At 52.1% G+C, this 139,173-nt stretch overlaps 6 protein-coding genes across 11 annotated transcripts; 2 read left to right on the top strand and 4 right to left on the bottom strand.

The window, feature by feature from the left end:
- Nucleotides 1-11,486: 11,486 nt before the first annotated feature.
- On the bottom strand, nt 11,487-15,759 carry HEXIM2 (HEXIM P-TEFb complex subunit 2). The gene is made up of 2 exons (XM_068978426.1): nt 15,663-15,759; nt 11,487-12,343 (listed from the first exon to the last, which is right to left on the bottom strand). Exons 1-2 carry the CDS (start codon nt 15,732-15,734, stop codon nt 11,549-11,551), a joined length of 867 nt encoding a protein of 288 aa, XP_068834527.1. The 5' UTR covers nt 15,735-15,759; the 3' UTR covers nt 11,487-11,548.
- A 6,572-nt stretch (nt 15,760-22,331) lies between these two features.
- Nucleotides 22,332-25,725, bottom strand: HEXIM1 (HEXIM P-TEFb complex subunit 1). Its single transcript, XM_068976739.1, has one exon. It carries the CDS (start codon nt 25,037-25,039, stop codon nt 24,077-24,079), a length of 963 nt encoding a protein of 320 aa, XP_068832840.1. The 5' UTR covers nt 25,040-25,725; the 3' UTR covers nt 22,332-24,076.
- A 3,739-nt stretch (nt 25,726-29,464) lies between these two features.
- On the bottom strand, nt 29,465-38,951 carry ACBD4 (acyl-CoA binding domain containing 4). Of its 5 annotated transcripts, XM_068977822.1 has the most exons (12): nt 38,903-38,951; nt 38,701-38,798; nt 38,406-38,525; nt 38,003-38,123; nt 37,835-37,919; nt 37,444-37,564; nt 37,131-37,217; nt 36,754-36,824; nt 36,577-36,652; nt 35,756-35,895; nt 35,476-35,629; nt 29,465-30,131 (listed from the first exon to the last, which is right to left on the bottom strand). In XM_068977822.1, exons 3-12 carry the CDS (start codon nt 38,491-38,493, stop codon nt 29,929-29,931), a joined length of 1,146 nt encoding a protein of 381 aa, XP_068833923.1. In that variant the 5' UTR covers nt 38,494-38,525; nt 38,701-38,798; nt 38,903-38,951; the 3' UTR covers nt 29,465-29,928. The 5 variants fall into 5 exon arrangements, with proteins under 5 accessions (XP_068833923.1, XP_068833924.1, XP_068833925.1 ...); XM_068977823.1 differs by lacking the exon at nt 37,131-37,217; XM_068977825.1 differs by lacking the exon at nt 35,476-35,629 and having other exon boundaries at nt 29,898-30,134.
- Nucleotides 38,952-40,618: 1,667 nt separating this feature from the next.
- Nucleotides 40,619-61,000, top strand: PLCD3 (phospholipase C delta 3). Its single transcript, XM_068977757.1, has 15 exons — nt 40,619-40,769; nt 52,308-52,469; nt 52,567-52,795; nt 53,133-53,262; nt 54,109-54,337; nt 54,819-55,020; nt 55,183-55,327; nt 56,134-56,286; nt 57,532-57,675; nt 57,809-57,959; nt 58,734-58,850; nt 59,681-59,847; nt 59,991-60,126; nt 60,239-60,388; nt 60,590-61,000. The coding sequence occupies exons 1-15, from the start codon at nt 40,619-40,621 to the stop codon at nt 60,673-60,675; spliced, it is 2,352 nt and encodes a 783-aa protein (XP_068833858.1). The 3' UTR covers nt 60,676-61,000.
- Nucleotides 61,001-66,417: 5,417 nt separating this feature from the next.
- On the bottom strand, nt 66,418-97,464 carry NMT1 (N-myristoyltransferase 1). The gene is made up of 12 exons (XM_068977165.1): nt 97,334-97,464; nt 85,096-85,204; nt 82,364-82,508; nt 75,664-75,782; nt 75,010-75,101; nt 74,045-74,161; nt 73,097-73,267; nt 72,183-72,291; nt 69,283-69,453; nt 68,526-68,693; nt 67,437-67,574; nt 66,418-66,729 (listed from the first exon to the last, which is right to left on the bottom strand). Exons 1-12 carry the CDS (start codon nt 97,462-97,464, stop codon nt 66,709-66,711), a joined length of 1,491 nt encoding a protein of 496 aa, XP_068833266.1. The 3' UTR covers nt 66,418-66,708.
- An 8,648-nt stretch (nt 97,465-106,112) lies between these two features.
- Nucleotides 106,113-125,321, top strand: DCAKD (dephospho-CoA kinase domain containing). Of its 2 annotated transcripts, none has more exons than XM_068978706.1 (5): nt 106,113-106,184; nt 115,789-116,002; nt 116,640-116,843; nt 121,008-121,095; nt 124,308-125,321. In XM_068978706.1, exons 2-5 carry the CDS (start codon nt 115,891-115,893, stop codon nt 124,597-124,599), a joined length of 696 nt encoding a protein of 231 aa, XP_068834807.1. In that variant the 5' UTR covers nt 106,113-106,184; nt 115,789-115,890; the 3' UTR covers nt 124,600-125,321. The 2 variants fall into 2 exon arrangements, with proteins under 2 accessions (XP_068834807.1, XP_068834808.1); XM_068978707.1 differs by lacking the exon at nt 106,113-106,184 and adding an exon at nt 106,405-106,494.
- The last annotated feature ends 13,852 nt before the right edge of the window (nt 125,322-139,173 follow it).

The raw sequence follows: 139,173 nt of genomic DNA, 5'->3' as shown, positions 1-139,173 counted from the left end.
AACAGCAGTACTGTTATTTCTTTAACTGAGTGATGAGGTGTTTGTTTCATGTCTAAAATATGATATAATAAATCAAACATTTAAAAAAGCAACTGTGTCCAGAGTGAGAGGAACAGAAAGGGAAAAGAAAGGGAGAAGGGGATTTAGAGGCATTCAATAAAGAAGAACAAAGAGGGACTTCCTGGTGGTCCAGTGGCTAAGACTCTGCATTCCCAATGCAGGGTTGGGAACTAGATCCTGCATGCTGTGGTCCTGGCGAAAAAAAAGAGCAGGGCTTCCCTGGTGGTTTAGTGGTGAAGAGTCAGACCGCCAGTGCAGGACAGACGGGTTAGATCCCTGGTCCAGGAAGATCCCACATGCCTTGAAGCAACTAAGCCCATGCACCACAATTGGTTAGTCTGTGCTCCAGAGCCTGGGAGCCACAAGTACTGAGCCCACGTGCCACAGCTACTGAAGCCCTTCTGCCCTACAACCGGTGCTCTGCAGCAAGAGAAGCCGCCGCAATGGGAAGCCCGCACACCTCAACTAGAGAGCAGTCCCCACTCTCTGCAACTAGAGGAAAGTCCATGCAGCAAGGAAGACCCAGCACAGCCAAAAAAATAAAAATAAAAAGAAGAGCAAAGAGGTGACTTGCCCTCTGCTAGGTGTGGAGGGCACACTGAGTTATCAGGTTTGACCTGATGGCAGAGGGTAGAGAAAAAGGCACAAGGTGGTGTCTTCCTGTCGTAAGCCACGTGGTGGTGGCTAAGGGCATGGATGCTGGAACTGGATCATCTGGGTTCAAGTCCCAGTGCAACCTCTTATGAGCCCATGACATTGGGTAACTTACTTCAGTTTTCTCATCCTGAGAAATGCCCAAGGGGATCAAGTGTGTGATGTAGCGTGTGATGCTCAAACTGGTTGGAATCTAGCGCATGCTGAATATTGTTATTACTTGGGTTATCACTGCTTAATCACAGGACCCTGAGCAAGTCACTCCAAAACTCAGTCTCCCCATCTGTGAAATGGGAACCTCATCATATCATCCAAATAAAGTCATGTGAATGAGAGTGCTTTGAACACACCAGCGTGCTTCGTCAACACGAGGCAGTAGTAGATAAGAAGCTATAGGTCGGGACTGCCCTGGTGGTCCAGTGGTTGACAGTCCATCTTCCAAGGCAGGGGATGCGGGTTCAATCTCTGGTTGGGGAACTAAGCTCTCACATGCTGCAGGGCAGCTAATCCTGTGTGCCACGAACCACAGAGCCCAAAAGCTATGAAACTCACACACTGCAACTAGACAGAAACCCACATGCCGTGATGGAGATTCCATGTGCTGCAAATAAGACTTGATGGAGCCAAAAAGTAAATGAATATTTAAAGAGGGAAAAAAAGCTATAGGTCAAAATAAAGAGCACAGGAGAAGGTAAGTGCCATGAGGGCAGGGGCTGTGTCCATCCAGCTCACTGTGCTATGCCCAACGCCTGGCATGGTGCCCAGCACAGCACAGAAACCCACGGTTACGGACTAACTTGAGTCCCTCCTACAAAAAAGACATGCTGAGGGACTTCCTCGGTGGTCCAGTGTTTAAGAATCTGCCTTGCAATGCAAGGGGACACGGGTTCAATCCCTGGTCAGGAACTAAGATCCCACATCCTGAGGAGCAATGAAGGCCATGCTGGAGACCGAAGATTTTGCATGACGCAATGAAGATCGCATGTACCACAATAGCCAAAATAAGTAAATATTAAAAAATAAAGTAAAAGGAAGTAAATCTTAAGAGAGAGAGAGAGATGCTGAAGTCCTAACCCCCAATATCTCAAAATGCAACCGTATTTGGAAATAGGGCTTTTTTTCTTGGCTGTGGTAGGCCTTCACCGCTGCACGGGCTTTTCTCTAGCTGCAGTGAGCAGGCACCACTCTCCACTTGGGGTGCAGCGGCTTCTCACTGCAGAGGTTTCTCTTGTCGGGGAGCATGGGTTCTAGGTGCGCAAGCTTCAGTAGTTGCGTAAGCTTCAATAGTTGCATCTCTCGGGCTCTAGAGCACAGGCTCAGTAGTTGTGGTGCACGGGCTTAGTTGCTCCGTGACATGTGGGATCTTTCCAGATCAGGGATCAAATCAGTGTTTCCTGCATTGGCAGGCAGATTCTTTACCACTGAGCCACCAGGGAAGTCCGGAAATAGGGTCTTTACAAAGGTAATCAAGCTAAAATGAGGTTATCAGGGTGGGCTCTCATTCAACAAGACTTGTGTCCTTATAAAAGGGGGACATTTGGACACTGAGACAGGCACACAGAGGGAAGATGGAGAATTGGACAGATGTACCTACAAGCCCTGTGAGCAAAGGGTCCAACTCTTTGCGACTCTATGGACCGCCAGAACCTAAGAAGAGTCAAGAAAGGCTTCTTCCCCTACAAATTTCAGAGGGAGCCTGGCCTGCCCACACCTTGACTGCAGACCACCACTAGCCTCCAGAGCTGTAAGACATTACAGTATCTAGCCACCCAGCTCATGGTACTTTGTTATGGCAGCTCTAGAAGACGAATGCACCCAGCAAACGTCTGTTGGATCAACAAATGGTGCTTCTAGTGAGACAGGACATCTCTTCATCAGCAGAGGAGGAGGCATGTGTGCAGACAGGTGATGGGGAAGGTGCCTCTCCTCTTCTGCCGTGGGTGGGGAGCAGCAGTGGATAGTCCAAGAAGCACAGACTCTTCATCTCTGCACAGGAGAAGCCCACCTGGCCCAAATGAACCCCCCTACCCAGCCTCCAAATGGCCTCCTCCCCCTCCCTCTGCTCCAGGGAAGCCAGAAAAAAAGGGGGCAGGAGATAATCAATAAGCCACTAAAAAAGGAAGCAAGGAGAGCATTTGATCCTGAAACTCCCTGCAGACTCATACACAACACCTGCTCACAGACAGATATCTCTATGTAAGCCCCAGTACAGAGCTCCCACCCCACCCTGGCCCAGATAGGCAGAAGCATCATCACACACAAACCACAGGTGGTTGTATTGCTGTGAATGTGAGGCAATGGTTCTTTGCCAGGTAGAATTTTCAGAATCTGATGGCTGGAGGGCCCCTCAGCGTACTTTCTGGTCTCACTTTCTGCCTTTCCTCATGAGCCCTGGCACATCCCATGATGGAAGCTGCAAGTCTCTGAAACAGTTTGACCCCACCCACCCCTGCTGATCAGTGGAAATTCCTTCTTCTGCCCATCCCCAGGTCTGCCCTTCAAGGCTCCCCCGAACACCAACTCACTGTTTCGCATCTGCATATTGGAGATCATGCTATCTTGGAGTCCTCCTAGGGATGTGGGCAGGTGACAAGCACCCACATGCCTAACCAAGATGAGCTGGGCAGAGAGGATATTCAGAGTTCTTAGAACTCTGGTTCTCAGCTCTCTTGCTGAACCTATGCAACCCCCTTGAAAGCCTTAAAAGCTCCAGTGCCTAGAAGTTCCCTGGTGGTCCAGTGGTTAAGAGGCTGTGCTTGCACTGCAAGGGGCAGAGCTTCCATCGCTGATTGGGGAACTAAGATCCCGCATGCCACACATCATGGCCAAAATAAATACATAAATAAAATTTCAAAACCTTTCCAGTGCCTGTGGCTCAGTGGTAAAGAATCTGCCTGCCAATGTAGGAGACTCAGATTCAATCCCTGGGTCAGGAAGCGCCCCTGGAAAAGGAAATGGCAACCTATTCTAGCTTGGGAAATCCCATGGACAGAGGACACTGGTGAGCTATAGTCCATGGGGTTACAAAGAGTCAGGCATGACTTAGGGACTAAATAATAACAAATGCCTGGGCTGCACCCCAGAGGAACTAAATCAGAAATCCCAGGGGTGGCACCCAGTCGTCATCGGAACTCTGAAAAATTTTCCCAGGCGATTCCCATGGGCCGTCAGTTGAGAAGCAACAATTTTTTGGACAAAGGAGTTCTGTAAGGAGAGGGAACCTGGGGTCCAGCTGGATGGAAACCAGCAGGGGAGCAATCTTATCAAAAGGCTTCTAGAAAAGAAGAATGGTAGTTGCCAGGGGCAGGGGGGGAAGGGGTTATTGTTTACTGGGTAGAGTCTCAGCTTGGGAAGTTGAAAAGGAAAATGTTCTGGAGATGGATGGTGGAGGTGGCTGCCCAACAACACGAATGTACTTAATACCACTGAACTGCGCACTTAAAAATGGTTAAAGACGGTAAGACAGGGTCACAGGTTTAGAAAGATATTTAATTCAGCCTGAAGATAGGATATTAAATAAGGTAATGTCTAGAACTCTCTCACATGCTTGCTTCCTTCCACAATACCTGTATCTGTGCCAATATTTGCATATCTATCTATATCTTTATATACAGATATTCAATACATAAAGATATGCTTTGGGGAGAGGAGCCGAACATGCTGCTCTTTTTAAAACTATACCATTAATTTATTTGGCTGCATCGGGTCTTAGCTGTGGCACACGGGATGTTCCTTGTGGTGCATTCGCCCAGGGACTCTAGGGCAGGAGGGATCAGTAGTTCCAGCCCACAGGGAGGATAACCAAGTGTGGCATATGGTATCTTAACTCCCTGACCAGAGGTTGAAGCCACGTTCCCTGCATTGGAAGGTGGATTCTTAACCACTGGACCACCAGGGAAGTCCTCAGTCATGCTGCTTTTGAATGTACTCTAGAAAAAAATTTAAATCTAAGAATTTCCAATACTTTGGCCACCTGATGCAAAGAGCTGACTCATTAGAAAAGACCCCGATGCTGGAAAAGACTGAAGCCAGGAGGAGATGGGGATGACAGAGGATGAGATGGTTGGATGGCATCACTGACTCAATAGACATGAGCTTGAGCAAGCTCCAGGAGATGGTGAAGGAGAGGCAAGTGTGGCGTGCTGCAGTCCATGGGGTCACAAAGAGTCAGACAAGACTGAGTGACTGAACAACAGCAAAGAATATCCAGGAATCTTCATTGAAAGAAGGGTAAGGAGAAAGAATAGAGCTATCAGACATTAAAGATATTAAGTAGCAATCAGATTTTTTTTAACGTGACTGGTTTATCAACAAGTGAATTAGTGGAAGAGAAAATTCACACGTGCTTTTGTGAAGGTATTTTATGACAAAGACAGAAGTTCGAATTGTGATGAAAATAATTTTTCAATAGTGTGAAGATGTGGGGAATTCATCTGGTGGAAGAGGAGGGAGTTAAAAATAAGGCCTCTAGCATCTGCAGCCTGGGGTTGAAGTGGGGAGAGACGACTGAGGAGAGGAAGCTGAGGGGGGCCCTGGGAGTGGGGTGAGTCCACCCACAACTGATGTGGGTTACAAGTGAGGAAAAGATGCTGTTTATCAAAGGGCCCAAGAGGGAAATTGTTGAGGCTGGGACAGAGAAGCTGAGGAAGGGAGGTCTAGCTGGGGAGGACGGAGGGGCCAACAGTAAGAAAAGAAGGCAGCCAGCTGAACAGGCACCGGGTTTGGTTCTGGGCATGGCTGTGAGAGAGCTTGCAGCTTCCCCGTGTCCTCACTCAATGATAAAGGAGCCTGATGGCTGGCTGGCCTAAGGAGCACCCCACAGAGGACTCTGTGGGCCTAAGGAGCACCCCACAGAGGATCAAGAGCCAGGACAGGGACTTCTCTGATGCTCCCGTAGTTAAGACTCCAGGCTCCCAGTGCAGGGGGCCCAGGGTTCAGTCCCTGGTCAACGAACTAGATCCTCTGTGCCAAAACTAAGGATCTCCCAGGCTGCCACTGAGACCCAGTGCAGCCAAATATTTAAATAAAAGAGAGAGAGAGAGAGAAAGACAGACAGAACAGATAAAAGGTCCCAAACGACTGGGTGTGGCTGAGTCCAGCCCTGGACACCTTCACAATGTCTCCTCACAGCTTAGTCCCTTGGGAACTTCCTCTTCAAGCCACTGGACTAGGGACAGAGCAGGGGAGGGGGCCCTGCCTGGTTGTCCTGAGGAAGGAGACAGCAGGCGTCCAGAGGGCTGGTCTGGGCGTTTCCATCTTGGAAGCATTCCGGGGTTGGGGGGAGTCTCTCTGGCAGGTGGTCTCTGGAATGTCCAGGCCCGCAGGCAGCCGGGACACAGCGGCCAACTGGGGAACCAGCTGCTCAGTCTGGCCCCTGCCAGGCCAGCCCTGTGTAGTCCCTTCCCTCCCCTAGACCCACAAGCTCCTTTCTCTTTGAGGGGGCAGGGATATAGGTTCAACCAGGGAGAAATAGGTGAACTGAGCTCTGTGGAAGGCAACAATCATATATCCCTCATTCGAGGAGACGGGAGAGAGCCTTTTCACACACACCTGCCTTAAAGACTCGGGATCCAGGCAACCCCTTGGTCCCAACAGGAGCTGTCATCCTAGGGAGGCCAGTGGAGGACAAAGATGAGGCAAGAGGGGAGAGAGGAACTCCCAAGAACCACCTTGGTTTATGTGGTTTAGTGGCTAAGTTATGCCTGACTCTTGGTGACACCATGGACTGTAGCCTGAGGCTCCTCTGTCCATGGGATTTCCCAGGCAAGAATACTGGAGTAGGTTGCCATTTCCTCCTCCAGGGGATCTTTCCCACCCAGGGATCGAACCAGGGTCTCCTGCATTGCAGGTGGATTTTTTTTTTTACCAAGAATTTACCAAGAATCACTTTGGACTGGAGCTATTCACTTCAGGATTACACAGTGTTCCACAATGTAGTAAAATTTGTAGCTGCTCCCATTTGAGAGCACCTCCCACACAGCTGGCCTTTCGCTAAGCCCTTAACTTGCTTTATCTCTTTGAAGACAGGAGGACACTGTGGTCAAAAGTTCCAGAACACAAACAGACTGAACCGGCTGCCACTCCAGTGCAGCAGGAGTTGTGTGGCCTTGGGCAAGTTTCTCAACCTCTCAGACCTGAAGTTTCCTCATCTCATGCCTCTGACCCCAAACTCTGAGGTATTACACTGTCCCCTGGGGCCATCTTCACTGCCTGGGCCTGGCAGGAAGGAGCCAAGAGGATCAAAAAGGAATATTTTTCAGATCAGGCTCCACAATCCAGACAGAATCCTTCAGACAAGGGTATGATCTGAAGGCTGAGGATACTAGACTGGCCTGAAGTCCCTCAGCTCCGTGAACAGGGGAGGGGAGGCCCCTGAATTAGAAGCAGAACTAGGGTCTATCACAGACCTTGGGGGGTTTCCCAGGTGGCTCAGTGGTAAAGAATCTGCCTGCCAATGCAGGACACACAGGTGATGTGGGTTCAGTCCCTGGTTCAGGACGATCTCCTGGAGGCGGAAATGGCAACCCATGCCAGTATTCTTGCCTGGAAAATCCCAGGGACAGAGGAGCCTGGCGGGCTTCAGTCCATGGGGTCACAAAGAGTCGGACATGACTGAGCACGCACACAGGCCTTGGGACTCCTGGTCCAGTGCTCCCTCGACAATAGGCCCTCAGAGAATCTGCTTTTGACATACAGGCCCCAGGCGACTAGGTTTTTCCTCTTTTCTCTACCCCAGAATACCCAGAATAAGTAAATCCATAGTCAGAAGGCAGATAGGTGGTTGCCCGGGCTGGAGAATGGCAGGAATGGGTAGGGGGCTTCCTTTGGGGTTGATGATGTTTGGAACTATTGTAGATGGAGGTGGCAGTTGTATACATTGGGAAGGTCCTTAGTGCCACTGAATTGTTCTCTTTAAAATGGTTGATTCTATGTTAGGTGAATTTCACCTCGATTAAAAATAAGGGTGCCTGGGCTTCCCTGGTGGTCCAGGGGTTGAGAATCCATCTGCCAATGCAGGGGAAACGGGTTTGACCCCTGCTCCAGGACGATTTCACATGCCCAGGGGCAACTAAGCCCGTGTACCACAACTACTGAGCCCATACACCTGGCGCCCACACTCTGCAACAAGAGAAGCCACCACAGTGAGAAGTCTGTGCACTGCAGCCAGCAAGTAGCCCCATTCGCTGCAACTAAGGAAAGCCCTCGTGAAGCAACGAAGACCCATTGCAGCTAAAATAAAATAATTATTTTTTTAAAAAGGGTGCCTGGGGAATTCCGCAGTGGTCCATTGGTTAGGACTCTGCACTTTCACTGCTAAGGGTGCAGGTTCGATTCCTGGTCAGGGAACTAAGATCCCACAAGCCATTAAGGCGCAGGCAATAAATAAATAAATACAATAAATTTAAAAACCATAAGGGTTCCTATAGGTAAGAGATTATAGGAAGAGCAGGCAAGTGCCAAGGGGGGAAGGGAAGGTGAAGGAGTGCCTGAGCTGTGAGGGAGGGAGAAGGATGTTGGAGAGTTACAGAAACAGGGGCATTTGCTGTGGGGGAAAGGCTTGAGGGAGGGGGCTTTCCTAGGCTGCCAGGGGAGGTGGTCTGGAGAATGTAGTTGGTTGAGGAAGCAGAGCTGGATCCTGTAAACTTGGGAGCCACTGCCCTTTAGAGGTAGGAGGGAGAACCAGGAGAGGGAGTCGGGCAGGCGTTTTGAGCGTTTGCTTCCTCTCAGACTTTAGACTGGAAGCTCCTGGGGGTGGGGGCAGGGACCTCATCTTCGCTGTTTTTAATTTTCCGAGCAGAACGTCATCAAGGTAGGCAATTCCTTTAGAAACCCTGACACCAATGGAATGAAACCAAACACATTAAGCAACAGGAAGATCACCCACCGCCCACCCACACCCTCACCGGGGAAGTGAGGCTGACACTGGGCTGAATGCGGGGTGCCACCTCCAAGCAGCAGGGGCCTCCCGAGACTTCCCAGGGCCAAGAGGCTACCCCTCACCCCTTGCAGGCCCCAGAGCCCCCAGAGGGCAGCACCCACCGAGGGTCTGGGATGGGGGAAGGGGCTGGCTGAGCACCTTGGGCTCCTTTGTCAGACCCAGGAAGGAGAGTGGGGGCAGCTACAGGAAGCAGGGGGGTGAGGAGCTCCCTCCAGAATCTATCCCCCCACTTCCCTCCCCTCCGGCTTTGCACAGCTCCTGCACATGCTCAGTGTGCCCTTGAATTGGGTTGGCTAGGGGAGGGCATTGACTGGCACCCCCACTTAAAGGGCCAGTGCCATCCTTGCCCGTGCCCAATGGGGCAATGGGACCTGGTCACCTTCTTCACTCACACTGAACGACTTCATCTTTACCCCCATCCCCCTTTCCTGGCAAGCTCCTCCTGCCCTGTCACCTCTTATTCCCTGACCCCACTGCAGGCCTTGGGTGGGGAAGAAAGAAGGATCCCAGACTAGGGTATGCAGTCTCTCCTGGGAACTACCTGCCCCTCTGGGCCTCCCTCCCCCAACCCAGGAGACAGAGAAGGTCCTGGAAAGCAAATGAGCTGGAGGGAATGAGGCCCTGGGCATCTGCTCTGGAAAGGCCTGCGGAGGAGAAAGGAGTGTCCAGGCCCAGCTTGCCCAGCAAACAGGGTGATGGGGGCTGTAACCTGGAGCTTCCTCACTGAAGTGGGCTCCTAGGAGAGGGAAAAGCAGGGAGGCAACAAGAAACCACAGCACAGAGCTGGCTCCACTCAGTGCTGAGGGTTAGGGGCACTGAGGTCAGGGACCCTGATGTGGGTAGGGAGCGATACTGACTCTTCACCAGTCCTTCTCAGCCCCTCCTGACACTCTCCCAGTTCACATCCTTCTCCTTTTTTTTTTTTTTTTTTTTTCTGTTTTCTTGCCCAATCCTGGGCCCCACTAGCCTTGGAAAAATTATCCCACCTCAGTGTGACCCTGACCCAGAGCCCTTCAACCATTGTGTATGTGTGTTGGTATTATGGCTTTTCGGTCTCCAGGCTCCTCAGCTCCTTGGCTGAGAAAGGCCAAACTCTTCACCTGTCCCCTCCCCCCATGTGCAACTCCTGCCCGCTCAGGGACACACCCCCAGCACCCTCTCCCTCGACACTCCCACACCCCTCCCCCTCCCCTCAGTCCTCTGAAATCTTTTCTCCCCTCCTAGTTACTTTTACACACACACACACACACACACACACTCACTCACACACAGAGGCCTCCCAGCGGGTAAACAACTCTGTCCTGGCCCTGGCCCTCCCTTTTCCTTCTGGCTCCATGCTGAGGAATGCAGCCGCTGGGAGGCTGCCTGCACCCGGGCCTTCAGGTCCTTGGCTAGCACCCCTACAGGGGAAGGCCAGCCTAGGGCCAGCTTTCCTGGAACCCAAAAGCGGCTTCCTCTCTGAGCCTAGGGCTTTCCGTCTGCAAAGTGGAAACGATCATTCCTCCAGACCTCTCCTGACAGAGCTGTCTGGGGTCAAAGGAGAAAGGGCTAAGACTCTCAGCCAGGGCTGGGTCGGGGGAGACCCCAAAGATGGGAGATTCTGCCCTCGTAAAAACCCATCCCTTCCTAGAATCTGTGCTGGTCTTGCTTCTGGTAGAAGACGCTGGCGAGGCCTGGGTGTGGCAGGGTAGAAATGAAAGTTATCCTGGCAACACACAGGGTTTGTCAACATTTCCATCCCAGCAGCTCCCAGGCCTGAGCCCTTCTCTCCCTCAACGTGGCCTGTCAAGATGAGTTTTCCTGAAACGGAGGTTAGGCTGGGCCAGCCAAGCTTCCACCACTCCCTGAGCACCATGGCAGAGCCAACACACACTGGTTGACTAACTTCCCCTCCACCACCGCAGCCTGACACTCTGCAGCCACAAGAACAAGGGTGGGTCTGAGTGTGAGGGGGTGTGTGAGCTAGCTTCAGAGCCCATACTGCTGGTGTGTTGGTGGCAGATCCGGGCTGACTCAGCTCTCTATTAGACAGACAGGTGAGGGGCTCACCTCCAAGGGAATTAACCACACAGGTGATTAGGCTAAAGGAGCAGGGATGCACAGGTGCACAGCAGGCCTCCAGCTCTGCTAAGGATCAATCCCCTGTCCAACCAGCCTTGGGGTTATTTTCCATCAGGAGAAAATCTCCCTTGAGCGCTTACGTGTTAGTGCCCTTCTCGGAGGTCAGAGGGCAAACCTGACAACTCACCTCCTGCCTAAGGGCCAGCTGAGAGATGTAGGGGGCAGTTAGGGTGACTGTTAAAGGACAAGGAGACACCTTGTCTAGCCCAGCCCTCTGCACTGTGGAAAGAATAGGGAAAACACAGGGAGCCTGGGAATAAACCCTGAAGAAACCTTGAGCCCAGGCCTTTCTCCTCCAGGGAAACTTCCAGTTCCTCAAGGCAATCTGGCATCTTAAGTCAGGCTCTGGCTGAACCTGGTGGTTCCCTCCTCCTCTGCCTTCCCCTCTCTAAAACCTTCAGAGCAGTTGATGGCTCCTGGATACATGGAGCAGATTTCAGGCAACCAAGACCCAGAAAGGCCCCCAGGGCAGGGGTCTCCCGGGCTTGGGGCAGCCCCAGGCCTTTCTGGGAAGAACAGGCTTTGATTCTTTCTCACAGCAGCCCTAGTGAAACCAATGCCAGTCACTCCCATGTGATCTCACCAAAATCATTTAATTCCTTTGTGAAAAGTAACAGGACATCCAAGAACAACTTGGGGCCATGACAAGGTAGAACCCTGAGCCTGTACTGGCTGTTCTCAGGGAGAGCAGGGGGACTGAGACTCGTCTCCCTGAGACTCAGCTGGCCTGAGGGTACACTCCTTGAGTCAGCCTGGCTGGGGCAGGGGGCACCCCTAGCTGCCCAGCTGCCCACCACGGCGGCCGCCTTCTCGGTTCCACATCTCATTCTCCTGCCGAAGTTGCTGGTTCTCCGTCCGGAGCCTCTCTACCTCAGCGGCCAGTTCCTCCACTTGGTAACAGGGGCGCCAGCTGGTGCATTCCCGCAGCTGCCGCAGCCTCCTCATCTCCTCCTCGGCCTGGGACAGCCGCCTCTCCAGATCCAGGTAGTCTTGCACCAGTTCCTCCTTGCTGCGGCCCTGCAGGCTCTCGGCGTGATACCGCTCGTAGGCCTCGGAGAAATCCTTCTGCTGGAACTCCCCATGAGCGCGGCCTTGCGCGTCACTGTCCCCGGCCTCACTCTCCCCGCTGGAGCCTGGGTGGGAGGCCCCCTGGGGCACATCGAGGTTGGGCTCCTCGGGGTCTCGGTCGTTCATCAGGAACTGGGTAGTATTGTAGGGTGCCACGGGCTGGCCTTTAGCGAACATCTCCTCTCGGACCCGGGAGGCCCGCTGGCTCTGCCTCTCATCCCGCTGTTGCTTCTCAGCCCAGCTGAGCTCCAAATAGGGCCGCCAGTGCCGCTTGCGCTTTGAAGGCCGCCGGCGGTGTTTCTTCCGGGCCAGCATGGCCTCTGCGGAACAGGCCCCTGGGCTCTGGGCCTGGGGACTCCTACCACTCCAGCCCAGGCCACCACCAGCCCCAGGAGGGTCTTCCTCCTCTGAGTGGCTCTCCATCCGAGGGGTCAGGGGCCGGGAACCTCCAGGGTCATGAAGCTCAGGGGATGTTCGGGGGCTCCCACAAGTGCCAGAGATCTGAAGAGAGAGGACAAAGGAGGACGGATCACAGACGGTCTCTCCCCAGTGGTGGAATCCTTCTCTGTTCACCCAGCCTGAATCCAACCTCACACACCCAGCTCACTTGGTCCCTCTCTAGCCTCAGACCTTCTACAACCATCTGTCAGTTTATGGGCTTACCTGTCTACTATCTGTCCACTAACCCTACCCCAAGCAAACCCATGGGGAGAGCCAGAATCTTGCCTGCGTATCTCACTCTGTAATTTCAATACCTGCAACAGTATCTAGCATAAACATTCATTCAATAAATACTCTGAAACAGGACGGGAAGTTGCTCATGATGTATTTGCTCGATCCGAAGCCCAAACAGCACTTGCTCTTCCCTCTTTAGAAAGTTTCTCTTACGTGGATGGACCCAGAAATTATTATACTGAGTGAAGCAAGTTAGAGGAGAAATATCATATGACACCCCTTATATGTGCAATCTAGAAAGGAATGATACAAGTGAACTTACCTAGAAAACAGAAACAGACTCATAGACTTAGCAAAAGAACTTTTGGTTGCTGTGGGAAGGATAATAGGGAGGGATAGTAAGGAGTTTGGAATGGACATGTATACATGGCTATATTTAAAATGGATAACCAATAAGGACCTACTGTCCAGCACACAGAATTCTGCTCAATGTTATGTGGCAGCTTGGATGCTAGGGGAGTTTGGGGGAGAATGGATACACGCATACGAATGCCTTGGGCGTGCTTAGTCGCTCAGTTATGCCCAACTCTCTGCGACCCCGTGGACTGTGGACCACCAGACTCCTCTGTCCATAGGATTTTTCAGGCAAGAATACTGGAGTGGGTTGCCATTTCTTTCTCCAGATTTTCCCGATCCAAGGATCGAACCCATGCCTCCTGTGTCTCCTGCATTGCAGGTGGGTTCCTTACCGCTGAAGTCCAGGTGACACAAGTGGTTAAAAAAAAATCCGCCTGCCAATGCAGGAGGCATAAGAGACGTGGGTTCTATCCCTGGGTCAGGAAGATCCCCTGGAGGAGGGCATGGTCACCCAATCCAGTATTCTTGCCTGAAAAATCCCATGGATGGAGGAGCCATACAGTCACAAACAGCTGAAGACGACTGAAGTGACTTAGCACAGCACACACACATGTATCGCCGAGTCCCTTTGCTACTCACCTGAAACTATCACAACATTTAATCAGCTATATTCCAAAACAAAATTAAAAAAATTTTTAAGAAGAAAATGAAAACTTACCTTTCAGGCAAAGCGAGTTTCCTGGCAAATGACCTGTTATCCCACAGAACCCCCATTCAGAAAGGCCCCAAGCTTAGCACTTTGCTTAATCTCTGCTGTCATTGTCTTGAACTTCTTAGTAATTGTGAATTAGAAGCCCCACAATCTATGTGGCCAATCCCACTTCCAGCTATCTGCATAGCTGATTCTTTTTCGTCCCTTAAGGTTTAGTTCCAACGTTAGCTCTTCAGAGGCCCTCCCTGACCATCCTATCTATGTGGGGACCCCCTCCCCTTCCTAGTGATTCCCTGATATGTGACAGTTAGTGTCCCACTTAGCATTAGCACATTACCATTTACCATCTTTCTCTCCCCTAGAAGAATGGGTCCTGTCTGTTCAGTTCATCACTGTGTCGCTATGCATGGCTCAAGGTGAGTGTTCAATAAATATGTATTTAATGACATATGCCCAGAAGAAGGGGGTGGGGGACCCAAAACATATCAGAACACAAGACTCTCTTTTCTGTCATTCCAGGGTGAACAAAGTGTATTTATTCCAGGCAGAAGTTGGACGGCCAGGAAAGCACTAGGGAGAGGAAAGGCCGATCTCCAGTCTGTAGCCCAGAGAATTCTAGAACTTATCTAAGAGGTGGAAAGGATTCTGTCAAGAGTGTGTGTGTTCAGGGCATCTGTTTATCTCTGTCGTGGTGAGGGTGGGAGTACTGAGTGTGGGGGGAGGGGAATGAATTGCTAGAAGTTTGTGGTTTGGGGAATTCTAATAATAACTACTAGCATTAGAACAGTGTTTTATAATGTTTAACACATTATACATTGTGTTCAGGGATGTCTGAGCATGGGTCTATACAAGCAGAGGGTTTGTCCTGGGAGGTGGACACAGTCCTATAAGAGCTGGAGGTGTGTTAACATGCATTTGGGAGACCCCAAAGTCCTCTTCATAATTTGGGATGGGGTATTTTGGGGGTGTGTGTGTGTGTTGTTGGCTGTGTTGTATTTTTACTTTACCTGCAGAGAGAATATCAATCAAGAGTGACAGGCCGTGTCTCCACCAGTGTCTCGAGCCAACTGAGAGCTTCTGCTCCATGCAGGAAGAGGCAAGGCCACTGGGAAGTCCGAGGTGCGGGGCTCACTTGTGTGTGCACAGTCATCCACCCGTTCCCAGCCCTCAGCAAATGTCCTGCAGGAGCTTACCCCCACCCAAGCCAGCCCTGCCCTCAGCCCCACATGCCGCCTCCCTCCTAAAGGCCTATCCCTCTACCACCATTACCACTACTGCAGGTAAGCTGTGTGATCTGGATGAGTCATTTTCCCTCTCTAAACCTCTCTGAACCTGACATGCCATGAACTCCAAGTTAAATAAATCCAGAAAATATACTGGAGGTAGCTAGGTATGGAGGGTCAGAGGGCAAGCATTCCCTCCTTACCTACAGGTAGCTGTGGAATAGGGGAAAAGAATGGGCAAGATGGGGGCAGTGAGACAGCACACAGGTTGGGAGGCTTTGGGCTCCCGCTGTTGATCAGAAGGTGATGTTCTCTGAGGGCCTAATACAATCTGACTCTCCCCTCTCTCCTGGGTGATTTTCTACCCCCTAAACCCAACCTAAATTACAAACCAATGGCTCAAACTCTTCTCCCTGCTTCAGACTTGGTTCTCAGCCTAGACAAAAATGCAAGGCAGGGTTGTGCTGTTTAAGGCCCTAAGCTTAAATCCTAGGTCTTCTGCTTGCTGGCTGCATGATTCTAGAAAAGGCACTTCAGGGGACTTCCCTCACAGTCCATGCTTCCACTGCAGGAGGTGGAGGTTTGATCCCTGGATCCCTGGTTGGGGAACTAAGATAGCAAAGGCTGCCTGGCCCGGGCAAGAGGAGGGGAGGTGTGGAAGTGGGTAAGCATTGACAGAAAAGTGTTTTTTGAGATAGCATCTGGCATATTGCTCAGTGCACAGTAGGGATGGGATTCATTTAAAAAATACTGGTTTCCCAAATCCACCACCACATCTGAGACAAGAAGCCACAATCCCAGTTGGCAGGATCCACCTTCAGGGCACTAAGGTGGTTGGGAGAATGGGGCTTACCTTGGCCTCCTCCAGGGCAGCTGGTGGCAGTTGGTTTGGAGAAGCCACCTTCTTCTGTTCCCAATCTTTCATCAGAGGCCTTTAACTAGTGACACCTGCTTTAAATAACACAAACTTAAATCCAGAAGGAGAATTTTCAGGAGAATTCTGCCTGCCCAGGAAATTTTTACCAAGGCAGCGGCAACCATTTTGTAGCATCAGACCTATACACCCTCATTTTCAAATAAAGGGCCAGAAGGCTGCCTCCACCCTGGTTTTCACACCCCCAAACAAGGAGGGGGTCAAATGGGGATCAGGGAACCATCTTTCCAGCCCTGTTCTTCGGGTCCTAGGCCAGGGCTTACATCTTATTCTGAAAGTCACCGAGGCCAAAGCAAGCAGCTAGGCAGCTACAGAGGAGAACCAAAGAGGGGGAAAAGACAGCCTGGGGAGGGGAATTTATAGCAATGACCTGGAGAGGCAGGGAGTGGAGTGGGTCAGTGGCTCTAACAAGCCTGAGGAGTCCTTTCCCCATTGCCTCCAGAGGCCCCCATCTTGACTGCAGCCCCCCACCTCCATTCCGCGCTGGGCTCCAGAAGTCAACGCCCCAAGAGACACGATTGAGACCTGGGCCCAGCCTGGGACTAAGGCCCTTTCCTCTACAGGGTTTGGCCGGCTTCCCTCCTCCTTTTCAATGGGAAACCAAAGAAAGGGGCAGTGATGTCTTCGTGCTATAGACAGCTGGGAAGGAAAGCCAACTGGGATAAGGATAGATTCCTTGGGAAAAAAATGATCCGGGAAGGAGATTTTGCAAAGGCAGAACTGACCTATTTGCTGTCAGGGGCTATGCACAGGACTACGTCTGTGTGTCTTTCTGTGCGACCGCCTGTCTGTGCAATTCCAACGCCTCAGACCTACCCACTGCTTAGGGGGAGGGGACCCTTCCCGGGTGCCCCCTTCCCCCACGGCCCCGCCCGGCAGCGCGGTCCCTGCTGGGGATTGTAGTTCTTCTAGTTGGGGAAGCGGGATCAAGAGCCTGTCACGTCAACAAGCACATAGAAAACTCAAAACCCATCTACCCTTTCGCGAGCGGCATCCCGCGCTCATCGATGCCTCCTTTGATTGGTCCATTCACCTGTCAATATTCTCCCGTTCGTCAACGATTAGCTGTGCGGAAGCACAATCAGACCCGCCTTCCCTACCTCAATTAAAGAGTTCATTGATGGCGTTAATCTTTACTGGGCAGAAAATAGATCCGGCTGAAGGGGGAGGGGCTTGGGCGCGGAGGTATCCTCGGCCCTAGAGGAAAGCGACGAGAAGGATCGGTGGCCGCCGCCGCCATTTTGGGCTGGGAGGAGGCAGCGGAGGGACTCGCTGCGCAGTGAGAGCACCCCATGGGGGGTGGTCCGGGCGCGGGGAGAGGCCGGGCCGAGTGGGCTGCCTGAAGTGGCGGCGCCGGGAGACGGCGGGGAGTGGGACCGGGGGCCGAGGGGGTGAAGGTTTGAGTCTCTCCGGCCGGGCCCGGTCCTCAAACCGTCCCGGCAGCCCCACAACCTCGCCTCTCACAGAGGGCGCGGTTCTTGGGTAATTACCCCAAATTTCCCGAGACCCCAACTAGGGATAGACCGGGTGAAACGACTACCCTTTGCTCCTACCACGGGGGCTCTGTTCCTGAGGCCGAACTCCGCTCTTTCCCCACCCCCATGCGGCCTGGGTATGGCGGCGAGGCCCGGCGTAGCTGGACCCCCACTTCGATGGGCTTGGTGGGGTTGACGCCACATTCCAAAGACTGGCTCCGCGGGGGCGGGTGGAGGTTGCAGCTCCGGCCGCGCGTCCCTTTGGCGTGGCAGTCAGGTGGAGGCTCCGAGGGCGGAGAGCCAGGCGCACCCACCATCTCCCTCCATGCACCAAGGCCACCCCGCGGCCAGGGCTGTGAAAAGGAACAGCCTTCTTCCTACTGTAGCAACCACTAATTCTCCCCAGGGATCAGCTAGATCGCGGCACGTGCAAATCTCTGAGCGCTCTTGCCCTCGAGATTCCTTCTGTCCAGCCCCGATTCTCAGAACGACCCGACCTCGCACGTCGCCAGCCGCTTTGGGAAACTCCAAAAGTGTGCTGTTCTTCTCTTGAAAGTTTACACCAAAGGGGGATGGGGTTTTGCCCTTTGCAGAGTTGGGACACAAAGTAACTTGGGAGTCGCCACGGTTCTGGGAATAAAAGTGGAGTGGCCCATTTCGGTTGCTTCAGGAACATCTGTTTGCATTTTGAAATCTGAGCCATAACTTTTACCAAAACCTTTGGAGAAATGGCCGCCCTCCTAAAGGAAAAAAAGAACTAATTCCAATATAATCTTTATAAGACTACAGATTCTTCTAATTTAAAGAAATTTTCTCCCACAAAGGAAACAAAATGGGGGAATATTTTGCCACTAAGGCATTGTTAGTAGGGAGCCTCTGTTTTGAAATTCCAAGTAATTGAAAGTCACTTCTGTGATCCCAGATGACCCCCAAGATAGAAATTGCAGTTTGAGCTACTTCATAGGTGTGGTGTTTGAGGGAGTAGGGGAAACCTGCTTTGAAAAAAATAAAACAACCTTTTATTACAGTTGTAGCAGCTTCTTAAGGATTGAAGATTGATATGAAATTCTTTTCTTGAATTGCAGATGAAACAATTTTGTTTCTTACTGCTTGAAATCTAAATTCAGAAAGATTCATAGCTCAGGGGTTGCTTAATGTTGTTGCTAAAAAGTCAGTGAAAATTATGCCCAGGTAGACTAAAGTAGAGATACTGACTGGGCAGTAAACTTTTATCTTCGAGGGTATCTTGTGATGAAGCTCGTGGCTGATTACAGATGGTCAAATCGTTCCTAAGTATTTGGCCTTCATAGCAAAGTTTTTTTCAGAGCTGAAGTCCTGTTCCTCCTATTAGTAATTTTTTAAGTTGTAAGAGTGACAGCTCCAGAGCTTTAACTATGTTCTGTTTGTCCCAGGGATGTTCTTAGAGAAAGTCTTAGAACTGGATTGCCAAAAAATATGATCACCTTTGATACATTATTAATCTAAAATATGCACCACTTACCCTAAATAAAGATTTAGTACACTTGATTCATGCTGTAGGTTGACTTGGCCTACCTCATATTCACTTTACACTCTTCAGATTAAGAGAAGATACCAGTTTGGAAAAGCTGACACTTAAGTTGGTAGGAGTTTAACAGTCATAGCTGAAAGGGGCTTTAAAGCTTATCTTTGTGGTTCAGTTGTCAAGAATGTGGTGATGGAGGATCTCAGACTTGTGATTCATTCTCCATTGTGAAGTAATCTAGTTAAACATTTGAAAGCTACTAAGGCGAGTACTGTGCCAGGTGCAGAAATTTTACTCATAAAGGGGAAAGCTTATTGTCTTTTGAGGATGACCCATATGCTTTTCCATTCCTTGATAAGAAAAGTTGGGAATAAAATCAGTTTGTTAATGGTCCCTTGGTTACCTACTGAACAAAACACAGGACTGGAAGTTAGGAACTCCAAGTTCTATTTCTGTGTGTGCTACCACAGACTTGGTTCACTTGGCCAGGAGCCAAATCCTGAAGATGCGGCCAAACTGGTCATTTTGTTGCTGAGTCTATTGTTTGTCTAATGTTCAACCAGACCTTCAACTTCCTTCTCAGCTCTCCTGTTTCAGATGAGTTGCTTTGTGGTTTATGACAAATTCGACAAACTTTATATGCCTCAGTTTCTTAATTTGAAATTGGTATCAATGCAGCCTCCATCATAAATACCTTGAATAACTACTCTAGTGGCTGTGTAAACATTTACTTGTTATAATTTAGTTATTTGGGAACCTTAGAACTTCTGCTTCAAAGGTTATTTGGAGCATTTGGGAGGCCTGCTTTCCCAAAGTGTGGCCTTGGTTGCCATGTCCGTCCAAATAGTTTGAGCAAGGGTCAGGGTCTCAGGGTACCAAGCAGTTGTAACCTCAAGTCCTGAATGGCTTACATTCACCTAATGGCCAGTTCTGGGACTGTTGGCTGTGTGTGAACAGGATTCATTGACAGGAGTGATTCTTTGCAGCAGCCCTATTCAGGATGAAAATTCTTACTCCTGAACTATTTGATTTCCACATTTTTAAATTTTGTGTTTAGTCCTCATCATCCTCTTCTCTCTCCTCTTTTTAAGTTAAAATGTTTGCTGTTTTAAATACACTTTTAGTAAGCCCTAGAGAGGAAGGTAGAACTACTGACCTCTTCGACATTTCCTTCCATCTTCTGATTTGGTCCTCTGCCTTTGCCTGAAAGTTGTCCTGGGGTTATCCAGGTATCCAGAAGTGTGTGCTAAAAGCAGGCTTCAGAACTTCAAATTAATCTTCTCTGACACTCTGGAGGCTAGGACAAGTTCTATTGAGTAGCTTACAAGAGCAGTAATGCTATCATTTTCTCAAATTGCGCATGGAACAGTCTAGAGCTCTCACATTTTCCTTTAGGAATATCATCTTTGCTCACTGTTGACCCAGAGTTGTTTTTTAACACTTCACACAGTCGGTGGATGTATCAAATAGAATGTGTCTTCAGATGAGAGTTTACAATACTCAAGTTTTTGTTCTTTTTGGAAAATTTTAAGCCAACTATAATTGTTCTTGGTGCTGTGTTGAGGGAAAGAATCACAGTAGCTATTTCAGAAGACTTACCAGCCATTTCTGGTAGCAGCTCAACCATTTGAAAGAATTTTGAGGTGTGTAAAAATTTGTTAGTAAACTACTTGGATTATCTCTGCTGTTACCAGTGTTATGTCATAATTGAATTGCCTCTCAGTAAAGCCCAGGAAAAACTTTATTCAGGAGGATTTGCGAGAGCTGTGTTATTTATCTGCCTTTGATTTTTCAACAAGAAATGAAATGATGTAAGCTTTCCAACATTCAAAGACAACTGGCAGGAATTGGCAAAATATTGAATCTTTGCTTTCTAGACCATATATTTTGTCTTACAGAGTGTGACTGCCCTTTGGTCAGCAGATCCCACTATTCAGGGCCTGAATTTGACATTTTCTTTTAGAAATTACTTTTCATTTCTAGCAACAGCCCTTTACAGTTTACATGAGAAAAGATAGTAAAGTGAAATTTTATTATAATCTTGCTTGAGAAATGGGGAAAATAATTTTTGAAAACCCACAAACTCAGGTGTACATAGGTACAGATATAGTACTCTTACTCTTGCCAGCTTTTCCATCACACTGTTATATTTGTTTCTAGCTGTTGGTGTAAGTGGCCAGGGGACACCTATAGTACATTACCAAATATTTGGCAGAACATTGGTTTTCTGAAGTAGACTATTTAGTTGTGGATTTTGCTTATTTCTGTAGATTTCTTTGATTTCTCTTTTGAATTCACCAGGGTAAAGTATATTTATTTGCATTTCCCCAGCAAAGGAGTTTTATTTTACTCTGAACAAAGTGAAAGTTAAAATACTGATTAAGTGGGCAATTGCTCTGGTCTTAAAAAGAACCAGGGATAATATCAATGGTACCTTACTCTTGTATAGACTGTTTTCATGCTGTCTCTAATCCTTGCAGCAGTTATGTAATGTAGGCATGGCCCCATTTTCCTGATGAAGAATGAGGCTCTGAAACTGTTAAGGCTTACACTGCTAGTATATATCAAAGGTAGAACTAGGAGTCTGGTTTTTTGACTCTTTGGTCTAATTTTGTGTTTCCTCTCTTTAGAAAAACCTTGTCTATTTTTCAGAACTAAACCAATCTGGAACTCCCTGGCTTTCCCACTCAAGCAGAAATCAGGGCTCTGTCTCCTGAGGGCCACTTTAGGTTATAGGCTAGCCCAAGAAAAGTTTTCCTTAGCTCAAAGGAGGATTAAGCTGCCCATCCAGCTGTCTCCAAAGTGTGGGAAGTGCTTTGCCCTTGCTGGATACCCAGACCTCAGTAAAAGAGAACGACTGAAATTGCTAATGTGTAAGCATGATCTTTTGAACAGCTTATTTAAATTGTTTAGCAGAAATGCCTTTAGTGAATGGCTAGAGTGGACTTGAGGATCATTTGTCATGATCCTGGTAGTATAAGGAATTCAGTGTCTTCCCTCTGCCCCTGCAGCAGTATGCTAGTCAAGTGTTTCACCTAGAAAGTGTTGATAGAAAATTGAAATTTTGCACAAACCGCATCATTCTAAGAACGTTAAATGCAGTAAATACCATAAAATGCAGGTGCCTTTGAAAGCAAAATTCCGAGTTGCATATCTCAAGGTAAATCAAAGTAAATTATGACAATTACTTTAAATTTCTATAATTTTAGAGACTGGATTGAATTTATCTCCTAAAACATAAGACACTTTTTTCTTTTCCTGATGATCAATGCACTACAAGCTTTCTAAGACTAATAGGAAAACAAGATCTTTATACTTAAACCCATCTTATTAAGAAGAGGTTCTGAAATCAAGAGGCCATCACGGCTGCATCCCATGTAGCACAGTCAAAATGAGGCTCCTGCTTGTGCACTGGAAAGCCAGAGGGCAGTGTTGCTGCTTCTGTAAGCAGCCGTTTCTGGGTCTCCTGTATGATGTCATGGCAGAAGGAAAATTAAAAACACGAAAACTATTTCAAAATAGACTTTTAATGTAGTTTTTAGGCCAAAGGAAAAGCTGATCATACATTGTCTCCAGTGGACCATCTGCCAGAATAGGGCCACCTCAACCCAGCTTTGAAGGCCCTGAGTCAGTCTTAACCGCCATGATTTCCCTTGATTCATGGATTTGTGTATGCTTCTCACGCATCATAAGGCACATGTCACTCTTGAAGTTCCCACCACCTCCACTATTTCATTTAGCTGCAAAAGCAAGCTTCCCAATGGGAGTTCATCCACCTCAGGGGTTCTTAACCTTCAAGGAGTTTGAGAATTTCACGATTCTCTAGAACCTTCTCTCCAGAAGTACCTACACATAATATAAGTCTACATATAATTCCATGGGGCTCACGGAGCCGAAGGCCCCCTATGTTTCTGAGGAACGAGGTGACAGAAGCCTTGTGCTAGTGATTTGAGCAATGCATTTGGTCTAGGGAAATGCAGAGGGCAGGTAAAGATGGGCTGGGTAATCATGGTAACAGTAGGGAACAGTCTTACCATTTCAGTTTTGACTTAGGGGCAGAAACAAATTCCCAGGGCCTCCTGCACTTTGAAGAGTAGAACTACTGAAGGACTAAGCAGCTATCAGCAGTTTAGAAGACTGAGAATAGAGGCTGTATAGGGATGGTGCAGGGCTCCCACTTGGCCCCCCAAGGACGTAATTTAGCTCAACCAGAAGCTTTACATTTTGTTTGCAGTGAGGGGGCATTTTTAATTTTAGTTTGAGTCTCATGGAAAGGTGGACAGCTCCTATTCCTTTTCTTGATATAGGGAGCACTTAAGATTGGGCATTTAGGGTTAAGTCCTTGGAATGCCCCAAATGGTCATTTCCTCTATAAATACAATATTCCCTACCTCTGAATATTTTAACATAAAGAGCTGCCTCACAACTGTTTATTCAACCATTGCTTGCACTAAGAAAGCAAGATAAGTGCCTTTCCCAGGCATCCAAGAACTCCTTCCAGCCTTACTGGGAGGAGGAGGGGGGAATTACTAAAAACCCACTTGTAGGAGTGAAATGAGGCTGTCAGTTGTCCAACCTGACAAATGGCCAAATTAGGTTTACATTTTTGTTAATAGACTTCTGAATGGCTATTGAGAAGCAGAATTAAATTTTAAGCTGCTGATCATAGTTACTTCCTACTACTCCCCAAACACCCAACACTGGCTTATTTCTCCAGCATCAAGAAAGAAAATGAAGGCACTAGAAAACAACACACTTAAGTATTGAAGATAATTAAATCTTTATATTTTGCTGGAACTGTATATTGTAGCACACTAAAACCCATTCAAGGGAAAACTGGGCAAACTGAAAATTCTCCCATTAAGGTTTGGTTTTGAAAATGGACAAATACTTCCTTTACCCCTCCCCCCAATGCAGTCACATAAATCAATATTACTTTGAATTAGCTCTAGAAATCACACAAACTATGTTACATTTACAAATATTTATTATAACTAGAATGAATTTAATGGTTCTCAGATTTGGCCACCTTATAGCTCCATTTCAGGAGATTTTTAACAGAAAACTGCATTATAACCTGGTCAAATTACTTACACATTAAAAAAGAAAAAAAAAAAAACTCCTAAAAAGGAAAAGAAGGAAAGCAACCCTTCAGTTTCACATAATTAAAGAACAGGAGAAAGCACACAAACTACATCATAGCTAAATTGACTGAGCCAACCAAAGCCAGGGGGGATTTCTTTTCTGATTATGTGTCATAAAAAGGTCCACTGTCTTATATACACATGTATATAATGTTACATTCCATCACTGTAAAAAGTCCCCTTTGCCCCCTCCCCCGGAAAAGTTTCAGTCTAGTCTCCAAAGTTGGACAGCGGCGCTCGCTCCTGCTGCCGGTGCAGTTCGTTCTCCGTCAGCAGCTGGAGGTTCTCCGCGCGCAGCCGGTCCAGCTCCAGCTCAAGCTCCCGCACACGCGCGTCGTCGCCGTCCAGCCGCTGGCTTTCCAGCCGCAGCCGATTATTCTCGTCCTCCATACGCGAGAGGCACTTCTCCAGCTCTAGGTACTCTTTGATGAGCTCCTGCTTGCTCATGTTCTGCAGGCTCTCCGCGTGGTACCGCTCATAGGTCTCCGAGAAGTCCCGCTGCAGAAACTCGCTGCCGTCTCCTCCCATCCCGTCGCTTCCCCCATCCTCCTCGCCCGCTTCTTCCATAAAGTCCTCATCGCTGGTGTCGTCGGATTTGGCAGCGGCCCGTTTGGGATAGAGACCGGTTTTAAGATCCGGCTCCTCCTGGTCGTGGTCATCCATGAGGAACTGCGTGGTGTTATAGGGAGCAACTGGCTGGCCCTTAGCGAACATCTCGGCTCGAATCCTCGAAGCTCGCAGGCTCTGTTTCTCATCGAACTTTTTCTTCTCCTCCCAGGTCAGCGTATAGTACGGTTTCCAAAGCCGCTTCTTCTTGGAGGGGCGTCTCCTATGTTTTTTCTTGCCCACCTGTCTCTGCTGCGGGGGAGCTCCGCCAGCGGACAAGTCGTCCCCATTCTGGCCCTTCTCACCCGCTTCCGGACAGCTGGATTCTGGGCAGACCTGGGTCTTAAGGGGAGACGGCTGGGGTTCCAGGCTCCCTTCCCCCCCCTGCCCTGGAGAGCCACCCGACTGGGGGGACGCTCTCGATTGCCACCTACTGTCTTCCTCCGGCACCCGCTCCTCCGCGCCTGGGGGGCGATCAGGGTTCCGTTCTTCATGGACAGCAACAGCACCTGTACAGTTGCTAGTTTGAGGCTGGTGCTGATACTCTGACAAGAGTGGCTCGGCCATTGCTAATAGAATCTTCTTCTCGAAGTTTGAAGAATGTTGGCTGTAAGTCCTTTAGGAAAAAAGGTTTGCTTTTCTTTGCAAAAATGTCCAACACAGTCCTCTTCGGTCTGTAATTCCTGCAGTGATGCCTTTAGCCAGTCCTTCTGTCAGCAAACTCCAATTGCAATTTGGGGGCGCTCAAGTCAATAAAGGGTTAAGCGCCCAGAGCTCGGCCAGATAGCGGGTCCAAGGGGGTGCAGCAGCAGGAACAGTACGTAATGTGCAGAGGGGGTGGGCTTCAAGCCTTCCCGCAGACCGCCCCCGCGATCGAGAAGTTGGTGGGCAAGAAGATTAGGTTAAATCCAATGGGTTAAACCCAGCCCCGAAGGGGTTAAAACTACCCGATGACGCTGACTCCGAGGGGCCGGATCCAGAAAGGGTTAAATCCCCTGCCGCAGAGCCCACAAGGGGTTAAAGTCCCAAAGCCACCTCCTCCCACTTCCACGGGTGTCGCTCCAAGCCGAGCTCCCCGTTCCCTAGGCCCGGCCGGAGCCTCAGCCGAGGACAGACAAACTCATCTCCCCTTTGGCTCGATGTTCTGCTCAGCTCAGTTCTCCTCCGCCTCCTCCTCTTTTTCCTCCCTCCCTCCTCCCCCTTCCGACAGCTCCTCTTCCGCCTCCTCCCCCAACTTCCCCTCCCAACCTGCCTCTCCACCTGCCAACTTCCAACTGCTGCCTCCCAACCCTCTGCGCCCCTTTTATATAGAAGCCGGTCCGCCCCGCCCATGCGCATGCGTGACTGAGTCCCCATCACAGGAAGCTGGGAGTCGTAGTTCCCATCTTTCAGGCCTGCCGTCCTCGCGCGCCGTACGACGTAGCCAATCCCAGGACGCGTAGGGGGCGTTTTCCAGGCCGCCTCCTTCCATCGCTTATCCCTCTCTAGAGAAACGTGAGCGCCCATTGGTCAAAAGGCACACGTCTCGCCGAGGAAAGAAGGCCAATCGCAGAGAAGATGGGGCGGGCTCTGGACCATACCATTCTGCTTCAGGAATACAGCAAGATTCGATGGCCTGTGAGGGCCTGCACAGAATATTTTTATGAAAAGGTGTGTCTTAAAGGTTATTATCCTATTCTGTTCTCAGCGGGAAGGTTCTGACGATCACAAACATTTGTTAACCTAAGCGAGAATGGTTTACCCCTAAAAAGTAGTCCCTAAAGTGTAAACGAGTATTTAATTCTGTAAATAGAGATGTTGGCCCATGGCTATTAATTCTCGATTCTTAAGATTACAAGAATGGCTTCAAGGTGTTGATTAGTGACTGGGATGGACGTTTGCGGAAGGATATTGTGAACACCTTTTTTGTAAAAAAAAAAAGCGCATGAAGAGGTAAACAAATGAAGAATAAAAAGTGCCGCCTTAAAGGGACAGTGTGACTGCTTTACGGCAGCACCCTCTGACTAGGCCTCGGAAGATGAGAAAGCAGGTTCGAGTCCCGGGTGACGTCCACTCCCGGACTACCCTGGGACCCTTAGCGGAAAGTGGCGGAGTCCCAGCCCCAGCGTAGTCTTTCACGGCCGCCCCCGCCCAGGGGCCAGTGCAAAATGGTGGGCCGTGGCTGATTTCTCTCGCCGGCGCCGGGAAGTGCTGGGTGTGCGCCCTGGGATCCCCCGAGACCCCGGGATGTAAGGTCTCGCTTCCCTTCTCCCTCACTGGGCCTCAGCTTCTATCGAAGAAAATGGCCTCCTGGGGCCCTCTTGGTTTGTTCAGTTGGGAATCGACCATGAAATTTTCCTAAGCCTGGATGGGAGTCCAGGGCAGCGGATGAGCCTCTTTGTTGGGGGAGGGGTTCGAAATTAATACAGAGTTGAAATAATCAACCCTGGCTACTCAAGAGAGAAGCCACAGACTGGAAAGAATCATCCACTGAGGCTCTTCCTCGTCAGTGGACGCTGGGCAACACCGGCAGGGAGGCAGAGCCAGAGGCTTCCCCGAGGAGGAAACCTTGCCCAGAAATGGGGGCAGAGGGATTCTGGCCCAGAACCGTGGGACAGATTCATGGGGGGCGGGGAGGGGGTAGGGCGGCGCGCTACCAACTCCTTGTGAAAATTCTCCAGATTCCAGGCTTCCGCCCAAAGGACAGGGGCTGAGGGCCAGGAGAAGCCGAAACCCTCCACTCAAATCACTTAGGTCTAAAATCTTTCATGCTGCAGTCCATGAGGTCGCAGAGTCGGACACTACTGAGCGACCGAACTGAACTGAAAATCTTTCTGTAATCTCAGTTTTCCCCATTTGCCACACACCGTGACTCTTCTGTTTCTTCATCAACAGCCCCGTCATATTCCAACTGCTTTCCACCGAACAGCGTTCCTTTGCACACAGAACCATTTGCCCCTCCACAGCCCAGTGAGTTAGGCAGGGTAGGGATTCTTGTCTCCATTTTAGAGAGAAGGAATCTCTAAAGCTCAAAAATTAAGTGACTTGTCCAAGGTCACATGACAATTAAGTGACACTTTCGGTGAAAGCGAAGGTCTCTGTGACTCCGTGCTGTTAAGAACTCTGGATTTAGTTCCTTTCCATCAGCAACACTTTCAGCCAACTTCTGGCCCTTCTTTCTCTCTCTCTCTCTCTCTCTCTTTTTTTTTTTTTTTTTGCCTCACCTGGAGGCATGTGGGATGTTAGTTCCCCCACTTAAGGAAAGAACCCGGCTCCCTACAATGGAAACAGTCTTAACCAGTGGACCGTCAGGTTAATCTCACATTCGATAAGAAGGCACAATGATGAGTAAAATTTCATCCGTGCTACTCAAGAATTGTGTAGACAGGCCATCAAACCTATGGTAAGCCAAAATGGCAGGTGATGAAAATCCTGATAGGACCTTGTGAGCCAAGTTGCTTAGGAGTTGAGAATTGTGGACAGGTTTCATGGAGGAGGTGACTTCGTGGCTGTCTAAAACATGAAGCATTTTCAGGCAGAGTGGCATGAGCAGGACATTTATGACGAGTAGGCGTCTTGTCCCAAGACAGGACTTGTCTAGGGATTCAGGAGTGGTTTTGTGGGGAAGTGGTCATGGGCATGCCCAGAGGGAGAGGCAAGCAAGAGTGACCCTGAGACATATCCAGCTGTTTTGAGACAGAACATCCTAGCCTGTTTTCCCTGAGAATTCAGGTCTTTCTGAAAAACCTGCCCTCTCCTGTGCTTCTTCTTCAGTCATGCAAGAAGCTTCGCAGGAGCAAGAGCTTCTCCTCAACAGTGGGAGTTCCCTGATGAAAAGTTTTTGGAGAGAACTCGACTGGGAGTCAGAGACCTCCAAATTGTTACATTTTCAGACTCCAAAGGACTCCTGGGTACCCTCAGTTGGGATTTGGAAGGTACAACTGAGCCCAGCCTCAGTCTGTTGGGCTCAGCTGTATGGGCTCATTTGTTCTATTAGGGGAGTAGTGGTCAGACTCACAGGTTGTGGAACTCCAGAATTCTATGAAACAAGAGGCCACGCACCTTGATATTAGCTAGGCATTTTGCCATTAATGTCCTGGTCATTAATCCCCAGGACTGCCTTATGGTGAAAAGGTCTTCATCGCTATTTCACAAACAAGGCAACCCAGGATCAGAGCAAAGAATCCTGCCCAAGTCATACTGCGAGTATGCGCAAGCGGTGGCGCTGGCTTCCGCTTGCCTCCCCAGCACCAGTTTGGCCCCTCTTCCTTGCCCTCCAGTTGTTCATCCCTAACACAGGGATTAACTTAAAATTTAGTAGCCCCAGCAGCCAGCGACTCCCAGAGGTCTCTGCTCAGTTTGGCACTGGACCCACCCCGACGGGAGCCGCGGGGACGACGCTCCCGCCGTCCTTGGCCTTCCAGAAAGTTCCCTGGGAAAGCCCGAGCGCAGAAGGCACAGGGGGAGAGCAGCTGAGGAGGGGGAAGCGGGCAGTGGGCACTTCCGGGGCCCGGATCTCGGCCCCCGACCCTACGCCGGGCGCGCAGAGCAGGGAGTAACCGCCCTTCCCTTCGGGCGGGAACGGAGCCTGGGCCCGAGCCCGCCGGACTCCTCTCCTCCCGCCGCCCCTAGCTGGCAAACTTCCCCCCTCCCGCAATCCCCACCCACGGCAGGGCAGGGGGCGGGGCCCTGGGCCCACCCCCGGCCGCTGCTGGGGGCCCCACCCAGGGTGCCCCCAGCAGCCGCTCCACCTCCCCTGCAGACCCGCGGCTGTTCCCTCCACTAGCCCGGGGAGGGGGAAATGCTTCCTCTGGAACGCCGACCTCTGGCGTCTCGGGGTCGTCCACGGCAGCGGGGGAGGGGCCACAGAAGGAACCTGAACCTCGCGCGTCCCGGACGCGCTTGCCGCCTCACTCCGTGGCAGCCCAGACGGCAGAAGATGAAGGTTTTATTTTATTTAGTGAAACACTCTTTTGTAAGTGCATCTTTAGTGAGGACGTCCTGAGTATTTCTGCGGGTAAGGCGGCCAGCCAAAAGGAGCTGACTGCCCTCCCCCGGGGCCAGCTCTCTCCGCCTTTCCCCAACTCGGTCGAGCCTCCTGGCCTCCCTCCCACAGCCCGCCCGCCAATCACTCTTCCAGGGCTCGGCCGAAGTCCCAACTTGCCCAAGAGCTGAGCCTCCTCGGGGAGAGGCTGGGATGGGAGAGGAGTCAGGTGACTCAGAGGGTGGGGAGGGCAGAGGCTGAGACCCGGTAGCTCCGCCCCTGGATCACCCGCCCACCCCGAACTGGGGACTTGCTCCACAAAGGCAGTCTCCCCAGGAAGCCTGAGGTGGTCGAGGGGGAGAGGAGGGACAGTCCCTGTGGAGCTGCAGGAAGAGTAGGGTCTTATCTGGCCCCCACACGAGGAGAGGGGTATCAAGGTGAACACTATTTGGGGCGGGAATCCAGGGGGTGGGGGGTGGGGGGTTAATGCTTCCTAAACCCTAGGAAGGCTCAGGGCACTGCAGAACACAGGGTTCATAGCCTCCTGTTGGCTACAGACGACTCCACCGAGAGTCACCTCTTCTGGGTCCGAAACTGTCGGAAGAGCCACTGGACGATGAAGGGCCACAGGAGGAAGAAGATCAACGTGGGGCCAGAAAGCCTGAGGGGCCGAGGCCTGGCACTGGGTGGCGGCATCTGCTGCCAAGAGGAGAGAGTCAAGCGCCAGCCCAGGCCTCAGCTCAGGCTAGGCCCTCCTTAGGGACCTGCTTCCAGAACTCAAGTGGGAGCTGCTACCTCCCTCTCCCCAGTCTGAAGATTGGGGCTCCCGGTTTGTCCCTGAAACATTGAGCCCCAACTCCCTCCCCTATCTTCCTCCCACGGCAATTCAAGGTGCCAAAAAGAGTGGAGGAACTGACTCCAGGTCATCTCCTCTGGGCCACAAAGCCTGATAGGGCCTGAAGGCCCCATATTGTAAAGGATGTGCCACATTTCCAATGAAGACCCAGGGTGTTCAGATTTTAGTTTCTAAATCCCATTATCTGTTGAAGCAAGGCTCCTTGGAGAAGTGGCAGATTTCAGGTCTGGAGCAGGGAAGGTGGAATTGAATGTGGGATGTCTTATACCAGGAAATAAAGAAGCTGTTAAGGATTAATGAGATTATGTTACAAGAACCTAGGACCCAGCTAGAAAGGGAGGGTCTTACAAAGTTGTGACAGTCTGGGCATCAAAAAGAATGATATGATTGCAGTTGACTGAAATACTGAGTCTTAAAGTCCATAAATTCATAGAAGAGTAAGTTGGAAATTTATCACCATTGAGGTGGCTGTTAAATCAACTCCTTTCTTTAAAAATATATAAGTAAAGAGAAAGAATTAAGCACTTATTCTGCCCTTCCATAAGGCACCATATTTCAGGGAAATCCTAGATGGTCAGGGAAACTCGACAGAAAAATGCTAGCTAATAAATGTTAAAGGAATCATACAAAAGTCCACTTTTTGCAACCATTAACTAAATTACTGATCCAACAAGGATTATCTATCACTTGTCAAAAGCTCTGTGTCAAATGGGGCTGATGGGGAACTGGGACATTTCCTGGCTCCAAGTGGTGGAATCAGACTCACTCCTTCATCCCTGCTGTGATCCTCACTAGGAATATTCATGGTAGGACATCCAGTTATGCGTCTTGATGTGAAGAAAGAATATCACCTCTGATGTAATCTGGTCATGTAATCTAGCCACAGGGCTGTCATGAGACTCAAGAAGTGGTACAGTCTACAAGACTACTGAACAGTCTCATCACCAAGTCAGTAGCAAGGAAGAGGACTGGTCTAGACTAACAGAGTCTTAAGGACAGAGGCTCCTGGCCTGGACAGACAGGGAAGCTGGAAAAGACGATTTGAATCTGGACTGTGTATTTGACTGTTGGCTCAGACAGTAAAGCGTCTGCCTACAATGCAGGAGACCTGGGTTTGATCCCTGGGTCGGGAACATCCCCTGGAGAAGGAAATAGCAACCCACTCCAGTATTCTTGCCTGGAAAATCCCATGGATGGAGGAGCCTGGTAGGGTATAGTCCATGGGGTTGCAAAGAGTCAGACACGACTGAGCAACTTCACTTTGTGTTTTTGATGATATGAAGGAATTGTGGTGTGCAGTAAAATGTTTTTGCTAGGTAGTAGAGTGTTCTTATTTTCAGAGATGCAAGTCCAGGTATCTCAGCATGGAAATATTCAGCATATAAAATTAGTAAAACGTAAATAAAAAATACCACTTCAGCATTCTTGCCTTGAGAACTCCATGAACAGCATGAAAAGGCAAAATGGTAGGATACTGAAAGAGGAACTCCCCAGGTCGTAGGCATCCAATATGCTATGGAGATCAGTAGAGAAATAACTCCAGAAAGAATGAAAGGATGGACCCAAAGCAAAAACAATACCCAGTTGTGGATATGACTGGTGATAGAAGCAAGGTCCAATGCTATAAAGAGCAATATTGCATAGGAACCTGGAATGTCAGGTCCATGAATCAAGGCAAATTGGAAGTGGTCAAACAAGAGATGGTGAGAGTAAACATCGACATTCTAGGAATCAGCGAACTAAAATGGACTGGAATGGTGAATTTAACTCAGATGACCATTACAACTACTACTGCAGGCAGGAATCCCTTAGAAGAAATGGAGTAGCCATCATGGTCAACAAAAGAGTCCGAAATGCGGTACTTGGATGCAATCTCAAAAATGACAGAATGATCTCTGTTCGTTTCCAAGGCAAACCATTCAATATCACAGTAATCCAAGTCTATGCCCCAACCAGTAACGCTGAAGAAGCTGAAGTTGAACGGTTTTATGAAGACCTACAAGACCTTTTAGAACTAACACTCAAAAAAGAAGTCCTTTTCATTATAGGGGACTGGAATGCAAAAGTAGGAAGTCAAGAAACACTTGGAGTAACAGGCAAATTTGGCCTTGGAATACGGAATGAAGCAGGGCAAAGACTAATAGAGTTTTGCCAAGAAAATGCATGGGTCATAGCAAACACCCTCTTCCAACAACACGAGAGAAGACTCTACACATGGACATCACCAGATGGTCAACACCGAAATCAGATTGATAACATTCTTTGCAGCCAAAGATGGAGAAGCTCTATACAGTCAACAAAAACAAGACCAGGAGCTGACTGTGGCTCAGATCATGAACTCCTTATTGCCAGATTCAGACTTAAATTGAAGAAAGTAGGGAAAACCACTAGACCATTCAGGTATGACCTAAATCAAATCCCTTATGATTATACAGTGGAAGTGTGAAATAGATAAGGGACTAGATCTGATAGATTGAGTGCCTGATGAACTATGGAATGAGGTTCATGACATTGTAGAGGAGACAGGGATCAAGACCATCCCCATGGAAAAGAAATGCAAAAAAGCAAAATGGCTGTCTGGGGAGGCCTTACAAATAGCTGTGAAAAGAAGAGAAGTGAAAAGCAAAGGAGAAAAGGAAAGATATAAGCATCTGAATGCAGAGTTCCAAAGAATAGCAAGAAGAGATAAGAAAGCCTCCCTCAGCAATCAATGCAAAGAAATAGAGGAAAAGAACAGAATGGGAAAGACTAGAGATCTCTTTAAGAAAATTAGATATACCAAGGGAATATTTCATGCAAAGATGGGCTCGATAAAGGACAGAAATGGTATGGACCTAACAGAAGCAGAAGATATTAAGAAGAGGTGGCAAGAATACACAGAACTGTACAAAAAAGATCTTCAAGATAATCACGATGGTGTGATCACTCACCTAGAGCCAGACATCCTGGAATGTGAAGTCAAGTTGGCCTTAGAAAGCATCACTATGAACAAAGCCAGTGGAGGTGATGGAATTCCAGTTGAGCTATTTCAAATCCTGAAAGATGATGCTGTGAAAGTGCTGCACTCAATATGCCAGCAAATTTGGAAAACTCAGCAGTGGCCACAGGACTGGAAAAGGTGAGTTTTCATTCCAGTCCCAAAGAAAGGCAATGCCAAAGAATGCTCAAACTACTGCACAATTGCACTCATTTCACACGCTAGTAAAGTAATGCTCAAAATTCTCCAAGCCAGGCTTCAGCAATACATGAACTGTGAACTTCCAGATGTTCAAGCTGGTTTTAGAAAAGGCAGAGGAACCAGAGATCAAATTGCCAACATCTGCTGGATCATCAAGACAGCAAGAGAGTTCCAGAAAAACATCTATTTCTGCTTTAGTGACTATGCCAAAGCCTTTGACTGTGTGGATCACAATAAACTGGAAAATTCTGAAGAGATGGGAATACCAGACCACCTGACCTGCCTTCTGAGAAACCTATATGCAGGTCAGGAAGCAACAGTTAGAACTGCACATGGAACAACAGACTGGTTCCAAATAGGAAAAGGAGTACATCAAGGCTGTATATTGTCACCCTGCTTATTTAACTTACATGCAGAGTACATCATGAGAAATGCTGGACTGGAAGAAGCACAAGCTGGAATCGAGATTGCCAGGAGAAATTTCAATAACCTCAGATATGCAGATGATACCACCCTTATGGCAGAAAGTGAAGAGGAACTAAAAAGCCTCTTGATGAAAGTGAAAGTGGAGAGTGAAAAAGTTGGCTTAAAGCTCAACATTCAGAAAAGGAAGATTATGGCATCTGAGCCCATCACTTCTTGGGAAATAGATGGGGAAACAGTGTCAGACTTAATTTTTTTGAGTTCCAAAATCACTGTAGATGGTGACTGCAGCCGTGAAATTAAAAGACACTTGCTCCTTGGAAGAAAAGTTATGACCAACCTAGATAGCATATTGAAAAGCAGGGACATTACTTTGCCAACAAAGGTCCGTCTAGTCAAGGCTATGGTTTTTCCAGGGGTCATGATTAGATGTGAGAGTTGGAGTGTGAAGAAGGCTGAGCGCCGAAGAATTGATGCTTTTGAACTGTGGTGTTGGAGAAGACTCTTGAGAGTCCCTTGGACTGCAAGGAGATCCAACCAGTCCATTCTGAAGGAGATCAGCCCTGGGTTTTCTTTGGAAGGAATGATGCTAAAGCTGAAACTCCAGTACTTTGGCCACCTCATGTGAAGAGTTGACTGATTGGAAAAGACTCTGACGGTGGGAGGGATTGGGGGCAGGAGGAGAAGGGGACGACAGAGGATGAGATGGCTGGATGGCATCACTGACTCGACAGATGTGAGTCTGAGTGAACTCCAGGAGTTGGTGATGGACAGGGAGGCCTGGCGTGCTGCGATTCATTGGGTCACAAAGAGTCGGACACGACTGAGCGACTGAACTGAACTGAACCGAAATAAAAAATATTAGTAAAACCTTGGCGAGGGGTAGGTGAGTGTTGAAATGCTAGCCACTGTGGATCTGAGGAAATTCCTACCAATTCCTCTGTGCCAAGGGGACAAAGGGTCACCTGAGTGATTCCTTCATATCCAGGACTTCAGCCGTCCCCTGCCCCCACAGCTCCAGGCTTCACAAGTACAGACTCATTCAGAGTTAATGGTGGATGCCAGCTTTGGAGGGAGATACAAGTGGGACCACTCCCAGCTCCATCACTTAATAATAATACTAATAGTAACAATGAGCCCCATTCGGAAGCACCTACATGCATTATCTCACCTAATCTTCACAGCAGCTCTGTGGGGTTCTTCCAGGCTGTGTGAGTTACTTCCAGGCCCTGAGGTAAATTATTCAACCTCTCAGAGCTTTAGTTTCCTCATTTGTAAAAGGGGAATGAAAAGAAAACCTATTTCATTGTTGTGTGTGTGTGTGTGTGTGGATAAAATGAGGTAATGTAGGTAATATGTTGGCACACAGCCGGGGCTCCACGAATGGCTGCTCTTATTTATTTTGCAGAAGCAGAGGTGTCAGGGGTAAGCAGATCTAGAAGTCAGGAGGAGGAGTGAGGGGTGCAAGGGCTGAATGTGAGGGGAGGGGAAGACAGTAAGTCTGGGAACAGAAGAAGTCCTGACGGAGGGGCAATAGGGACCCCCTCCCAGCCCCAGTGCAAAGAGCAGACAGGTTCTGGCACCTCCAACTGCTGGAATTCCCTCTGTCCTCGGTTTCCCTTCTGGCACGGGGTGGGGGTAAAAGCAGGAAAGGAGGGCTTCTCCCACTCTCCTTCCAGGTTGGAAGCACTGTAGACCCCCCGACTTCCTGGCCTGACCCATAAGCCACACCATTCTCTGGAGAAGGCAGAAATATGGGCAGATAGAGACGGGGGGACAAAGAAGTGGCTAGCTGAGGAGTCCAGCACAGAGACCCTCAAAATTCTGCCCCAATCTTGCCCTGGACCTTCAGAGGGGGCTCACCTGCTTGGGGGGCATAGGCATGCTCTCCAGGCTCTGCAGCCTCCCCTGGACGTCCCGCATACTCTCCTGCAGCGCACGGACTGTCCCCACCAGCCACGAGTCCAATTCCTGGGGCCCCAGCAGCGGGCCTTCCAGTCTCCCTGCAGAGCACAGACACACAGGGAAGGGGACGCAGGAAGCAACTCAGCTCGGGGCAGGGCCAGGGAGGAGTCAGTAGAATGCCATCCCTTGTGCCCAGTGTGAGTCTTATAAAGTCCATGCATGCAGCTGATGGACTGCCAGGGGTTCGAACCCCAGCACTACCACTTAGCTCTGTGGCTCTGGGCAAGTCAGTAACTTCTCTAAGCCTCGTTTGTCATCTGAAAATCATGTCCTCTCCCTCACAGGGCTGCTTGCTCTGAGGAATAAAGGAGATAATATTTATGAAAGTGCCTCTTATGGGACGTGGCACATTGGAAGTTAGGAAGAGATAAGGGAGAACTCAACTCGTCGTCCTTGGAGAGTCCCAAATGGGAGACCCCAAGAGAAAGGATGACTCCCAAGGCCACGCAGATGTAGATGAGAGAACTGGTCTAGAGTTCTACCCCTGCTGCCCTGACTCAGTGCCAGCCAAGGGCACAGACTCCTGGTGGCCCTTGGAGAGGAGGCCAGGCAGGGACTTTGTTCCTCCAGACCAGTCTCTGGCTTTTGGCAACCCTTCCTTGGCAGAGGCTGCTCTCTCTAGTGCCCAGCACTGGACTTTCTCCTCTGCGCATGAAGGCAGCCAGGCGAAGGCCCCCAGGCACTGGAACCATGGGGCAAAGAGTCGCATAGGGGCTCACCTTTCTCTGCAGGAGGCTCGGGGGTGTTTCTGGTGTCATTTTCTCCTCCCAGGGCGCCCCTTTGCTCTTCCCCAACCTGCAGGGAAGAGTCACAAAGTCCACGGAGGGGAGGGTGGTGGTGGGAGCAGCCAGGGCCCAGTGGGGTGGGGAAAGGGAGGGGATGGGAGTGGGTCTCACCAGCTCAGGCTCCAGCTGCTCCACAGAATCACAGAAAACCTCGGAGTCCTGGTCCCTGGGTGGCTGGGATTCTGAGGAGGAGGAAGTAGGGCGAGTGGCAGGAGGGAAGCCATGGAAGGAGGGGAAGGGTGTGCACCTGGGCAGAGGCACCTGTTCAGGGGACCCTCAAGATGCTACCACAAGAGGCGCAGATGCGTCCCTGAGAGGACAGGGATCCCAGAACCTGCCCCTGGCCTTTGGGACCACAGGGGGTCTCAGTGTCTGTGGGCATGAGGTGTGACAGGCACAGCGCAGCATCTAGCCTGCTCCCCTCCACGCTGCCTGGAGGTCCTCCCACCTCTGACCTGGCCTTCTGCTCCTCCCACCCAGACACTGACCTGGGCTTGGGGGTGTTGGTTCCTTGGGGAGGCAGGGAGGCTCTGGGGCAGCCTCAGCATCTCCATTCAGTACCTGCTCTTTCCAACCTGCGGAGACACAGCACCCAGAGGTGGGGCTGGGAAGAGATCAGGCCCCCGCTCCCCATCCTCACTTAGCCAGGGACTCTGTCTGAGACCCACCCCATCGGGGCACTAGCTGGGGTCCTTAAAGGAACATCTCTAGAGCCCTATGCCTCCAGGCTTCCCTCCAATTGAGCAGCCCCCTAAGACAGTTCTGTCAGCCTTTGTGGAGCTCCCAGCCTGGGTGCCTGACCTGTGACCCTTCTCAGGAATGTCTCCGGGGGCCTCGGCATGTCAGGGATCACCTGGTACAGGGGCTCGAAGTAACCAAACATGTCCTCTGCCACTTCGCCCAGGGGCACTGTGTCGATCACCTGTGCAGAATGGGTCTAATGGGGAAAGGCTGGCCCCTCCCACCACTGCCCGCCTACCCCCTTGACCTGTGCCACCTCCACCCTGCTGCTGCCATCATATCCCTCCACCTTGTACCCAGTCAGGACCCAGAGTCAGGCAGGGGCAGGGGAACAACATGAAGGTGGAATTCCCATAGGTGTATCAATGTGCAGGAAACGTAATGGCGGAAGGGGGGCGGGTCACCTGGCTGAGAGCTTGGACACAGGGAGGAGCCTGCAGCCTCTCCCTACCTTCTGTGCCACCAGCTTCATCTCGGTAATGTAGGCGGACATGGCCTCCTCCCTGCTCATCTGGCCCAGGCTGTTCCAGGCTTCCCTGGGGGTGGGGGTGGGGGGCGGAGGGCTGTGAAAGGCTGATTGACAGCTGAGGCTTGTTTGCCCAGCTGATGGGAAGCTCACCATTTGTAACGTCCAATAGGGTCCCAGAACCCAGGCTGGGGGATGAGGCAGGGCCCCATGGTAGCCTGCTTGTAGTAGCTGTAGAACCGCAGCATCTCTTCGTAGGAGGGGCGGTAAGAGCCTGGACAGGAGTTGAGAAGTGGAGAGAGACAGTATCACTCCCAGCTCCAGGAGGACAGAGGCGGGAGGAGAACCACCCTTGGTGGGGTGGTGAAGGGTCTCTCTTGGTGGGGGCAGAGATGGTGAAGGGTCTCACTCAGGAAAGATGACAGGGGCAGGTGGCAGAGGGGAACCCCAGGACAACATATGCAGGGACTTGTCTGCAAAGCTGCCAGGATCAGAGTCTCCTGGGAGGCAGACCCTGGTCATCTGAACCCCCAAATGCGGGTCCGCGTGCCCTCACCGTTCTTAGGCAGGTTCTGAATGACGCTGACTGCGGCCTGGAACTGTTTCTGACAGTCTGGTTCTGGACTTTCATTTTCGATACCCATCTCCAGCCCTGGGACCCTACTTATGGGCGACTCTGCAAGAACAAGACTGTGGGTGAACAGTTTCCAGGTTCCTCCACCCGCCTCCCTGGCACACGCCTCTGTAAGCCACTGGTCCACTTTCCAGAGCGGCAAACTAAGCTCTTTAGAGGCCTAAGTGAGATGCCCCGGGAGGTCAGAAGCTGCAACTGAGGAGACTCCTTTTCCTACCCAAGGCAGCGTGGGTGTGACCAGGGTGACTGAGAGGGCCTCGGTGTGTGGGTCAGGTGGCAAGGGTCGCGGTGTCTCTAGACGCACATCTTCGACTCCTAGACAGGCGAACGGGCAAGCCGAGGGGAATCAGGGCGGGGCGAGCAGTCTCCCACCCCAGCCTCCCATACCCCGGCTCAGCCTCTCGGCGCCCAGCACTCACCCTCAGGGCCCACTGCCCGGACACCTAGGTTCCCTCTTGTCACTAGTCGGAGGCTTCCTACAGACCTCCGGGCCGGGATGAGGACGCGAGGCAAGAGGGAAAACTTACGCCAATCAGAGAACCCGTTTCAAATTTCTTCTACACCACAACCACTCAGCGCGGCCCTTTCAAGATTATGCAAATAGTTTAGTGGTGCCTCTACAGATCAGGCGGGGCGAATCCGCGGGTTGGCTCCCCAATCCTGAACGGCCAGAGGCAGGAGAAAGCGCCCCCTGGTGGACGTCGTGAAATGACGCTGTCTCTTGCGCCCCCTGGTGGAAACCGCGTAGTCAGTTGAACCCAGGCCCCGCAGATTGGAGCCACTCTATTCAGCCCTTCATTTACCAGACCCTGGGGATAAAACGGGAATCAGCTCTTGAGATCAAGGGTTCTGCAGATGGGACACTGGAGCAGAGTTTTGGAAGGCTTAAGAGTAAGCCAGGAGAAGAACGAGGAAGGTCATTCCTGGAGGAAGGAATTGCAAGATCAAAAGTACAGAGGAGAAGACTAGATATTCAGAAGGAATATCCAGAGAGGATATTCTTGGAGACGCAAGCCAGTACGGACGCAATCTCCAGGTCAGGGCTACCTGAAAATGGAGTAAAGCAGAAGGTGGCAAATCTAAGTCCTGATCAACTGTTTTATCTTTGGATGCCGTGCTCCCGGCCGCCGCCGAGTGGCGGTGTGCACCCAGCTCTCCGCCCCCGACCCAGGGCACTTGCTGCCGAAGAGGCAGATCACATCACACCCCTTGCGCACACATACGCTGGTGGTTTCTTATGTAGTAAGTGCACGCATGACACGGTCACCAGAACCCGTATTCGACGCTAACCCACACGTTGATATCAAGGACATCCACGCGACGAGCGATGGCTGTCCCGGGACCTCAAACGCCCGGTGGGGGGTGTCGACCGACCCAAGCGTCCATTCCCAGGTTCTGCCGAGGACTCATCCGCGGGAGAACCAGTCAGCTTCGAGCCTTCTACCCCTCTGGGGGCGGTAACTGGCCGGGCGCGGAGAGGGTTAATCCTATGACGTCATAGCCAGAGCCTTCTTCCTTCCTTATCTTCAGTCAGTTCCCGCCCCCCCCCCCCTTAACCCTCCGGTTCGGGCTTCCCTGCCTTCCAGCTCAGCTCCTAGGCCCAGGACTAGCCGGTCCGCGGACCCGATCCCCTCTGAGACCTCGGTCAGGACGGGGAGGGGAAAGTGAAAGGGGTCCTGAGTCCGCACTGAGCCCAGGTCCGGGGAAAGGAGAGGGTGTCTTCGCGAGACGGCAGCCCTCGCCCCCTCCAAAGCCTCCGCCAGCACCAAGGGGGCTCCGCATAGGGCCGGGATCCCAGGACCGCTCGGAGAACAAGGAGAAGGACTCAGGAGCAGAGGGCGAACGCGGAGACTCGGGTGCGCCAGCCAAGCCGCCGCCCCACTTGTGAGCCGGTGCCCCGCTCCCCGGCGGGGGTCACCGCCTCCCTCGCCGCCGCCTCGCGCCGCCCCAGCGCCGTCCTCGGCCCCGCCCTCCAGCTCCAGGTCCCTCCTTCCTTGACCCTCGTCCCTCCCTTTCTCCCTCCTCCCGACACCTCCTCCTCCAGACTCGCTCCCGGCGCCGCTAAGTTTCTCCGCTCCGCACCGCGCGCGCTGACCCCCAGGCCCGAGGCCGGGCCCGGCCCCGGCCCCCCGACCATGCTGTGCGGTAGCTGGAGGAACCGCCGGCGGCAGCCCGAGGAGCCCCTGGTCCCGGCCCAGATCGCAACGCCCGTAGGGCTCCTGTCCCCGCCCGCATCCCAGGAAGGCAACATCAAGAGGCCCGGGCTCCGGGCGCTGAAGAAGATGGGTCAGTGAGCGACTGGGGTGGCTGCGGGTGGGCGCGGATGCGCCCCGGGGGTGCATCTTGGGAAGATCGGGGTGTTACGGCAAGCTCTTCTTGGGTTTCCCAGTAGGGATGTGGGGAGTTTAGCGAGGGATGGAAGGCCAGCGCCGTTCCAGAGTGGGGCGGGGTGGAGTGTCACACCTGGGGTCACCCGAGGTCCCGGGTCTGAGCGAGGCTTCCAGGACAACTTCTGGGAGTATAGAGTGAGAGTTTGGACGAGGGCTGCGGACTGGAGTCCGAGAAGATTGGAAGAGTAGAAAGGGAGAGACAGGCTTAGGATGCCCGTCACCCCCTCCCGGAAACCCTGTGCCTTCTAGGGTCTTCGAGCATCCTGGATTCTTGGGCCTCTTAGGGCATGAGAGTTGTGGAAGAGGCTGGCATCTCATGCCGACCTTGCAACCCTACAGTCCCCACTGGGATTAGAGCAGCCGCACAGCCCTGGAAGGACTGGTCTAACTGGTGAGAACACTGACCTTTGGGTCAGAAAGCCCAAGTTGCCTTCCTAGATTTGAGAAAGTCATGGGGGAACGGAATGCATTTGTGGTTTATCAAGCATCTCCTAGACGCAGGCCAGCACTGAGTGGTTAGGGATGTGGTGCCCATCAATCTTCTTCACCTTCCTGAGAGGTAGGTGGTATAATCCCCATTTCACAGATGACGAAGAGAAAGTAAGGAATTTGCCCATGACTGTAGAGCTAGTAGAGGGCAAAGGTTGGCGTGTAACCCCACACTGCCCCTGGCAGCCTCTCAGAATCTGGGCAAAGTGGGACTGAGTGGGGGTTGAGGGCTTGAATGAGGGGGCGTGTGTGTGAAAGTAATGTTTTAGTATTTATTTTTTTATCTTATTATTTATTTGGCAACACCAAGCCTTAATTCGTGGCACGCAGGCCCTTTAGTTGTGGCACGTGGGATCTAGTTCTCTGACCAGAGATCAAACCCTGGCCCCTGCATTGAGGCCAGAGTCTTACAGAATCTCACCACTGGACCACCACGGACGTCCCTGTGAGAGTATTTTATACAGTGCAAAGTACTGTAAAACTGAAGTCGTGTAGGAGAACTGTGGTCAGTAGAATAATTAATGATGGAGAGGCTAGAGGTGGGACTGAGGGAACAGAAGGACAGGGTTGCCTGTGTGAATCTTGGGGTAAAATGCAGAGGTCTCTCGCCAGTCTTGCCTTCTCTTACAGCCGCAGGGCATGTAAGATCTAGTTCCCAGACCGGGGGTTGAACCCACGCCCCCTGCACTGGAAGTGCGGAGTCTTAGCCACCGGACCACCAGGGCAGTCCTTCTGGTCTTACTTTCCTCTGTCCTCCATTGTTTTTGTTCTTATTTCTGCCTCCTTTCATTTGACCTGAATTTGTTGAGCTCTGTGTTCTGATCACTGTGACTGGCACTCTCCTTATAAACACAGAAGACATGCTCTCTGCCCTATTCTTCATCAATCACACATCCGTTCAACCAACATTTATTGAGTGCCTATAGTATGCTCTCGGAGAAGGTGATGGCAACCCCACTCCAGTACTCTTGCCTGGAAAATCCCATGGATGGAGGAACCTGGTGGGCTGCAGTCCATGGGGTTGCGAAGGGTCGGACACGACTGAGCAACTTCACTTTCACTTTTCACTTTCATGCACTGGAGAAGGAAATGGCAACCCACTCCAGTGTTCTTGCCTGGAGAATCCCAGGGATGGGGGAGCCTGGTGGGCTGCCGTCTATGGGGTCGCACAGAGTCGGACACGACTGAAGCGACTTAGCAGCAGCAGCAGCAGCAGCAGCAGCATAGTATGCTCTGCCCTAGGGGTTCAGCAAGAAACAAGACAGACATAGCCCTGGCTCTTAGAGAGCTGAAGCGCCAGCAAGGGTGTCAGACAATAAAACCAAGAAACAAGGCTCTGAAGGCTAGAGCATGAGGCTGGGGAGCCCTGACTGCACCCCGGAAATGGAGGGAGACTGGAGTGAGGCCAAAGGGGAGATGCAGGGAGAGGCTGGATCCTCGAGGCCCCTGGAGGGTGTCAGGAGCTCAGGAAAGGTCTTAGACAAGAGGAGAGCAGGAACTATGTAGGGTAAGCGTCGGTTGGATGAACACAGGGGTAAAACAGGGAGCCCTACCGAAGGGAGGCTGAGGGGTAGGTTGGGCAGAGTGGTAGTGGGGAGGCGCAGATGTGAGCTGTGGAACCAGAACGGATCCAGGACTACAGGGAGGTGGACTGAGCTGGACTCTGCTGTCGGCGGGATCTGGGAGATGTCTCTCATGGGTGGCAGTATCGTCCTCTGGTGTACAGGACAGTGGTGGAGAGAATGATCCCCATGGGGAACTGAGGTGCTGCGGAGACAACAAAGGGCTGGCGTTAGGCCAGAGAAGCAGCCCCGGGAGTGAGCCGCCCCTGAGGGTTACGTTTGCCATGGGAGGGTCGGGGTGACAATCCTGCCCACCTGCCTGTCTCCTCATTCCGCACACATTTGCCAAGCCCCATGGCTCAGATCATAAGGAGTCTGCTTGCAATGCGGGAGACCCAGGTTCAATCCCTGGGTTGGGAAGATCCCCTGGAGAAGGAAATGGCAACCCACTCCAGTATTCTGACCTGGAAAATCCCATGGATGGAGGAGCCTGGAAGGCTACAGTCCATGAGGTCCCAAAGAGTTGGACACGACTGAGTGACTTCACATCCGGGTGCCAGGGTGTTGTGCCAGGGCTGGGGCTTCAGAGATGGAGAATACCTAGCCCTGGGGGAGAGGACAGTCTAGGAAACACTTGTAGACAAGTAATTAGTGCTAAGCCCAAGACTCAGCACCTGTGGCTGAGTAAGGCTGCACGGGAGTCCCGGGCACCCTGTGACGGTGACACTGTTGGGAACTATCTGGGCGTCAGACTGTCACCTGGGCACCCTCCCTCCCCTTGGCTGCTGCACCATCCTGTTGAGCGACTGCCTTCTGAGATAAGAATGTCGACTCCATGGGGAATGCCCCTTCCCCAGGCCTCACTGAGTCCAGGAACAGGGTGGAGGCGAAACCCAGGTGTCCTGGAGCCCAGCTGCTCAGGCCCACAAGGCCAAGGCCTGTGTCTACCACCCACGTAGCTTTCGATGCGAGCCCTGTGGCTGCTGCCTCTCCCAGAATGATCCTCAGGGCCGTGCCTGGTCACTGCCTCTGTCACACCCCTTGGTGCCGGTTGAGTCTCTCAGTTGTGTCCGACTCTTGTGACACCATGGACTGTAGCCCATCAGGAGCCTCTGTCCATGGAATTTCCAAGGGCAGGACTATTGGAGTGGTTTGCCATTTTCTTCTCCAGGGGATCTTCATGACCCAGGGATAAAACCTGGGTCTCGGCGTCGTAGGCGGTCTCTTGACTGCAGTAGATTCTGTATCAACTGACCCACCAGGGAAGCCCCGCCCCTTAGTCCAACAGAACAGATTTTCTTTCAAATCAGGTCAAGAGGCCAGGGCAGGGAGTGGCTCAGAGTCAAAGGCTCAGAGGGGCTCAAGGAAAAGAAAGGGCTGGGAGGGCCATACTGGGGGAAACTAAGATGAAGGGGGAGGGAGGCAGCCCCCATATTGAGTGGGAGTCATCTGTGGAGCACAGGGCCCAGCCTGCTCCAGCCCCCTGCCCCTAGGCTGGGCTGCTGGCCCAACCTGTTCCTAGGAAGCCAGGGAAGAATTGAGCCGAAGAGGAGCCGGAAGCACAGCGCAGTGCTGAGCACACAGCAGCCCCGATCCCGTTTAATCCTCTCCATCCGCGGGGAAGGTGCTGAGCTGTCCCCATGTGACAGATGAGAGGCTCGAGGTGGAGGGGGAGAAGTCACCCACCCAAGGCCACACGGCTCAGCGGCAGCAGTGCCTATCTGCTGCCAAAGCCATCATTGAATGATGGCTCTTTAATGCCTGGGTTCCTCTGGTGGCTCAGATGATAAAGAATCTACTTGTAACACAGGAGACCCAGGTTTGATCCCTGGGTTGGGAAGATCCCCTGGGGAAAGAATTCAGGGAATTCTTGCCTGGAGAATTCCATGGACAGAGGAGCCTGGTGGGCTACAGTCCATGGGGTCACAGAGTCAGACAAAACTGAGAGGCTAACACATACATATACATACAGTTAACACCTTTGTCAGTTAACACCTTTGTAACACTGTGCTAGTGCATTTCACATACTAGCTCATTTAATGTCACAACCTATGAAGTAGGTGGAACCAGTAGCTTCATCTTATTTTAAAATGTTCATTTATTCGCACCAGGTCTCGGCTGTGGATGCAGGATCTTTAGTTCTGCCGTGAGATCTCTTAGTGGTGCCATGTGGGGTCTAGTTCCCTGGCCAGGGATCGAACCTGCACTCCCTGCATTGGAAGCAGAGTCTTAGCCACTGGACCACTGGGGAAATCCCTAACCTCATTTTTCAAGTGAGGAATCTGAGATTTAGAGAGGTTCAGTAACTTAGCCCAGGATTCAAATCTCAGAGGTATCTATAGCTAAGAGAGGATTTGAGGATTTGAACCCAGGAAGTCGGCCCAGAGTCCAAGCTCTTAACACAATGAATGGATGAGTGATTTAAGCCTGGTGGGGAGGGACCTGCTACACCCCTCCCCCATATTGGCTCTGCCAACCTCCAGGGAGTATCCTCATAGGGCTGCCCCCCAAAATACAGGATGCCCAGTTAAATGCACTTTTCAGATAAACCACACATAATTTGGGACATACTGATACCAAATTATTATTTGTTGTTATCTGAAACCCCCATTTAACTGGGCATACCGAGTTTTGCCTGGCAGTCCTGCCACCCCAGAGCCCCACCCCCACGCCTAATCCCCCGGAGCAGAGCACTGAGTGGGCAGAAGCTGCTCGCTTCCCTCTCCAGTCTGTACACACCACCAAATGCCACAGGGCAAGCGTGCTCTCCCCCCGGTCTGCCCAGAACAGGTCCTGCAGGGTGAGTGGGGCTCCCGGGGGGAGGTTGGCAGCTGCTGGGGGGGTCTTCCGAGAAGCCCCTGGTCCAGGCAGATGCCTGGCCTGGGTGGTGGGGAGGGCTGGGCTGTGCCAGGCAGGGCCTCGGGGCTGGCTCTCTCCTGCATTGTGGCCCCCTCACCTCTTCTTGTTCAGCTCTGGGGAGCCCCATCTCAGCCCCCAGACAGCCTTCACCCCTGGTCTGGCCCCTCCAAGAAAGGTGATGCCACCTTCATGGCCTTGTGTCCGCCTGGAGCAGGGGAGCGCCGCCACCCTTCCCTGACTTTGTTGATGTTTCGGGGAACATTATGGATTCTGGCGCTGAGCTCCACTGAGTTCTAGCCTTGGGTGTGGCAGCCAGCCTGGGTGAGGGGGACTCGCTTGGTACCCAAGGTGTGGGGCTGCCTGTTGGCTCGGGGATTTGGGTGGGAACCCCTCACCGTTGCCTGTCCCCTCCCAGAGCCTCATGGCCTCAGTCATCAGGAAAAGCTGCTCTCCTCCCTGCCCCTGTTGGCATGAAGCTGGCGGCTGTCTGTCGCTCTTGCCTGCATGTCTCACATTCCTGCTAGAGTCCTGGGTGCCCTTTCTGAGTGTGTACTGGCACACACACACACACACACACACACACACACACACACACACACACTGCCTAGTTTCCATACCAAGGGTATCACCTTCCTCCTACCCACCAACCGCCTCCCACAGACACACAGGTACACACACCATATATGCATACACCACCCTACACACACCTTCAGTCCTTACACACCCTGGCCTCTGCATATACACCCCGTGACCAGACAGCACCTCCCACCCCTGCCCCCTCCACAGTCCTTACATCCGCCCCTGCCTTGGGCCACCCACACTCTTCAGCAGACATGTCTCGTCCTCTCTGACCATCAGTGGCCCATCTACGAGAAGGGTGGAATTTTTTTTTAACATTAAACAAAATGTATATATATATCTATTTAATGTATTTGTTTTTTGCTGCGCTGGGTCTTCGTTGCTGTGCGAGGGCTTTTTCTAGGTGAGACAAGAAGGGGCTACTCTAGTTGCCGTGCGCAGGCTTCTCATTGCGGTGCCGTCTCTTGTTTCGGAGCGCAGGCTCTAGGGCCTGTGGGCTCACTAGCTGCAGCTCGCGGGCTCGAGAGCACAGGCTCAGTAGTTTTGTGGCACCGGGGCTTAGTTGCTCCGCTGCATGTGGGATCTTCCCAGATCAGGGATTGAACCTGTGTCTCCTGCATTGGCAGGCGGATTCTTTTCCACTGAGCCACCAGGGTAGTCCAGAACAGTGGGATTTAAGGGCCAGAGATGAACTTGGCCTCCCACAGCCTCTTCCAACTCTGTCGCTGAGGCAGATTCCTGCCCCACTCCTAGCCTTGGCCACAGAATCCCTCTGGCCCCCCGACCGTACACAGCCTAAATTGCCCAGGGCGAAGGTGGTCACTGGGAAACTGTGGGGCTGCCCGTTTCCCACCACCTTCTGGTCCCTCTCGGGGCAGAGGTGAACGTTCAGCTCAGGGAGGGTGTCTGGGCCCGAGCCGATGACAGTGGGCTGAGCGGGGGACAGAACCAGTTGGAGGCCATGAGACTCAGGAGCAGGGATGGAGCAAACTACCCATCTTCCTTCCCAGGCGCTGCCTCAGTTTCCTTCTTTATAATTTATTTCAAGCTCCCTGTGGACAGGCCCCAGGTGGATTAGGGTTCAGCCCCATAGAGCCCTTTGGGTGAGCTCCCTCCCCAATTCTCAACACACTCCAGCTCCACCACTTATCAACCCTGCAACCCTGAACAAATTCGTTAGCTGCCTCTTTAACAGCTTTATTGAGAATTAATTCAGCCATTTAAAGTGGTTTCTGGCACGCATGCTCAGTCGCTTCAGTCGTGTCTGACTCTTTGCGATCCCATGGACTATAGCCCGCCAGGCTCTTCTGTCCATGGGGTTCTCCAGATGAGAAAATTTGAGTGGGTTTCCATGCCCTCCTCCCAGGGATCTTCTCTACCCAGGGACTGAACCTGCATCTCCTGCATTGCAAGTGGGTTCTTTACACACTGAGCCACCTGGGAAGCCCCTCCTGGCATATTACATCATTATTATCATTATTTTTGACTGTGCCATGTGGCATGTGAGATCTTAGTTTCCCCACTAGGTATCGAACTCGTGCCCCCTGCATTGGGAACACGGAATTCTAACCACTGGACCACCAGGGAAGTCCCTTTATTTCTAAAAATCCTTCTAAAATATACGTAACATAAAATTGGCCATGTAAACCGTTTTGAAGCAGATAATTGAGTGGCATTAATTACATTGGCAATGTTGTGCTATTTCCGAAACTTTCCCATCACCCTAAATAGAAGCTCTGTGACCATTGGGCCATAATTCCCTGTTTGTCCCTTTCCAAAATCCCTGGTGACCTCTAATTTACTTTCTGTCTCTGGATTTTTTTAACTGAGGTATAATGATATAAAATGTTTCTATGGATTTGACTGTTCTAGGCACCTCATGTAAATGGAATCGGATGTTTGTCCTTCTGGGTCCGACTTATTTCACTTGCATAATGTTGTCAAAGTTCATCCATGTCGTACTTTGCAGAGATCAGACGTCACTCTTTATACGGCTGAATAATATCCCACCGAACAGATAGACCGCATTTCCCTTATCCGTTTATCTACTGATAGACGCTTGGGTTGTTTCCACCTTTTGGCTACTGATTGTCCTCATTTTTACTAGTTATTTCATGATTGTTCCCCAGCCTGCCCAGTCGAGGTGACCAGGGTGCTGGCCCAGCCCCCTCCAGAAATGGATAGATAGGCAGAAATGGATAAATAACCCACGGAAACTGCAGGAGGTAGGCTTCTAGTGAACCTGCTTGTCCAGGAAACATCTGTGGGTTTGGGTCTGGCAGGACTGAGAAGATGTTTGCTGGGCAGCTAGGCAGAGGGCCAGGCCGCTCCCAGGATCACTGCCCAGAGCTTGGACCCTCCTCCTGACCTCACCCCCTTCCCTCTGCCCCCCTTGTCTGACACCCCATACCTCTCACTATCCCAGGGTTCAGAACCCAAGCAGTGGAGAAATAGAGACAGCCATCCAGGTGTTCAGTACCCTGCCCAGCCTGGCACTTCACCCTCATTCTGTGAAGCCTTTCCACTGGCAGTGTGGGCAGAGGACAGTGTGGTCCAAGACGCAGTGTGATCTGGGGGCCCTTGCTGGTAGGGCAGGCAGAATGGAATGTCACCCCTTTCCAACACAGGCCCTTGGGGAGCTGGGGTGAGAGCCAGGAGCAGGGCCCCCGTCAACATGGGAATCTGTCCCCCTGGGGGGCCAGTCAGGAGCTCAGGCTGCCTTTCTCCATGTCCTGTTTGCAGAAAACTCTGGACAAAACAGGCCCTCGGTGATGGTGACTCACCTCCATTTCCGGCCTTAGTCATTCACCAGCTCCCCTCCTCCTCACCCCCCAGCTCTGGGCTTGGCATCACAGGGCTGGCCGGGTCAGGGGAGGTGGCTCCAGCTACAGAGTTTAGTTGTCATGGAAATGAGGAGTCCCCTTTCCCACAGCTGAGAAGGTTGAGAAGGGGTGGGCTAAGCCCGGTGGCACTACAGGGCTCCCTGACTTCCCTGCCCCCCACCCTCAGGAAGAGAGAATGCAGAGGTTGCCCAGATATGAGGATAGGGGGCTGAGGGTCTGGTGAGTCTCTTGGCCTGGCACACGCCATGTTCTAGCTCTTTGTGTGGAAGCAGGAGGGTTCCACCTCCCCTTCCTGGCTAGGTGGCACGGAGTGGGCATTGACCCTTCCAGAAGGCCACAGTCCCAAGGACAATGGGCCTCTCTTCCGTCCTTTATTTTAAAGAGAGACCCCTTGGAGCCATTAGGGTCACAGATTGGCCCCAAGGGGGACCATAACCCATTTTATTTATTTATTTTTTATATATTTATTCAGCTGCATCAGGTCTTAGCAACGGCATGGGGGAATATTGTTGCCTCATCCTGATCTCTCCTGGCCACACACAGACTCTCTAGTTGCAGCACAAGGGCTTCGAAGTTGCACTTAGCTGCTCCAGAGTGCACAGGCTCCACAGCATGTGGGATCTTAGTTTCCCAAACAGGGATCGAACCTGAGCCCCCTGCATTGCAAGGTGGATTCTTAGCCACTGGACCACCAGGGAAGTCCCTATAACCTCTCAAGGATGGCAGGTTCCTCCTCCTGCCTCTGAGTCCGTGATTCTCGATCACAGTCTCTCTCAAAGTCACAAAGTAGACTCTTTTTTTTTCCCCGGCTGCCCTGGGTCTTTGTTGCTGCGACTGTCTCTAGTTGCTGCAAGTAAGGGCTACTCTTCATCGCGGTTAGTGGGCTTCACGTTGCGGTGGCTTCTCTTGTTGTAGAGCAGGGGCTTCAGTGGTTGCAGCACATGGGCTCAGTAGTTGAGCGTGTGGACTTAGTTGCCCCGCAGCATGTGGAATCTTCCCAGACCAGGGCTCGAACTTGTGTCGCCTGCATTGGCAATGGATTCTTAACCACTGGCTCATGAGGAAAGTCCCACAAGGTAGGACAGATACCCAATATACCGATATCCAATCCCCAACCTGCACCTGTTGAACGAGAATCTCTGGATCATGGGTTTCGCAACCTCTCCAGGTGATTCTGACGCACAGCCAGGGTTGAGAAACCCTGACCCACAAGGCTGCTGCTCCGAAGTCAGGACAGATGGCTCAAGGCTGGGACTAGAATGCACTTAGTCCCCCAGCTGTCTCTCCATCTGCCTCACCTTTCAGAAAACACTGACTGCAAGCCTGGGTCTGGGACAAGCCCTGGGGTGAGGACATCCCAGTGCTTCAGTTTAGAAGGGGATTTGAGGATAGATCAGAGAAAGCTTCCTAGAGGAGTGGTATCTGAGCTGGTCCTTGAAGGACTCTGATATGAAGAAGAGATGGAGAAGGATCCTACAAAGGGCCCAGAGTCAGGGAGAGGCAGTCGCAGGGATTTAGACTTGATTCCTCAGGTCAGAGTTTGCAATCAGGCAAGCAGGGTCCTTGAGGGATGGGGCACAAAGCCTAAAGCCAAGCCCAGTGCTGGGAGCCTGTTGAAATAAAAGGAGGAAGAGAGGCCCACTGTCCTGTTTCCTTTGGCACGCACAGTGGTGTTTGGGGATTTTTATTTCAATTTGATTTAATTGCCAACACTGAAAAATTTGGAGGCATCACATACAAATTCAGATTCCAGTTCTCTGGAATCTCTGGGCCCACATCCACCGCTGGCCGGCCCTGTCCTTTCCAAAGGGCGTGGACCCTACAGTTTGACTGGTTCCCACCCATTCTATTGTCCCCTGGCTCACAAACTTTTATTTTTGACCCCTGCTGAGACACATCCTAGCAAAGGGTGTGGCCCCACAGAGCAGTCAGCAGCTTGACTGAATTTTGGATTTTGCAGCAGCTACTATTGTGGTCGCCACTTTATGAATGGAGACCTGGAAGCTTAGAGCAGTCACAGGGTAGTGCCACCATGGCTGTGTAAGTGACAGAAGTGACAGAGCTGGGATTTGACTCCCCGAATCCCACTCTGTCCTAGGTCCCCAGGCCCAGGGTGGTTGCAGGGAGGGGTAAAGAGGATAGAAGAAGGAGCAGAGGGGTCAGTGTGCTGGCCAAGGACGAAGATGCTGGAGCCTGACCTCCAGGGTTTAAAGCCTGTTTCCACCACTCCCCAGCCATGGAATTCTGGCAAGTTCCCGAAGCATCTCTGCACTTGTTTTCCCGTGTGTTAATACATGAGTGGGGTCTGGCATGTAGTAGGTGCCTTATAAGCACTTTGTCATATTAAGGAAGAGGGACGCTGTGACCGGAGAGCACATGGGGTTATAACAGTGTCTGGACAAGGGGGACACCCAGTGTCACAGGAGATCATGCTTTCTGCTGGGCCTCACCAGGACATCTGGAGGTCAGCCCCAGGCTGGCCAAAGCAGGGCTGGGCCTGGCCTGCTTGGTCTGAGACCCTGGAGCCAGAGTGACCTCCTTGTCCTTGAGAAAGCAGAGGTGAGGAGCTTGGGTTGCAATAAGAAAGACTTAGGTTGGATAGTGAGACTACCCTCTTGATCGTTGGATGTAATGAGTGTGAGCAAATTCCAGGAGATGGTGAAGGACGGGTCTCAGAGAGTTGGACACGATTGAGCAACCGAACAAAAACAACCCTATTGATGGTCAGAGTTTTGTCTCAAGGGAAAAGGCTCTTGATAGCAGATTCTAGGCTTGAAGCCTGGAGGGCAGTGGCAGAAAAGGTGACCTTTAACAGGCTGGAGGCCCAGGCAGTGTCTAGAGCAATAGCTCTGTTCTGAGGCCTCCAGGCGAGGCTTGGGAGGAGGGCCAGCCTGTTACTGGCACCCCTTCCAGGGGGCCCTGGGTTGGACACAGTGAGCACAGGCCTTGGGGCCAAAAAGCCTAGAGCCAAAGCGGGTTCTATGACCTGTTACCTGGAGAGGAAGAGCTGCCTGTGGAAGTCCGCCCAGACTTGGGGCCTGCTTCTCCCTGCTGCGGAGCGGGTTAGAACTCCAGGGTGCCCCTGGCCTCCCGTCCCCGCAGGCCTGTCGGAGGATGAGGACGTGCGGGCCATGCTGCGGGGCTCCCGCTTCTGCAAGATCCGCTCGCCGACGTGGCAGAAGGAGCGGCTGTACCGGCTGCAGGAGGATGGCCTGAGTGTGTGGTTCCAGCGGCGCATCCCGCGTGCGCCTTCGCAGCACATCTGTGAGCGGGACCAGGGAGGGCATGGACGGGCAGGGGACAGCGGCGGCCTGGCCTCATTGCCCTAACCCGGCCGCGCGCGGCCCGTTCCTCTCCGCAGTCTTCGTCCAGCACATCGAGGCCATCCGCGAGGGCCACCAGTCCGAGGGCCTGCGGCACTTCGGGGGCGCGTTCGAGCCGGCGCGCTGCCTCACCATCGCCTTTAAGGGGCGCCGCAAGAACTTGGACCTGGTGGCGCCCACGGCCGAGGAGGCGCAGCGCTGGGTGCGTGGTTTGGCCAAGCTGCGCGCGCGCCTCGATGCCATGAGCCAACGCGAGCGCCTTGACCAATATCCTCCCGGGGAGTGTGGCAGGCGGGCATGGAGGGGCCAGCCCCATGCCGGGAGGACTCCCAGCCCCAGGAGAGGCGTGGCTCCACTCTTAGGGGCCCTGAGATTTGGTCTTCAGAACTGAGGGTGGCGGCCAGGCATCCCCTGGGGAGCCCGGGTCCCACAAAGGATGCGCTCCTGCGGAGCTCAGGCAGTTCACAGTCTGAGAGGAACGCACAGTTCCCAAACTGGGAGGGGATGAGTGTGTGTGTAGCCGGGGGAGATTGCCTGTCTGTCAATTACCTGTCAGCTGGGGGCGGGGCCCAGCCTCTTGCGGGTATTTCCTGAGCACCCACACCTGGATCCACTCCTATCTGCACCGGGCAGACTCCAACCAGGACAGTAAGATGAGCTTCAAGGAAATCAAGAACCTGCTCCGCATGGTCAACGTGGATATGAACGACATGTATGCCTACCGCCTCTTCAAGGTGGGCACCTGCCGCCACTCTGACCTCTGCTCCCCCAGCCATGGCAGTCCTCAGTTCCCTTCCCCCGCCCCACCCACACCCCAGGCTTTTGTGGAGAGTGGCCTCTTTCTGCAGAAAGGCTGCATGTGGGCCTTAGTCTACCCTTTCACCCAGGGAAGCCACTGAGCCAGGTTGGGAGCCTGGGCCCAGAGCTCCTTCCTCACCCTCAGGCAGAGCCCAGGTAGTGAGGACCTCGGGCTCATGGGCACACGCATGAGCACACCCCCTCCATTGTGGCATGTGTGGCACCTCCACACGTGACTGTGTACACCCTATGTGTGGGAGGGGCCCACGGGGGTGGGCTCTCCATCCATGGCCCAGTTGGAGCACGTGGACTGTGTGACCCTGAGGGACAGCAGGGCCACGGCACCTGTACTCCTGGACGGACGCGCCACGTGGACTGGACCATGTGCATTCTCAGTTGCGTGTTGCTCGTTGACCTTGGTGTGAACATGTGAGAACAGTATGGCATATGCACCAGAGCGGGGGTGCCGGCACAGAGGCTCAACCCTGCCTGAAGCTCACAGTTTTTCCTCCCCCATCTTGATTCTTGGGGTAGGCAGAGGGATAAGTCCTGAACCCAAGAGACCGTCTTTAGAACCCCAGCCCTGCGATCTAACAGCTGCATGAGTCTGAGTGAGACCTGCGGCCTTGCCAGCTCTCAGTTTTTCCACCTGTGAAATGGGAGACATCACCTCCTGTCCCAGCTGTGGTGGATGACGGGGGTGTGTACAGAGCATGGGTGTGAGAGCACCCGGCTCGTCCAGGGTGTTGTCTTCTTCTGAGCCTCTCCCTCCTGCCCTCTAGGAGTGTGACCACTCCAAAAATGAGCGGCTGGAGGGGCCTGAGATTGAGGAATTTCTGCGGCGGCTGCTGAAACGCCCTGAGTTGGAGGAGATCTTCCATCGGTACTCGGGAGAGGACCGCGTGCTGAGCGCCCCTGAGCTGCTGGAGTTCCTGGAGGACCAGGGAGAGCCCAAGGCCACGCTGGCCCACGCCCAGCAGCTCATCCACACCTATGAGCTCAACGAGACAGGTAAAGAAGGGTCTGACAGATGGGGTTGGGGCCAACGCAGCCCGGGGCTTGGCGTCTGACAGGTCTGGGTCCCCAGCCAAGTGCACTCTGCTGTTCTTGACTGTGGGCGCCATCTTGGCAGCTCACCTCACCTCTTTGAGACTCAGCTGCCGTCTCTGTAAATTGGCATAGTAATGTATCTTCCTCACAGGGTTGAGTTGAAATTAAATGGCATAACTCGGGAGTCCCCTGGTGGTCTAGTGGTTAAGATTCTGGGGTTTCACTGTGGTGGGACCGGGGTTCAGTCCCTGGTCAGGAAACTGAGATCCCAGAAGCAGTGTGGCATGGCGCAAAAAAAAAAAAAACACCGGCATAACTTATGTAGAGTCCAGTCAGTAGACAAGTGCTCATTATTACTAAGCTGAGTGAGCTCTGAGATTTTGGGGGCCAGACACAGGGGTCCCTGCATAGCCTGATGCTCTCTTCTGCCCATTTTCTGCAGCCAAGCAGCATGAGCTGATGACACTGGATGGCTTCATGATGTACCTGTTGTCCCCTGAGGGGGCTGCCCTGGACTCGGCCCACACACGCGTGTTCCAGGACATGGACCAGCCCCTCGCCCACTACTTCATCTCCTCCTCGCACAACACCTACCTGACCGATTCTCAGATCGGGGGACCCAGCAGCACTGAGGCCTACGTCAGGTACCACAGTGCAAGGGTGGTGGGGTTGAACAGGTCTGGGAGCCGGTTTGGGGGCGATAAGGGGCTCAACTCCCACTGTGGGCTTCCTGGGGCCGAGGAGGCCTGCCCGTTGCCCTGCTCTGCGCCACCCACAAGATACTTTGTCCATCCGTCTGTCCGCAGGGCCTTTGCCCAGGGATGCCGCTGTGTGGAGCTGGACTGCTGGGAGGGGCCAGGAGGTGAGCCGGTCATCTATCACGGCCACACCTTCACCTCCAAGATCCTCTTCCGAGACGTGATCCAGGCAGTGCAAGAGCACGCCTTCACGGTGAGCCCCGGGACCCCCACACTCAGCCCCAGAGCCTTGCCGGCAACCCCAGCTGATCTTGGTCCCTCCAAAAGAACCCCCTGGGACTTCCCTGGCGGTCCAGTGGTTAGGACTCCACGCTTCCACTTCAGGGGGCATGAGTTCAATTCCTAGCCGGGGGACTAAGATCCTGCATGCTGTGCAGTGTGGCCAAGACAAAAACCAAAAGAAACCCCTGCCCAGAGACTCACTTTCACCAAGTGCTGCTGGGACAGCTGGCCAGTGGGGTGGAATAACGCTGGACGAGAGGCTCCCTTCTCCTACCCTTATGTTTAGTAATTGTATGAAAATCATAAAATTTCCAGAAGAAAACCATGTGGGTAGGGAAGGACATTTTAATCATGACTCACAAAGAGGAAATCATAAAAGAGAAGCTCAGCGTTGCACCTGCATAAAATTGCCACATGTGTCAAGCTATAGGAATCTTTCCATCAACAAATAATGGGCTGGGATGAAAAATGTGCAACCTAAATGGCATGGTCAGTGTCATTAACATATAAAGAGCATTTATTAAAAGAAACATTCCTGCACCCGCTCTCAGCTCCCCGGACAGTCCACCCCCTTCCCCGAGGCCCCAGATCTGACCTCTGCCCCACCATGGACACGCTGACCCCGGTGTGTCCCACACCCACCCTCTCAGCCTCCCCCAGAGTGGGTTCTCCAGACTTCTGCCTGCCTGTCCTGAAGGGGGTGGGGGGCTGGGTGTAGCAGGGGTCCTGGTGGGGGAGGGGCAAGTGTCTCTGAGCTGCTGCCCCTCCCCCTCACAGGTGTCCCCATACCCCGTCATCCTATCCCTTGAGAACCACTGCGGGCTGGAGCAGCAGGCTGCCATGGCCCGCCACCTGCACACCATCCTGGGGGACATGCTGGTGACACAGACACTGGACCCCCAGAATCCTGAGGAGCTGCCATCCCCAGAGGTAAGGCTCTCAGACCCCCAGCCTGGGCAGGGGGAGGGTCTGGCTCCAAGGTCGACCATCCACCTTTGTTCAGGACCCCTCTCCTCTGTCTTAACCTTCTGGGGTTTTTTTGGCCGCCTTTTGCGGCATATGGGTTCTTAGTTCCCAGGGATTGAACCCACACCCCCTGCAGTGGAAGTGCGGAGTCTTAACCACTGGACCGCCAGGAGAGTCCTTTCTGCCTTAACCTTCTCCTGTGTCGCCGTTCATCTGACATCCGCCACCCGGTGGTCTTGTCACTTGTCTACCTTCCATTTTGACTAGACGCCTCCCACCCTTGCCCCTGGCATGCAAGGCCCTCCATGACCTGGCCTGACCTCCCCACCCAGCCTCCTGCCCACAGAGCCCCTGCGGGCTTGGCCGTTGCCTTGTTTGACACTGTCTCCTCCACCTGGAGCCCCCGTCCCAGCTGCCTGTGCTCGCCAAGCGCCACCTGTTTGGAGTCTAGCTCAGTAAAGGGCCTCTTCCTGTGGCCTTAGCAACTTCCTCAGCGCTCTGGCCAGAAGTGGTCCATCTTCCTCTCTCCCAAACCCCAGAGCATTTTATCTGCCTCTTTAGGACATTTATCCTTTGGGGGTTCTTGGAGAAAACTCTCCTCCTACTCCCAGTCCCAAATTACACAGGGAATCTGGGTTCACCTTTGTGTGTGATTTGGCTTTTTTTATTAGTATGAAAAAAACATACACGGTAAAAGAAAAAATAGAGCATACACAATGAAAAATGGATTTTCCTCCACTGTTGCTTCCCTTGTCCTATTTCTGAAGAAGTGGTTACCTTCAATGGTGTCTTGTATATTCTTCCAGAATTTTCCATGTGTCTATATACCTATATACCTGTGGACAGTGATCTTCTCTTTCAAGTGGCAGACAAAGAGGATCCTGTGAACACATGTTCTACCTGCATTTCTTTCATGCGAGACCTTTTCTGAAGACAGCGCCTTCTCTGTCATCCCTGAGCTGCCTTATTCATTGTATTGGCTGCCTTGCAGTGTTCTGAGGCTTGGAGGCACCTCATTAGCCAGATCCCTCGGATAGTCCCGTAGGCGCCCTCCTAGGTTTTTTCCTGTTAGAAACATCACTCATATGTGTCTCTTTCCCTGCTCACCACCCCAAGCCAGCCCCTCACACGGTAGTGTCTGAGTGATAGACTGACACACAGAATGATACAGGGGCAGGAGCGCTTCATTCTTCCATGCTGGATCTACAGAGGCTGAAAGGCCGGGTCTTGGTGAAGGGGAAGAAGCTGCCAGCCACCCGGAGTGAGAACGGTCGCATCCTATCAGAGCGGGAGGAGGAGGATGAAGAGGAAGAGGAAGAGGAGGAGGTGGGGGCCGTAGAGCAGAGGCGGCGGGTGAGTGGGCCAGCCCGGGCTGGGCAGGCCCTGTGGAGCGTGGGGACAGGTGGCCGAGGGAAGGGAGGTGGGAGGGCCAGGGGGCTGGAGCCGGTGGGTGGGGGGCAGACCCCCGCTGAGGCTTGTCTCCCAGGCCAAGCAAATCTCCCCGGAGCTGTCGGCCCTGGCCGTGTACTGCTGCGCCGCCCGCCTGCAGACGCTGCGCCCCCCGCCGGTCCCGCCCCAGCCCTGCCAGGTCAGCTCCCTCAGCGAGCGCAAGGCCAAGAAGCTCATCCGAGAGGCAGGTGGGAGCCAGGATGTGGGGCATCTGAGGCAGGAGGGAGGTGGGGGCCAGCGGACTCCGGGTGGGTGGGAGATGCTGACGTTGATCTGGAAAGGAGAGTGAAAGGGCTTTGGGGGCAGTGAAGAGAGGGGCTTAGGGAATGAGTGCCCAGCACCAGGCCAGGTATACATGCAAGAAGAGGGCAACTGGGGCAAGGGGGACTGCTGTCTGCCTTCGCGGGCTCACAGCCTAGTCCGGGGCCAGACACAGACGGATAACTGCGGTGCGGGGGGCATCCACTGGGTCTGACAGAGGCTGGGGGAGTCCTGCAGCAGGGGGGAGGAAGCAGCCAGATGAAGAGGGGGAGGGGACTTCCAGACTGGAGAAGCAGGTTGTCCCAAGGCCTGGAGGTGTGACATACACGGAAGGGTTCCTGGAACCCGAGGCGGGGCTGGAGGAGTGTTTGTGGGTTGAGCAATAAAAGATTGCAGCCTGGGGCCAGGGGCTCCACCCACGGAGTCAGGAATGTGGGGACTCCGGGAGGGATGCAGTGCCAGGCTGCAGGAGGGGGTCCCTGTGCCTCTCTGGACTTCAGGAGCCTCCTCATGAGGACTCCCTGCCTCCTCATCAGAGAATGAGGAAAGGGGGAAGCAGGAGCTGGCGGTGGGAGTTCTGCCTGTTCCCAGCTGGTCTCTTGAGGTAGCGGGGGTCGGGGAAGGTGGCTGACAGACTCTGGCAGCCAGTGAGCGAGTGATACCCCAGCAGCCACCACAGTCCCACCCCACCCCTCCCCCAGGGAACAGCTTCGTCAGGCACAATGCCCGCCACCTGACCCGTGTCTACCCTCTGGGGCTGCGGATGAACTCGGCCAACTACAGCCCCCAGGAGATGTGGAACTCGGGCTGTCAGCTGGGTGAGTGGGGGCAGCAGAAGACGGGGTGGGCAGGGGCCACTTTGTGGGGGTGCGCCTCTGGGAGCCGTGGAGGCCCCAGCGGTGATGGGGCAACACAGCTTTCCATAAGTCAGAAACATGAGTCTCAGTCATAACAATTATTAAAAGACTTGTCAACAGGGTCGGTGGGGAAACACAAATCAGGGTTGTTGGTTCTTGCCAGTGTAAAATCTCAATTTTTTTATGAAGGTAGAAATTAAAAGGGCTTCCCAGGCGGCGTAGTGGTAACGGAGCCGCCTGCCCATGGAGAGACACAAGAGACACAGTTTCCATCCCTGGGCTGGGAAGATCCCCCCGGAAAAGGAAATGGCAACCCATTCCAGTCTTCTTGCCTGGAGAATCCCATGGACAGAGGAACCTGGAAGGCTGCCATCCGTAGGGTTGCGAAGAGTTGGACACTTCCTTGCGCCCCTAACATAAACACACACACATACACACACAGAGGCAGTCCCCACTAAGTCCACACTGACAAGAAGGGGCTCTGGAGGACACTGAGCATCTCCAAAGGAGAGGGGTGTGCCCCTTGCGGAAGCTAGGGAAGCCTCTCTCTGGCCTTGAGGGATTCCAGCCATGAAGTACAGGTGATAGTGGGGCTGGGTCCCTGACTGCCATGATGCCCCCAAGCCATGGTGGGGGTGGGATGGTACGCCCACCCAGGCAGGGGGACCCTCTCTGGAGAGAACCAAGTCCTCTCCATACAGTCTGTCTGCGGGAGGGCAGTGAGCCCCTGAGACTGGGCAGTGAGGAGAGGGCCACTAAGAGGCCCTGCCTTGCCCCTGCTGTGTCCACAGTGGCCCTGAACTTCCAGACACCGGGTTACGAGATGGATCTCAATGCCGGGCGCTTCCTCGTCAACGGGCAGTGCGGCTACATCCTGAAACCCGTTTGTCTGCGGTCGCCCAACACAACCTTTGACCCTGAGTGTCCTGGGCCCCCCAGAACGACTCTCACCATCCAGGTCAGAGGCCTGGGCCCTTCCCTGCCCGGGGTCCCCTCTGTGGGGGTGGCACCAGCCCGAAGACAACGGAGGCCTGGGGAGGGCCCGGGAGGGTGGTGTGAGCGCCTTGGGCCGGGCTGCAGCCCCTCCTTCTCCCCGCACAGGTGCTGACGGCGCAGCAGCTGCCCAAGCTGAACGCCGAGAAGCCCAATTCCATTGTGGACCCGCTGGTGCGCATTGAGATCCACGGGGTGCCCGCGGACTGTGCTCGCAAGGAGACCAACTATGTGCTCAATAACGGTGCGTGAGGGCCCTGCTGTCGGGGGGAGTAGGAGGCAGGCCACAGAGAGCGGAGGGAGGTGCTGGTTGGGGCTGGCCCTGCGGGCTCTTGACTGCCAGGCCTGTGCCCTAGGCTTCAACCCCCGCTGGGGGCAGACCCTGCAGTTCCAGTTGCGGGTTCCGGAGCTGGCGTTGGTCCGGTTCGTGGTAGAGGATTATGACGCCACCTCCCCCAATGACTTCGTGGGCCAGTTCACGCTGCCTCTCAGCAGTCTGAAGCAAGGTTGGTGGGGGTTGGTGGGGGTGGAAAGGGATGGGGGTTCTGGGCCTCCAAGACCCTGTTCACTGGGGCTGCCCATTTCCTCCAAGAGCCTACCCTGAGCCAGGCCACCCCGGGGGTGGGATGTGGTCTGCACCCTACACACCTGGCCATGCGGGCCGCTGGACAGAGAAGCTGATGCAGGGCTACCTACCCTCCCCGCAGGGTACCGCCACATCCACCTGCTTTCCAAGGACGGGGCCTCACTGTCACCAGCCACTCTCTTTGTCCACATCTGCGTCCGGGGCTGAGCCACCTTGGGTTCTGCAGGTGCCAGTCTGCGTCCCACGGCCTCCAGAGTGGAAGGGGTGATGGAGGACCAGCCCCTCCAGCCTCCTGCTGAGCCTGCCAGGCTCTGTCTCAACTGGGTGCTGGGGGCTGCCTGCACCCCTCCTGAAGAACAGGCTCCTTGCTCCGGGCTGTGAGATGGCCTCAGCCCACCTGGTTGTCGTGGCTTATGAAGAGCCAGGCCTGGTGCTGCCAGGAGACTTAGGGAGCGGGACTCGTGAGCCCTCGACCACTCTCTGCTCCCCATCAGGGCCATCCCAGCCTCCTTCCCACAAGGAGTCCAGCCACCCCCCACACCGCCCCCTCCCCCGGCATTAGCCACCCGCTAAGGCCCTCCTTCCCTCTCCAGCTCTTGAACCTGAGCTCCCTTCCCCTGTTAAAGCAAGGAGGGAGAGGGAGGCTCAGCTCTGGGGAGACCTAGGAGTCGGTTTCTAACTTGTGTCTTAGAAGAGCCCTGGAGAGGTCAGTAGAACAAAATAAAGCAGCAAGTTTATTTTACCACTGCTACCTGCTGAGTGCCGCTGAGGCCACATCCACAGGCCTCGGGGAGGGCCGGGGCAGAAGGAGTGTCCCTTGGGCCTCTTCCCACATCTGGGCCATTTGTCTAAGATGGACAGGGCGCTGGAGGGCTGCCACAGCTCAAAATAGCCCTGACCTCTCTTGGCTCAGAGCTGCTGCCAGCATCACAAGACTGTGAGGACAGTGGTTCACAAGGCCACCCCCCGAGAAATACACAGGAGATCTGGAATGGCAAGAGGGGCTTCTGCCAGGGTGAAAGTGTAGCTTTAAAGGGGGTGGGGACAGGACTCTGAAGGACTTCAGACAGAGTCCCCCCTTTCCAGGCTCGGCTGGGTTCTGGGCCCCTGTCTCTTCAGTAGACGAATCCCAGAGACCTGGGACTCTCCTTCCACCAGCCAAGCAGCCTTTTTTGGACAAAGGCCTGGGAAGCAGGGGGCTGCTCAGGTGCCTCTAGAGATGCTGGGAGAGCGTGCCCAGACTGCAGATGACAGAATCTGGAGGAAATCCATCAGAGAGTGACTTTCTGGGATTAAGCGTGGAGCCCTGGCATCTGGGGTTCCTTGAAGCAGCAGGACCAACAACACTGAACAAGCACAGAGCTTGGTGCCCGTTCCCCGGAGGGTGGCCTGGGGCTGGGCTGCTGCTGGAAGCTGCCCCATAGAACCCAGGGCTGGGCTGTCTCCACCTTCCTGCCATCCTGGGACCTGATGCAGAAAGTGATGGCCTCACCCTGCTCTGTTTACACTGAGCAGGGCATTTGGTTCTGATGAATCTATGCATCTGGAAGAAGACAGCTAGACTCTGAAGGGGCCCAGATGCCCACCCCCAACCCAGGAACCATGAAGGGATGGGCCAGGTAGTCTGGACGCACAGTCTCAGGGCTGTCAGAAGAGCTGGGCGGCCACTCTGCAGCCCCACGGAGCGGGCAGGGTGAGGCCCCAGGGCCCGTGTGAGGGTATGGAGAGCAACTAAGCGTTGTCCTGCCCCCACAGGGCCAGGTCTGGTCGGGGTCTGGGCCAGGGGTCCTGTGTCAGGTGAACCCTGGCCACCAGACTGAGTCCCCCATCCTGCCTCTCATCTCTGGTTTGATGCAGCAAGAGGAAGGGTTTCTGGCTAGAAGAGCCCCAAAGCTGGGAAGAGTCTTTAAGGCAACAAAGATGACAGGAACTGATTATGGGAGGTGAAGGCAAAGAAGAAACACAGCTGGTAATTCTGAAGACCGCTGGGCGGAGACCACCGGCAGGGCTATGTTTTTTTTTTCCCTCCCAGCCCTGAAAGCCTGGAGTGAGCTGGTCCCGGGTGGGGAGAGACCTAAACTGTAGGTCTGGGAGGGTCAGGGAAAGGCTTCAGGGATGATCCCAAGGGCAGGACCTCTCAGGCTGCTGCTCAGGGCCCAGGTTCCCTGGAAAGGGGCTTGGAGGCACCAGCCGTGGTGGGGGGACATGGATGAAAAGGTCCACAGGAAGAGAACAGGGGTCGGGGTGGGGAGGAGTTCAGACATGGTTCCGCAGACCCTTCCTGGGAAATTTTCTGGGTTCAGTGGGACCTGATGGCTTGCAGTGGTAAGTACCCCCGGAGGGGACTTCCTTGGCGGTACAGTGGTTAGGACTCTGCGTTTCCAATGCAGGGGTTCGGGTTCGATCCCTAGTCTGGAAACTAAGATCCCACATGCTGTGTGTCAAGAAAATAATAATTAAAACACTCCAGGTGGCTCAAAAGGACCACCTGGCTCCTGCCCCACAAAGGGCACGGTGACATCTGGACAGTGGGAGGGGTGGTGCCCATGCCCTCTGTCAGAGGAGCCACACTGACCTGGACGGAGGGGGCGGCTCTGCCAAAGTCCCGGGTGCTGGCCTAGAGCCTGGCTGCTCCTCTTACACAAAACAAACCCGAGTCAGTACTGGCTCCTCGCTGGCGGGTGGGAGAGGTTAGGGGAAGAAGAGCCAAGCTGGCCCTCAAAGGGTAGTCTTGCCCAAGGAAAGTATTCAGAAGCGTCTCTGGTCATGAGGGCCCTCCTTGCAGGGCGAGAGGGCTCTGTCCAGACTGGGGACTCAGCTTCCACTGCCACCTGCTGTCCAGAGGAATACCAAGAGGGCAGAAGGGTGTGTTCAGCTGCTTCCTTTATTAGAAACAAGTGAGATGGACCAAGCAGAACAATGCATTTGGTATTTCTGCCCCCACCCCGGAAATGGATGCCCCTCCCACAGCCCGGAGCAAAGCCAAGACACAAAGGTGAAGCCTTCCCTTTCCCTCCCTGGATGTGGGCGCCCGGTTGGAAGTCAATCGGTATCTTTGAGCTGAACTGATCTGAATGAAATCTTCCCGCACGGCCTCCCTAGGGACAGTCTGTTTGCAGGCCTGCCTTCCCCTAACAGTAATAACCCGAAGCCCTGGGCCTCCTCTGGTTCCAGGGCATGCGGCCAGGCCTGAAGGGAGCCCAGGGTGGAAAGGCCCTGGCCAGAGATACGCCCCGCCCCATCCCCTGGCCCAGCAGCCACCCTCTCCCGGGCTGCAGCTGTGAAGCTACCCAGGCCTTTGGGCCATCCCTTCAGTTGGCTAAATGCTGGTCATCTTTGGGCAAAGAATTCAAGAGCACTGGGACACCCACCCTGGGCTTCAAGTGAGCCAGCAAGTGGGTGACGGCAGTTAGAATGGAATTGCAGGCAAGGCCTGAAATTTTCCATAAACCTAGGTGTTGCAGTGGCTTGACGTAGGCCGGCCTTCAAACAAGACAGCAGCATCTTCGGAAGTAGGCGTGCGTGGGGGACACGAGCCCTGTGCAGACCTCAGTCCAGAGCCGAGACCTCCTTTCTCCCCAGCTCTCTCCATACAGAGACAGGAGGCCGTGGGAGCGTGCTGAGGGGTCATTCCAAAGACTGGAGGTAAACATCAGGAACATGGAGTCTGAAAGCCCAGCACTGGAGGGAGAGGGCGAGGCCACACCGGGAGGCCCACTGTGAGTGGCGGCCTGATGCAAGTCCCAGCTGATGAGCTTGGAGGCCCTGGGGTCTTCCCTTTGTTTGGTTTAATCCACCATCCTGCAAGGCCCCAAACACCAAGCAATGGTTCTCTCTGACCAGAAGTCCTGGAACGGGTCGAGTGAAGAACCCAGGGAGTGCTTGGGCAAAAAGAAGACTAAGAGCAGCCACCGAGCCCACTCCTGCAGACCTGTGGGTGGCGCTGAAGGTGGGCAGGGTCCCTACAGAGGGCAACAGCAGAGTCCAAGGAGCGACTGCATGGAGACACTGGGAGCTCCCCAGGCGACTGGTTTCTTCCAGAGCGGGCACGGGCCTCACAGTTTCCATCCCATGACTTCAGTCACCAAGGCAAAGCTCACTCCTGGGGCCGTCAGCACCCCAAAGTTCAGAGGCAGCTCAGGCTGGGACCTGGCCCAGAGCTGAGCAAGCCTGTGACGGGGAGCCTGTCCAAGTTCCAGTCCTGCCTGAGGTGGGAGAGTCGGGAACTTTGTTCTCTGACATCTTTAGAAGCACGCACAGGGTGGGCTGCTCTGGGCCGTGGGATGCCATGTGTCTGATGTCTATGAGGCTGTGTGGGCAAGCCCCTGCCTCTCCGACTCCCGCCGTCTGTGGAATGCAGTGCACATCTTGCTGAGAACAGCAGCTTCTTTGGTCTGGGTATCTTGGAGTCAAGGAGTCAAAGGTCAGCCACAATGGGGACCTACAGTTTTGCAGCACAGGGACGACGGGGAGAAAGGAGGCCCCCTAGAGGCCTCTGGTGAAAGTGTGATCAGTGGAGTTGGGGGCTCCGCCTGCAGAAAGCCTGGCCAGCAGCCCTGCTTGGGCAGGGGCAGCACGGCCCTATCCCAACTAAGCACGCGATCCCCTCCAGCCCGTGGAACAGGGCTTCAGTTCCCACAGTTGGGCTGAGCTTGGCCTGCCCGCTAAGACTTCCTTCCCTCTACAGGTAGAGGTAAAAGCAGCCAGGAAACCCCCCACCCCACACATCACACCATCCACCCACTGACTTCCTCCTAGAGCAAAAGTTACATACAAGTCTGGATATGAGTTGCTGCCGCTGACAATTCATGGCCCAACCCTCCCCAAACCACTTGGCTGAGCGCAACTGAGGAATGCCTACGTGATAGTCACGTGACTGGAACCTCCATTACTTGGAGGACCATGGGCAGCATCAGTCACCATCACCACCGCCACCGCAAAAATCCACAACACATCATCAGTGGAAATCAGACTCTGACAATGGCAATAGGAAATCACGTCTGTTGCCAAATGCAGACTGGCAAATGCAGACTGGCAAATGCAGACTGGCATCTCCCCACCACTCCCTGCCGTGACCTGCAGGCTGTGTGTCTTGGAAAGGAGCAGAGACGGCTAATGGGCTGGAAGGCACCGGGCCAGGGCTGGAGGCCTAGGTCTGGGTATCAGCCCCACGCCATCCTTGCCCAACCAATCCTAGGGGCATCAGGGTCCTGGTTCTTTGTTCTAAGAGGAGCTAGGCAGGGCCTGCACTGACATAGTCCCCACAAGGTCCCAGATGCTATACAAGGAGGTCAAAGGTCCCCTTCATACTGCCAGTCACCCCAGGCAGTGGAAAAATACTCTCACAGGACTTATTCCTGTCACATAAGATTGGCAACAGTTGGCTAGAGAGCCTGGATGTAAAAGTCAGTTGTTGGCAGGATGACTTCCTACAGGGAGCAGGCCAAGAGGACTAGAAGAGGGAATTGGATTCATGAAACACACTTTCACAGGTCATCCCTGCTGCGCAGGTTCAGGACACAAAAAAGCTGCGGCCCCTGCAGGAGCGCTTCGGAGTCAGGTCTGCCCCAGCCAGGCCTCCACCTGCTCTTCCCAGAGAGCGCTGAGCCCTCCCCAAAGCCCTGCACAGCCCCTCCACCTGACGCTGCCATCGCCAAGCCAATCGACCCAGCTGATTCAGAAGGGGAATTGGGTAAGCCTCCCACATCCTCTTTCTCCTGCTCCCCTGAGAAAAGTCCATGCCTGCTTTCAGAAGGAAACAATTCAATTGTACCGATATGTGTCTGTCGGGCACTGGCCTTAGAGTCGAATTTTGAGGAATGATCTGGATTCAGTTTTTCATTAGAGACCAAACATCCTTGTACATTTGGAACATGAAAGATATTTAAAATATTTATATATATATATATAATATATATATATACTTTTATTATTCACCCGTTAACTCCATAATATGCCAATCACGAGCTAGTTTTCAGCAGTTACATTCCCTTGATCGTGGCTGCATAACGATGCGATTAATTGGAAAACAGGGAGACCAGAGACACGGCCAGAGCTGGCATCTCGCAGCCTACGCCATTGCAGTACAATCATCAAGTTCAGCGGCGGTCTGTAAAGCCGGTTCAGTTCTGCTCTCCTTGCCAGGGATTCTCACGTTTGTGAAAACTGGACCAACAAGTGGTGGGGCTCCATTTCCTGGTAATTCTCAGTGGCTTTATCCAGAATCTCACTGGCAACTGGTTACTGTAACACCAGCCCAACCTAGGAGAGCCAAGAGGGGAGAGGCAGAGTTGAGGGAACAGCTGTCCAGACTCCCCCGTTCCCTGTCCAGGCCTGAAGGTCCAATGAGTCCGCAGGGCGCTACTGTGCTGAGCGAGCAGGCTCCGGCGAGCCCTGGGCTCTCACTCAACCTCCACCTGATGCTTCAGACATCAGAGCCTTTATCTGCGGCACCCTGAGGAACACTGGGCACCAGGCCGCACTCCAGTTCATCCATCAGGTACCCTGTAAGTGCCGGCTTCCCCTGGCCCTGAGCTGCCCTCTGGAGCTGGTAGAGGAGGGGCCATGCTGGGACGAGGGCAGCAGCCCCTTGAGTCAGACTCTCTCTTCCTGGAAGACCACAGGCATGTGACTGGCCAGTGTCCTGGGAGTCCCAAAGCCCTGTCCCACTGGACGAGGCCACTCACCTGGTGGGAGGAGGCTGACAACCTTCCCACTTCCGTGTGGCTCAGGGGCCTGTGCCCTCTGCCCCCCTCATACCTGCTGCTCAAAGGGGAACACTGCCCCTGCTCGTGTGGCCACCAGAGGGAGGGGACTCTTCCAGGGCCCAGACTGATGCTGGATCCCAGACCTGAGGCCTGCTTCTATTAGAGATGCCAACATCTGACTCAGGCCTGACCCAGGCCAGCCCCGCCGTGGGCCCGGCTGCCAGGGAGCATGGTGGGGGTCGGTGCCCAGAACGTACATACCTTCTCTGCCCCCATGCTGGGGCACTTCCAATTGTACAGGTAATACTGTAGGTTGCCATCCCCAATGCCAAACTTGAGTTTCTCCAGGAAGGTTTTGTTCTCCATGAGATCCAGTGCATTGAACACGTCAAACCCTTTCTGCGGGGCAGCAGGGAGAAACAAGGACAGGTGAGGATGGGTGGACGGCGCCTCACCTTCCTGCCCTCTCTCCTGTCGTATCAGAACCGCCCTGCGGGCAGGTGGCCAAGGGAGCGATCCACCTTCAGAGGCGCCTGCTGCTTCTGTGGCATCCAGACTCCCGTCAGCGCCCTGCTCTCCAGTGGCAGTTCTTGTGACATGCTGAGTGCCACTCACCTGGCCTCTCCACAGCGTCCCCCCGAGGACACATTTGCACACCGTGTCCAGGCCGCTGCTCCCACTGCTCCTTGCTATGCTTCCCTGAAACATGCACGTAACTTCCACAGTCCTCTCTGGAGACCAAGCCCTGAACCTTTTCCTGAGAGAAGGTGACTCCCACGAGCCTCAATTCTTCTCCACTCCCTGACGCCCCAAGTCCCAGGCCTTGGCACACCGAGGGACTTTATGACATGTGACAAGCTTCTCTGAGGCTGTGACAGACTCGATCAGGGACTGGATGGTGGCTGGTGGCCGGTGCACAGTGGGCCAGGCCGAGCACAGGTAGACCCCACAGGGCAGGGCTGCCGGGTGACCTCTCAGGTGAAAGAGAAACCTGGGCCCCTCCCTGCCATGCCCTCCAGTCAGCGGCTCTGATGACTCACCTGAGTCATCAGGAGGAGGTCGTAAGGAGAACCCCTCACCTCCCCAGGCAGGCCTGGCTATTCAAGCTCCTTGGCAGTGCCTCCCGTGAGAACAAAACTCGCTGAAATAAATCAGGAGTTCAATGCCTTCGCCTGGTGTGGACGCTCCTTGCTCCCTCCTAGTTTTGGGGCTGCTGGCTGGGAACTGCTGGCCTGCTCCCAGAGTGAAGCAGGAGGGCAAGCAGGCCTTGAGGTCCCCGGCCCAGGAGCAGCTACTGCGAGCCGCGCTCAGCACCGCCCCACCACCCCTTCCCTCTGGTCAGCTCCTCACCGTTTTGGCGAGAACGAGGGCGTCGCTCATGAGGTCTAGGAGAGGGGTCTGAGTGTGAACATTGTAGAAAGAGTAAGCAGCCTTCAGACTCTTGTGGGTCGGGTGGTTCATGATGGTGGACGGAAGTGTATAAAAGCTCAGGAAATCAGTCACCTCCCCGTTTGCATTCTGATGGGAAGACAATAAAGAAGGCAGGGTCACACCGGCACAGGGGCCGTGCAGCCTGGGAACAGAATGTTCCCACTGCCCTCCGCCACCCTCGGGCAGCTCTGTCCCTCCAGATGAATGGGTGGAAACTGAAACAGGATACGCAGGGAGGAGGAAACACATCAAGAGGGAACCTGAGGACAGCACTGGGAGGAAAACCCAGGCTGGGCCGGGGCTTCACTCTGCCACACTCCTTCCCCGCCTGCAGCACCAGGGCCTTCTCATAGCTCATGGCCCCGCAAACGTCCAGCCAGCTCCAGACCCAGCAGAGCTCACCTGACCAAGCGGGGCTCAGCGCTCTCTGCTCAGGGTCAGCAGCGGGGAGGGAGAGATGAAGGCCTCACGCCAGGTCCAGAAGAGCTCTTTTTAGCAAATGCAAGCTACAACTTCCTGCCTTTAGCGGGGCCCAAGCACAGGTGGTCCAGGAAGGCTAGGGTGCCAACTCTCCGGTCAACTGCTCTTTGGTTACTGAGCCCGGGGATACCCGTCACTGCAGGAGAACACCTCCCTGTCCACGGGACCAAGGCCCAGAATACGCGTCCCCGCTCACCTCCACCACAAAAGTGTCAATGATATTCTCCTGGGGGTAGAACCAGTGTTCCACCTCCTCCTGGCTCATGACAGGCGTGAGGTGGAACTGCTTCAGGTACCGGCTGAGGAGCTGGTGCACTATTGGAATGTCCTTTTTCTCCATTGGTCGCAGCCCAGCTGTCTTGGGAGTCTGGAAGAAAGAAACCAGAGAGCATGAGTATGTGCTGACCGTGAGCGCCCTGGCCCCCTCTCAAGTCCTCCACGAACCGAAAAGCTCATGCTGTCTCCCTTCCTACCCTGACCCTGAGTCTAGCCCCCCAGGCCCTCAAGAGAGCCTCCTCGCTCATCTTAGGCAGCTCCCTCTCACCCCCGTCCACATCCATGAGCACAAGTCCCTCCCTCACAGTAAATCTGGCCCCTTCCCTGCTGGTTAAGGCTGCCGTCCTTGGCTAAAGCTGTTGCGTCGATCTCTTATCCACATGGCCCAGGGTGGCTTCCTAAGAAAACACAGCCCATCACAGTCCCGCCTGCTCCAGACGCCCCAGCACAGGGCCCAACACCAGGAACCCTCAGAACCAGTGGCCGTTGTAGCTGTGATCGTCTGTCTCTCTGGCCCAGGAGCACTCAACAGGAGCAACTTTGCCTCCCAGGGGACATCTGACCATATGTGGATATGTTTTTGGGTTGTCACATTAGGGGGAGGGTGGCTACTGGCAGGGAGAAACCAGGGATGCTGGTAAACATTCTGCACATACAGGATGGTCTCCTTGACCAACAGTTACCCAACCCAAAGTGTCAGCGGTGCCGTGATGGAGAAGCCCTGGCCGACGCGTGGATGTGCTGAAGTGGGTCCAGCCCAGAGCTGCTCCTGGGCCTCCCAAAGGCTTTCTTAGCTCTCCACCTTCGAGCCTCACAACCCTCTCCCACTCAGCTGCAGCTCCTCTCTTTCTACACTGCTCCATCTCCTACCGACTTAGAGCACTTCACAAACAGGCACCCAGCCACAGGCACCCCGGGGGCCAGCAGAGTCTACACTAGATGCCCACTGAGGGATGCCCACCGTTGTGCCAGGAGCACCCCCGGCAGGACAACGATGCCAGTTAAATTCAGAAAAAAGCATTAAATTCCCAGGACTCAACCTCCTGCCAGAATCCCACTCCACAGCTGCTTTTGCTTAAGTGGAAAAGAAGCCATGTGATGCTCGGGAATACTGTGGCTGAGGGAACATCCCCAAGGGCTTAACACACAAAGGTGAAAAAAATGAAAGTGTTAGTCACTCGATAGTGTCCGACTCTTTGCGACCCCATGTACTATAGCCCACCAGCCCCTTCTGCCCATTCTCCAGGCAAGAATAATGGAGTGGGTAGCCACTCCTTTCTCCAGGGGATCTTCCCGACCCAGGGACTGAAACTGGGTCTCCTGCATTGCAGGCATATTCTTTACCGTCTGAGGTGAGGTCAGCCAAATCTGAAAATGGGGTGAAGTAGGTTTATATGGGGCTTCCCTCAGCTCATGCTGTCTCCCGTCCTACCCTGACCCTGAGTCTAGCCCCCCAGGCCCTCAAGAGAGCCTCCTCGCTCATCTTAGGCAGCTCCCTCTCCATTTTCTTCTCCACCCCATTTACTACCTCAGTGGTAAAGAATCTGCTTGCCAATGCAGGAGACAGGGTTCAATGCTGAGCCCTGGAGAAGAAAATGGCAACCCACTCCAATATTCTTGCCTGGGAAATCTCATGGACAGCGGAGCCTGGCATGCTACAATCCATGGAGTCAGAAAAGAGTAAGGACACAACTTTGTGACTAAATAGTAACATGTTTATATACCTCAGTCACTGCCTGACACAACTGCTTCCCGGTGTAAGACCTGCTTTATTTTTAAGTTTATACTGGAGTATAGTTGAGTAACAAAGTTGTGTTCGTTTCAGGTGAACAGGAATTGCTTTCAAAACTGCAGCTCCAGAAACTCCAGCTGCCAAAATTCCTTGCTAACCTGATGTCGCTAGGGAACACTCACTGACCTTATTTCTACACGGCACCTCCCACAGTGACACCTCAAATCCTGGACTGCAAAAGCAGCCCCACTGGGGTTCTCCCCACAGTCAAGGAGATCCAGAGACATTCTCCTGGCTGCAACACCACTTAAAAGAACGCTCTCTTAAAAAAAAAAAAAAAACACTGTTTGCCTAGCAGGCGGGACCAGTCTAGCATGAGAACAGAAAGGAGGGGATACTCATCGTGGCTCCCTAGTCTGGTCTCCTGGGCAGTGCCTGACTGTGTTGCAGCAGGCCCTCCAAACTGGACACTGATGACCCTGGTCCAGGGGTGGGTCAGCCCTCGGGTCAGCTGGCACCCAGTGACTGTGCTGACCCTGCCTGGAAGGGCTTTGAGGGAAGAGAAAGGACTGTAAGACCCAGGAGCATCCATCTCACTGGCAAACCAAGGCCCAAAGTTGAAAACCAGCTCACTGAAGCTGCCTGGTCCTTCAGCAGCAAAATCTGAGCAGGAGGCCTGAGCCTGGAAACCTCAGCTCCCCTCGCAGGCTCAGTCACCCACCCTCTACCCGACTCGGCAGAAGTAGCAACAGACACTCTATGGCTCGTTTACACTGGTCCTGGGATGGACTGCAGTATAGCAAGCAGATTCCTCTCTCCACTGTGCTGCCCTTAGGCTGAGATAGGTGTCCTCTGAGTCTGCCAACAGATGGCAGAGAAGCGAGTCCAGGAGCAGGCTCAGGAAAACAGACAGTTCAACTAAAATTAAACCAGCGCTACAGATAAGAGAAGGACAGAAAGGCAAAGGCTAGGAATCCGGAAACTATGGGCTGGGCTGCTTTTCTGGTAAGAGAGCCCCCTGCCCCTGGCCCAGGCTCTCCGGGCCTCCCTCCCTCCCGCTCCTGCCCAGGCCCCGGGGCCCCACTGGCCTCTGGCAGTCGGTACAGCTTCATGGTGCGCTGCATGGTCATGTTTCTGCTCAAGTGGGAGAACTTGACTTCAATCAGCTTCCGGGGATTTAGGGACCGATGCCAGTACCTGTGGGGACACAGACCTCCTGTCCTCAGAGGGCCGTGGCAAGTCGCACTAAGAGGACCTCTCCATATGGCCAGCAGGTGGCGTGAGAGAGCCGCCGGGCCCCACTTGAGCCGGCCGCCCAGGAGCTCCACCAACCCACAGTGAGTGCAGAGCAGCCACAGCTCTTCCCGTAATTTCTTTCTCAAGTTCACAAGCCCCTCCTCCGTACCAGCAGATGTCTTGGGACAAGCAGTCCTCACTCGGGGAATCAAGTCAGTGGAAAAGACCTGAGGTTCTCCGAACGTCCAGCCTCTGCCTCCCTCCTCTTTGGCGCCTAACTGATGTTTTCACTTTAGAAGCTCTTAAGGCAGAGTGTACTCAATTGTTCCAAAGAACTTTCGAAGGCAGAGGTTTTGCTTGGTTCACACAGAGATGAGACATGCTCTCTTTGGCCCACATAATATTCAGAACAAAACTGAGCTATTCATTTAAAACTATAGGACATTTACCATAAAGAACCAGATTTGGGCTCATCTGACCCCCTTCTATTTCCACATGGCAGGAATCAGAGGGAGCTAAGAAAGCCTGACCCCTTTGGACAGGGCAGGCGCTGTGCAGGCTGTCGTTCCTACAGACTCCCGTTCGCTCCCCGTGTGCCCCACCTGGTTCCTGTGGGCACCACCACCCACCTTTTCAGACACCAGAGCAGTGGATGCTCTCGGCCATGCACTGAGCTGAGGGGCAGAGTGACTCATGGTGACACAAGCTTCCCACCTAGAGTGGGCACACCACCATTTCCAGAACCTTTCCAAGAAGAGGTTTTTACCTGCAGGTGCCAACAGGCTTTGGTAACACCACCCCGGCAGTGTAAACAGCTTGGAAGATGCCCTCCAGGTGAACCCGTCGGGTTATCTCACGGATCAGGACTGGAGCCACTCTCTTGGAGCGCAGCTTCTTGTGGACACACAGGAAGTTGATCTCTACCATCTTCTTCTCTCTGCAGAGTCAAGAGAAAACCCAGGGTCGAGGCTCTTAACAGGCGAGGCCATCCCTTCAAGCATGGGAGCCCCGTGTAGGGAGCGGGGGCCCCCAGCACAGGCTCGTGCTCTGGCCCCACCTGTGCTCAGCAGCCAGGAATGCCCTCCCATCGCCCTGCTCTGCTGCACCAGGCAAGGAACCCGCTCTCTCCTCAACATAGACTCTACTTCCAAAGGTAAGTGGGACTCAAGCAAACTCCTTAATTTAATACACCACCAGCATCTTCCTGGTGAAGCCCCCGGAGCAGGCTGAGCGAGCCCCATCTTCAGCCATCAGGAACCCCACAGAAGTCAAGGGCTATCCTATGATTTCAGGGGTTCAGACTCCCCCAAGCCCAGAAGGCTGTGGTAGACAGATGGTTCTGACATTTCCAAAGAACTGAAGAGCAGAGCTGGAAGGCCCCACGACCGTGGATATGAGCCACCAGCCCACTTCTGAGTGGCTCGAGCATGGCGACGCGTGACTGGCACAAGTGCCAACATGGAGCTGGTCAGGGAGCGGGTCGGCCCTCAGGGTGGACCCCTTCCAGCCCAGGTCACAGACAAGAGCTCCAGCAACAATTCAGAGCAAGATAGGCAGCTCCTATTATGAATTTCTATTCCTAGGAACCCAAGTTCCCTCCCTTCAGGGGAACTTCCCTCCTGCTTCTATGGAAGCTATGTTTTTCCCCCACTTTCCAAGACCAAGCAGGACGGTGGGGACATGGGGCGGGGGCGGGGGCGGTGCTGGTGCTTACGTGTCATAGATATGGATGTTTGCCGGGATGGCGCTGATGAACCCAACTAGTTTCCGACTCGAGACCACTCGAACCCCACAGTGCCACTGGGGGAGCCAGCCAGGCGGCCGGAGAGCCCTGGAAGAGAGACAGGAGCTGTGGGCACGGGGCTGCCTGCCAGCGGGCTGGGCAGACTGTCTGGCCCCACCACCGAGTCTGGCTCTAACCTCATGCTACCATCTCCCTGGGGAGGGAACAGCTCAATTCTCTGAAATCCACTTTCAGGCCAAATCCTCCTGGATACCAGTGGGACCAAGTCACAGCCCTCTCTTGCTGCTCAGTCCACTGGGCCTATTTTCCCAACCCAGGGCTGTCACACTGAACATTTCATACTGATCCAGTTTCTTTGTGCTCACTCTGACAGCCTGAGCTGGAGCCCCAGCCTCCTTGGCTCCAAATCCAGCGGGTCCCGTGGTCAGGAGCCGGCTGTGGAGCCTCTGGAGCTCTGGGCTCCATCTCCTCCCCGCCTTCCACTCTGGCGGTCTTCCTTTCCCTCCCCCTTCAGACAGGTCCCCTCTGAGCCAGCCTCATGCCCTACCTCCCTGGATATTAAATGAGGCCGGAAAGGGGAGGGGGTGCTCAGCCAGGCAAGGCCATTTCTATACAACCAAGCATGCTCAGGAAAGACTGAAAATGACCCTCTATTCTTTTAAATCTTAGCACGTCTCATCCCTCCTTCCCTTCATACCTAAAGTCATTATACAACAGACAATTTTTTCTTCTGGGTACCAATTCCATCAAGGAATTTCTCACCCAGTCATTGCGCCTTAAATAAAGTTTCAATTCTGACCTCCACTGGAAGCAAGTCTCAAAAACCACACACCGATTTGCCATTAAAAGGTTGGCACTTAGGAGGGATGAGCAATCTGGTGCCTTGTTTTTCTGCTCTGTGGCCTCAGAACCGTAGGAAAGTCCTTACAACTCACCACAAAAGAAATTCTGGGGAATAATCAAATCGGAACATGTTGTCATCATCTTCCACATAGTTCTCATTCAGGAGAGTGTAGAGTTCTTTCAGCTGCAGAGAAAAGAGGGGCCACCTTAGAAGTATTCTGCCAGAGTGGGGGGACCAAGGCCAATACCCTGGGGCTCCAAGCTGTTGGGAACAAGGCAAACTACCAAAAACTCTATTTAATCTCACAAATCCTTTTCATCCGGGCAGGGCAGGGACTCCTGGAACAAGCAATCTAGTGCTTAAGAAGAAACTGAGTCACCAGGGGTAGAGGGGCAGACTTAAGCACAGGAAGTGTGGCAGGCCAAGAATGTCATCCAAGTAACAGACCACTCCATCGTTCACTGAGTGAATGGACGAACAAGGAAAATGAAAGCACAAAGAAGAGGCATCCGCCCTGGGGAGCGAGCTGTAGGGGTTAACTCTCGGCGCCAGAGACGCTGTGTGCTATTCAGGCGGAGTTGCGGGCAGATCCCAGATCAACAGATGGGAGGGATCTGCTAGCCCTGCTTGGCTCGGCTCTTCTTAGAAGAGTCCTTGAGGAAGGCCAGAGAAGAAGCCATCGTGGCTGGGCTCTCGGGGAACATGGTGTCCTGTCCACGCTGGTGGTCAGCCCAGGCCTACTCACCACACCACGGTCCCCCAGGTCCAAGGCGTCCCAGGTGAAGCCCTGGGGCAGTGTGTAGGGCTCCTGGCGGATGTTGTCTTTGTCAGGCTCCACGGGACCGTGCGTGTTCACAACTTCTCCTGCAAGTAGAGCACAGCCGTGAGTTTCACCGCTGGCTTTCTTGGGGAGGGAAGGGGCTCAGCTCAAAAACTGACCTCAGCAAATTCCTCCTGTCCCCAGGAGCCCTTCATCCGAAGAACACTCTCTTCTTGGCAATGGCAGACCGTCTCTCTGGCTACCCTTGGCCCCTAACTGAGGGCCAATTCGTGGCCAAACTTCAAAACAATCCTGGGAGCCAAGGTGGTTGGTGTCTTGGGCCTTCTTTTAAATCTCCCTTCGGTTACTAAATGACAAACGTGTATCTTGACTAACTTGGCTTCCTGCCTCCCAGCTGGTGTAGAGTGTTGTCATGGCTCTGGCCCAGGCCCATAGACCTGGATGGATTTATAAGGCGTTGCAACAAGGCAGCTTTTGTGTCAACAGCAGTGACAATGTACCAGACCCATTCCTGAGCTGGACAATGGCATCCAGGCGCCGGGCTCTCTCTGGGTCCTGCCAGCCTGAGCCTTCACCAACAGGGGCCAGTTAACTGCAGCTGCCAACTCGGGCCCACGGTGTTTACAGCCCTGTGAACGCCTCTGGGCTGAATCACTGAGTCTACACCATGCTGCTGGGAAGTCACCCCCTGACATAATATCCCCCCAGGATAGACACCCCTCCCCTGTGCAGTACACAAGGGGTGCAGGGGATGCTGAGAAGACAGAGCCCCAATTCCTAACCCCAGCCAGACCAAACATATCTGACAGACCTTGGGCGCATCAGCCACATCATTTCAGCCCCTGGAATTATTTGGCCCTAGTACTTTCTACAGCTCAGAGCTTATTCATTCATGTTCACAACTCAGAAAAAGGCAATGTTTAGTGCACTTTAAAAATGGAGTCTTCGGGACTTCCCAGGTGGTCTGGTGGTTAAGAGTTCACCCGCCAATGCAGGGAACATGTGTCCCATCGCTGGTCCAGGAAGATTCCAGATGCTGTGGAGCACCTAAGCCTGTGCACCACAACTACTGAGCCAGCACTCTAGAGCCCGCGCTCTGCAACAAGGGGAGCCGCTGCGATGAGAAGCCTGCGCGCCACACCTAGAAAGTAGCCCTGGCTCCCTGCAACTAGAGAAAGACCCTGTGCAGCAACGAAGACTCAGCACAGCAATGAATAAAATTTTGACGTATATACACCAGCATGCGTAAAGCAGCCAGCGAGCTAGCGGGACGCCACTGCACGGCACAGGGAGCCCCGCTCGGAGATGGCCTGGGGGCGGGGGGGATGGGGGCGGGGCGGGGGGACGGGGGCGGGGCGGGGCGGGGCGGGGCGGGGGAGGCTCAAGCGGGAGGCGATAGATTCAGTGCTAGTTGACTGGTTCGAGCTGCTGCATGGCAGAAACCAACACAATATCGTTAAGCAGTTATTCTCCAATTAAAAACAAGAACAAAAAAGAGAAAACAAAAATTTATAAAAAATAAACAAGGAGCCTTTACAGAGGACCCACTGAGTCCATGGCTCTCAGCACAGGGCTCTGCACATTCCTGTCATTCAGCTCAAGCTTTTACTGATGGTCAGACTCCTGACCCAAACACACCACTCTAACGTGTAACGGGCAACTATGGACCCTCCCAGGGGTGGATCCGTGGGCAGGTGTCGTGCAAATGGCTGCATCTGGCCATGAGCCAAGGACACCACCAGCAGGACTGACCATCTAACTCTCGCCCAGCACATTCACTGAACACCGGCTGGACATCATGCACCACGACAGGGCTGGGAAAAGGTCCCTGGCCTCACAAGACATACCATCTTCTGGGGAAATAGTCAAGAAACAAGTCATAACCAATGTGCTAAGGGTCAAACACTGCGAACAACAGGCAACAATGGGGTCACAGAAAGGAAGAATCCAGTTGACTCCTATTTATAAGCTGCTCTCAAGTGAAGGTTTCCTTGGGAGAAAGGCTATATTTTTCTCCCCTAGTTTAGAAACTGGCCTTTTGATTAATTCATAAAGTAGTCCTTGTGAATTAATTGACTAGAAGTCAAACCACTTTCATTTCCTTGCCACGTATAATTTTTTGAGCCTAGTAAGCCAAGGGCCAGACCCCTGGGAAACACCACAGATCCCTACTCTAGTCTTGAGTAGGTGCTAATCAGTTTTCCCTATCTTGTTTTGAGTTTACACCCCCTTTTATTTAAACTTCAGAACCCTTTTATCATTTTTCCCCAAGATGATCTCACGGACAAGATACAAGTGATCCTCCCCACCAGATGACAATAGTCTCAAGGCCAAATCATTTCATTCAGGCTGGCTACCAGGTCCTGCCTGTACCAGGCATTGCCATTTGCACCTTCACCATCTGTTCTCGGAATCCTAGACAGCGCCAGCTCTGGGGCAGGAGCTGATGAATGACATGGATGCAGGTCCTTGTCATCATGGGGTCCAGAGACAAAGCAAGCAGGCACTTGCCACTCAGCACAATGAAAGTCCGCAATAATGAAGTATGGGGGGATGAGGAGGAGATGGAGGAAAGACCTCTTAGAAGAAACATCTAAAGATGTGACCTCAGGGATGTTCCTGGCGGTCCAGTGGTTAAGATTCCGTGCTTCCACTGCAGTGGGCACAGGTTCGATCCCTGGTCAGGGAACTAAGATCCTGCATAAAAAGAAAAAAAAGATGTGACTTCAAGGATAATTAGGAATTAGGCAGGGGTAGACTGGGTGGGGCAGGGAGGGTGGGTACACTTCGGGAAGAACAGAGTCAAGACCTGGAGATGAAAGGAGGGGAAAGAAACTAGGAGAGGAGGCTGAAGAGAAGAGTGGGGGCCAATTGTGGAGGATCCTGCAAGCTGCAAGAGGCCGGAGTTTATCCTGTGGGACATTCTGAATGGGTCTTTAAGGGGGATGGGAGGGTGCAGTGACATACTGAGGTCTGAATTGTACAAAGAGCACTCAATAAGTGCTTGTCAACTGAGTGAACTTGTATACAAAATATTCAACTGGTAAGTCTTGAGCTATGTGTTGACGAACTGGTTCTCATAGGTTATCTCAAGGCTCTTTACCATCTGCAAGACAAAGCTGACCAAGCAGAGTGAGAGGAAACTGAGAAAGCAGAAGCCACTCAGAACAGACTCGCAGTCTGGGGTGCCGGCAATGTTGCGAGCGGCCCAGGGGTCCTGCCCACCACCTTCTATGGCTCATGAGCACCTCTGGCCAAGAAGGTGGGGGGCTGCTTCTCAGGGGGCAGAAATGCAGCCGATTGTCTCTGGGCCTCCATGAACCAGCTGTGGAGGACACTGGGAACTTTGAAAGACAAACCTGGTTCCTTTCAGCACACTCTACCCCTAAACTCTCTCTTTGCCTTCTAATACTCAAGATCCAAAAGCAAGCACTGCAGGGCAACTGTGAAGGACTTGGGAGAAAAGAATGCGAGATCTGGGAGACCTTAAGCCAAACAAGCAGGACAAGGGAAGGACAGAGTGAGGAAACCTCTCTTTCAGGGCCCAGGGCAACCAAGTCCAAGTCCGCGTTCTCCCTTTCTTTGGTAGAGTTACTTTCTAAACTAATCTGTGGCCAGATTCCAACCCACTAAGGTCAGGCAAAGAAAAAGGATTCCTCATCCTTCCATTAGTGTGGGAAAAGGGGTGACTTTTAAAAAGGAGAATGACATAGTCTGAAAAAGGGGATGAGAAGTTGATTTGGGCACACAAGAGAACTGTTATACAGCTGAAAACACTGGCTGTTTAGAAGCCTTTCAATGGTGAACTTAGGATGATTGTATACTTGAAATTAGGAGGATGATTTTTAAAGAATTTTGGGTCTCTTGAAAGTGTTAGTTGCTCAGTCGTGCCCGAGTCCTCTGCGACCCCATGGACTGGGGCCTGCCAAGCTTCTCTGTCCATGGAATTCTCTAGGCAAGAAGACAGGAGTGCGTAGCCATTCCCTTCTCCAGGGGATCTTTCCAACCCAGGGATCACACCCGGGTCTCCTGCATTACAGCCAGATTCATTACCGTCTGAGCCATGAGGGAAGCCCCTGGTCTCTTGAGTGGAAAACAATCTAATTCTAACTCACCCCCAAGTTGGGCAGTGCGGCAAACACAGGATATTTGATATGCTTGAGATTCAAAATTACTAGCCCTCATTTATGTGGAAAAAATGAAAGCAGGAAGCTATAAATGACACCACCCAAAGGACACCTAGAAGCAGAACGAGGGTGACACCTCAGCCATGTGGACCACCTGATGCCTGTGATGCAGTACTTTCTATCAGCCAACTCAGACACAGAGAAGGAATCCTTTATTTGGACTTGACTGACCTGAAAGGCAGACTGGCCAGATACTCGCAGTGATCCCTCTTACAAAATGTCCCACACTCCACGCTGCCACAGGCACGGGGTGAGGAAACAAAACTGAGCCGGGACTTCCCTGGCGGTCCAGTGGCTAGGACTCACACTCCCCATGTGTAGGGGGCCGGCGTTAAGTCCCTGGTTGGGGAGCTGGATCCCATATCCCACCACGAAGGTCAGAGATCATGCATGCCTCAGCTAAGACTCAATGCAGCCAAATAAATAGTAAAAAAAAAAAACAAAAAAAAAACTGAGCCTCATTCCCCCTTTCCGAGATCATCCAGGTCCTGGTGAGGAGTACTGTGGCTTTTTCATAAGCTTTCTGAGAATAAAACTGGAGCACCCTCTAATTTACAGGTGGAGAAACTTTGGCAAACAACAAAGAGCAAATGAGCTGAAGCAAAAGAAAAGCAAACTCCATTATCCTAACCTGCCTCTTGACCAGGTGCCATGTCTATGAAGAATGGAGTGAAGTCACCCGTTTGCAAATTCTTAATGAAAAATCAAATCAAACCAAAACTCCATCTGAACACAGCAAAGATGGAGGCTTCCCTGTTAGTCCAGTGGCTCAGATTCCACGCTCCCAGTGCAGGGGTCCCAGGTTTGATCCTCGGTTGGGGAATTAAGATCCCACATGAGGCAACTCAGGAGAGTTCAAATGCCCCAACTAAAGATCCCATGTGCCGCAACTAAGACCCTGTCCAGTCAAATAAACAAACAGATAAATAATAAATATTTTTTAAAAAACAAAACCCAGTAAAGACGCATGTCAGCTCCCTCTGAATGTCTCTGTGTAAGCCACTCAGAGGTGGCGCATGTAGCTCTTGACTCTTCCTGGGGGAGTGGTCACTGGGACCCGTTATTAGTAACGGCCGAGTAACAGCATTTACTGTTCAGTCGCTCAGCTGCGTCTGACTCTTTGTGACCCCATGGACCATAGCATGCCAGGCGTCTCTGTCCTTCACTATCTCCCAGAGTTTGCTCAGATTCATGTCCATGTGACCCAAAGCCTTGCTGGAGGGCTTAGCCAGTGGCCTGGAACCTGGATGGCCTGGGCAGCCCGACAGACCCGGTGGATGGGTCAGGGCAGGGTTCTAGTCAATAGACTTCAATACAACAGTGCCTGCTGCCCGTGCACCACCCATAACGACCTGGGCACTGCTTTGCTCTCCACCCCATAGGGGCACATCTCAGCCTGTTTCTGGACTGTGACTAAGCTGCCCGCGAACCATGTGCTCCAGAGCAGAGCTTCTCAAACTTTCAAAATGGATGCAAACCCCCTGCAGGTTCTGATTCTGCAGGCCTAGGGCTTGAGCGTCTGCGTGTCTACCAGCTGTTCAGCAATGCCTGCCCACCCTGCTGTTTGAGGGGCACACTCTGGAGTAGACGACTCTTCCTGGGCACAGATACCCCCTCCCCTACCCCAGTCTTCCACTGTGCCCTCGGCCTTCCTCCACACCACACACAGTCAGCTCTCACCGTGTCTTAACATGGACAGCCTGAAGGTCACCTATGTTTGTGGTTCACACATACTTTTTTTTTTTTTTAACATACCTACTTTCCCAGTCACACAGATAATAGAAATTGGGCTACCAATGGGTCCAGAATCATGACGCAACCACTACAGAAACTTCCTGGCAATGACACCCTCTGCAGTCACCATGGAGGCAAGCTGTGGCTGGGTGTAAGCAGGCATCTCTAACCTGCTACGACCAGTTCCTTCTGGAATGCACTTATTTTCTGCCCATCCCACCCTTCTGAGAGTTCATCATAGCTTTTTGAAGAGGTGCCAACCAAACATGTATATGGTAGTCCAGGTGTTAAACCATAACCGTTAATCAAAATGTCAAGTCATTTTGCATTCAGTCAGCACAGCACACTGTTTGAAAGCCAAGGGGAAGAGGTGGGGGACTGGCCCATTCCAGATTAAACACTTGCCCAGATATACAAGACAGTCTCTATAAAATTTGTGTGAAACAATACATACATGGGCACACGTCCCCACTCATCATGTGCCAAGGCACTGTCTTTCTTTGCAGAGTTATACTGGATGATGATGGACTAAAAGGACCATTGTTTATTCTCCATAAGGGCTGCTGTGAAATGATAAAGTCCCTGAACAACAGTCTTTTCTGAACCACATTATGAAGACTACCCTTTAAAAATGGCCACCAAAGGACAACAGGACTCTCTTGTCCCCCCACAAATCCTGAGTAGAACCCTTGGCACAGCTCAGGCTCCCGTGTTCTCTCCTCGGGAAGAAGGCACATACATACCCAGCTTGGGGACGGGCTGCGTGTCCCAGAACTGGTAGCTTCGCTTGCTAGCCTCCTCCATGGTTTTTGCAGGTCCCTGACCCACCGAAAAAAGTTCAATGGCCTTCTGTATTTCCTGGATCCTCTCTGCTGGCAAAGAGTTCATCTGAACAAGACAAAGTCGGGGAGAGGAAAGGCTCATTATGTTAATAAGCATTTTTTATTCAGTCAAGTTCAGGAGTTAAGGGAGTACAACTCAAAGAAGGGGTGTGGCTTCTCAGAGGTCAACTGCTGTAGGACAACTGGAGAGAGTGACTGACGATGAGCCGTGTGGTGGGTGGGTGCTTCCCACAGGGTTTCTCCTCTTAGTCTTACGACGTTTGATGGCAAAACCTGGCTTAGTGTAAAATTTCAAACAATGCGGCAATGTAAATATACACAGAAGGTGAACAACCCAACAGTTCTGGCCCTCAAATATAACCCTTGTCATCAACAGTCTGAAATTTGGGAGGTAGGCTGGAAAAAGACAAACATAATCTCAGACTTTTCTGCATACAAGTTCCAAACACACACACGATTTTCAAAAACTCAAATTGAATGGCAGAGTATTATTTTACTGACTGTTCTTTAAATATTGTATCTTACAGGCCATTCCAGGGGGTCACATGGACCTGCCCATTCAACAACTGATTCCCCTATGAGCACAGACCACAAGGGCTCTGGCCAACCTCCTACCACTGGGCATTTGGTGATCTTGGTCTTCAGTTTTACAGACAGTGCTGTAATGAACTTTCTTCTGCATCTATTTTTCGCTCACTGAATAGGTCCTTCTGCAGGATAAAGTTTAAGAAAGGAAGACTGCTGGGTCAAAGGGGATGCACATTTGAGATTACATGTATTATTAACTTACTCTTTAAGAAGAGAGTAGCAATTAAGAAAACAATGAACAGTGTACGAGAGTATGTTTCTCAAGACTCTCATCATTAGATTTACCAAATCTTAAACTCTGCCAGTCTGGGGCGGGGGGAATAGTTGCTTTAATTTTCATTTTAAGTTGAACCATCTTTTCATATAAAAACCTTTTTCTTTTGAATGGCCTGCTTATTTCATTATTTTAAACTGACTGACTTATGTAGTGCAAATAACTGCCCACTTTGTTATCTTTTGACTTTTTCAGAGAAGTTTGATAGTTGTCACTTTTTCTTTTATGGCTTCTGGGTCTTATGTCCAGTTTCAGATTCTACAAATACCTTTAGGTTCCTCTAATACTTTACTACCTCTTTTTTTTTCATTTAAATTATAAAGGAAAGGGAGACTACAAATCAGTATATTTATACTGCTCATTTCTGGGAGGCAGAACTCTTAAGTGATTTTCACTTTGTTCCTGTTGCTAGGTTTTTTCCTACACTCCTTATAATGTATGGCATCATTATAAAAACAGAAGGGCTATGCAAATGGTGTTTTGCTGTGATTTTCTAATTTCGAAGTGAACCATTTTGATAAAGGTTTGAGTTCAACCCCCGCCTGGAGTCATCTAAACACCCACCCCCAGAGAAAGAAACAAACAAGAATCCCTGAAGCGGAAGCAGGGCTTGGGCTTGCATTCCTGACTCAAAGACCTGGGTAAACCACTTCCTCACATCTTTAAAATGGGAAGACTCCCACCTACCTTGCAGAGAAGTTGAAGGCACCTCGTTAATTTAAACGATGTGCCTGGCAAGAACCTAGCTAGCCAACACGGTAGTCAACAGTGGTTACTTTATTTTTTCATAGTGGGTTTGGTATTGAAAATATTTAAAACACTGCTTGAAGCTGTATCTCAATAAGGTAGAAGATTTCAGGTGGAATATAACTTTTGAGGGATAAAGCAAAGGGTGGGTATACTGATGAGACTAGATTTTTTGTGAGGCTTATAAACCGAGGTAATGCTAAAAGAGGAATTATGCATCTGTCTTGAGTTTCCTCCAGGGCCTGCTTTGAAGAAGACAGCACTTATCTGAAATATTTTTTTTTAAGAAATGTTAATCTTTATTTCTTTATTTAACGTCTTAAGACCAGACTGTGTGTGGCATATGGGATCTTAGTTCCTGACCAGGGATCAAACCCATGCCTCCTACATTAGGAGCTCAGAGTCTTAACCACTGGACCGCCAGGGAAAACCTAAAAGGTTTTCTTCTCTTAATGTTGTTTTATTTACGGAACGAAACAATCCTTACCCACACTTCTGTGTTTCGTGTCCGCGTGTCAGCCTAGACGTAAGCTTTAGGCCAGTGGCTCTCACCTATGGAACTCAGAATGGGCTCTGTGGGGGTCTCAGTTCTCAGTACCGTGACTATGGCATCAAGAGAATGCTTGAGAAACATAAAGGTCTGCCTTAAAAGGAACAAATCTTCATTCTCATAGTGGTGGGGACCGAAGAAAGCAAAGGCCAAGAACCACTACTCCAGGCCATAGCGGGGCTGTCATAAGGGAATTCCTCCCCAGCGCCCAGCGCAGCACCACAGGCAGTCATGCACCTGTAAACTCTGAGGGGCACTGTGCTCAGGGCCGATGTCTAACCTGCTGTGCCTTTCAAGGTAGAACAGCAGTTTCATAACCTACGTCTAGGGCAGCAGGGAGAGCCGACCCCTCCATCCTGAAGTAGTAACAGTGGAGACTGGCAATCCATTACATTGCTCCCACGCATTTATCCCAACGTGCTCTCTTCTGAAAAAGCAACTCTGAGGCCCAAGAAAACAGAGCCTCCTTGTTACCTTCACGGGCTGATCCTGGGCTGAGTCTGTCTCGCTGCCTTTCTCTTTCCTCTTTTTTTGTTTCTTTTTCTTCTTTTTGGCTCCAGTGTCATTGGCTGGACTCAGACCACTGTAAGACAAAGTAAATACTGATGCAGGCTTTTAAAAAAATCATCTGTTTTGAGCTGCACTGACAAAGAGCTTTCTGTGGAACCAGACCTTTCTTAATCAAGCCTGTGGGCTTCAGAAGCAGACCAGAGAATCCAGGCCCCAGAAGGGGCATTTGGAGAATGCCAGCAGACACAGCTCTCCTTTCCACTCCCACCAGGGAGGGAGCCATGTGCAAGGAACAGCCTGTTTGTTTGAAAGGACCTCTTCTGTTCTTGCTTCTATTTTATGTGGTTTATTTTCTTTATTTTTTTTGCTGCACCGATTGGCTTGAAGGATCCTAGCTCCATGACTGAGAATGGAACCTGGGCCCTCAGCAGCAAAACAGTGTAGTCCTAACCCCTGGACCACCAGGGAATTCCAATGGTTCACTCCCTTTAGATTGCCAGGCTGCTCACCATCAAAAGTAAACGTAATTGTTAACAGGGCATTCATGTTACCAACTCTTCCTTTGAGTCCAGAATTTAAAGGGATGACAGCCCAAAGTGATCTTTTGGAAACTCTTCCTCATTTCCACTTCCCCCATCCTGCTATACTGGGTTCTCTGAGCTGCCCTAGCTGAACCTAAGACACAAGGTGGCTCTGGAAGGGAGGAAGGAGCAAGGAAAAGGGCAGCTTAATGTTGCTGTTATCTCTGTCCAAAATAGTCAAGCGATCATGAGAAATGCCTAAATGAGGCCTGTAGGATAGAGGGCAACTGTCAGCCCACCGGCAAAACCCAGCGCTAGGAATCCTGGGGCAACATCAACAATGAACACCCAGCCAGCCCAGCTCAGAAGAGATTTACAGGCAACATGTGTGTGCGTGTGAACCACAGCAACGGGGATTTCCTCCTGCTGCTTTCCTTCTGCATGACTCACCCAACGAAGGAAGCAAAAACAATTTCTTAGCCACATTTAATCGTTTTCTACAGGCTTTTAAAAAATTGTTCTCTGCATCATCTCTCAACATTTCTACTGAGACACAAATCACATTTTACATTGTGTTTTGCTAACATTTTTTTCATTTATTTGCTCCCTAATGCTTTCTCCCAATTCTTGTTGAGTTTCGGATATTAGTTTTGATTCTGGGTTTCCTTCATTTTATTGATGAATTTTAAGGTTCACTTTGAAGCCTGCTTTCCTAACCACCGTCAAAGTTAGAAGTTCCTGCCATGTTTTCAGTGATTTTGGCATTGTCAGACCGGGAGTAATGCCGGACTCTCACGCTGCCATTCTCTCTGGAAATGTTCCATTAAATAAGTCAAAACAAAGGGCTTCTCTGGTGGCTCAGTGGTAATGAGTCCACCTGCCAACGCAAGAGAGACAGATTCAATCCCTGGTCCAGGAAGATCCCACATGCCTCGGAGCAACTAAGCCTGTGCACCACAACTACTGAGCCTGTGCTCTGGAGCCCAGGAGATGCAACTCTGAGCCCACCTGCTGCAAACACTGAAGTCCACGTACGCTAGAGCCCGTGCTCTGCAACAAGAGAAGTCACTGCAATGAGAAGCCGGCACACTGTGACTACAGAGCAAGCCCCTGCTTGCTAGAGGAAAGTCCAAACAGCAACGAAGACCCAGCACAGCCAAAAAAAAAAATTTTTTTTTAAAGAAAGTCAAAATTAGGAGTCCAGTCAAAGAGTACCCTAATCTGCAGATCAGCTAAGTGCAGGGTATTGTTTTCGCTGTATAGGCTAGATAACCAATTTTCAAAGAATTAAAATAGTATAAAATACATTTTACATACCATTGTGGTAAGTACTATTTAAGCTTTATTTTGTAATTCAGAAAGGCTTCATGGTCTTAAAGTGCCTCGAAATTATTATGAACATTAACTCTCATCTCCTAGTACGTGGTGTAGGGGGCAAGCCACGTGCAGCCGTTTCCTGTTGCAGAATGTCTTCAGATCTCTGTCTTCCTCAGTGTTCTTGCCTGGAGAATCCCAGGGACGGGGGAGCCTGGTGAGCTGCCGTCTATGGGATCGCACAGAGTCGGACACGACTGAAGCGACTTAGCAGCAGCAGCAGCAGCAGCAGCAGCAGCAGTCCTGGCTGGAAGCCCTCGCATCCACACTTCATGACCTTACACTTGGACTAAAGGAATCCCCAGCCTTTCCTGGATCTCCTTGACTCACAACTGCTCTGCCTTATCCTAAACTCTGCATGGCAGTGGGACTTGCCAATGTGAAAATGGCTTTCCACGAGTCCCTCCCATGCTTGAAAGTCTACGGTGACAGCGGCTTCTTACTCTAGAAGGTATCCGGCCCAGCTTTCCCCTTGGCCCCTCACATTCAGTCCCCATCTAGCTCATCCACCCTCATCACTCCTGCTCTGGAATAAGTGTGCCTGTACCCGTGGGGCCAGGCCTCTCATCAGGCTCCTGGTGCAGAAAGACTGAAGTCAGAGAGATCATGTCAAGGCTGGAGATTACTTTACTCCCAGCATAAGGTCATAAAGTGCAGACGCAAATGCACTTCCTAGGTATCATATCAGTGGGACCCAGAAGGCACAACACAGAAGGAAAACCGATAACATTGAGAGGGAGAATAAGGCAAACTCCCTAAAACTAGAAGCTCAGCAAAACCCCCAAGGCCATGGCAAAGAACAGGAACTCTGAAGCCATTTACAAACTGAAGATAAAAGTTTTCCTCTTATTATCTCAATTTTGATATCTTGCACAGGCCTGTTTGCAGTCTATGACAACTCTACTGTGGTTTTCTGATTCCAGAGACATTCTCACTTCAGTCTCAGGATTATAAGGTTTAAAAGCTGGTTGATGGCAGGAGACAAAGCAGGGTCCCATTGCTGATACAGTTTATAAGTCCTCACTCATTTCAGCTTGTGGAATGAATTCTCTGGGCCCTGTAAGTGAATTACCATAAGAATTGTTTTTTATGGAAAAAAAAGCATCAGAAAGGTTAAAGTGAAGAACTCAGAGAAGGCAATGGCACCCCACTCCAGTACTGTTGCCTGGAAAATGCCACGGACAGAGGAGCCTGGTAGGCTGCAGCCCACGGGATCGCGAAGAGTCGGACACGACTGAGCGACTTCCCTTTCACTTTTCACTTTCATGCATTGGAGAAGGAAACTGCAACCCACTCCAGTGTTCTTGCCTGGAGAATCCCAGGGACGGGGGAGCCTGGTGGGCTGCCGTCTATGGGGTCGCACAGAGTTGGACACGACTGAAGTGACTTAGCAGCAGCAGCAGCAGCAGATTAACCAGCTGGACACTTACTAAACACAATTTCACATAAGGAAAATAGAAGAAATTACTTCCTTCAACTGTAGACATCTTTTCACGTGGGCGAAATCCCTAAAAAGTTCCCTTCCTGCCTTTGTTCTTGCTGTTCAGTGGAAGTAGCCATCTCTTCAGAGACCCCATTTCTGGGGAAGGACCTTGGCCTGAACTCTTGTTCTGTTTTATGCATTACTAATACAAGTGCCTGGCAAACTCTAAGATCTAAACTGAAACCAGAGAGCTAATTTCATTTTCCTTGTATTTGCTTGAATCTGCACATGCAGTTACTGAGCAACAATCCTGTCTCAACCTGTACATGAAGAACACGGAGAGGAGACACTTGAAGAACAAAGAGAAGTTTAAAAGAAAAGTCAGTCACTGAGCGACCAGGTACTGAGCCACCTTCCTAAGAACATCATGAGCTCATCACGGTCTCTCGGTTAACAAGCTAAACAGGAAGACAAGTGACTCAGAGCAGAGACTTCCAAGGAGCCCAGGAGGGTTAGCTTTCTAGGTGATTAGAATAACTTTAATTATCCGTAAGAAACCAAATCAAGCTCAGAGGCCTTGAGAGCAGGTCTTAGGAAATATTAGGGGTAGCTTCTTAGGAAGCCAACACCATTTCACAGAAGGATGGGCTCAATTCGGATTTAGAAGAACGAAACCAAAGGACCCCATGGAAGCAAGCTACTGCTGCTGCTGCTGCTGCTAAGTCGCTTCAGTGTGTTTGACTCTGTGCAACCCCACAGACGGCAGCCCACCAGGCTCCCCCATCCCTGGGATTCTCCAGGCAAGTACGCTGGAGTGGGTTGCCATTTCCTTCTCCAATGCATAAAAGTGAAAAGTGAAAGCGAAGTCGCTCAGTCGTGTCTGACTCTAGTGACCCCATGGACTGCAGCCTACCAGGCTCCTCCGTCCATGGGATTTTCCAGGCAAAAGTACTGGAGTGGGGTGCCATGGTCCTCCTCAAAAGAATTTGGCTTCATTTTTAAAGGGACCTGGAGTCCATCCCCACTGCGTGGGTATCCCTGGGCATGCTGGGACTCTGCAAATGAAAACAAAAAATCTCTCAGAGATCTTATTAAACCTGTCAGTCACCCTAACATACTTCAAAGGAATGGGCCAGCGCCTTGGAATATGGCAAATCAAAGTCAACCTTTGGTTCATTTGGTTGCAAAATAATGAGCAGAGAATTAGTGGAACTTGCCAGCTCTTTTTTTTGGAGAAGGGGCTGTTTGCCTGCAATGGAAAAGGAGACGGGAACTCACAGAAAAATTTTGAAATGTACATTCTAAAGTAAAGCTGATCGACTCAAGTCATTAACGACCAGCCTAGCAAGTATGGGATGAATGAACAGAATGACAAAACCAGGAACAAGGAAGAAAAGCGATCATGAAATGTCATTTTTAAAGGAAGGTCAAAATATTCTAAGTTCAAACAAGTAAGAAATCCTATGGATGCTCTGGAAGAAAGTCAGGGCTGGGGGAGGAGATGGAAAAGGAACCTCAGTACTTATTTCTAGAAGCAGAACACAGCATCAGAGTGTGAGCGTGGTGGGAGGCAAGGGCAAGCTGACAGGAACAGCAGGGAAGCTCTAAACAACAGGAGCAGGGTGGGTGGGGACTTGGGCCTCCTCTTGATCCTGCCGATGCCACTCAAAGGTGCGGGGCTGTGGGACAGAAAGCAGTTAGCGTGGAAGCTAAAGCACCGGGGCTGGAAGGAGCTCTCAGGGCCATCTGGCTTAACCCGTTGTTTACAGTAGAGGAAACCAAGGCCCAGGGATGTGAGGCATCAACAAACTGACTGGAACCCAGGGACTAGTCACCAACCTAAGGACCCGGCCCCCTCTACTCCCAAACACTAACGTCTCATTCCCTGTGAGAATTTCTCTGAGAACCTTCAAAAGCCCTAAAACAAATTTCTGTGTGCCAGATGAGCAGATACTAAAGGCAAGGAGAGCGAGCCGCGTTTTATCCAGGAAGCCTCCTCTGACCACTCCAGCTCGCGTGCTCCTTGAGGCCTCTCTTTTAATGTTGTGATCGCCTGCACAATTTAATACTTTGCATATAATAATGGGTTGCTGCCTGGCTTCCCAAAGAGATAAAATTTGTCCTGAGTCTAGGGACCCCATCTTACACAGCTGTTTCTCACAGCATCCCTAGTTATGCTGAACACACAACTGAGAGTTCACCAAATACATGCTTGACTGATGCTTTCCAGGCGTAACAGACTAAAATAAAACCCTGAGAAGCCAGAGCCCAAAAGAGGGGCAACAAAACATGTTCAGCAGTATTTCCAGAGGACAGCTGTGCCAGTGTTCTAAGAGAGTAGTAGCGATGCGGGGCTCTTTTGAGCCACTGTTTGAGATTTTAAATGATCAAATTTCTCATCCAATTTTCAACTCTCTTATTGTCTCCTCCCTCCTTAGGACCTGTTCTATTCCTACAAGAGTAAACAAAAAAGCTCCATTTTAACCATTTCCAATGGTTCCAATGTCTGAAACACAGACCATGGGTTTAGGTTTGATTATGAGATCAAAAGGAAAAAAAAAGTTCAGAAAAGGAAATTCACAACTTTCGGTTACCTGTTTTCTACCTCCTAGAAGTAGAATTAAGCTGGAAGTTATTTTTTTAGGCTCAAATTCAAAATTTCCAGAGAAACTTACTAAATAAATAACTAGCCTCTAATGTCCTTTTGATGCCCCTTGTAGACATCAGGAAATTCTTCTGCAAATCAATTTTTTTAAATTTTTTGGCCACACAGCAGCTTGCAGGACCTAAGTTCCCCAACCAGGGATTATACTCAGGGCCACAGCAGTGAAAGCGCTGAGTCCTAACCACTGGACTCCCAGGAAACTCCCCTTCTGCAAAGGAATTTACTCCTGAGGTGTGATTCACCAGCAAACCTACTGGTCGCGTATCCAGAAGACCCAAACCCAGGTGAATGCGGTGGTGTTTACTAGGGGCACAGGTGAAACCACGTGGTGTGGCTCAGCACAGCTGCCGTTCGGCTGAGGCTGCAGAATCACTTAATGCCATCCCCCAAACTTTGCAAGCTCCCGCTATCAGTCACCCACAAAAAACTGCCTTTGAGTCCTAAGAGATCGTAAAAATAAAAAGTCTTTACTACTGCCATCAAGGTGCCCAGGAGGCCTGTGAAAAGACCAGCAAGATGGGAAAGGATTACCAAAGATTGTTTTTACTGCCACCCTCTGCCCTCCCTGGGTTAGCCAGAGTTTTGGGGGTGAACCAGCCAATCCTGCCATGAAGGAAAGCTGGTTTTTTTCAGAGGTCACAAGACCCCTAATACACTAAGTAGTTCAAAATGGGAATGAGATGGAAATGTAAATTCTATATACTCTGGGTTGGTTTGGTGAGCTAGACTGTAACCTGGCAACTCCAAGGTCAAATGAGATGCAGTTCAGAGACCATTTTCAGTAATTTTCTGAGTAAGGAATCGACGCTGGCAGCAATTTCACACATTGGAATGAACTCTGAAAAAGATACCAGTCTATCAAGGACACCTCCATCACCCACTGGCTCCCTAGTTTGGGGAAAGTCCATGGGTTACTGAACACATTCAAAGACAAAGACAGAACGCACACTGCTGCAGAGTCCAGAGGAAGGAGTCAGTGCAAGTAAGGAAAAGCAATGCAGCAAGTTCTGAACGGATCCTCCTGGGTGTCAAAGGGAGAGGTGGACCGGCAAGTCCTAAGTCTCATTACAAAAGCTAAATCAGTCTTTATTAAGTCTACACGAGATAATCCACGTAAAGGGCTTTAGCACAGGGTTCAGCACACAGTCACGTTAGCAATAGAGAACATTTATTGACCACTTAACTATAGTGAAGCGTCCTTAGCTCTCTCTCAAAGACAGCAGCTGAGGAAAAAAATCTGCAGCAAGTACTGACCCTGTTGAAGAATATTAGTTTTGTGTTTGCTTTGGTGCTTTTAACAGACAACACCATATTTTATGGGCCTTACATGCAACTGTCACAAGAGTGCCTCGTCCTTGGGGAGCTGGAAGAGAGGCTTGTAGGGCAGAGATTTCAGACAAAAGGTTAAAGAGGACGAGCTGAAGCAGCAACCTCCTAGAGTTACTGAATCTGTGGTCCCCAAACTTACGGACTCTGCAGGGAAAGGGTTAAGGGCAGACTTAGTAAAGCTGGGACATTTTAGAGTGAGCACATTAGTTAAACAATGTGAAAAATCAGCAAAACTGCTTTGCCATGAGCAGCAATCTCCCAGAAATAGGCTCTCATTTACTTTTCATTTCTTCTGCTTTCCAGTCTTTTCTCTTTGAAGCAGCTCTTGATTAGTTTCTTTTTAATTGCCACTTAATTGGGAAATAAAATTAGAACACTTATTTGATATCAGTGATGAGGCTTCTCTTTTCATTTCTGCTTTGATCTAGTTTTGAAGAACCAAAAGCTGAAGGGAGAAATTAAGAAAAAGGAACTAAAAAGATTCTTCCTTGTAAGGACCAGATACAGCTATAAGCCATCAAATGAACGTGGAAAGAGCCACTCATGAAATAGCTGAAGAATAAAACAGAAGCAAGTAAGGATAGCTTTATGGAATTCCATTCAAAAAGACCTTTCTTTTCTCTTAAGTTTCTTCATAAGGAATAATATCGCATCATCAGGAAGTAAGAAACACTTAATAACAACCCATTTTAACCTGTCCCCACGGAGTAAGAGAACAGAATGGGAAACAGACATCCCTGATCAAAGTGTTCTTGACCAATGACTTCTCAGCATTTCAGTGGTATTAACAACATTGCAAGAAAAATTCCAACAGAATCTTAACAGCAAAAACAGTGTAAAAATTCTCTCCCATTCCCAAGCATCCAAATAAACTTTGTTATCTCACAATGAAAATCTACTGCCAGCTGATAAGGTTTATTCTTCAGCGATAAAGTGAAAGTGAAGTCGCTCAGTCGTGTCCAGCTCTTTGCGACTCAATGGACTAGCAGCCTCCCAGGCTCCTCCATCCATGGGATTCTCCAGGGTACTCTTGGTACTGGAGTGGGTTGCCACTTCCTTCTCTAGGGGATCTTCCCTACTCAGGGATTGAACCCAGGCCTCCCGCATTGCAGGTGGACGCTTTACCCTCTAAGCCACAAGGGGAGGCCTTCAGCGATAAATCTCTCACTAAAAACAAGCAAGCAAATTAAATCCTATAGCTGAATCATGACCCTCAGGGGGATGTAGTATAAAGATTATTTTCTGACTCTCCACTCAATTAACTGCCCACGGTAACTTATGCCAGGTAACTGGGGGGGTTGGGCTGGGGGGAATGCTACCCTCCTTTCTTTCCTCAGTTGAGTGGATTTTTTAAAAAATAGAAAAAATGTAGAGATACACACACACTCACATGCACACATCTCTACTATAGATGTATGCTTGTGAACATGTGTGTGCTTTTCTGTATACATGAAACTTATACCCGCCAAATGTTTAATTATGGAAGAAAGAAAACTCAGGACTAGAAATATCAAGAACTAAAATACATAAAGAAGGGACATAAGAACCAGCACCAATGCACTTCCTATTATTCCAGCGCATGAACGCAGCTCATTTCATCAGCATAAAGCACTGAGCCCATCCTGAAAGAAAGGCCCAGAGAGCAAGGGTTTGTTTTGAACTATCATTAACTTTTATTGCGGCGGAGAAGGCGATGGCACCATACTCCAGTACTCTTGCCTGGAAAATCCCATGGACGGAGGAGCCTGGTAGGCTGTAGTCCGTGGGGTCACGAAGAGTCGGACACGACTGAGTGACCTCACTTTCACTTTCACTGTATGTTGTATGTTAGAACTGTTACCATCAAAAGGAGATATTTTTATTCTTCTACCACTTTGAACACATTTAAAATAATATTAAGTAAAGACAAGCAACATTTCAAGAAGCCAAAAAACCATGGAAAACTTCCCTGACAAAACTGGAGCATCCTTGATTTCTGTGGGTATTTCACAGTAACTACAGGAGAAGGCATGGCACCCCACCCCAGTACTCTTGCCTGGAAAATCCCAGGGATGGGGGAGCCTGGTGGGCTGCTGTCTATGGGGTTGCACAGAGTCGGACACGACTGAGCGACTTCATGTTCACTTTTCACTTTCATGCATTGGAGAAGGAAATGGCAACCCACTCCAGTGTTCTTGCCTGAAGAATCCCAGGGATGGGGGAGCCTGCTGGGCTGCCGTCTATGGGGTCGCACAGAGTCGGACACGACTGAAGCGACTTAGCAGCAGCAGAATAATAAGGCTTATGAGACTTATTTGGGGAAAATTAAGTGTACATGTGAGAAAAATCTGATATCCTTCTCAGCGAGGAGAAAGGAAGCTGCACGAACACTGGGCTACAAATTTTTAACATGTCAGTCATTCATCCAGCAAATACTCATGAATACACACTGCTGCTGCTGCTGCTAAGTCGCTTCAGTCGTGTGCGACTCTGTGCGACCCCATAGACGGCAGCACTAACTGCCAGCTATCTCAGACAGGATTCCTGTTCTGAAACTCGTCATGGTCAAGTAAGACAAGGACTGGATACAAATGTTACTTAACTACTATCATGATAAAAGCTACAAAAAAATACAGTATGTGATGGGGTAAGGGGGAGGGGGTTGGGGGAGGACAGGGCAGATCTGAAGAAATAGAAGGGGGAAGGCTGCTTCAGATGTTATCTCATGTAATCTCAACAACTGGAGGTTAAGTAACTTTCCCAAGGACAGAGGACTATTAAGTGTCAAAACCAGGCTTGGAACACAGGTTTGAATGATTCCAAAGTCTATGCTTTTCCCATTGTACTACACAGCTTCTCCCCCAAACCATTTCCTTTGACAATTAATGGAAAAAATGTCAAGCCTATTCAGATTCCAAGTGCCAGAACTAGACACTGCCCTTCAGGCTGGGTCCTGTTTCTCACCTGCGACCTCCAAGCTCACTCATACAGATCTCTAGATTTGGGATACTGCTGCTGCTGCTAAGTCGCTTCAGTTGTGTCTGACTCTGTGCGACCCCACAGACGGCAGCCCACCAGGCTCCCCCGTCCCTGAGATTCTCCAGGCAAGAACACTGGATTGGGTTGCCATTTCCTTCTCCAATGCATTAAAGTGAAAAGTGAAAGTGAAGTCGCTCAGTTGTGTCCGACTCTTCGCAATCCCATGGACTGCAGCCTACCAGGCTCCTCCATCCATGGGATTTTCCAGCCAAGAGTACTGGAGTGGGGTGCCATTGCCTTCTCCGTTGGGATACTAATAAACTTAATTTGTTCACCCAGCCCATAACCATGCACTTCCAAAGAGTTTTTTAAGGTTACCATTTTGTTGTACTCTAAATAAAACACAGAACTTTTTGCCAAACAGTCTTGCAAAGGGATTCATAGATTATAGGCAACAAAACCAACTAACAAGCTACAGACACTGGTCAGGGCAACAGTTTAGCATTTAAAACTAAAAGCAACTACACACACAGCAAAGATGAAGTGGTACTTTCACTTCTGAAAGGAATCTCGAATTTAACAACGCTCACATGTGGTTGGGGTCTCTACTCAGAAGGGCCACTTTCCCTCCTTCCTGTTCTTAGTTCCTCTTTTTCAGCTCTTCCTTTTTCAGGAATCTAGAGGTTTTTATTATATTAGATCTGTGTACAAAAGAACACAGTCCTATAAAAACCAAATCTGACAAGTTTCCTTTCCCCCTACGTCTTCTTGTGGTTTTAAAACTGACTGAAGAACATAAAGCTAGATCTTTTAACCTAAGCATTCATCACAAGCCACTTATAAGCCATTTAAATAATCCTTTGTTCTCCTATCACCTCAAGGTAACAGAATCTCTCTTTAAAGTTTATCCGTAGACCTCAACCTTCCACTTTTACCTCCAGGGCTACCACCAACCGACTGATTCAGAAAAGGACAAGATGGCTACGAAAGTCAGACCATCAAAGACTCAGCCAAAGTTTTACATCCAAGAGTCTCTCATGACTTTCCGTTAGGAAACATACATATAGATAAGGAGAGTGAGCCTCTGCGCCAGCCACTGTAACAATGTGAGGAAAAAGAAATGATCCGGTGTGGCTTTTTGGAAGCTCAACACTCAAACGTTTGATGCGCTCCTTCTACCCGAGGAATAGTTAATCGGAAGCAGGACCCTAAAGTACAGGAGCCGCAGTATTAAACCACTTCCAAACCGTCCAAGGAAGCACCATTACTCAATTTCTTGAAGCTCGAAGCTACTTCGCAAAGTTAACAGAGCAAAGATACTGAAAGACCTAACTGTACATTGCTCGGGAAACTTCTGGATCATTTGGAGCAGCGGACACCATATACATTAAAATATTATCATACAGTAATTACATAGGATTTATAAGGTGAGTTTATATCTTGGGATTCTCCAGTAGTGATATTTTTACAACATAATTATGGTTGGTATAGCCTGATGAATTTCCTCCTTGAAGGTGAACTGCAGTGAAACGTTTTATTATATTATTCGTTTACTGCTAATCACGTTGTTCACACACCACGACTGTAAGTAACATTCCTTTTGAACTGTACTGTTAGATTGACCTGCGTTGTGCCATCGAAGGCCATCGTCCAACATGCTCTTTTCCCCGGAAGCGCATGAGCCACAAGACGGGAACATTACACAGAACTTTTATATAATAAAAGTATTGAATGTCTCTGGGCCTTAACATACTGAGCACCCACCCCCGACAAATGACAAAGCCAGCAACCAATCGCCAGACAGGATTCCAATATCTCAGCCAATAGGAATGTGGGGGTAGGGCTACACTAAGCTCCCGGTGACTTCCCCGCACCCCAGAGACCCAGGTTGTGGCGGACTGGATGGGAATTGGACTCCGAGGATCTCGTTACCCCCGGTTGTAGCTGTTGTCCTCCTCGTTCTCGCAATCGCTGCAGTGCTCATGGCCGTTTCCATTCCCTTCCATCATCTGCGGCAGCGGAGGTGCCGGCAGCTTCACTGCTGTATCACTCTCGTCCGCCATCTTGAGTTGCGAGAGCCGGCCTCCGCGCCTCGCTACATGGGGGGCTCCTATTGGACAAGGGGAACTTGCGCGATATTCTGGGTTTTGTAGTTTTTGTGGCGAAAGTAGCAGTAGCTAGGAGCAGGTTATTCCCGGGAAACCGGAACAAGATGGACTACAATACCCAGAAATCTAGAGAGGAGGCCGTCGTGGGTGGGGAGCCAGCACTATCCGGAAGTTCTGGGAGTTCGGCCGCGCGGGAGGAAAGAAGGGCCCGGGTTTGGCGAGGCCCACCCTCCGCCACCCGGGCGGTCGCATCGCATGCTGGGAGTTGTAGTTCGATGCAGTTTAGGGTTTGGGGCGTGGGCTCCAAAATCCTAGGTTTGACCTCAGCCGGCTCTGAGCCGTTATTGGCTGCCGTTAAGGACCGTTACCATTCTCAGGTAAGTAAGAGGCCTTGAGGCCTGCGGCTGCGACCCACTGGAAGCCCAAATGCATAGGATTTTCTTGGAGAGCCCTTCTGCAAGAAGCCAGGTTGGCTGGCTCCTGGCCGCCTTTCCTCGCTCGGGATTCTGGGCGGCCCGTGATCGTTGGTAGCTCGAGGCCTTATGAAAGGCGGTGGATTGTGATGTGCGGAGCACTGATCCTGACCAATGACATCTGACTGCTCTGTCAGGCCTTAGCCCTTCTTGGTCTGAAACTTTTCCCCACACAGAGTCCCTTTCATTCTCAGCAGCAGCCCTCCACAATTACTCAATTACTTACTGCCTTCTTCTCAACAAGTCTAGAAGGTGGGCACTACTCCCGTTTTTCACAGACAAGAAACTTGGCCCCAAAATTGGTGGGTAAATTGGACAGTCTAATAGCTAAGTGGCGGGGGTGGAGTCGGGGGGAGGCGAGAAGTATACGCATATGGATATGACTTAAACTCTCTAAATTCTTTACCACTAAAGTCCCATCGTCTCATACATCTACCCAAGTAAATTGGTTATTAGAAGGTAGTTTTGACATATTTTAAGCTATTTTTAGCCTTGACTGAATGCTCCAGTCCTTTGGGTCTCACCCCTGTGGTTGAGTAAATCACACCGGAGTGTTGAGGCAGAGCCCAAAGACATGGTTACCATTCCTAGAGATTTTCCATTCAGCTTGGGTTAGGTGGGTGTTGAGGGAAGGACAAGTTCTTATCATCAGAGAGCTGCATGAAATGATCCAGCCAAAAAGGGAAATGATCTTGCCTTTGGGATAGTCTCAGCGTGGGAAGACGAATAGAGTGGGAAGAAGTATTTCCCTTCTGACTCAGGGAAGTAAAACAAAAGAGAGCTAAATATAGTCAATGCTTGATCGTATACCAGTGGCAAGAGCAGAAGTGTTAAGAATATGATCCGAAGCAGCAGGTAACCCGCAATCATTTATATTTGACTTTGGAAGGCAAAGACTCCTGCTCAGCCTGAGAACTGTTATCCATTTTTGTCTCTCTGAGGCCAAGACTGTGGTCAGCAGGATGCCTTATATGCAATGCAGGCAAAAGGAGGCGGTCAGAGATAATAATAAAGCCTTACGTGTGTTAGATGTGTTAGGCAGGTAGAATAGGGAAAAGGAGTCCAAAATGGCAGTGGCTAAAAGACAAGGAAGGGAAAAGCCCGCAAAAATAGAACAAAAGAAGGTCCGAGAACCGGAGTGAGGACCTCAGGTAAAACAAACAACACTCCGGGCTGGCCCAATTTACATAGGACAGGCCCAGGGAGAGATAAACATATAAATAGAGGAGCCAAAGCCAGCTCTCTCTTTCTCTCTCTCCCGCGTGCTAGGGCGCTCTTCTCTGTGTCTTTGGATCGCCATGCCCTCAGATCGCCGTGCCCTCACGCCTCGAAGATAGATTTTTCCTACTATCTTCTAAATAAAATAGAGCTGTAACACTGATTTGTCTAAGAGCTATAACATGGTCCATTCGAGACCTGAGAGCTATAACACGGTCTATCCAAGACCTGAGAGCTGTGACACGCCTAGGGGGCTTTAATGTCCCTCACTCCAAATCTTTGTTGTGATAAGACCAAGAACCGAGGAACATACACTCACGTGACAGATGGATTTAACTTTCCTAAGTATTTCAGTTATAATAGCTCATGTGACTTTGTGAAGGAGACTTGAAGAAAACTGCTTAGAAAAAAAAAATAAAAGCGATACCTAGTTGCAGACCTTGGACCAGAACTCATTTCTGGTATTCTAATTCCAAGCCCTATATTTTCTTTTCCTACAGATTTGCTGAGGCTGAATGAAGGCTAATGAAATGGGACTCATGAAGAGTGATTATGGAGGTTGATGGTGCTGGTGTCTGTGGCCCCTTGCCATTCTTGCAATCTAAAGCTGAAGTAAGACACTCTGCATGGTATTTTACTGCAAATGAAGCAGTTTTGGCTCAGTGGAGAGCTTTTCTGGGAGATAGGCAAGCAATGTGACTAAGGTGACCAAGCTCAGAAGGCAAGTATGAGTCCAAGGTTCTGGAATCCAAGTTAGAATCTTCTAAAATCTTAGATTTCATAGGATTCATGACTTCTCTATAGTAAAAATTTAAATTTTTACGTTTTTAAAAAGAAATTGAGTATATGTGACACTTCGTTTGTTCTTTTTTTTGGCCACGCCCCGTGGCTTATAGACTCCTAGTTTCCCAGCCAGGGGCTGAACCTGACCCTGGCAGTGAAAGCACCAAGTCCTAACCTCTGGACCACCAGGGAATTCCCAACACCTTTTTAAAAGCTTTATGTTTATTATTTTATTTAAGAAATATCTTTTTTTTTTTTAATTTATGTTTATTTGGTTGTACTGGCTCTTAGTTGCAGCATGTGGGATCTAGTTCCCTGTTGCTGCTGCTGCTAAGTCACTTCAGTCATGTCCCACTCTGAGTGACCCCCATAGACTGCAGCCCACCAGGCTCCCCCGTCCCTGGACCAGGGATCAAACCCAGTCCCTAGCCACCGGACCACCAGAGAAATTCCCAACACCTTTTTTTTCTTAATGTCCATTTAATGACTGAATTTTGCCACATGTGACTTCAATGCCTGAGCTTACTTGAATGTCTAAGTAACTAAGCCTGTGAGCCACAACTGCTGAAGCCTGAGCAGTCTAGAACCTGTGCTCTGCAACAAGAGAAGCCACTGCAGTGAGAAGCCTGAGCTCTGCAACGAGGACCTAGCACCGCCAAAAATAAATAATTTTTAAAATGAAAAAAAAAAGCATATAATCCTGTGTAATTCTAGGTAGTTTTTACATATTTTTCAATTAAGTCTTGTTCCTTTTTTTCTGAGGTAAACATCCCCAGCTTTCTGAGCTCCTCAACACACTGCAGTGGCCCCATTTTCCCATCTTGCTTTGCTGGCTCTTCCTATCCACCCGTTCTGGCAAGAGCCTCATACAAGTGAGCGAGGTACAGCAGGCCCCAAAGGATGGCTGAAGGATGTGCCTGTAAACCTCTGCAGATTCTGGAATTTACTCCTAGCGTGCATACCTCCATTGTTCCTTCTCGGTTATGACTGGAGACGATAGAATACAGTTGTTAAGAGTAGGTTCCAGATTCTAACTCCCTGGCTTCTGAGTCTTGGCTCTGCCTGTGACCTGGCAAGTCACTTATCCTTCCTGAGCCCGTGTCCTCATCTGAGACAGTGCACACAAAGCAGTAGTGTTTTCCCCCCAGAAAGTCAGCATCTCTCCTGGTGATCAAAAAAAACCTTTCTCATGATGTCCATCCCAGATCAAGGTCATTGCTGTGCTCCCAGCAGATCAGAGATCCCCTTCTTCAGATGGGCCTAGGAAGGCATGAGCCAGGTCACCTTTATGACTCATTTAGCCAATGGCTTGGAGCACTCATGTCCTGATATGTTGGGCTCTGTGGCAGAAGGTAGACAATTAGGGATGGACCAACACAGTCCCCTCCCTGGGTCCCCTCCATCAGTTGGTAGGCATCTGGTCTGACAGGATACAGTGCAGAAAAGAGTTGAGGGGTGGCCACAGGGTGTAGCAGGAGCCTAGAGGTGGAATCCTTAACCTGGGGAAGGGGTTCTGGAGAAGACGGCTGAGCTGAGTTTTGGTAGCAGAAGCAGACAGACTGGGTGGACATCGTAGGCAGAAGGTATGAAAGTGCGTGCTTTGGCGGTATCAACAAGGAGAAGGATGTGGCCAGCTTGAAGTGTGAGGAGCATTTTGGAAGTTGAGACCAGAGAGGCAGCCAGAAGTCAGACTGGGAAGGGATGCAGCTGCCATGTTGAGGAGTTTGGATTTTACCCTGGAGACTGAGAGCCACGGAAGGATTTTACCTGGAGAGAAAGATGATGCAATTTTTGTTGGAGAAAGATCATACTGGGCAACATCCTGGCTTTCCTAGGAAAGAGAGCTTTTCTCCTCTGAAAAACAGGGCTAGTAGGCTCAATTGTGAAATAGGGGCTGGAGAGATGGTCTTTGGCAGCTCCCTGTCCCCACTAGAGCTCACGCTCAGAAAGGGCATCCTTTTTCCATGTGACAGTCCCTGATATACCAGGTCCCTGGACCACAGTGGGCCCAGCCTTCTGCCTGGTGCTGTGGGATTTAAGAGAGTGCCAAGCATTCCCTGCCCAGAAGGCACTTCCAGTGAAATCGGGGAAACCAGACACACTGGAAACCGAAATAACAAGGCCTGACTGGGTGTGATTAAATGAACTGGATAGATAAGTTAACTGAAGATGGAGGTGGGGCAGGCACTGTAGACCTCTGGGCCAGGGTGGTTAGAAAAGGCTTTCTGGAGAAAGCAGGACTCAAACTAGGCCTTGGAGGCAACTTAAGCCCTGGATTCCCCCATCATGATCGTTTTGGGGGCCCTGTGGACCCACTCCTGAGCTGGAGTCACAGCTGCAGTTTTACTTTGTTTATTAATGTTTAAAATTATTTATTTGGCTGCACCAGGTTTTAGTTGCTGCACGCAAACTCTTAGTTGTGGCACAAGGGATCTAGTTCCCTGACCAGGGATTGAACCCAGGCTCCCTGCACTGAAAGCACCCAGTCTTAGCCCCTGAACCACCAGAGAACTCTCCCTGCAGTTTTACTTTTGTTTGTGTGGTTGTTCAATTTGCAACCATTTCACCCCCCACCCCAAGACCCTTGTTCTATGAAGACAGAACAGGTTGGATTTTCCTCACTTCTTTATCATTTGGGCCAGCACACTGGTTTTTTTTTTGTTCTTGTTTAACAAGTCATGTCCGATTCTTTTGCAACTCCATGGACTGTTGCCCACCAGACTCCTCTGTCCATGGGATTTCCCAGAATACTGGAGTGGGTTGCCATGTCCTACTCCAGGGGATCTTTCCCAACCCAGGGATCCAATCCATGTCCCCTGCATTACAGGGGGATTCTTTAGTACTGAGCCAGAGGGAAGTCCAAGCCCTCAATTAATATTTGTTGGATTAATTAATGTTTGACTGGATAAATGAGTGAATAGTGAGAAAGAAGTGACAAGTGCTTCAGGATGTGGAAACGCTGCAGACAAGGGGCAGAGGCAGGAGCACATGGTATGGTGACCACTCATGTGCATAGAGCACTTTATTACTCACAAAAGAGCTCCCACGGTACTGTCTCGTTTGATCCCTACCATCGGTTGTTTTGTTTGACCCTGTGCAGTGAACACGGCTGCTATAATTCTTGTTTTACAATGAGAAGAACAGAAGTTCAATGACTTGTCCAATGTTTCACTGCTACTAAGGATGAGCTTGGACTTGAACCTGTTGTTTTCATGCAAAGTCTAGTGCAGTAACTAAATTGCCTTCTTCCTGTGCCTTTCCCAAGGGGAGACATATGGTAAGACATATGGTAGAACATATGTTTGGAGGAGTGATGAGGGGCCAGGTCACAGAAAGCCTTGAGTTTCAGGCTCATCTTCAGAGTTTGGACTTTATCTCCCAGCTGGGAAGTCTTTTTTTTTCTTTTAAGCTATTTAATAAAGAATAAATATTAATGATATTTGTGAGGGAGAGTATAAAGTTAATTGCATATTAATATTTATTTAAAATAAATATACGGAAAGTAAGTTTAATTTTAAGAACTGAGTCAAAGACCCAGGAGTCAAAGGAGTCATCTCTACTGGACTCGGAGGGCACCAAACGACTTGAAGTAGCTCTGTGGTCTGGGCCTCATGCTAGATGCTAAGGACACAGGGGTGACTGAGATACAGGTCGTTTATCAGGATGAAGTAAGATTGTATATACAGTCCAAGCCAGCTCAAAGTTTATTACTGCCATCCAAAATAACAGAGCGTATGTGTTTGAGCTGAAAAAGTCCTTGATGACATCACCTCAAAACTGCAAAGACAGAGCTTCAGTTCAGAGGAAGTTCCTGGGTTGAAGCCCCTGAAGCTGCCCTTCAGCCTCCAGGATCACCCCAGAGCAGAGATGCAGCTGCTGTTGGCAGATTGGACCACAAAGATGGCTAATTAGAGCCCCCACTTGTACATCGCTAGCTCACGATACTGTAAAGCAGAATCTGTAAGGGGGGAAAAGGATTATCTTGAAGGGATTGCCTAACAATATGCCCTTAGGAAGAGCCTGATACCCTGGGGGAGGCAAAGGCATCTTATTTCTATCACTGCCATGGTCAGTCATTGTTACTGATGGGGATGGGGGAGGGAGGTGGTCTGGGTGTCCTTCTGACGTGACAGAAGTAGGCAAGAGGTTGAGAACCACAAAGTGAGGTTATCTGAAAGTTGTTTAGTCCAGGAAGAGGACTGGGCCATTAGCTCTATAGAATAGGAATTAGAATTGTTTTAATATGATCCTGTGGATTAGAAGAGATATTACCGAAGGAAAAATGGCCAAGATTGAATTTCAGAGACATCATGAAGCTGCCTGGAAAGACAGTGCATTCACCGACACTGGACTTGTCCAAGTAAGCAGAGATGATGTGGAGGAGATTCAAACACTGAACAGGTGTTTGGACCAAATGGCCCCTTTGATCATGAGATGCAATCCTATTCATTGGGTGATGTCAGTCAGTGCTTCTGACCTCAAGAAGAAAGGTTTCAGGGACTGGAGTGATCAGAGAAAGATATTGGATCACTTCATCCTTCAATGTATTGGATCCCTCGTATGCTGGACCCTGGGCCAGGCGCTGATGACGCTAGTGGTGAAGACAAGCTTCCTGCCTTGACGCTGAAAGCAGAGATACAGTTTAGGAAGAGGGAGGAGGAGGCAGGATAGGAGTTAAGGATCACCTACTCATCTGAAAAGACCCTGATGATGGGGGGAAATTGAAGGCGGGAGAAGGGGATGACAAAGAATGAAATGGTTGGATGGCATCACTGACTCAATGGACATGAGTTTGAGTAGGCTTTGGGAGTTGATGATGGACAGGGAAGCCTGGTGTGCTGCAATCCATTGGGTCACAAAGAGTCAGACACGACTGAGCAACTGAACTGAACTGAACTATATGTGGAGCACCCTTAGGTGCTTTTATGTATTTTCAATTCTTTGAACAAGCAGCACAGTAGCCAATATTTGCACTTTAAAAGAGCAGAGGCGAAGTGACTTGGCTAGAGTTGTAAGCATAGAATGAGCTCCATAGCCAAAGTACATGGTAAATGGATTAACCTTTATATGTCAGCTTCCACAACTACTGAGCCCACATACCACAACTAGAGAATCTATGCCATGTGCCACAACTAAGACCCTACACAGCCAAATAAATATATATATTTTAAAATGTCAGTTTCTGGGAATTCCCTCGCAGTCTGTTAGGAGAAGCACACTGACTGAAACAGCCCACCCTGGCCAGGTACCATAGTAACCATTTGCGTGAGTTGTTTTACGATCGGAGGTCCAGGTAAGGAACACGGAACTAACAAGCCATCATCAACCAGAAGAGTTCGGGAAAGGTCCAAAGGAGACACCACATGTCTGACCACCTCCCAGAATCCTTCTCACTGGCATCCATCTTGGCTGAACAAGGTGTCCACCGCCAGGAAGGACTTCTGAGTTAGAATGATTGGCTAAAGACAGCACAATCCCATCACCATGAAACCAGAGGCTGCGAGCCACGTGGCAGAGCAGGTCTCCTAGGTTCCTTTACCCTGCTGCTCTCCGGCTGGGAGCCCTTTCCCAATAAAATCTCTTGCTTTGTCAGCACATGTGTCTCCTCAGACAATTCATTTCCAAGTGTTAGACAAGAGCCCAGTTTCAGGCCCTGAAAGGGGTCCCCCTTCCTGCAACAAGTGCAGTGGTTTCACTGATGAGGGCGGAGTTTAAACCCTGGTGGGGAACTAGGATCCCACAAGCTGCCCAGCCAGGCCAAAATAAATAAAAAATGGGGATGGTAATTGTATCCACCTCAAGGACTGTGAAGATTCAGTGAGAATGCCTACAGAGTGCTGTTAAGACTTGGCAGCAGCCACTACCATGGCTATTGTTACCAATGCCAGAGGCTGCACAGCTAGTGGTGGCCAGTCCGAACTTGAAGCTAGGCCCCGCCCGCCCCGAGTTTCTTCCAGCTTGCAAATAAATGTTTCAGCGCCCAGGGCACAATAATCCTGCGATCCCCACCTGCGGAGCACTCTAGGAAGGCGCGCCTTCCGGGTCCCGCCCCCAGTCGCCGGCCCCGCCCCACTTCAGCTGGCCGGACGTCCGGTCCACGTGCGCGCGCTCCCGAGGCCCCGCCTGTCTTCAGAAAGCCACCCAGTAAGCGCCTCTGAGATTGGGCGAGCGGCGGCGGGCAAGCCGGGTCAGAGTCCCAGGGTACGTAGCGCGCCGCATGGGCAAGTGGGAGCGGCCGGACCCGGGTTAGGGGCCTGGCCGGTTTGCGGCCCCTGGGGTCACTTTGTCTACTCTGTCATTCAGGCTGTCGCGCCTGTAGTGCTTCGTCCAGCCTGGAGGCATTGTGTCCAGGCGCCGTATTGGCGCAGTAGCCGTGCTGGGCTGGCGTAGAATACGCGCCTTTCTTTTGAGCCTCGGTTACAGTTTATTGAGCACATACTATGTAGCAGCTCTTGGTCAAACGCTTTTACCTCCGTGGCTCATTGCCTTGACAACAACCCTACTAAGTAAGGTAATGTTTTAGAGCTGTGGAAACTGAGAAAGGTTTTCACTAGAAAGCAGTGGAAGTAGTGGATTTAAACCAAGGTTCAGGCCAAAGCCGCTTCCCTCGTAGCTCACTCGGTAAAGAATCTTCCTGCAGAGTGCAGGAGACCCGGGTTCGATCCCTGGGATGGGAAGATCCCCTGGAGAAGGAAATGGCAACCCACTCCAGGGTTCTTGCTTGGAGGGTTCCATGGACAGAGGAGCTTGGCAGCTACAGTCAATGGAGCCCCAAGAGTCGACCCGACTTAGCGACTAAATAACCACCCCCTGCACTTTAGACCTTTGTGGTCAGATCTAAATTTGATTTTTGAATCCAGCCTCTGCCATTTCCAGTTGTGTGACTGTGGGTACCGCTCCGACTCTTGCTTGCTCGCATGAAACTTTGGTGGCATGGAGTTCCCAACTCTTGCGTTGATGAAAAGAGCAGCCTACTTCTCTCCCCCCTCCCCGCTTCCCAGATGGAGGCGTTGGCGCCTCTGGCGCTGAGTTTGTTTACGAAGTTTGCAAAAATTTTTCTGTCTCTTAGTTATGGGGAAGTTTTCACCCAAATGAACCTTGACATTAAGGCCTAGTTTTAAAGTTGAGGAAATGGAAGGCTTTGAAATGTGTTTTCTTTGGGGCTGGGAGTGCTGCTGCTGTTAAGTCACGTCAGTCATGTCCGACTCTGCGACCCCATAGATGGCAGCCCACCAGGCTCCCGTCTCTGGGATTCTCCAGGCAAGAATATTGGAGTGCAGATTTGCCTAAATAAGTCAGATGGATTTGGCAGGGTGCGGACAAGCCTGGGGACACGGTGACATAATAGAGATAGGGCTATGATAGGAAGTGGACAGGCCGGTTGGAGTAGTTTTCCCTTATGAGGGCCCTAAATTCCCACCAAATCCTCTTTCTTTAGATCAAGGTCTGAAACTGTCCTCATGGGAAGCCTGTTCAAAGGGTTCAGAACCTCACTTGGTTCCTGTGCCCTTACGACTGAAGGCAGGCCAGCAGTAGCCATTGAGCTCAGCTTCCTTTTGGAAACTACCCACTTTTCACATTTTTAGGTTGCTAAAATTTTCCTCTGAAAGTTTCAATAGTTGCAAAGGCTGTGATTTCTGGTTAATTGTAAATATTGACATCTTTAAAATGAAACTGTCAAGGCACTTAAGTCTGCAAAGGAATCTAAATACCATAGTGATTTGATTTTCCCTCATCCTTAGAAAAGATTACACAAACCAGCTTTTATTGAACAGTTGAAATTTTACATGTTCCTTTTTCCGCCTTGAACTCCTGTTTCCACTTAATTTCCTCCACAGAATTTCTTTTTCTAGTCAAATCAGTTTTATACTCGAAAGTCTTTGGTTTGTTGTTCTGCTCTGCTACAAAAATACTCATAAAAACTAAAACATTTTTGAAAATTGTGCTGTCATACTATTAAACATTTTCTTTTAGACTGAGTTCCAAAATTGTAAAATACAAAACCGACCAAAATAACTAGTTTTGATCATTGTTAAACCTAACTCTTATTTGAAATGCTTCTCTTAATAAGCTGAGTGGAACTTTTTCTTTTAATTCATATAGGTATCCCTGTATATTTGCTAGAGTTGATCTCATGTGACCTCAGCCTGCAGTGGCTTTGGAGTGGGGCTTGGGTTCCCAGCCAGAGGTTGAGGCTGGGTCGCGGCAAGAAAGCTCTGGATCCTAGCCACTAGACCCGTGGTCAGTGACAAGGGCCCTGGCCCTTCAGCTCTGCAGAAAAGAATTTCCACAAAGACGGAAAGTGTTGAAGCAAGTAAAGTATTTATTAGGAGGAAAAAGACTGCAGTACGTATGGTTAGACACACGGGGCAGACTCAAAGGGGGAGTCCCTGAGTTGCTGAGTCTCGGCCTCGTGGTAGTTTGATTACTTTTATGGGGTATTTCTTCCCCATTTCCTTTGGCTAGTCATTACGATTTGCCTGGTTCACAGTCCATATTCGTTATACCTTAAGATCCTTCCATGTGGGCATACGCATCTTTTAGCCAAGATGGATCCTACCGAAAAGGCATCTGGGTAGATCATCCCTTGGCATGATTCCCCTTTGGCCTCCTAGGAGCCTTTTCTGTCCATGTGTGTTCAGGGAGGTCTGACTTCAGGAATGAGAAATATGTGGCCTCTGTAGGGTCCAGCCTCCTCCCTTAATTGTTCTGCTGTGAACGTCTTGGAGTTTTTTGGTCAATAGAGAATGAATCTCCAATTTTTTTACCCTGGGAGGTGGGGGTGGGGGCATCTGCCTCATGCCTCAGAATGAGCAACTAACCCTAACCCTGCTTACCCATGAGCTGGACATTTAGCTGTGTGCTTCATGTATTCAGGGGCTTCCCTGGTGGCTTGGATGGTAAAAATTACCCAAAACACGAGAGACCGGAGTTCAATCCCTGGGTCGAGAAAATCCTCTGGAGAAGGGAATGGCTACCCACTTCAATATTCTTGCCTGGAGAATTCCGTGGCCAGAGGAGCCTGGAGGGCTATACAGTCTATACAATCGCAAACTGAACGACTGACACTTTGTGTATTCAATAGATGCTTTTTGAGGCCCTTCTACTTATTGGGCCCTGTTTTAAGCACCTGAAATACAATAGTGCTCAGATTCTAGGGGGAGAGGCACATTACATCAAATAATCACATAGACGTATTTGAGGGGTGATAAGCGCAGTGAAGAAACGTGGAACATGAGGGAAACAGAGGGATGCTACTTTATATATTCAGGACAGTCTGATTGGGTAGCAGTGGGACAGAGAAGGGGAAAGGGGCCTTGTGACCTTTGGGAAAAGGGTCCTGCATGTGGAGGGAACAGCCAGCGTGTCCACAGGCCCGAGGTGGGAGGTGCCCAGCACAGTCAAGGGGTAGCAAGGGGCCAGGGTGACTGGAGGGTCTCATTTGACGGGGGGAGTGGGAGGAAGTGCCCAGAGAGGCTGGAGCTGAGTCTGTCCAGAGACGCATGGGAACTCTGAGACGGAGAGGTGATCTTAGGATCACGCTAGCTGCTGTGTGACCAGCAGACTGTCGGGGAGCAAAGGTGGCAGCAGATCACTCAGAAATCACTGCAGTGACCCGGGAGCCAGACGCAGGGCTGGGGGGAACCAGGCGTGTCTGGGAGGTAGAGCTGGCAGGGGCAGGTGGGTTGGATGAAGATGGTGAGAGAGGAACCGGAAGGATGCTGAGGGTTTGGGGCTGAGCAACTGAAAGGTCGGAGGTGCCCTTCAGGGAAAGGAGTAGACCACCGCACAGACGCGTCACACGCGGAGTTAGGGAAGATGAGGCGATGGTGGCATATGGTACCTCATTCAGTCCTGATGAAACCCCTGTGCGTAGTTATTTTTATTATTGACTGCGCCATGCAGCATTCAGAATCCTAGCTCCCCCTCAGGAATTGAACCCAGGTCCCCTGCATTGGGAGCTTGGAGTGTTAACCGCTGGACCACCAGGAAAGTCCCAAGTACTCATTATTAATCCCAGTTTATACGTAAGGAAACAGAAGCCCACAGCGCTGAAGTCTATTGCCCGAGGCCACATGGCTGCCATCCCAGCCCAGGCCCTGTGACTTCACAGCCCCTGTGACTTCACAGCCCCTGAGGTTTGCCCTTCCCTGTGATCACTTTTCTGTGTGACCCTACATAGTTGTCCAGTCCAAACAACCTCCATGTCCGCCCATAAAACCTCCCTGGAGCAGTGGTGTGTGCCTGGAGGGGGCTCTAGAAGAGAGACCTGCCTTTCCTCGGTGTTGGCAGGGCAGAGGGAGAGGCAGGCTGAGCGCCACCCCTGCTCTGGGGACTCCCGCCAGCTCCTAGCAGCCTGGAGGAGGAGGTGCTGACTTAATATAGGTCCAGCGGACGAGGAGAGCTTGGACTCAGGTTTAAACAGCAGCCTCTCACCAATAATGAAAGATTAGGAGTGGGGAAAGCATAGATAAAAATAGCACTTACTAGTTAACTGGAAAACAATATATTTTTGCAACCTCTGGTTCCACAAGAAAATAATTGGGTCCCAAGGTAGGGAACGACTCGTTTTCATGAATGATTATATTGATCATTGGAGCAAAGTGGATACACCCGCTTTGGAAAGTAATTCAAAGGAAAGGCTCGTGGCCCAGCCCAGGGTGAAGTCCTGAGAGGCTGCAGAGGAGGAAGGAGGCTGGAAGTTAATGAGGGAGCAGACTCCTGGCCCCAGCCGGCAGGTGTGGGGCTGTTGGTTGGGAGACACAGAACAAGAGAAGTCTCTCCCAACCAAGCCCCAAGCTCTCCTAAGGGAGCAGAGAGTGTCCATTTACATATCAGTTCCTTACTCTGCTTGAAGCTGCTGGGTGTTCTGTTTGTCTCCTCTTTTCTCCAGAAGGGATTTACTAGCAGTGAGCAGTGTGTTCTCCTGGGTAGAGGAGCACGCTGGGAGCCTCCCCTGTGCTGATGAAGGGAGAATGTGGCCCCAAGTATTTCCGGTCCCCTTCCCTGCTCATGGAGTTGTTCTGTCGTTCGTTCTACGATGGTCATCAAACACTATCAGAATTAAAAGGGAGCTTTGGTGGAGAGCTCCATGGGTGCTAAGTACTGTTTTAAGCGCTTTACATATATTAATTCATTTACTTTTCATGGCAACCAGGAGTAGGGCTCCTTAGCTCCATTTTACAGATGAGGGTTATATAACTCAAAGGAAGGTTAAATAAGGTGACCAGTATCACCTGGTGAGTGACAGACCCTGGACCCTGGGCTAGATGCTAGGGACAAAAGGGTCCAAGCGCTGGACACGGCTTGTGGCCTTGTGGAGCTTAATTTATCTAACACATCATGCAAACAGAAGTACAAAGCCAGATGGGCGCAAGGGAGGAAGAGGAAATGAAGCGGTGAGAGGTGTGAGGGGCCCAGGTTGGATTAAGAGGGGCACGAGGCTGTACTGGGAGAGGTGACCTGCTGCTGTCAGGCCCTGACTCAGGGTGACCACTCTGGTGCCTCAGTTAAAGCAAGGACCCCTGTCCTTCCTGATCCCCTCCCCTACTTAGCACTGCTTCCCATATTGTGAGCTTTCTGTTTCTATACCTCCTTCAGTGGAGTGTGAGCTCCGGGAGGGGCAGGCGCCCTTGTTCTGAACAGTGCCTGGTGCCTGATTGGCTGAGGAGTCAGCCAGGAGGTGAGGGCGGCGGACAGGGGAACCACAGAGGTGGGGGCTCCGAGGTAGGAAAGAGCCTGCGTGTTCAGGGACAGGCAGCAGGCACGTGTGACGAGCACAGGTGCGGACGAGGAGTGACGGAGGGGATGGGAGCGGGGGTGGACAGTGAGCGGTATCACAGGACCCTCCGAAGTCGAGGAGGAGGAGGAGGAGGAGAAAACCAGCGAAGGTTTTAGACGGGAATGACAGGAGCAGATGTTCACGTTAAGCCACGAGCCTGGCTGCCTTGAGAGAAGCAAGGCAGGGCCTGGGGGGAGGGGGTGCCAGGTCACGGGCTTCTGCAGGGGTCTAGGGTGCGGGTGGCTTAGGTTAGCAGGGTGGGCATGGTGGATTGAGAATTCCCCAGATGGCACGGCGCCGTCTGGAGGCCCGTGAAACAATCTACTCTCATTGTTCCCTGAGAAACCCTGCCAGGGGAGATTCCAAGAGAGGTCAGCCTTCCCCAAATGTATTTTCTTTGTCGTCTCCAGACCATGGGGGCCCAAGAGGTTAAAACCAAAGGGCCCAGCAGTAGTGGAGCACACCAGCATTCTGTCGTCACCTCACAGGGCTGAAGACCCCCACCTCTCTACTCCCAGTCCTACCCTTGCTTTACTCCCTGGCTCCTCCCCGCCGCCCCGGGATCCCAGGCCCAGGACCGGTTCTGGAATCCAGCTCCCACTCACTAGCTTCTCTTTGTCGCTGTGGGCCCTGGTGTTGTCCTTCCTTCTCCAGCTAAGCCAACGCTCTGAACAGCTGTGGGTGCTGAGGAGGGAGACGGCCGGCTTCCAGTGGGCCTGTCATTCTTTGGTCGCCCTGGGAAGTTCACTGGACCACAGGAGGGGAGGAAGGACGCGCCAGCGTGACTCACAGCCTACCCCGGGCTGCTGCTGTTCTTTCTGCTGGAAGCCCAGCCCCACGTTTACAGGTGTGGAGACAGAATCAGACGGGGCCAGGCGTTTGGGGCTCTGCTGTTTCTCTCTTCGGAGCACTTCCCACCTTGGGCCAGGCTGCCGAGGAGGCTTCCCAAAATCACAGCTAGTTTTCTGGCAGAGTGCAGAGGCTGGGACCAGGCCTCTCAACTCCAGTCCACGGCCTTCCATTTTCACCGGGATTCTGGTGTCTGATTGGCTGGGACGAGAGTTCCCGCCCTAGATTCAGAGGCAGGGGACTAGGGCGGATGCTGGGATTCTTCTGCACGTTTTCTAGAGTTTCATAGGGGATTCAGATCACAGCCAACTTTAGGATGGCAGTGCCGTGAGGGGAACTGGAGCTTCTACAAAGTGATGGTTTTTGAGCCACACCAGGAAGAGGATGTCAGAGGTGGCCACTGCTCCTGTAGGTGGCTGGGGCGGAGCTACAGGGCAGGTCTGGGTAGGACCAGGAGCCTGACTTCCAGGCAGCTTGGAACCTAAACCTTTCCTCCTTGCTGAGCCTTGAGGGTCTGGTGGGCCCTTGGGTCCGGGCGGCTCCTGGGGGCAGACCGGCGCTCCCGAGCCCCAGGGTGGGCACCATGTGACAGCTTTCGGTCTCCTGTCAGTGTTCTCTTCTTGGCTGGTTTCATTTGTTACTGTCTGTCTCGCCAAGCTTTCCTGAGGGGCAAGACCTGTGTTTTGCTTTGGTTGCTGCAAAGCCCAGAGGGGCTCAGTCAGCGGTTTGTGAGGGAGCGTGCTGTGGAGGGGCTTATGGGACTGGAACAGCTGGTATTTGTCTGGCCCCTTTAAGCCAGGGGCTCGCAGCCTCCCAGAGCATGCACGCCTCCATGCTCTCGCCCTTCCCAGCGGAGGCCAAGCCGCTGTGAGTCTGTTTCTACAGATAGTCAGCCAGGGCCCCGAGAAGGGGAGATCCTCACTAGGTTACCCCAGGAGCCAGGGGCAGACACTGAGCCTGTGCCCTGATGGTCGTGCGCTAGACTCGGCCCCCTGTTCTGCAGAGGGAAAAGCAGTGTGATCGTCAAGAAAACATTTTTCTTTGGCCCTGCAGATGTACGCACCCTCCTTATTTCTTCTTAATCTAAATGTAAATTAATTTCCCATTCCTTGAGTACATGAAGGCAGAGGTCTGGACACAGAGTTAGGAGCCCCGATTTCCATCCAGTCTCTGCTTTTAGCTGTGATCCTGGGCAAGTCCCCTCTTCTCTGGTCCTCAATCTATATCATCATAAACAAAGAGCCCGTCCGAAGCCCTGTGACACAGCAGAACCCCCTGGGTGCCTCCACCCCTCTCCCCCGAGACCTGGTGCAGTAGGTCTCCAGAAGGGTCCTGTCCTGTGTACAGGCAGGAGGTGAGGTGTGCTCAGCCACGTGGTCTTCCAGGCTTCTTTACCCAACCCAGCAAACTTGGGCGACCAGGTTGCTCTCATTGATGAGGTGTCAGGCTCCTGTGGAGATGCAGGCCCTGTCCTTTCCTTCATCGGCTCATTTCAGTACTGTGGTTCAGTCGCTAAGTCGTGTCTGACTCTTCGTGACCCCATGGACTAGCACGCCAGGCCTCCCTGTCCCTCACCATCCTGGAGTTTGCCCAAGTTCCTGTCTATTAAATCAGTAATACCATCCAACCATCTCATCCTCTGCTGCCCTCTTCTCCTTTTGCCCTCCGTCTTTCCCAGCATCAAGGTCTTTTCCAGTGAGTTAGCTGTTCGTGTCAGGTGGCCTAAGTATTAGAGCTTCAACTTCAGCATCAGTCCTTCCAGTGAATATTTAGGGTTGATTTCCTTTAGGATTGACTGGTTTGATCTCCTTGCTGTCCAAGGGACTCACAAGAGTCTTCTCTAACACCACAATTTGAAAGTATCAATTCTTTGGCACTCGGCCTTCATTATGGTCCAACTCTCACATCCGTACATGACTGCTGGAATATAAGTTCAAACAAAGTGTAATCAGGACAGTAAATCTGCTGTTTAACTCCCCCCCCCCCCCCAAAAAAAAAGTCCTGTGACAGATTTCAAGGTCCTGGAAATGCTTCGACACTTCTGAAGGAAGGATGAGAGAGACCTGGCCTTCAATATAATTTCTCCCAGCTTGGGAACAAAGTCCAGGACATGGTAACCATGTCCTGAAAATACAACATAGCTTAAAATCTACGGTGAGAGTTTGCAGTTGCAGGAGTGGAGACCTAATTTTGTGAAAGTCTCTTTTCCTCTCCGTGCCTTGCCACACGAGCGTCACCCCCAGCGGCCACCCTGCACCAGCACCCTCACCTCCATTCCTGGTCACTTAGCATGTGAGTGGTAGTGTGCTAAGGGCTGGAGATGCATTTTCTCAGTCAGTCTGCGGAGTTTCTGCACAAAGCCCTTAGGAGGCAGGTTCTGTCATCCCCATTTTATGGATGAGAAGACTGAGGTTCCCAGAGGGAGGTGACTTGCCCTGGATTGCATGGCATGTAAGTGGAGGAGCTGAATTTGAAGGGATACATGCTTCTAGCCTCTGGGCTGTATTGTAGCTTCTCCGTCTGAGAGCCACAAGTCGCGACGCCAGGTTTAATGCTGTCTCCCTGCCAAGCCTGTCATCCTTTCCTCATTATTCTTGGCATGCTCCATCCTTCTCCGAACTTTGGGCTAAGTGGCCCCCCAGCCTACCTGCCGCTGGGCTCCCCACCTGGGTCACTTCTTCGATGAGGAGGAGGGATTATTCCTCTCAGTCCCGACCAGCTGCCCAGGCTGTCCCGGTGCCAGCCCTAGGGCACACGGGCAGGCCGTTTCTTCCTGTGAGCCTCTTGTCCAGACGAGGAAGTGGAGGCTGGGGGCATCTGGAGAGTGCCTTGGGTTCACCCCAGAGGGACAGCTGTCCCTTTCCTGTGGGAAGTTTGCCCTCAGTGGGGTATCGCCACCTCCAGAAAGCTCTCTTTGCTTAACAGCACTTGACTTTGCTCTGCCTATTCAGCGTTTTGATAGCTAAATTTGCAAAGTGTTAGTTTGCCTTCTTTGTGAATGTTTTTAAAAGAATACCGGAGGCCTCTCCTTAAAGAGTTTTGTGTCTCAGGTGGATCCAGAGCCCCTGAGGCTCAAGCCGTGGCACTGCCTGGCCAGGTTGTGTCTGCCTCGCTTTGCCTCACCTTCCCCCAGCCTCTTGGCCCCACACTGACCAGGCCTGCTCTGTCCCACAGGCAGGACCTTCCGGCGTTCCTGTGGAGGACCCTCACCACTTGGCCCCTGTGACTCCGGACTCCTGATTCTCGGTCTCACCGACCTCCCTCCTTCCTGGAAAGATGTTCCTGGTGGGCCTGACAGGGGGCATCGCTTCGGGCAAGAGCTCGGTGATCCAGGTGTTCCAGCAGCTGGGTTGTGCGGTGATCGATGTGGACGTCATTGCCCGGCACGGTGAGCTGTGGGCACAGCTGTACCCTGCAGCTCCTCTCTTGCTTCCTTCCTTCCATCAGGCCTCACCGTTTGACAGGCCTTTCCCATCAGCCTGGCCTCCTGCTCCCACGCCCTGCGGCACCCCCTCTCCTGCTCACTCTTCCCTCCCCTCACCCCATGACCAACACGAGGGATTCTGGGGGCTCTGGTCCCCACCCTAACTGCTTTCCCTCCTCTGGGTTTTAAAACATTATTTGTTCATTTCTGGCTATGCTCGGTCTTCATTGCTGCGCAGCCTTTTCTCTAGTTGCAGCAAGAGAAGGCTGCTCTCTGGTTGCGGTGCACGGGCTTCTCGTTGCGGTGCTCCTCTTGTGGAGCACGGGCTCTAGACACACGGGCTCAGTAGTTACGGCATGTGGGCTTAGTGGCCCCCTCAGCACATGGGATCTTCCCGAACCAAGGATCGAACCCACGTCCCCTGCTTTGGCAGGTGGATTCTCAACCGCTGGACCATCAAGGAAGTCTCCCTCATTTTTTTTTTGCTCCAGCTGAAAGAAGCACCCCTGGGTTGCCCCATCATTTTGCCTGTAGCCCTTAGGAGTCTCCTTGTTGACCTGGAGACTCCAGAGAATGACCCAGGTTCCTCTTCCTGCCCCAGTTGTCCAGCCGGGATACCCCGCCCACCGGCGCATCGTGGAGGCCTTTGGCACCGAGGTCCTGCTGGAGAATGGCGACATCGATCGCAAGGTCCTGGGCGACCTGATCTTTAACCAGCCCGACCGGCGGCACCTGCTCAACAGCATCACCCACCCCGAGATCTGCAAGGAAATGATGAAAGAGACCTTCAAGTACTTCCTCCGGGGTAAGTCCTGGACCTGGGACCAGGCAGGGCAGAGCCAGTTCCTCCAGGCACAAACGTTTCTGTGCAGAGAGATTGTCCATGGAGGGAGGAACCAGTTTTCATGCAGGCTGTCGAATTCACTCTGCTCATTGGCATCCCCTGTGCAGCCGGGTACCAGCCCCAGAAAGATGAAGTGATGTTCCTCAACTTTTAAGGGAGTGGACAGTTTAATGAGAAGAGGCACTTGAGGCTTTTGAGCCCTGAACTCCAGGAATCTGATTTTTCTCGTAGGGGTGGGAGTAATAATTGATGTTTTTGTCGTGGTTTAGTTACTAAATCTTGTGTGACTCTTGTGACCCCATGGACTGTAGCCCACGAGGCTCCTCTGTCCATGGAATCCTGTAGGCAAGAATTCTGGAGCAGGTTGCCATTCCCTTCTCCAAGAGATCTTCCTGACAGAGGGATCAAACCAGCATCTCCTACACTGCAGGTGGATTCTTTCCTGCTGAGCCACCAGGGAACCTTCAGGGAATAATAATAGCAGACGAATAATGGAGTCATAAGACCAGAGTTTAAGTCCCAGCCCTCATGGTTTCCAGCTGCATGACTGTCAGAGTGAGCCCACCCCTCTGCCTGTTTCCTCCTCCGCAAAGTGAGGCTAATAATACCATCTCGAAAGTTCTTAGGGACTAAGAGTCCACACCGTGACTGTGGGTCACCAAGCAAATGTAAACCATGGTCAGAGTTGGTGCTGGTTGAGCTGCCTGGGAGAGTAAATTTGCAGGGTGGAAGGTAGGGAGGCTCCAGCATGGCCAGGGCTGGCAGGGGTGAATTCCAGTGGAGGATAATCCTTCAGGGCTGGGCCTCAGTAGAGAGAGCTAGCTGGGCATGTGCAGGGCCAGCCAAGTGATGGGGCAGCTCTGGAGGAGAGGAGCATATTTGTAAAGCAGGGTCTGTGGCAGCCTTTTTCCCAAGCCATACACTGCATTCCAAGCATGGTTCTTCAGGGCATCATGGGGTCGGGGTGGCCTGATCATTACTGTCCAGGATGGGGTCAGCCCCCAGGAGAAGGGGGAGAGCCCAGAGCGGTGGCTTGGGATCAGGCGACAGGCTGGCCCAGGGCCCTGCAGCGCTGCCTGCCAGCCTCTGGGACGTGGAGCCTCCAGCCCAGGCTCTGAGTTGAAGGCCTGCCTGCTTGTCTGCCATCAGTCACCAGTCACGAGGCTGAGACTTTGCTTCCTGGAGGCTATGAGGAGCCTTCATGTTTTTTTCCAGGCTTTTGCACTGTGATCATGGCCAAATTCTCTCATACATCAGGTTCTCATGTACAGAGTGGGGACCTTCCCCTCCGACCCCACCGCCCTGGCCAGTACCTCCCTGCAGAAGGAAACGGATGAATTGGCAGACAGCCTTGACATTGATACTCCCTTCCCTGCCCCTGAGCCCTGGCCAGGCAGGAGCTAGTCTGGGTGTCCTCCCTGCCAGACCAGCTTTTGCTCCCCATCTCCTTGTCGCAGGCCTCTTTCCCCACTGCCTCCCTCAAGGAGAGTCTCTGGACTCTTGCTGCCTTTGTCCTGCCTCTTGTGTCTGTGCCAGGACCCCTTCTGTCCTCCCCTGCACCCGCCCCTGACCCTCAACCGGGAGTGGGGCCTTCTGCCTTTCATTCCTGCCCTCTCGAGATCTTTCCCAGGCCAGGCGTGAGTACGTACGTCTGCAGAGCTTCAGGGCGGCAGCAGCTCTCCCCTCATGAAATTACACATTAGATAATGTCACCTGGTCCAAAGTTCTCCCGCTGTGTCATCTACCCAGCCTCCCCTCTCCCCAACCACCACCACTTAAATAAAAGCCAGAAAGCTCTTTTCAGCTCGATAAGGTGAAAAATGGGGACGACAGCTGTGGCTTCCTCAGTCCCAGTTTTCCCCTGATGAGTATAACAAATACAACTGTCAGAGTTGGTATAATCAAACGTCAGATAAGATCACCAGCTGTTGGGAGGTCTCCGCGTAGGCAGACGGATGTCTTAATAGAGTCAGGATGGTTTGCAGAGCTTATCAAGCAGGAGCGATGTGACAGCTGAATAGCCCTTTGCCAGCGAACCAAAGAGCTGGCCTCAAGCTCCCGAGAGGGGGCCGAGGAGAAAGGACAGGGACGGGAGAGAAAGGGATGAGAGCGGAGCAGAAAAGGGAGATAAAGGGCCCAGGGAGGATCTGGACTTGGCTCCTGCTCCGGGCTGGGGAGGAGCGGGGAGCCCGCGCTGCCAGCCTCCTTCCTCCAGGAACACTGGTAATGCTGGTAATAGCAGCTATCATCTGTGGAGCCTCAAGCGAGGGTCTGGGTGAGGGGGAGCTGAGTGGTTTACAAACTTTTGCTCTCGTAGGCCTTACCATCTTCCTGTGAGCTGGGTCATCCTTTCACCCACCAACATAGGCGAGGCTTGGTAACGGGGCTGAAGCGAGACAGCAGGGGCTGCCCACCAAGGTGCATCCCAGAGCCCGTTCCTCAACCCTGGCTTCACCTGAAGGTGTCTGTTGAGCTTCCTGAGCATCGAGCCCCGAGGAACAGGAGACCCAGAGGCTTGGGTCACCATGTCCCCTGTACCACCTGGAGCGCAGCTCCCCTATGACGCCCCTGGGATGGTACCACGTGTGGTTGGAAGTGTTCACAGGGGCATTGTCCAAGCCAGGCATGAGTCTCTGGACCAGAGCCAGGGCCCAGCCCTTTCTCACTGCTCCTGGACCCGTGCCAGCTTGTTGACACTACACAGTGGCCACTGGTGTCGAGAACTAGGAGCCCAAAGTGTCTCTGGGTGAGTAGCTCAGGGACGTGTCTGCTCACAGTCGGTGAGGGTGCCGCCCCCTTGGACTGGCCTTGGCTTGTATTAGGTTGGCCAGAAAGTTCATTCAGGTTTTTTCATAGGATGTTGCAGGAAAACCCGAATGAACCTTTTGGCCAATGCAGTAGGTGGGCTAGACAGCGTCTTTTACCCCGTGGGAGTTGGTTCCGTAGTATTAGTCATAACCACCCCAACACCTCCAGACCAGTACATGTACTCCCTGGCTGGAGCTCTACCTCTGATGCCACGAAGCAGCCTCTTTCCTTTGGGGCGGCTCCCGCTGCCCACGTATGAGTTTTTTGGAGAGAATCTATAGATAGCCTTGCGGGACTCTTCAGCAGGGAGCCAGGCTTGGACCTGGCTCCTGGGAGGAGGACCTCTTTTTTTTTTTAATTTAATTAGTTTATTTTTGGCTGTGCTGGCTCTTCGTTGCTGCTTGCGCTGGGCTTTCTCTAGTTGTGCTCAGGCTTCCCACTGTGGTGGCTTCTCTTGTTGCAGAGCACAGCCTCTAGGGTGCGCGGGCTTCAGCAGTTGCAGCTCTTAAGCTCCAGAACAAGTGGTCAGTAGTCGTGGCATACTGGCTTACTTGCCCCTCGGCATGTGGGATCTTCTGGGACCAGGAATCAAACCCACGTCCCCTGCGTTGGCAGGCACGTTCTTTACCATTGAGCCACCAGGGAAGCCCTTTTTGCTCTTTTTTTGAGGAAAGGTGGGTGAAATAGGGCAGAAAGGACCCAGCTACTCCCAGAAACTCTCTCCAGTCTCCTATAATTTGGCTGTGTCATCTCCCTTCAGAAGTGGCAACTCTTTGGGTTTCAGATCAGGGGAACTCAACCCTTTGTCAGCTTCGCCTCACTCTGCTCCAGGCCTCTACTTCAGCCAGAGCCACTCCCATTCCTGGAACCCTCACCTCCGCCCACCTCATTTTCAAGTCTCAGAGGTCCTACCTGCTTTTCAAGGCCACTACAAATGCCATCCCTTCTATAAGGTCTTCCTGGATCATCCACCCCAAAATGACTTTCTGCAATATTCTATCCTGAGTGGCATTGGAACCAGCTAGCATTCAGGTTATTGGAGAAGGAAATGGCAACCCACTCCAGTATTCTTGCCTGGAGAATCCCAGGGACGGGGGAGCCTGGTGGGCTGCCGTCTATGGGGTCGCACAGAGTTGGACACGACTGAAGCGACTTAGCAGCAGCATTCAGGTTATGCCTTTCCTTAGAAGGTCTCCCTGTTCTGTCGGGGAGCTCCTGATGGTGGGGGACAATGGTTTTGGCTCGTTCCCACACTGAGCATGTAGTCCTGTGTGTGCTTACAGAATTGAGTTTGTGCATTTCCTGGCCTCTCCCCAGGATACCGCTATGTGATTCTGGACATCCCCCTGCTTTTTGAGACCAAGAAACTGCTCAAGTACATGAAGCACACGGTGGTGGTATACTGGTGAGTGTGTGGCACGGCCTGGCCCGACTGAGGCTGGAAAGGAGCACCCCCTGGGTAAGGCACGTGCCTGTGAAATGGCTGATCGCATTTTACCCTTTCCCCACATGGTGACCAAGAGGCCCGGGGGGGTTGGGTAGCAGTGCCCAGAGCCTGTAGAAACTGACATCTACAGAGCCAGGCCCAGATATGCCTGGGGGTGGATGTGGGAAGTGATGGCCCCCAGGTGTCTCTCTAGTGCTTGGGAAGGGCTCCCCCTGCTGGCTTTTGGAGGCATTTCAGCCCAGATGCTGGGCCCTGCCCTGGGGGACCATGTTCTATTCAGTGGTTTCCTTTTCCCTCCTGTAGTGCTTCTCAACTTTCCAAACAGCTCCCACATCAATTCACCTCTCAACAGAAGGTAGTCAGGACAGGAGTTGATATTCCTGGGGCACAGGAAACTCAAACCAGGAGTTACAGAATTTGTCTAGGGTCACCCACTGGCAATATGTATGAGCTGAAAGTTGCAGAGAAGGAGCTGTCAGAACTCAGCTAAAAAAGGTGCTTTGTTCTCAGAATCCCTCAGGACATGGAGCAGACTGGCATCCAGGTTTGGCAAACAAGAGGATCAAACTGTCAGAGAAAATGAGTCATAGTCCCAGTGGGGTGTGAGTGTAGATGAGGTTTCAGGGTGTCTCTGCCTTCCAGAAACTTCCGGGATGCCACCCACAGATACAGCAGACACAGAGGTGGGCCCTTGGCTCTGCAGGTATTTTGGGCACAGGGTGGCTCTCAAGAGACTAATGCAGGGGAGGCTCCTGGAACACCGGAGGCAGGGCCTGGAGTGCTCAGCGCCCCCATCACCCTGCCCTCCCAGCTCCTAGCCCTGGGCTGTCATTTAAAGGCAGCCTGAATCTACTGAGCCTGGAGCAGGGACTCAGGCCTCCTCTTCTCTCCCCCGCTGGCCTGTGTCTACCCGTGTAAACCTGTAGCTTCTCTGGGTTCTTTGTTCCCTGTTTGGGAAAGACTGTCAACTGAGGCCAAGCAGACTCCATGAAGACAGAGTTCTCTTTGCCTTAGTTTTAATATAATTCCAAACTTTGTACCAAGGGATCGGAAAAAAAAACAACAACAAAAAACCTCAGAGTATAATGTTTCAGTGAAAGTGTCAGTCGCTCAGTCGTGTTCAACTCTTTGTGACTCCATGGACTGTATCCTGCCAGGCTCCTCTGTCCATGGAATTTTACAGGCAAGAATACTGGAGTGGGTTGCCATTCCTTCCTCCAGGGGATCTTCCCGACTCAGGGATTGAACCCAGGTCTCCTGCTTTGCAGGCAGATTCTTTGTCCTGAGTAAACAAATTAGGACCTGGTTGCATCTGCAGTCACCAGGTGACTCAGGCCTACGTTTCCACCTTCCTCCTCCCATGCTTTCCTTTTGCCAAGAGCAGAGACAGCTGTGGCTCCTGGCAGATAGATGGGGCTTTGTGGATTTGCCAGCTTCCCAGGAGATCCTCCAGCCCCACTCACTGGCCAGAGCCTTCCCAGCGTTCCGGGTACCATACATCCCCCGCTGATATCACATGTGGTTATATGACTCTTGAGAGATACCCAGGAGATAAATGAAGGATTATTTGTCTTTCATAAAAGGGATCTACACTCAACAAAAATAAGTCCATCCCCACAAGGACTCCTTTAACTGGCAAACTACCCCTTGGGCATTTGAGCTAATATGGGGGATTTACCAAAGTGTGATGATACCAAAACGTGATTATTCACTTTTTTGAGGAGCTTGCCAATTGTGGGGTAAATATTTGGGCAAAAATTCCCTTACCCCAAATAACATCAGTCCTTAAACTAACCATATGGGACTCTCTCTGAGCTCCAGGAAGGGCTGTCGGCGAGTTCTGCCTTCACATCCCCGGAGGCCCACTGGTCTCAGCCTTACCCTCTGAAGGATGAGTGCTCACTGGTGGCCCCAAGCCATCTCCATTCTCTCAGCCAGACTTTCCCAGCCACAGATCTGCAGAGTCCCTGACAAGGATTGCATATAGTCCTTGTTCTCAGCCAGGTGGGAACTGGCCCCATGACCTTGACAGCATGCTATCCTCCTAACAAAGGAAGTCAGAAGTCCTACCAACTTTTCGAGGCCAGTACAAACGCCATCTTTATACAAGGTCTTCCTTGATTGGTCAGCCAGAAATGACTTTCTGCCACATTCGGTCCTCAGTGGCTTTGGAATTGGCTAGTGTTCAGGTTATATCTGTCCTTTCTGTCTTGACATCCCAGGAGGTCCTCAGGTCTAGGCCACAGGTAGACTAGAGGGATTAAACTGTAGTCATCAGATCTTCCCATCTTATAACTGGAAAAACTCTGGCCTAGTGGCAAAGCAGAGAGACCCCAGATGGCAGAAAACAGCTGCTGCAGCCTTTTACCCCGTTGTTCCCATCTAGGGGCTTAGGCCGTCAGAGAGCTAGGGGGCTGCTAAAGATGACCCTGCTCCAGAGGACAGCTGGACAGTGCCTGTGTAGCCAAAGCAGGACAGGGAGCTTGCTGAGGAAGGACCAGGCAGTAACATCAGAGCAGGCAAGAGAGGCATTCTTTGTTTTTCCTCTGGAGCTGGGAGACTTGGGTGCTGCTTGGCCTACTGTGCATGCTCAGTCCTGTCTCAAGGGCCAAGGGGACCCAGTTCTCAAGTCCTTGCTCCTGCTGGAAGCACGTTGGGGCATCTTGCTTCTTCCGTGGCCTCCAGCCCAGTGGCCACCGTCTCAGCACAGTCCTTGTGCTCTGAATGTGCTGGGGTGGGTGTGGGGAGACAAGGAGAGGGCTCTTTATGGAAGGCCAGGAAGCTGATTTTTATGCTGCAGGCCCTGGTCCCCAGGGGAACTGCAGGAAGCATTTAGCTTGCAGACCCAGGCCTTTCAGTAAAGGTCACCCATCCAGGGATGCAGGATGTCGCTGATTCCAGGTGACCAAATCCTCCCATTTTAAAATCAAGGAATCTCGGGCCTGGTAGCCAAGCAGAGACCCCAGATGGCAGAAAACAGCTGCTGCCCCTCTTTCCCCTCCCCAGTTATTCTAAGGGGCTTAGGTAGCCCACAGCGGTGCTAGGGTGCTCATGAAGAGTGGGGTGAGGTGGGGGGAAGCCCAAGCTTCCAGGGCTGCCCACCCCTGTACCAAGGGACGAGGAAGTCCAGAGCCTGCAGTGCCTCAGCAGCCCTTCTGCCTGGTCCTTAGTGACCGAGACACACAGCTGACCCGGCTTATGCGGCGGAACAACCTGAGCCGTGAGGACGCAGAGGCCCGGATCAAGGCCCAGCTGCCCCTGAAGGACAAGGTCCGCATGGCCCGCCACGTTCTAGACAACTCGGGCGAGTGGAGCGTCACCAAACGCCAGGTGGTCCTCCTGCACGCGGAGCTGGAGCACTCCCTGGAGTACCTGCCACTGCGGCTCGGGGTCCTCACGGGGCTGGCCGGCATCGTCAGTCTGCTTTACCTGCTCACCCGCTACCTGCTGCCTTCCCCCTAGCTGGACCCTCCAAGGCAGGAACTGCTGGGTCTCCATCTCCTCCGAGGTTGGAACCAGGGAACAAATGCATCGGGTTTCCTCCCAACCCCTCAACACACGCACTCTGGATCTGGGCTGGAGCCCTGCCCTGGGCCGGCCTTTCCTCTGGGCACATACTGCATCCTGTCCAAGGCAGGGAAACAGCCCTCTGTCAGCAGATGCTCCTTTCCACCTCCCCCAGAGCCCCTCCCTCTGGAACCCCCCCCAGAACAGAGTCCAGGAGAGGGTGTGACAGTAACAGTGAGAGACTGTTGTTAATTTCTTGTGGGTGGGGGTGAGGAGCACTCTCAGGGGCTGTCACCAGTGTTTAAAGCTGGGAGGGTCCCTGGGCCTGAACCATCTCCAAGCACTTGCCCCATCATGGCCAAAATGTCCTCTTGGTGGACATCGGGGAATCAGTTTGGACTAAAGGCTGGCCCCATCAAGCAGGATTCCCCGGTAGACTGAAGCCCTCAGCCAGGATACATACAGTAAGGATTCGCTTATGGGCGATGCTATATCCAGGCAGAGGCCAGGCCTCTTCTGAGATGACCCACCACCCCCCGTGGTATTTCCCCAGCACTCCCTGCAGCCCGCTCCCTGCCCCCTACCACTCTGCCTCCCTGAGCTCTTGGTGGTCCACGTACACCTGGATGTTTCTTGCCTCTGCCTTTGCCTGTGCCTGCTCCCCAAGCTAAAATAGCCCTCCTCCCACCCCCACCCCCCACCTGGTTACCCTCCAGCTCAGGCACCAGCTGAAGCTCAGGGCGGGGTTAGGTGCTCTGGGTCACCACCCTGCCACCACTACCATGTTTTACCTGAATCCACAGTATAATAATCAACCAAAAGCTGGTTGGTCTCTCCTAGACTGTAAGCCCTTTGTGGGCAGGAACTGTCTTATTCATCTCTGTCCCTGGTGCAGAGCCTGAGCTGCCACTGGTGCTGAATAAAGTGTGTTGATCTGAAATGCCCCATGCTGCCACTGTACCCCCAGCATCACTGACCAACTGAGGTGCCCAGACTCCGCTCATACCATGTGGGCTTAAGCGTGGCCCCCTCCCACACCAAGACCTGGGCCCCTCACTCCCCCGGCCCTAGAAGGTACAGTCGCCCTCTTGACTTCATCCAGGAGGATTCAGCCAGGTCCTAACATACCTGTGTGAGAGGAGTGGAGGTGCTACGGCAGCCTCACATCCACGTACTCCATCTTCCTTCCCCAACCCAATTAGACTAGTGTGGACATCAGCTTCCTCTTGCCAGAGCCAGCAGACCTGCTGATGTGTTGATCCTGTGGCCAGCAGCCTATTAAAGCCAGAAATGAGTGTGACAAATGCGACTGCTGTGGTGGGCATATTCAGCGCCCCCTTTCCCCGAGCTGCGCATCCTTTAGAGACCAGCTCATTAACTCACTGCAAACCCAGGAGGGGCCGAGGCTGGTCAAGGAGGCTGCAGAGTGGGTCCAGGGCTGGATGAGAATGCCAGAGGGTCGCTGCTTCTGTGGTTTGAGACCCGGAAAGGGGGGAAAGGAGGGAAGGGTATGGACCCCTCCCAGCACCATTACCCCAGTCATGGAGAAGATGGCTCCTCATGAAGACCTGTGACTTGCTGACACCACTGTATTGTGACACCCGGAGGTAACAGTGTATTCTGATTCTCTGCCCAGAGGGATGATCTGGTTTGGGTCAGAGCCAAGGTTCAGAAGTCTGCCCGCTGCGTCCCAGGGCCTGCCGGGAGGGAGCAGACCTGGGATTCCTCTGGCCCATTAGGCTCTGTCTCCTACCTGTGTGACCTCCTGTCTTCATGATGTTTATTTCAAAGAATCTAATGGAGGACCACGGAAACCCTTTGCAAACAGTAAAGCTCGAGTTGTTTTCCCTGCCCCAGTATACCGAATCGGATGCAAGAATGTCAGAGGATGGCCAGTCAGGAAGGTGTGGAGAAAACGCCATCCCGGCCTCCTCTTCCCAGGCTTGGTGGCCCAAGGCGGCCTTAGAGGAATACTACTTCCTCTCAGGCATCACTGCGTGTCTAGGTCGCTCCGGAGCCCCTTGGATAAAGCAAGAGCATGTCCCCCGCCCCCGCAAGCCCGGGTCCCGCGACCCGGCGGCACCCTCCGCTCCGGCCGGCAGGTGGCAGCACCCGCCCGGATTGGGGTCGGGCTTCGGCGACCGGCGCAGCCAAGCGATCACTAACTTTCTCCCGGTGGCGTTCCCGTCTCTCCGGGGCCGCGGCCGGCGTCAGATTCCCCGGCAGCGGCGGAGGCGCGGGCGCGCGGCCCGGCCCGGGGCGCTAATTAACAAGCCGAGCGGCTCGCCGAGTCCTCTTTGCTGGAGCTGCGGGACCCGGGCCCCGAGGGGCGGAGGAACGTGTCCCCATTCCACCCCTGTGCCAGGGTGACCGGTCTCCCACCCTCCAGCCGCACGCTGGGACCCTGCTGCTCTCCTTTAACCCACTTGCGGCCTCACCACCCCGGCGCGGAGCAGTAAAGACGCCGGCGAGGGCTGCAGGCGTATCGGCCTCCAGGCGCGGGATGAAGGGGACAAGCAGGCCCCTAAAACCATCCCCAGGCCCAGGCCGGCCTGAGGGTGCTTAGCAGAGCCTTATTGTCCAAAGCACCTCGCGCAGCTGTCTCCTGAAATCTCCCAACTCTGAGAACGCGTGCAGGAGGCAGAGCTAGAATTTGAGGCTCAGAGGTTGAGCCCCTCGCTCAACCAACAGGCATAATCCCACGCTCTGGACCCCTAGTTCAGTGCCCCTCCGACTACCTGCAGTGCCTCGGTTAATGACGCCTCGGGACTTTAGATAGTTATCGTCAACTCTTCTTCAGATGGTCAGTCTCTCTGTCCTTGGAGAGGGCGAAGGGAGGGGCAGGGGAAGGTTTAGGATCCTCCATTAAGGAGCCACCAGGGCTAGAAATTGGATGGGAGGGGGACAGCCAGGGCGGCTGTGACAAAGGCACTCCAGATCAAGAGGAACGTGTCCTAGAAACAGGAGAGGGAGCTGGGTGGCAGCGATGACCCGAGGCCACATGAGGTGGACAGGAGAGACCCTAGAGATGGTGGGTGAGAAGGAGGAAAAGGCAGGAGGTGCTGAGGCACTGTGGGCCGGCACCCTGACTCCTTCCTGGAAAGGGGAGACTTGGCTGGTAGCTCCTTCATCCCACTGGCAGAACTGAGGCTGCACCCAGCTGGGGCCCAAAGAGCCTCCTCCCTTTGCTCCCCACCATCCCCTCCCCATCACTCAGATTCCAATACAATTTCCAGCTAACCAGCATGTCGATAGAACAAGTCGGGCAGCCGGATTGCTGGCCAATTACAGGAAATCATTCTGCTCCACAGCTCAGCGCCCAGGGAGAGAGAGAGAGGGAGGGAGGGAGGGAAGGGATGTGAGGGAGCAGGCACCCAGCTTGCAGGCTGGGGAGGTGCTCTGGCTTTGGGTGGGGCATGCAGTCCCCAGGGAGGGACTGGGGTAGGAGAGCTGGGGGGGATAGGGAGGCTTCTGGGGCTGGGGGGTGTGGGCCAGCAGGGGTTCTTCCTCATCAGAGCTCTCATTCCCCAAGCCACAAAGATGAGCACCAGGAGGAAAGGTGTCTGATTGGAGTAGAAGGGGGCAGAAGGGCAGATATTGATTGAGATCAGTCTCCTCCAGAGTCCGGTGTTTGGGAATGAGGTTGGTACCCAGGCCTCCCTGGCCCAGGAGAACTCTGAAGGATCATCCCAATACCGAGAAGTGGGGCCCACATGAGCAGGACCTGTGCTTTACATCCAGCCATGGACCAAGGGGTCCAGATCCTCCCAAGGGATCCTGGGGGGACAAGGAGAAGGGGTTTAAAGAGGAGGCAGGGAGGAAAGGTGCTGCAGCCTGCAGCTGAGTGCTCCAGCAATATTCTCACTTGGTGAAGGGATAAGTCTGGAAGCATCCTTCAAGACTCCAGAAGGTGGGACACAGAAACATGGGAGGGGGACAAAGAGTTCCCCACTTACCTTCCCAGCCCCTCTGCCTGGCCTTCAGGAGACTTTCACTCCTCTCAAAGGGCCCCCTCCCCCACTCTCTCCGTCCATCTGAATCTCTCCCTACCTCCCTTGATGAGCCAGATGCCTCTGTCCCCCACCCGACTCCCGCCTGCATCCCTCATCACATCTTTCCCAGAACTGCCTTAACTACCTCCTGGCCTCGCCACCCAGCAGACCCTGAGGTCCCCTGATTCCCAGCACCAATGATTAGCTCCCTTGAGCGGTGCTGGGGCTCTATCCCAAAGTAGTGAAAGATCCTTGACTTCTAGGAATTTCTCCAGGGACTAACTCCACCCAGCGACTGACCACTGTTGCTCTGTTTGTCTTGAACCCCCAAATGAGTTAGGGGTCACCCGGTGATCCCTTCCCCTGCTCCAGGCTGTAGCCACCTCCTGGAAGCCCCCTCCCCGATTCCTCAGCATCTTTCTGCTCCTTCTCCCCATTCTAAACTCTCTCCTTCAAACCCCCATCCAAGGTGGGGCCTGGATTAGATTCATCCCCTCCCGCTCCCCCCCGCCCACCGCATCCCCCCTTGGTCATCCCAAGGGTACACAGCCAGGCAGACACCCCGGAGAGAAGATAGGTCTCTGCGCCCGGTGCATCAGCATGCAGCTGTGCTCAGGTGAAACGCCGCCGAGTGAATGCAGTTGACTGGCAAGCCCGACTTCAAAGTGGTGGGTGCATCGAGAGGGAGGGTCAGGGGCCTGGCTACTCCTACCCCAGGATTCCTGCTCGAGCCACAGGCTTGGACGTCCGGAATGGGGTTGTCGGGGCTGGCCCCTTTGTACAAAGCAGGCGCCCTGGGCTCTGAGAGATTGAGATCAAGCCGCGGCTCGGACCTGGCAGAGTGGCCGTTCGCGGGCCCTCCCTCGGGCGCTGCCTCTCGCGGGCCTAGGGCCCAGTGCTCGGCGATCCGGAAGAGGGCGCCCCTCCCGCCCTCGTCCTCTGTGCCCCCGGCCCGGGCGCGCAGCGCTCCGCTGCCCACAGGCTCCGCGCCATCGATCGGGCCGCGGGGACCCGGGCGCACCGCCCCTCCACCCCCCGCTTTTCGCTTTTAATTGAAGTTTGTTTGAGCAGAGTGCAGAGCGGGCAGAGGCAGAAACCAAATATTTAGTTGCTGCAAATTGGCACCTCCAGATCAATTACCCGGCCCGTGTCAAGGCCTGCGCCGCCCCCAGCGCCCCGCGGAATCTCAATGTCGGGCTGCCCCCGCCCGGGCGGCCCGCGCCGCCCGCCTCCATCCCGCTGCACGTTTCTCATCAGCTCCAGCCATACATCACCCGTGGCCGCGAGGGGAACAGATTTTCAATGGGAAAAGTTCCCCGGGAGGGTCCTCGTTGCTGATTCCCGCTGCGCCCTGTGCTGTCCGCCCTCCACCCCTCACCCGGCCTGTCAGATTAGATGGGAACAGCCCGGGAGGAAAGAGTGAGATAGAGGGAGGTCCAAGGCAAGGACTTTGGGTCACATGGATTGACCCAACCTTAGTAAGTCCTCTTATCCTCTGAGTGACTCAGGAGATGTTCCTTATGCTCCTTGAACCTCAGTTTCACCACCTGTAATATGGGGCTCAACCTTCACCTTGCCGAGTTGTTGTGGGGGGCTAACACTGCAGAGGGACCTTGCCCGGCTCTGGGCTGGCCCATCGTCCCTCTACTTCTTAGCTCTGCTAGGGGATGAACATTCTTCTAGAATGAAATGAGGGACCTTGGGTTTGTAAGCACTTCAACCAAACTACTAGAGTACCCAAAGGAGAGCAGGGGGCGGGCGGCCAGCCCCCTAGAGTCCCTGGCAGAAGCTGGGCAGGCCAGGGCATGTGGGCGCAGGCTCCATCAGGGAAAGCTTTCACCAACAGCCCGGGTGCATCAGGGCACAATCAGAAGAGGAAGCGCTTCTCTAGTACCAAGGACAGAGAGTTAGCTGGGCCTGAAGGTGGGCCGTGACCTCAGAGGTGGGCCAGGGGAGTGAAACAGGAAGGAAGGGGGCAGGGCACAACTTTTGAAAAACTGACATAGCCCAAGGACACAACATAAACTGATTAGAATTAAGTGGGTCCAAGATGGCAGACAAGCCAACTTCAGCTAGCCCTTGATCCTCAATCAGCAAGCTAAATGACACACCCATAGTCACCATGACTGTTCCAAGGCACCATCAAAAGACCAAAAATTGGGCAGTGGCCCAGTTCCTGGAAATCTTCAACCTTTCCTCAAATTGTTGACGTAATGCTCCCACTCATTAGCCTATGAAGTAATCCAGCCCATAAAAGCCAACCATGCCCTATTTCACAGGGCTGCACTTGCCCTCTGCGAAGGCCCACACTCTGTCTAAGGAGTGTGAATCAATCCGCCTCTTACCTATCCCTTTGTCTCTCACTGACTTCTTTCTGCAATGAGATATCAAGAAACTGCGCTTCATTACTGTGGGTTTTGGCTGGGAGTTCGAGTCCTAGCCCTGTGGGTTAGAGTCCAAATCTGAGGTAAATGGTTTCAGAAGGAGGCTGGAGGGATCTGAAGGAAGTGCACCAAAAACTGGGTACCAGGAGGTCATGCCCATGGTGGGGGCATGGGGGCGAGCCCTACGGAGGAATCGGAAAACTGGGCTGCATTTGAGGCCTGCCTTTTTCCTGCTGTGTGACCCTGTGCCAGTTACTTAATCTCAGTTTTCCCATGTGTAAAATGGGGTTGACACCCTCTCCCACCCAGAGCCTTTGTGAAGAATAAAGGAGATGATATCTGGGAGAGACGAGGAAACTCCCAGACGGACTTGGAGGGCATGGTGTTGAGTCTGTGCGAGTTCCCATGCTCAGCTCACTTCCATTCCAAGAGCTTCCTTGAGGGAACTGGAGTTAAATGGCTTGGCATTTTTAAACGGCTGCCCTGTCAAACAAAGTGGCAGGCGCTCTGAGTGGAAGCAGAGGGGTGGGGGGAGGCAGTGGGTGCCAGGTTTCTTGCCCTGAGAGCCCTGCCTTCACCCATCTCACCTTAAAGAAAGAATCTCCAAGCTGTCTGTCCCTCCTTGCCACCTCCACCTCCCCTCAGCCAGAGACCTATGTCCCCACCAAAGGGCAGGAGTCACCCATGCCTGGAGGAAGAGTTTCTCCTATCAAGTCCTGATGGAAGTCAAGGCTAAAGCCCCCGTGTTAAGTAGACTCACTCCTCAGCTTCTCGATTTTCCCAGCTGTGAGATGGGACCACAGATGGTGAGCCATTAATTACAAGGTGGCTTTTGGACTGGTGGGCAACCTCTAAAAGCTTCTGAATCCATTGCCCCACCCTCCACACACCTCCTACCCACCCCTTTCCCACACCTGCAACAAGATTATCCCCGCTGGCAAAAACCCCACCAGCCTCTTTGGGGATGGCCACCACCATTTGTCAAGTCAGGAAGTCCATCTGATGGTCTACCTGAAATGTCTCACTGGTTCCCAGGGAAAAGTTAAAGAAAGAACAATAAAAGATAAATGCTCACGGGGAGGCGATGCCACACTATTTTTTAAAAAATACCTTCAAAGAGGGTGTGGGGTGGGAATTACCTTTGGACACAATGCTCTTTACACTAAACATCTTGGCGATAAATATAGCTGTGTAATTCTTTTTTCTCCTTGGCAGAGAGAAAGGCTGAGGCTGGGCAGCAAGGCAGAGGGACCCGAAAATATAAATCAATATGTGACTTTAATATATGTGCTCTCGGTGTCTGTGTGTGCTGGGGGATTATTAGTAACCTTGATTCCAGCTCAGTGTCCATGTGAGGCGGGGAGACGCACGGCCCCCAGGGAGGAGAAGAGAAATTAGGAAGCCAAATTCTTCTCCTGATTGACACCTGGGTAAACATTATCCCCGGCAGAAGAAGAAGAAAAAAAGATCAATGCTGGGTATTTTTATCACGTTCCAGGACGGACAGGGAGGGAAATTAAAGAAACAGTCCCCTAGCCTCATTGAATATGCTTACCTCCAAGGAGGAGGCAAAAGGGGTGGAAGCCAGGTGGGGAGGGCGAGGGGAACGGTCAGTGGGTGCATCCCAGGGGGCATGGCCATTGCTTCTCTCACCCTGGGGCACTTATGTGAGCGGCAGCAGGTACAAAGGAGTCAGCCCGTTAATGACAGGGCAAAGGCACCAGCTTTGGTGGGGGAATCATAGGCCATGGAGTCTAACATGAGATCAGACTCTGGGTTTGATGGAGGGCCAAGAGGCATTAGTCTTAATGGGGTTGTTGGGGATATTTCTAGCAGGAGCTTTCCAGAACATGGAGGGGGAGAGTGGCTTCGGTGAGGGCTGGGGGGAGTGAGTGGCCCAGGAGTGATCAGCACCAACACGGAGAGAAAGAGGCATCTCTCTGGTTGTTGTTCAGTTGCTCAGTCCTGTCCGACTCTTGGCGACCCCGTGGACTGCAGCACACTAGGCTTCCCTGCCCTTCATCATCTCTTGGAGTTTGCTCAAACTCATGTCCATTGAGTCGGTGATGCCATCCAACCATCTCAACCTTTGTCATCTTCTTCTCCTGCCTTCAGTCTTTCCAAGCATCAGAGTCTTTTCCAATAAGTCCAATCTGGATTGTCTTGGAGAGTGGGTCTCTGTTCTACAGACAGGAAAACCTGGCCTCCACCCCTTGTTTCTGGCCTCCACCTCCTCCTGGCTATATGACCTTGACTAAGTCATTTGACCTCAGAGACTCACCTGTCTTATCAGTAAAATAAGGCAGATAGGCTCTGCTTTTCTCATTTCACAGAATTTTTAATGGGATTATACAAAACCCTGAAGTGGTAAGGAGTTATTACTACCTAGAGCAACTCTGTGCAATAGAAATATAACATAAGGCATGTGCATGATTGGCAAGATTCTAGTAGCCGAATTAAAAGAGTACAAAGATGGACATCCCTTGTGGTCCCATGGTTAAGAATCTGCCTTGCAATGCAGGGGACATGGGTTTGATCCCTGGTCAGGGAACTAGGATTCCATTTGCCATGGAGCAACTAAAGGATTCCTCATAGTGCAAGACCTGATGCAGCCAAATAAATAAATAAATTTTTTAAGTAAAAATAAATGGGTGAAATTAAACCATATTATAAAAATTCAATCCAGTCTATCTAAAACATTATTGTTTCAACAAGTGATGCTAGTTACATTACAAGTGCTCAGTGGCCACATATTGTTGTTCAGTTGCTAAGTCATGTCCAACTCTTTGTGACCCCTATGGGCTTCTTGGGATTCCCCGGTGGCTCAGAGGGTAAAGAGTCTGCCTGCAATGCAGGAGACCTGAGTTCGATCCCTGGGTTGGGAAGATCCCCTGGAGAAGAAAATGGCAACCCACTCCAGTATTCTTGCCTGGGAAATTCCATGGATGGAGGAGCCTGGTGGGCTACAGTCCATAGGTTTGAAAAGAGTCAGACACGACTGAGCGACTTCTTTCTGGACTTCTTAGGTGGCACTGCTGCTGCTGCTAAGTCGCTTCAGTCGTGTCCGACTCTGTGCGATCCCACAGACGGCAGCCCACCAGGCTCCCCCATCCCTGGGATTCTCCAGGCAAGAACACTGGAGTGGGTTGCCATTTCCTTTTCCAATGCATGAAAGTGAAAAGTGAAAGTGAAGTCGCTCAGTTGTGTCGGACAACTGAGACACAGGTTCAATCCCTAGGTTGGGAAGATCCCCTGGAGGAGGGGACAGCAACTCGCTCAAGTATTCTTGCCTGGAGAATCCCGTGGACAGAGGGGCCTGATGGGCTACAGTCCATAGTGTCACAAAGAGTCCGACATAGTGGAAGTGAATTAGCATGCACGCATGGACTGCAGCATGCCAGGCTTCCCTGTCCTTCGCTGGCAACATATTGGACCAGTATAGATCTAGAACAAAAAGCTCACAGGCAAGGGGTTTCTGTTGCCGTAACAGTGGGGAGAGGCCCCTGTGAAGTGCAAGGTAGAGCACCCCTTTTTAGAAAGGCAATTTTGTGGCTGCAAATGGGCACCCCCAGGAGGGCTTCCTGGGGGAGGCGGAGTGACAGCAGTGGTCCTCCCCTCAGTAAGCCCACCGCAGGTCCCCAGACCTGGATAGGACCTGGGGCTGGGGTGGACACTGAGCTCCCTGTCTGGCCACCCCCCCCCACCCCTGGCCCTCGGAGCAGCCTGGGGTGGAGAGAAGAACCTGCCAGCTGGACTTGGAAACTCTTCAGTCCTGGTGCTTCTGCTTCCTGGCTGTGAGATCGAAGACAAAGGGATGGTCTTGATCAACGCCTTTTCAGCAGGGGTGGAAAGATTTCTTACACAATGCATCCGAAGCTGTGAGCATGGGGTGTGGGAAAGAGAATGTGAGGCGGGAGGACAGAGGAGTCCCTTCCAAGGCTACCCCACCCTGAGGGGCTTTTGCTGGGCATGTTCGCAGAGTCTGCAGGGCCCACCCTAACTCCTGGGGGAGGCCAACTTCTGCTGCAGGAAGATGGCCAGGATGGAGGCCCAGAAAAGGTGTGATTCCCCAGGAGTCACCCAGCAAACCCAGAAACAGCTTAGCTGGGAGTTCCCTGCTTTGGGGCCAGGACACCTGGGTCTCGCTTTTCAGCTGCTTTCAGCACTAGGATTTGTTGAAAGGAATGAACAGGAATGTTTCAGGGCAACTTGAGCGATGGCAGGGAGGCAGCCTTCCTGGGTCTGCTGATGCTGGGAGCCAGGGAAGGGGGCCTGGCAGTCTGGAGCTCTTACCAGAGCCTGTGCCCAAGTGGCCCCAGCCCCTATTACCCACCGATTCCCGAAGTCCTGGCTGCAGAATTGTCCTGCCTGGGGAGGGATGTGGGGAGAGGCGCCAGGCTCCCCGGGACCAAGGGCTGCAATGAGCCTTCAGTGACAGCTTTTGCAGACTCTGCAACGAAAAGGGAGAGCTGGGATTTCAGGAGATCTGAATCCTAGGAGGTCCAGCAAACGAGCTTCAGGAGATGCCTGGACACATCTCCTGTTCCCATCACTGAAGGCAAAACTTTGAGTCTGTGCTTTTTCTAAGTTAAGGGTCTAAGCTTTTGTCAAGGCTCAGAGGCATCTGTGACTCCTGAAAGAATAAGAACCACTGCTCTAGACACACACACTCACAAATACACACATACACTCACACATATACTCACAAATACACACATACACTCACAAATACACACATACACTCACATAGACACACAAATATGTATATGTATAACCACATGTACAGGCTTCCCTGGTGGCTCAGATGGTGAAGAATCCACCAGCAATGCAAGAGACCTGGGTTCGATCCCTGGGTTGGGAAGATCCCCTGGAGGAGGGCATGGCAACCCACTCCAGTATTCTGGCTTGCAGAATCCCCATGGACAGAGGAGCCTGGTGGGCTACAGTCCATGGGGTTGCAAAGAGTCAGACATGACTGACTAAGCACACACACAACTACATATACACACACGCATACATGTACACACATATACCCACGTGCACACACGCTCCCTCTTGTTTCAGATCTCTTGGCTCCATCCCGCGCAGTTCTGCCTCTGTGGACATCCTCTCTCCAAAAGTGCTATAGTGACTTCTCTGGTGGTCCAGTGCTTGGGACTCTGCGCTGTCAGTGCAGGGGGTGTGGGTTCTATCCCTGGTCAGGGAACTAAGATCCTGCATGCTGTGCAGTGTGGCTGAAAAAAAAAACCCAACTGCTATTAGCCCATTCTTCCCAGTTAGAGACTGGCAATGACGCCAGTGCCTACCAAATTCAACTGTGGACTCCTGCCTTTGGCATTCAAAGAGCCCCCCTAACATCTCGACCTCTCTTCCTGCCACAAAGAGGAATCTGTTTCCAGCCCAGCTTGTGGCTCCAAGTAACCTGCCATATACGGTCGACACTCCCTGTCTCTGCCCCGGCCATTTCTCCTCCTGGGACGTCCTTCCTTTCCACCCCCCCCCCACCCCTCCACTTAACTGGAATCTCAAGGCCTGCAGGACCTGGCTCACATTGCCGCCTCCTCCATGAAGACTTCCTCGGCCTCATCAGAGTGTCTGCGTTCCTCTAGTCCATCTCCCATGGTCCTTTGTGCGTCCCAGGCCCTGGACCCTCATCTCTCACAACCTCAGACTCTGGGTCACCAGATAGCACTTAGCTTGTCACCCAGTGAAAACTGTAAGCCCCTGGAGGGCCTATAGGGTGGTGTCCCTGAATCCTCTCTGAATCCATCTCCCACCATCACATTTCCCGTCCCACTCACCTCCCCCAAGCCCCCAAGGTAATACCAAGGTCGGGTGAGAGAGAAAAACAGATGAAGCCACATTTTGCAAATCACAACGTATACCCTGCTCAAGTGCTCCCTTCCTCCTAAGACTCCTCCTGGACTCCCGCCCGCCCTTGGCTCTGATCTGTCTGGTCCCTCCCCATCCCCCCAGGTCCAGATGTCGAGAGCCTGAGTGGCTAGATGGGAGAGACATGTGTCTCTCTGTCTCTGAGTCTGGATCTCATCTGTGTTCCCGGTAGACATCTGGCCTCCCCCATCAGACTGAGAATGGGAGGACCTACCTTTTCTGTTTTTTCTTTTTTTTCCTTTCTTTCCTCTCCCCATTCCATCAAATAAGGATTTCAAATAGCTCTCAGAGATACACGTGACAAGATACAAAATGAGAGAGGAAGTGGGGATGGAAGAGTCTTGCTTTCTCCTTCCCCACGCACGGTCTCTGGCACCCAGCAAAGGGCAGCTTTCAGAGCCGCCCATCCTGAGCCCGTTCATCCTCCTTCCCTGGGACCTCAGGTGCAGATGTGGCCAGCGCCCTCCTCCCTTGCCAACCCACCAGGCTCCGTCCGCTGCCAACCCTGGCCCTAATAGCCCAGCTCACCCGACCCGGCCCTTCATGCTCTGGCTCCTTCTCCCTCCTGCTCCCATCTGCAACCACAGCACATCTCAGCTGTCTGATTAACTCAATTGATTAATTAAGCTCTAATGAGCGCTGTGACTCACCCCTGCAGCTGCTGACCAGGAGGCCAGTGGTGCCAGGAAACCACCAGGGCCATGGGCAGGGGCTTAAGAGGGCCCAGGGGGCAGGAAGCTCAGTGTTTGGTGTCCCTGGTAAGGGAAGCACAAACCTTGCCCAGGGCTAGGTCTCCTCCAGAGCCCTGGTGGGTGAGGGATGTCCTGGGGGCTCTCTGGGCCAAGGGGTCAGTTCCAGAATGATACAGTTAGCATCTACCTGCTGAAGGTGGGGGCGGCGGGCAGGAGGTATTGATTGGCTGAGAGGGGCAGAAAGGGGACTAGACCCCCTCAGAGTCTCACTCTGACTCCCAGGCCTTTGCCTGCCGAGACCAAGCAGGCTGTGTGGAAACCAGACCTGACCATAGGAGACAGGCTTAGCCTTCCCAGCAGAGCCAATTCTGAGGTTTCTCCCACCCACAGAACGCCTTCCTAGCCAGGCATGTGGTCCAGGCACTTCCCCTGGACCTGGTTGCTGGCTCTCAATCCCAAATAACCACAGGGCTCTGCAGAATTCCAGTTCCCCATACTGCCAGCCTCCACCACCAACCCTGACCACTGAATCACCCCTCCTCCAGACTCTATCCCCTCGTCTGGGTTCGGGAACAAATGCCCTGCATTAACAACGATAATCAGTGGAACGGAATCTTCCATCTCATAAAGTACAACGGTATCCATATTCTCCAGAATCTTGAGAGGCAGAGCCAGCGCTCATTTCTAGAAATGAGGAAACGGAGACTTTAGCTTGCCCTACCTAGATGACAACTGGGTTTTCCTCCTTGCTTCTCAGCCATTGAATTCATCTTGAGAAAACACTTCCTTTTGGAGCTTTGAGTCCTCCGCTTAGAGTTCCCTTCAGCCAGGAAGTCCCTTGCCTACCCAGCTGTAGGGAAGGGCCCTCCTATCTAGTCACTGATGTTAAGTCATTCATACTTGCCGTTGGGCCATGAGGGCAGCGCCACCGTCTCCATCGCTGCTCATCCCTGCCTCTTGCTCAGGGCGTCACACCCAGCAAGGACATAATGAGCATGTGCAGAAGGAAGGAAAGAAGAAAGAAATGAATGAATCACCACAAGTGGAATGTATTCTGGTCCCCCTTCTAGGGCTGGGAGGAAGGACAGAGCAAGGCGACCAGTGTGGGCGTTCCAGCCATGAGTCAAGCAGGCAATACACCGCGTGCACGGTCCCTTGGACTGGAGCCAAGGGCTAAGCCCCTCCCCTTCCCTCTGCAGGGAGAATATGGCGGGACTGGCCCAGGGAATCATGGGAGATGGAGTGGGCCGGGCAGGGGAGGGTGGGGAGGATGTAGCTCCGGGGTACTGAGGCTCCTTCAGGGGAGACAGGAGACCTAGCGGGGAGACAGAGCGCTGGCTGGAGAGTAAGACCTGGTGGGGGTCCTAGCTTTGCGTAACCGCTTGGTAGATTTTGGCCACGTGGCCTCCTCAGTTAGGCCTGTGAGCTGAGAAAGCCTAATGACGTGGCCTCTGGACCTGCTGTCCTCTTTTGTGGGCTGGGAGCCCTTGGGCCTCAGGAGACATCGGTAGCCAGAGGAAGAGAGTGCGATGGCGGGGGACAACAGGAGCGGGGTTTGTGACACCCCGG

The sequence above is a fragment of the Capricornis sumatraensis genome, chromosome 8 (assembly GCF_032405125.1).
Source record: "Capricornis sumatraensis isolate serow.1 chromosome 8, serow.2, whole genome shotgun sequence".
Classification (NCBI taxonomy): domain Eukaryota; kingdom Metazoa; phylum Chordata; class Mammalia; order Artiodactyla; family Bovidae; genus Capricornis; species Capricornis sumatraensis.
The sequence above is the reverse complement of the archived record's forward strand: the minus strand, read 5'-3'. Positions and strand labels throughout refer to the sequence as shown.

Excerpts from the sequence above, each read along its gene's own strand:
- HEXIM1 (XM_068976739.1), bottom strand. The coding sequence starts at position 25,039 with ATGGCCGAGCCACTCTTGTCAGAGTATCAGCACCAGCCTCAAACTAGC.
- NMT1 (XM_068977165.1), bottom strand. The coding sequence starts at position 97,464 with ATGGCGGACGAGAGTGATACAGCAGTGAAGCTGCCGGCACCTCCGCTG. Across the intron at positions 82,509-85,095 it reads CCCAGGATCAGCCCGTGAAG|ATGAACTCTTTGCCAGCAGA; the intron begins GTAACAAGGAGG and ends TGTCTTGTTCAG. Across the intron at positions 67,575-68,525 it reads CCCTCGTTCTCGCCAAAACG|AAAGGGTTTGACGTGTTCAA; the intron begins GTGAGGAGCTGA and ends GCTGCCCCGCAG.
- ACBD4 (XM_068977822.1), bottom strand. The coding sequence starts at position 38,493 with ATGGGTATCGAAAATGAAAGTCCAGAACCAGACTGTCAGAAACAGTTC. Across the intron at positions 38,124-38,405 it reads TCAGAACCTGCCTAAGAACG|GCTCTTACCGCCCCTCCTAC; the intron begins GTGAGGGCACGC and ends ACTCCTGTCCAG. Across the intron at positions 36,653-36,753 it reads AGCAGCTGGAGCCTGAGCTG|GTTGGGGAAGAGCAAAGGGG; the intron begins GTGAGACCCACT and ends TCTTCCCTGCAG.
- PLCD3 (XM_068977757.1), top strand. The coding sequence starts at position 40,619 with ATGCTGTGCGGTAGCTGGAGGAACCGCCGGCGGCAGCCCGAGGAGCCC. Across the intron at positions 40,770-52,307 it reads CCGGGCGCTGAAGAAGATGG|GCCTGTCGGAGGATGAGGAC; the intron begins GTCAGTGAGCGA and ends CCGTCCCCGCAG. Across the intron at positions 56,287-57,531 it reads AGGAGCTGCCATCCCCAGAG|AGGCTGAAAGGCCGGGTCTT; the intron begins GTAAGGCTCTCA and ends CTGGATCTACAG.
- HEXIM2 (XM_068978426.1), bottom strand. The coding sequence starts at position 15,734 with ATGAAAGATTGGGAACAGAAGAAGGTGGCTTCTCCAAACCAACTGCCA. Across the intron at positions 12,344-15,662 it reads CTGCCCTGGAGGAGGCCAAG|ATCTCTGGCACTTGTGGGAG; the intron begins GTAAGCCCCATT and ends CTCTCTCTTCAG.
- DCAKD (XM_068978706.1), top strand. The coding sequence starts at position 115,891 with ATGTTCCTGGTGGGCCTGACAGGGGGCATCGCTTCGGGCAAGAGCTCG. Across the intron at positions 116,844-121,007 it reads CTTCAAGTACTTCCTCCGGG|GATACCGCTATGTGATTCTG; the intron begins GTAAGTCCTGGA and ends GCCTCTCCCCAG. Across the intron at positions 121,096-124,307 it reads CACACGGTGGTGGTATACTG|TGACCGAGACACACAGCTGA; the intron begins GTGAGTGTGTGG and ends CCTGGTCCTTAG.